Source organism: Misgurnus anguillicaudatus, chromosome 25, assembly GCF_027580225.2.
Source record: "Misgurnus anguillicaudatus chromosome 25, ASM2758022v2, whole genome shotgun sequence".
NCBI lineage: Eukaryota > Metazoa > Chordata > Actinopteri > Cypriniformes > Cobitidae > Misgurnus > Misgurnus anguillicaudatus.
Window position 1 is genome coordinate 31,689,204 of NC_073361.2, and position 144,179 is coordinate 31,833,382.

The 144,179-nt window shown below is 38.9% G+C and overlaps 2 protein-coding genes, 2 long non-coding RNA genes, 1 pseudogene and 5 gene segments (V, D, J or C); 7 read left to right on the forward strand and 3 right to left on the reverse strand.

Moving 5' to 3' along the window:
- The first annotated feature begins 11,997 nt into the window (after positions 1–11,997).
- Positions 11,998–14,252, forward strand: LOC141362062 (M1-specific T cell receptor beta chain-like). Its single transcript, XM_073863818.1, has 3 exons — positions 11,998–12,352; positions 12,483–12,584; positions 13,803–14,252. The coding sequence occupies exons 1-3, from the start codon at positions 12,301–12,303 to the stop codon at positions 13,967–13,969; spliced, it is 321 nt and encodes a 106-aa protein (XP_073719919.1). The 5' UTR covers positions 11,998–12,300; the 3' UTR covers positions 13,970–14,252.
- Positions 14,253–14,383: 131 nt separating this feature from the next.
- LOC141362086 (Ig kappa chain V region K16-167-like) lies at positions 14,384–15,614 on the reverse strand. The segment is given in 3 exon segments: positions 14,384–14,440; positions 15,186–15,478; positions 15,563–15,614. Coding segments are annotated over 3 exon segments (402 nt in total).
- Positions 15,615–19,994: 4,380 nt separating this feature from the next.
- On the reverse strand, positions 19,995–29,921 carry LOC141362041 (uncharacterized). The gene is made up of 2 exons (XR_012368001.1): positions 29,234–29,921; positions 19,995–22,100 (listed from the first exon to the last, which is right to left on the reverse strand). It is a non-coding gene; the product is annotated as an uncharacterized lncRNA (long non-coding RNA).
- Positions 21,164–23,981, reverse strand: LOC141362040 (glucose-fructose oxidoreductase domain-containing protein 1-like). Its single transcript, XM_073863707.1, has one exon. The coding sequence runs from the start codon at positions 23,832–23,834 to the stop codon at positions 22,968–22,970; it is 867 nt and encodes a 288-aa protein (XP_073719808.1). The 5' UTR covers positions 23,835–23,981; the 3' UTR covers positions 21,164–22,967.
- Positions 29,922–35,193: 5,272 nt separating the features above from the next.
- On the forward strand, positions 35,194–37,767 carry LOC129425808 (Ig lambda-2 chain C region-like). The segment is given in 3 exon segments: positions 35,194–35,200; positions 36,101–36,205; positions 37,381–37,767. Coding segments are annotated over 3 exon segments (432 nt in total).
- A 5,296-nt stretch (positions 37,768–43,063) lies between these two features.
- LOC141362087 (Ig lambda-2 chain C region-like) lies at positions 43,064–63,935 on the forward strand. The segment is given in 4 exon segments: positions 43,064–43,069; positions 43,554–43,688; positions 43,783–43,915; positions 63,542–63,935. Coding segments are annotated over 4 exon segments (594 nt in total).
- A 17,357-nt stretch (positions 63,936–81,292) lies between these two features.
- Positions 81,293–83,000, forward strand: LOC141362187 (Ig lambda-2 chain C region-like). The segment is given in 2 exon segments: positions 81,293–81,448; positions 82,601–83,000. Coding segments are annotated over 2 exon segments (384 nt in total).
- Positions 83,001–86,877: 3,877 nt separating this feature from the next.
- LOC141362024 (C-reactive protein-like) lies at positions 86,878–87,975 on the forward strand (annotated as a pseudogene).
- A 10,848-nt stretch (positions 87,976–98,823) lies between these two features.
- LOC141362025 (Ig lambda-2 chain C region-like) lies at positions 98,824–102,690 on the forward strand. The segment is given in 3 exon segments: positions 98,824–98,894; positions 101,240–101,391; positions 102,307–102,690. Coding segments are annotated over 3 exon segments (543 nt in total).
- A 39,440-nt stretch (positions 102,691–142,130) lies between these two features.
- On the forward strand, positions 142,131–143,824 carry LOC141362064 (uncharacterized). 2 transcript variants are annotated; one of them, XR_012368040.1, is made up of 4 exons: positions 142,131–142,276; positions 142,354–142,398; positions 142,467–142,555; positions 142,640–143,824. It is a non-coding gene; the product is annotated as an uncharacterized lncRNA (long non-coding RNA). The 2 variants fall into 2 exon arrangements; XR_012368039.1 differs by having other exon boundaries at positions 142,131–142,398.
- The last annotated feature ends 355 nt before the right edge of the window (positions 143,825–144,179 follow it).

Below are 144,179 nucleotides of genomic sequence, written 5' to 3' on the forward strand. Positions count from 1 at the left end.
CTGACTCCATTAACTGACCTCCAAGACAGCGCTGCATGAGGCGTTGGAACGTGGCCGGAGCGTTACAGAGCCCGAAAGGCATCCGTTCCCACTCGAATAGTCCGAACGGGGTCGTAAAGGCGGTCTTCTCTCTATCGGCCTCGGCCACTGGCACCTGCCAATATCCACTGGCCAGATCCAAAGTGGAGTACCAAGCAGACCGTGTGAGACCGGCAAGGGAGTCTTCAATCCGGGGTAAGGGAAAAGCGTCTTTCTTGGTCACCAGGTTAAGCTTCCGATAGTCCACACAGAACCTCCAAGCTCCTGACTTTTTCTGCACAAGTACGATAGGGGCTGCCCATGGGCTACTGCTTTCCCGGACGACGCCTCGCTCCAGCATACCCTGCAGTAGTGAGCGTACCTCTGTATACAAGGTGGGTGGGATCGGCCGGTACCTCTCTCTACTGGGTCCTGCATCTCCAGTCGGTATATGGTGTTCCACCACCTTAGTACACCCATAATCCTCCTCGTGTCTTGCGAATACATGTTGCCATTTCTGAAGGAGGGCTTGGAGTCTTTGTGTCTGCGCCTGTTCCAACTCTTCCCCTTGCAGGGACTCACCTGCCAAGTGCCTCGGCACGTCCCTCCCCCCGGTGTTCGAAGGGGCTTCCATCTGGGTCAGGGCCACCTCGATGACAGTGGGGCACACCTGACGGAACCTAACATCTCTCTCCTCCCTCACCTGATGGGGCGCAACCCCCGTTAATCGGGCCAGCCGCTGGTGTCGGTGTAAGTATACTGGGTAGGGGTGGTCGTTTCGGACCTTCACAGGGACCCTCCCCCGACGGACCGCCGCTAGGCCTCGTGCTACTTCCACTTGGGGGCAATCGGCGTGAGGTTCAACCAATACCCATTCTTCGGGGCCAACTCCTCGGGGGGCTACTCTCACCCACACCATGGCCTCACTCCTAGGGGGAATAGACAGAGCAAATCGACACATCACTCTTCCTACCTCTTCCCGGCCTCTGCGGACCTGGGTCATCTGGACCCGACGACAGTCGGCTACTACTTGCTCCCATAGGGGCCTCTCGACAGGGGAGATCCTAGGGCCGGGCTTAGCCCGAAATAACTCCTCCCAACATTCGGAGAGGACGTTCATACCTAATAGGGCTCGATGGACACCCAAACATCTGTCCTCCACGATAATCACTCCTTTTTGGGGAACCAACACCCCATGAACTTCTAAGTCCGTCAGCCGGTAGCCAATATAAGGAATCTCTAGGCCGTTGGCGCCCCGCAACGTCAGCCAGGGGGCCTCCCCTCCTTGGGCACTCTGCTTCCCAAATACTTCCTGCGAGAGACTTTCCGCAAACAATGTCACTTGAGAGCCCGTATCCACTAGGCACTGTATTGTCTTGCCACATACCTTCACCTCCGCCATTGGGCTGTGCCCAACCATCTGGTCTCTAGAATTCTCACGTCTTCCAGGGTCTTCTCTAGGGGTCCCGGCCACACGACCCACTGTGGCCGGTCGTCTTAAAAACCCCCCTCCGATGCCCTGCGAGGCCCACACTGGCGACTGTAATGCCCTGGTTCTCCACACCGATTGCAGATTGGCCGCCCTTGGTCATCCCACTCGAAGCGGGGCCGGTTCAAACGATTCGGGCGTCCCGGTGGCTCTCGGCCCCTCTCAGAGTAGACTCGCTCTCGGGGTGCCGGCCTCGGTTCCTCTCGCGCCCTACTTTGGCGAAGTTCTCCCAAGAGGGTCTTAGATAGTTCCGACATCTGCTCTCGGACATCTTTCAACAATTCTACCCTCAGGGCTTGCTTCCAGTCTGCGTGTTCAGGTGGCGCTGCTGTGTTTCCACTTACGGCTGCACATACAGGGGTTTCGGTTACTTCGGCCTCATCACCCTCCAGGGCTAGCGCCTCCTTCTTTAGATCTTCGAAGGTAAGCCCGGGGTCCCTCCGGAACTGGACCCTCAGACTTTGTCTCACGGGGCCTTCTTTCATCCCCAGGAGGAACTGGTCGCGTAACAAAGCTTCTCCATCTCCTAGCCCATGGTCTCGTCGGGCTTGCAGGCGAGTGAACTGCTCCCGCAGCCTGAGGGCAAAAGCTCGAATAGGTTGTCGGGGGCCTTATTTACAATTAAAAAATTGTGAACGGAGGACAGCTACGGGGGTATGGTCACCATATTGTTCAGCAAGGAACTGGAACACAGTCTGGGCGGTGGCTCTAATTGCTTCGGGGGCGGCTTGTACCTCTCGCCGTGCTTCTCCTTCTAGGGAGTTCAACACAAATTGGAGCCGCTGGGCGGCGCTAAGGCCCTGCAAGTCGGCCAAGTACTCCAGTTGGGCCTTCCATTCGGTCAGGCGTACCTCCGACTCTGCTCCTCCATATCTCTGGACCCATGGGCTGCCCATGATAACGGGTGTGGCACGGGGTGGGGCTGCTGGCCCCGCGTTGTCAGTCATTGGGTGACCTTGGTTACTCAACTCGAGGTGGGACCCTGCCGACTACGCCAAAATCTGTCACCACTAGGGGCTGGCTGTATTTGACTAAGCCACGCCCCTTTTTAACTCCCACCTCGAGGAGGTCCCCAAAGCCGACCCAATGACCAGACAAACACGGAAACAGGTGGGTAAAATTTAAAACAAGCTTTATTGAATTTAAATACTTAAAAGGACTGGGGAAATTGGGGAAGGGAAATTTAAAACTAATGGCTTCTTCTCCTCCCTCCAGGGAGACTACAGCCACGGGTAAACAGGGACAGTACAACAGGGGTGCCAACCACCGTCAACGGGGAAAGAGGGAAACGTCAGGCTCCCGCCTGGACCCTGCTAGCCGTGGCGCCCTCCTTCTTCTCTCCTGGAGGCAGACAATTTTTGGTGTGACTGGTAGAGGTCTTTCCCACTGTCCGTGCCCAATGGTTCACTCTCGCCGCCTTCTCTCTCCACAGGCGGCCACTAGGACAACAAAGACACTGTTACTGGACTTTGAATGTTTCTCACCGGCTCCGCTGCTTACAGCTTTCTGGGTAAGTATCACGTTCACAGTCGGCTCTTTACTGATTCACTCTCGTTTTCCTCTCTCTCTCCACAGGTGATCGCTAGGACACAGACACACTGTTACTGAACTTGGAATGTTTCTCACCGGCTCCGCTGCTTACAGCTTTCTGGGTAAGTATCACGTTCACAGTCGGCTCTTTGCTGATTCACTCTCGTTTTCCTCTCTCTCTCCACAGGTGATCGCTAGGACACAGACACACTGTTACTGAACTTGGAATGTTTCTCACCGGCTCCGCTGCTTACAGCTTTCTGGGTAAGTATCACGTTCACAGTCGGCTCTTTGCTGATTCACTCTCGTTTTCCTCTCTCTCTCCACAGGTGATCGCTAGGACACAGAAACACTGTTACTAAACTTTGAATGTTTCTCACCGGCTCCGCTGCTTACAGCTTTCTGGGTAGTATCACGTTCACAGTCGGCTCTTTGCTGATTCACTCTCGTTTTCCTCTCTCTCTCCACAGGTGATCGCTAGGACACAGAAACACGGTTACTGAACTTTGAATGTTTCTCACCGGCTCCGCTGCTTACAGCTTTCTGGGTAAGTATCACGTTCACAGTCGGCTCTTTACTGATTCCCTCTCGTTTCCCTCTCTCTCTCCACAGGTGATCGCTAGGACACAGAAACACTGTTACTGATCTTTGAATGTTTTCTCACCGGCTCCGCTGCTTACAGCTTTCTGGGTAAGTATCGCGTTCACAGTCGGTTCTTCAGTAGGTCAGCAGGGGGGCGAAGGTCACACACCACCTTGCCGGGTCGAGCGCTGCCCTATCCCCACTGTCCGTAGGCCGATCGAATCCCGGATAGGGGCGCCCTTTCGTGGAGACCACGGGGGCGGCGGACCCTTTCGCCTCCGACTCTGCGATAATACAAACACAGGTAAGCTTGCACCACAAATGCTTCTAATACTTTACTCACAGTCCTTCACAGCTCTTGGTCTGCGTCTCTTCGTACTCTTAAACAGCACACAGCGTATGATGGCAATGAGGTCTGAGGTCGTTGGCCCCTCCGTCCTCCTTCCAGGGAAGAGAATGGATGGTGCGGGGCTTCTGACAAGACACACAGCAACCCACAGCAAATACACAGCACCACTCTGACGTGAAAAAGCTTATGATTTATAAAGTCTCACTCACCACACTGTAAGTGCAACACCACAAGGGAAACGCCCGATATCCTCCACTGTGCTTGGGGCTAACGTAGAGGCGATGGCAAAACGACCAGACCAAAGTCGCGTTGCTGTGGCTGTGTGGAATGTATGCTTCTAGCAGCTCGCCCACCACGCTAATTATAGGGGTAGGGCCGCCTTCCTAATCCTAGAAGACTCCAACGATCACACAATGTAAGTTTCTGCCAGTTATGCTACACCAGCGGACATACTCACAGCGGATAGCCTTTTGTTTACGATGTGTAACGAGGTCAAATCCCTTCTCGCTTTACTCCTTCCAAAATACTAGTTGGACCAGAGTTCCTTTTCTACCCGTAGGGTTCTTCCTTAAATCCAGCCGGTCCACCGTAACTGCAACAAGAGAGGAGGGAAGAGAGAGAAATATAGCTAGTCACCACGTCTAACAATGAGCACAGCTCCGTTCCTCAGCACACACTCCACTCCAACTGTCATCTAACTGTGCTTTTTATACTTCTCTTTACACTCCCGTTATCCAATTACCCGGCGATCTCTTTAACTAGGCACAGCTGTGCCCAATCGGCTGATTACAACCTTCGCGGAGCCGCCGGATGTCCGGTGTTTCTATTTTTCCGGTCGGGGCGGAAACATCCGGGCGGAACCAAACTTCCTCAACTTTTGGTTCCGCCCTGAAAAGTCGTCACCCCGTGACACTCTTCATCTGCCTCTCAGACTGTTTACAATCCACACAATTGGTAAAGAATACCATTAGAAAAAAGCGTGTACAATTTTGAGTTGTTGTGTTTGCTTGATGACAACTGAGTTGTAGTTGTGTTCATCTTTAGCAGCCTGCCTGTGTTTAGCATTTATAAAACAAGTTCATTGCAGTGTAAAATGTGTGTTTTACTCAGAAGTTTGTTTAGAGTTTAGCCAAAAGAGTGCATGACGAATGTGTTTAGGCCGCTATGAATTTGGTTCAGAGATTGGGGTTTAGTGTTTTAGCAATTCAGAAAAACTGTAATCAACATATAATATGACAGTTAATCAGATAGGAATATTTTTGTTGTGTTCATTATTTATTATAGGCTGCAGTGTGTAGTGAATAGTGTTTTTAGGACCTAACAAAAATGTTTACAAATGTTTGAAGGATGAAGCTTGTTTAAGGATTCATGTGGATTATACAGTTTTACTGCATTAATAAATAACACGTTCTAGAAGTGTTTGTTGTGTCAACTCTCACTCTTTTCTACCTGCTATTAATTGGGCTTAGTGCTTTTATGGAATTGGAGTTGTTATTGCTTAAAGGCGTGCAAAGATGGGTGGTATTTGTAAATATATGTAGTGTGGGCCGGTTTGGGCCAAAATGCCAGGGCCGAATTTTTGTCCCAGTCCAGCCCTGCTAACAGCTGTTTATAACTCTCTTAGAGGTCTGCATCTCTCTCATCAGTACAAAACTATGAAGTTGAAAAACACTTTTTGGACAAAGTTATATGGTAACATGAGCCACATGAAGTTTACAGCTCTGTTGTGTATCAGTTTCTTAGTTTATACAAAGTTTTAGGAATAGGGTATGTTTCCAAATAAACTTAAAATGTCCTACTAACCATCATTTCTATTTTGATTATATTGTTAACTTAATAAACCTCAAACAAACATGTATACATTTGTCCTCACATTCTTCACTGTAGTTCATTCTCACATTCCTGCCTCATTATTATGCAGCTCATTATGCGAGCCTTTGTTTGCTTGCTGTCAATCAATCCTTCTCGCATACAGCCCGTCTAAACAAAAAGTGTCTTACAATTTCTAAATGAATACATTGTTTTATGTGAATAAGTAGGCATGGTGATTGTCACATCATTTTAAAGAAAAAACTCTAGACTACTAGATTATGTTTAGGAAAGTCTTGTTAAAACATGTTTAGTATGGGTTTTGTGGACTTATATCAGTGACTTAAAACTTTTGCTTTTTTAAAAACCACGCATAAACATTTTTCTCTCAAAAATACAAACATATACATACATGTAGCTCATATAATATTTTAGCCCAGTTTGTGCTGAACGCAGTGGTATGAGACACTTCCCATTATTATGTTTTAAAGCAACTGAAAAAAGACCAAATGTAAGAGCATGTCAGAACCTCTGAGAGTGTCCCAAAATGGTCGGACCCCAGAGGGTTAATGAAGATAACCCAGGGGTAAAGCACATGTGTTATTTTATCATTTTAGTGTCTGTGTGCTATCAAAAATCCCTGTAAACATCTGTCCCCCATATGAACCCATCCACTAGAGGTCATCAACGATAACATTAGTGTATAAAGTTTGTCACTAGAGGTCAGTAAACAGCAGATAAACTCATCACTGATGACTATAACAGGACAGATAAGAGACAGATAATAAGAGTTTACAGTAATGATGAGATTCATTAAATGAAACTCATGTGAGAACTGTAAGGATGTGACAGCAGTTTGTGATCAGAAGCATCAGTCCACTGATCTCAGGTCAGATGTTAGGGTGATGATCAGGTGAAACTCTGAGACTCTACAAGATATTCAGTCTTCAATTCTGTGCTAATAGCATCACTCAGAAAGGCAAACATCTTCTGCAAAAGCCTTTAGCATAAAATGCCTGCATGTTATTATCATGACGTTTGATTCATGATGTCATCATGAAGCACTTCATAAGATCTGTGATGTCTGATCTGAGCTCTCTCCTGAAGATCACTCCTGATGTCCTAACATCTCACATTTGTGTTGAACTGCTTCATTTATCAGTGTCATTCATCAAAACCTCTTTGCTGAAGTGTTAAAGATACAATTTGTATTTATGCGCCGAAAGATGGCGCCAGATCAAACAAAAACAATGATGTTGTTTACTGACGCTCTGAAGCAGCGTGGAATTATGGGATTTTTAGTCTTTAACTTTAGCCATCAATCAGACGAGAACGAGAAATCACGTTGATGGATAAGGTAATCAAGTCTTATAAATGTTGCGTTTGATGACATCGTTTATTTCAGTGTTTCCCAACCCTGGTCCTCGGGCACCCCCTACCAGAAAGTTTTAGATGTCTCCTTATTAAACACACCTGATTTAACTCATCAGCTTGTTAGGGACACGTCTTTACCATTTTGGAAGGAGGTTGATGAGTCGAATCAGGTGTTTTAATTAAGGAGACATCTAAAACTTTCTGGGAGGGGGTGCCCGAGGACCAGGGTTGGGAAACACTGGTTTATTTCATTATGTAAGTTTATATGTGATGTTCAAAACGAAATTGTTAGTCATATTGATATGACAGTATTAGTCCAAATTCGATGGTAAACACAGCACAGAATTAAGTTTTCAACTTACAATCTACAATGATTTTTCACATAATGTATTGACAGTACAAATCTTATTGTGAAGTGTCTTAAAATGACCATTTATATTGCTGTACAATACCTTTTGATGTGCATATTGTCCGCGGGAAGACGCGCTGATTACAATCTACACACTAATGTTGTGTTCAATATAATAGCATACGTTTTTTGAAGGGTTACGAATCAAAACAACTCACCCATCGCGTAAAACACAAGCAGGATCAAAATCTCGGTCTAGTTAAATGTTGTCGTGAAGCTCTCTCCATCCAGATAATGCAACAACAAATTGATCCTCCCTCGTTTTGTTCCAAACTCTTCTTGAGTCGTTTGGTTAGCCCGTACGCTTACAGGAGCTGACACAACCAGCGGCAGACGGTACTGAGATATCCATAAGTCCATAAGCAATTGCATAGTTCCGCATTTGTCCACAACACTGGCTGCGTCCGAAAACTCAAGGCATTGAGGACTGTGAGGACTTGTGGCCTCGCTGCCTCATGAGGACATGACTTCGGACTCGGAGGCCTGAAGGCCGCTCAGAGAAAGGCTTTCCGACCCACTTCAAAGGCAGCGTGTTTGAAATATGAACAGAGAGCGCCTTTGTGATAACTAATCACATATTTGAAAACTACAATACTAATTTCTCGCTAGAAATGCAATTAAAATGCTTAAAAAGTGAAAATATACGTTTATTTTCACTAAATTTGTGCTCCAGCCGCTTCCTTGGCCGCCATTTTATTTTTTCAAGCTCAACCACTGTTGTCATGTGGTTTTTACGTCAGTAAAGGCGGTGACAAAGGGTCACATGGATATTAACGTCATTGATAGGAGACTGCACTGCCCCGTGTCAATGTTTTGAATGGAAATTTTCTCACGATTTACAGGTAGTTGAAAACATTACAGATATTGATAGTAATCAGCTGGACAAAATATAAAACACTGGCCTAGTGGTTTTTGGAGATTTTACTGCAAATATCTTACAAATTGCACCTTTAAGAGTTGTTTAAAAACTTTAGAAAAAAGTGCTAAAAGCAAACTAAAGTTGATGTGGTTTGAAGATGTTAACAGGAGACAGAGCTGAGAGGATCAGAATCACTCAACACTATCAATGCAAATCTGATTTTCACATCTCACATTTACTGTTTGTTAAATACTGTGAACCTGAACACTTTCACTTCTTCTCAATAAATTCTGTTAGTCATTTATGAAGTTATAAAGATGGTTTTCACTAAACTGACAGGAACATGAAGATTCATGAACACATACACATATATACAGACATAAACCCCTTAAACCTGAGGTCTGTATAAAACTAGACTGTTAGACATTTCTGTAATTTTCACCCAGTATGAAACTATTTATACAGTAAATAACTGTAATTCATTTAAATTGCATTATGGGAATTTTCTGTAACATCATACATTATATACAGTAATTTACTCCATTTTTCAAAATTGCTGTATGATACTGTATTTATTCAAACAGGCGGTATTTTCCTCATTCACACAAATCCTTATTTTATTTTTCAATTGCATACATACAGGCATTGACTTATTTTAGCTAAGGAACCATGTAGCAACCATAGACTGTAAAAAAAGATGGACGACGCTCGTTCGCTCTCTTCCATTGGTGAAAAGTGAAGCCGCCAGTGTCCTGATACGGCGCTGACATCTTGGGTCTTGAGTCTGCGCAGTAGCGATTTCGGGACCAGTCCTGCGCAGTAGTGAGCAGTGTCAGGATCCTGCCAGATCCTTATTGGTATTTAGATCTAGTCATCATGGCAGGGTTCTGACAGTACAATGTTCTATGTGGGAGATGCGTGGTTTTAGTATTGGTTTATTCTGACCATGCATTTTCCTGGTCTCGTCACTTTTTCCCCGATCCCTTACATGTAATGATTTCCAGGTGTATGTTATTTATTTTGTCCCTATTTAAGAGTCCTTGTGTTTGTCGTCCAGTGCGGGTTCATCAGTGTTACTTTGTTCATCGAGTTGTCTACCAGTGAGTGTTGCCGTGTATATCTCGTGTTCCTGTTTATGTTTAGTGTTTTTAGTTTAAATGATAGTGTTTAATGTAGTCTTGTTTGATTTGTGTTAGCCCTGTCCTGTTTGCCCCCTTGTGGGTTTTGTATTCTGTTTTGTTTAAATAAATTGTTACTGTACCTGTCGTGTCCGTGCTTGGGTTCATCCTCCTCCAAATCCTGACAGTACCCCCCTTTCAGAAGCGAATATTCCAGGCGTCTTCAGGGGAACACTAAACATAAACAGGAACACGAGATATACACGGCAACACTCACTGGTAGACAACTCGATGAACAAAGTAACACTGACAAACTCGCACTGGACGACAAACACAAGTGCTGAGTTCCAATTCGCCTACTAATACTACGACCTAAAAGTATGTACTGTTTTTGTGAGGAAAATGTACATACTTTTGAGTGTGTTGCCTAGTTATGCACACCACGACTGTTAACAATATTTCATTCATTCTTATGTCCAATATAATTTTATTTACTATTCCCATCGTTTTTTTCGAGATATTTTACAATGTGTTCTACCAAGTTGAGTAGTGAAGCAGAGCGTCATTAAAACCAAACGCAGGTTGTTTGTGAGGCGGCTGGTTCTGAGGTTCATGTGCAATGTGTGTAACGAAAGCTACTTATTTTAAAGTCAAAATATTTCAAGTTTATAGTATAACTATTGTTTAACGTATTTTATACTTAATTTTATACTTATGTATATAACTCAAAAATACCCTGATGAAAATGAACCATGTTTCTATGGTTGGACTAATAAAGTTAACATTTGTACAGCCACAGTATCAGTGTGGTTAAGCTCCTCCCTCCCGCACGCAATGGGTTGTGGGCAATATTAGCCATTAGAGTGTGCATTGATCTGCACTTCGAATTCTAACCGGAAATAGTAGACCATCCGGGTATCTTTGGGATACTCATTTCAACATACTCCGATTTGGGACGTACTAATACTAGTTTCGCATACCATTTAGTACGGATAATATGCAAATTGGGACTCAGCAAAGGACTCTTAAATAGGGACAAAATAAATTACATACACCTGGAAATCATTACATGTAAGGAATCGGGGAAAAAGTGACGAGACCAGGGAAATGCGAGGTCAGAATAAACCAATACTAAACCATGCATCTCCTACATAGAACAATGTACTGTCAGAACCCTGCCATACTGATCTAAATACCAACAAGGATCTGGCAGGATCCTGACAAGCAGGAAGTAAAGCCACTAAATCAAGCCCCGCCCTCGCAGAATGCGCATATCACAGCTGTCAATCATAATGTGACACCATCGTTTTTATAGCATTAAATAACTAACTAAAAACAAACTTATTTTTAAAAACAAACACTATAATTTACATCAGCGCAGCCCCTGCCACATCCATCAGGTACAGTTGTTTACTTTCAATTACATGAACACTCATTTAGAGAAATGACGGCTCAAAATGGATTTATATGGATTATATTTTTACCACACCTATTTGTATGTCTTCAGGGCCCGGTTGCACCAGCTGTACGTAGTTACAACTTAGTTATGACATAAATGGGCACTAAGTTACAACTTACGCACTACTAAATGTTTTTGCGTTGCACCATTAAACTCAGTTTAAACGTAACGTTGTAACTAAATATTTAAGGAAAGCCTATGTCCATGAATAACAATTGGAAGAAGATGTCAGCCAGATTATATTACATCGATGAGCTTGTATAAATTATGAAGTGCCACAAGTTTGTCAACGAGTTTTCAAGAACCGTTTAATTTTCTGTGTTTAATTTTTACAGTGTTGCCAGTAGGCTACTGTAAAAATCCTTGAAATTGTCTAAACATCTGCATGATAATTTTATAATCGTCTATAATAGGAAGAACTGATGACTTCATATTTTAAAATCAGACAGCGTTTCTGACATAATGTAGGCAAACCTGGGATCAGATTACTCAGATCATTAGATAAGCAAACCAGTCTGATGTGTGTTAAAATTGTGTCTTTACTTTACTGTTTGTGTGTGTGTGTGTGTGTGTGTGTGTGCAGCTGCAGTATCTGTCAGGTGTATCTGTGCAGTCTGACTGATGGAGGTTTTTGTACGACTCTTTATCACTGTGAACACTGGACCATAGTGTCCACTCATACAGTAATAATCTCCTGCATCTTCAGTCTGAACTTCACTGATGCTCAGAATAAAATATTTACCACCAGATGATCCACTGCCACTGAATCTCTGTGAAGTGTCACCATGACGTTTACTTATATCATAAATGATGAGTTTAGGAGCTTCTCCAGGTTTCTGCTGATACCAAGATAAACGATCGCTATATATTTCAGGATCAATTGTACACTTAATATTGACTGTTTGTCCAACAGAAACAGATTGAGTTTTACTCTGAGTTACAGTAACTCCTCTGGATTCTGTTGAGAAGAAAATGATGTTTAATGAAATATAAAAGAGTCAAAAACATTCAACTTAACAACAAGCTTTCACTTCTGTTACCTGGAATAAAAACTCCCAGAATCCAAATGAAGACGATGAAGAAATTCATTTGTGTTTGTGTGTTTTGTAATGATGTTGTGTTATAAAATGTTTGTGTCAGACAGTTATAAAGACTCAGAGCACTGAAGCATGTGATGATAATGCAAAGTGTTTGTCTATGGAAATAAACTCAACACACATCAGAGCTTTATCTTCATAGAAACACATTATACAGTCTTTATTAATAACACATTGAGATTAGATGAGAAGATATCAGGAGCGTTTATGATGTCTTGTGTGTCTCTGTGTCTTCAATATTGTGAAGTTCAAACATTCAGTAAATGTGTTTTACTACAGACAGACATGTGTCTTTAAATTCACTTTTATTCTTGTGTTACATGTGTTTACACTTCTTCACAAGTCTATGATGTATGAATATTTGCTGTGATATGATGTGTTTGTTATAGAGTCAGAGTTAGTGAAGCGTTCAGAGGTTTTTGTACAGCTGCTCGATTTGTTTCTATCACTGTGGTGGACGTTCGGCCCCGGCACGAGACTCGACATCGGCAGTAAGTACAAAAATTATAAAATAAAATAATTTTAGATAGATTTTTTAGCATGTGGTTATATTCTGAAGCATTTATTTATCTTCTATTTATTATTTTTAATTCTTAGTAAGAGTGTTTTGAAGACTGCATGTAATTCAGTGCAATAAACATAATGTTGTTTAAATGCTCAATATTAAAATTATTATCATGCAGGGTTAAATGTGTTAGTTTTCCAGAAAAAAGTCAAAATCATTAATAATTTGTAATTTCTCACATGGAAAATTAAAGCAAGACAAGTTTTTTGATAGAAAGATTCATGCACAGAGGTCATTTAAAGTGTTTTATTTTTAGGTGTTTAATTTTTATAGTTAAAAATTAAATGTGTTATATTTTTGTAAGATTTTTTCTAGACTGAAGTCATTGTGTTTTGAGAATAAAATTTCTGAAGTTTAAATACAAATTTATTTGTCTATTAACATATTTTGAGATCCGGGTGTCTGACAGCGGCACTTAAATTTTTGTTGTGTGGTGCCGCAGACTCGCTTCATATAAACACGTGTTAAAAGAAGACATCTTGAGACTCTGTTACTGACCAAATAAATTCAGTATTAATTTTAAAGTGAACTTCATAAATAACTACAAGCACTGACAAGAAATTTTGGTATTTTGACATTTTTATGTGTTTGCGAGACGCTTTAATATAAAGTGATTTACAATGCAAGACATTGTACAGATTTTGGGAATCAAACCCATGACCTTGTTGTTACTACACTTGAGTCACAGAAAACAAATATTCATATAAAATATTGTTTTATTATTACTGTGTTTGTATTATAATAAGTGTAGTGCATTAACAGAGTAAATGATATTAATTGATGATATGATATTAAAGGGACACAAGGCAGCATTTTTATGTTAATAAATCATCTTCGTAAGTCGGTATATGGTTAAATGACTCATTACAGGACGAATGAAGACCCTCTCGCCCGCCCCTACCGTCTGTAGGAAGAATACCCCACTTGCAAGTTCGCTGTATCCGACCCGGTGTCCTTCAGTCTTGTAAAGTCTCAGATATAGAAAGCATTTACTCCCAGACACTAGGGGGAGCTAGTAGAGAAATAATACTCAGACTTGCCTGGTGTGCCTTTAAACTCAAAAACAGAATATATATTTTATTATGGATTTATTTGATTTCTTTTGAATCTCTTGATCTTTTCTCTGTGTATCTGTGTATGTCAGGTGTAAGTCGTCCTAAAGTGATCGTCCTGCCGCCGTCCAGTGAAGAGATTTCCAGCAAGAAGACAGCAACAGTGATGTGTGTGGCCAGCAATGGTTTCCCTTCAGACTGGAGTCTGAGCTGGAAAGTGAATGGGAAGATGTCAGGATCTCAGGAGAACATAGCTTGAGTCCTTCAGAAATAAGGCGGTCTGTACAGCTGGAGCAGCAGTCTGACTCTCACTGAACAAGAATGGATCAACAGAGACTCAGTGATCTGTGAGATCAGTCGGGAAGGTCAGACAGTCACTGGAGAAGTGAAGAAAGATCTGTGTTCTGAGTAGATCCTCTCTTCTTCTCATCTCTTCTTCTCATTCATGTCTCACATCAACAGTGAACAACTATTCATACAACACTCTGTCTCTCTGCTTTATTCATTCTCTATGCTTTTCAATAAAGAAATATTAAATATTGCTTCTTTGTCTTGTGATTTCTTTTGATTTTGAACAATGAGTATATTGATCATTGGCTCGTGTGTTTGTTTATAAATAAACTTCACTCAATGAAGCATGAAGACATCTGCAGATGTAGTTTATATTTATCTTTCAAACTCTTGTGTATGAACATCTGCTCTGTTCTGAGAGGAACTGAATCTCTTCATCCTGAAGATACAAATATGAGTTGAACTCTCAGTTTCACTCTTTAACTCTTTATTCTCTGAAATGAGACGCTGATGAGTTTAACTGATGGATGAAGAAATGAGCTTTGATCAGATTCAACACTTCACAATGAGTCTGATCTCAGAAGTCAGATTAATATATTGAATATTTAGAGAAGATCAAATGAAGAAATGTTTTTAACTTGCACTTCATCATTCAAGATTTATTTCTCACATTCACAGATATATAAATACACAACTATAACAGTGAAATCTGACAAACTCTCTATAGTCTGTGTATAAGATGAATACTTTATAAATGTAAATGTTGAGGAATCTGATGGTCTGAATGAAGAAGCTCCTCATGAGTTTCTCAGTTTTAGTTATCAGACTACAGAAGACTCGTGTGTGATTTTATCAGACTGAACAGAGAGATCACTCGCTCGTCTCTAACACTCATAGATTTCTGTCTGAAGTCACTGATAGTCTTCACTTCAAAACACAACATTCAGCTGGAAATGAAAACTCAATGATTGATTATAGTTTCAGACAAACTAAACTTATTTAGTGTTGAGACACTCTGCTGTTTTATACACAAACACAGACCAGCTGTGTGTGTGTGTGTGTGTGTGTGTGTGTGTGTGTGTGTGTGTGTGCAGCTGCAGTATCTGTCAGGTGTATCTGTGCAGTTTGACTGAAGGAGGTTTTTGTACGACTCTTTATCACTGTGTGAACATCCAACCACTGACATTGGGTATATTCATACAGTAATAATCTCCTGCATCTTCAGGCTGAACTCCACTGATGCTCAGAGTAAAATCTGTACCACCAGATGCTCCACTGCCACTGAATCTCTGTGAAGTGTCACCATGACGAGTAGTTATATACTTAATAAGGAGTTTAGGAGCTTCTCCAGGTTTCTGCTGATACCAAGATAAATTATCGCCATATATTCCAGTATCAGTTGTACACTTTATATTGACGATTTGTCCAACAGAAACAGATTGAGCTTTACTCTGAGTTACAGTAACTCCTTTGGATTCTGTTGAGAAGAAAACAAATTTGTTCAAAAAAGAAAACTAAGAGTTAAAATATTATCTAAACAAAAAATATGAATTTCTGTTACCTTGAATAAAACCTCCAAGAATCCAGATGAAGGTGATGATGAAGAGATTCATTTTGTGTATTTGTTGTTTTTTCAGCACTGTGTTATAAAGTCAGACTGTTATAAACACACAGAGCACTGAAGCGTGTGATGAGATGTAAAGTAGTGATCAGACTTTACTAAACCTCTTGAGAGCATCATGGTCATGATAACTAGATGTGCTGTAGCCCCCCCCCCTACTGACAGCATTGAGAATTTAAAATAATATCAAATGTGATCAAATATATGTTACCAATGCTTTGAGTAGCTTGTGTACATTTTTATATATCAGACGAGATTAGATCAAGTTCAGGATGTGATCAGGAGCTTTAACAACCCAACATTGTTTGATTTCATAAAAAGGTGCATTTTTGTCAAATCAACATATATTTTCATGTTATTTTATCTTATTTAAACAATTTGAAAATGTTTAAATTTTTAAGTTATTTCAACTTATGACAGGGCATAAAAATACTGTGTTGAATTGACTTGCAAAACCAAGTTGTTTTAACTTCATGCTGCATTTTTTCAGTGAGTTAGTAAATAATTGTGAACTTGTTTAATTAATCCAACAGTCCATTACATCATCACCACAAAACATCACCTGTCTCTCTGTGTCCCTTACGGCAAAAAATACATTTCTCTGGAACAAAATATGTTTTGTTATGTGCATATGGCAAAAAAGGTTTGTCCAAAATATATATAAGTATAGATTAAACATACAAAGTTTTTCTTCCAATGTGACGTGAATAAAATGCTTTAACATAAATTTATTTTTCAACTATTTCACAATATACAAAAAAAGAAAATATATAAATGAAACATACATTAAGATATACTTCAGCACACTAACTTATAAAATGAATTTGAATTATTTTAACAATATTTTATAAGTTGTAGTAAATAACAGTAAGTTGAAATGACTGAGTTGAAATATATTTTTTAAAATACATTTTGAAATATATTTAAAATGATATTTGAAAATATATTTTTTGCCGTATGGGGTGACTCCACACAAACACTGAGTTTCATTTAATCTGCTGCAATATCAACATTTGTTCACTAAACTCACAGATTTAATGATGTTTTATTAATAAAGTTCAGGAGGAACACTTTAAATAATCTAACTAATCAATGTGAGCAGCTGTCAATAATCATCAATCAGATGTTCACCTGATCAGCATTAATGGAAACCTATATAGGAACCCTCTTAACAATGACTTCAGAAATATATCTTGTGTATGATAAAATTATATTACAAATACAAGAATATAAAACATATAAGGGTGGTTTCCCAGACAGGGATTAGACTAGTCCTAGACTAAAATAAATGTAGGTGCTTTCCAAACTGAAAACAACTTGCTCTGACATATCTTAAAATGCATCAGTGCCCTTTGTTTTGCCTTAAAATGCACACAAGTAATGTTTTTAGTAAGACATGTTTGTTAAAACTAGCTATATTTTATAATTAAACTAAGATCTAGTCCTGGCTTAAGCTAATCCCTGTCCGGGAAACCGCCCCATAGACTAAAGTATTATACGTGTGTATACATTTAATCACAACTATACTCAAAGACTGAACACTAACAGTTATGTGTGTTTATTTCATTAGTGAGACAGATATCACAGCTCAATGAAACAGTTAGAGACTTTATGTGAAATATAAGAAACAAACAGATCCAGAAAACATCAAGGGTCTGAATTTAAATTTATTTCATAGAAAGCACAGCATCAGATACTGTAAACAATCTCAGAGACACATTTCATCATACATCTGTGTATATAAATGATGCAGTGTAACACTGACAGCTGTTCTCAGAACAGTCCAATGATGCACTTTAATGAGCTTTGTAATTAACATTGAACAGAGTCACGAGTCATTTCTGCCATCCGAAAATATCAAACTTAATGCTGCTAGTACATTATTACAGCGATAAATATGAGTCAGTCCATCACTCTCAAATATATACAAGAGTCCACAATATACATATAATACAATAAATATCATCAAAATCATTCATAAAACATTGAAATGAACAGCAACTGACAATACAGCACTGCTGATGGGCAACATATGCAAACTAAACATGAAATAGTTTTACTCTTTCATTGAGGAAATACAGAATAATACAAATCACATCAACTAATTTATTTAGACATGATTTAATAAAAATAATATGCATTATACAGCAGTGGCTCTCAAACTGGTGGGTGTGACATTGTGCCAGGGAAGAAACATTTTATAAAATACATTAATTTATCAATGATGTTTATTTAAACCTCAGATAAATAAAGCTACTAACCAACAGCACTACATTGTATAATTTAATATGTTTTGTTTAATTCAAACTTTAAGTTTTGTAATGTTTAATATGTCATAAAAAATTTTTGGGGGACCACTAAAGGATTCACGGTACACAAGGGGTGGGGGGCACACGCTGAAAAAGTTTAAGAAGCACTGACCTACAGTATTGACCGAGATGTTATTAAATTAATGAAGTGACACATGCAAGGGTTTTGTAAAGAAGTGATTCGGGCCGTTTATTGCTCAACCATTTTGTAGAATTGATTTTTTTCTTGTCAGTTTATTTTTCTTGTTAGGATAGATGATGTCTCTCTCTAAAGGTTTAGTGTATAAATCTTCATTAACACAATCATTCATTCATTATGAAGCAACAATGAAGTTGAGATATATGAACATTTTAAATGATATATTCAACACATAAAAACCATTGGGGCAAGTAAGAGGTGTAAATGTTTAAGATTTGAGTTGGCACACGGTTGATGAGATTTAGTATTAAAAACATGTCCGTCATTTTCACCTCCACCCATTCAAAGCTGATGAGAGCTAAAATATGACTTCTGGTTATGGTCACAAAAAAAACGTCTGGATTATTTGTATTTAGCTTCATGTTAGTATATTGCTGTAAACCATCCTGTCTGAGAAGATTTTATTATAAATCATCATAAATTCAAAGCAGCATAACAAATACTATTATGCTTATCTATTCTAGTACTTTAAATTTAAATAAATCAACATAATTTATTATTGAGAATGGAATTATTTTTAATAAAATTAAGCCTATAAACAGTGCTATAAATAAGCTTAATTTTTTATGTGCATGAATATATTTTCTTATTTCTTGATTTAAGAAAACACATTGCTTAGAAATTCTGAAAGCTTTTGTGACCTGGTAAGTCTTGATGTTAAATGTTTAAGTGTTTCTTATTAGAGGTTTCATTAAAATAATTGACTTTTTCATCTACTTAAATGAATTTTCACCAAAATCAGAGCACTAAAACCCTTTAAACTATAAATTCTTTAATGTGATCATTGAAACATTCATGTGTGTTTGCATGCACTGCCCATCAGGAGAATAAAGACCTCACATTCATGTAGTGTTACTGTCCAGTTACATTTCCAGTTGTAATGTTTTCCACAGATTCATGTCAAGTGACTTAAACATACAGCAGATGTGACTTCAGTTAAATGTCTTCTGTTCAATTATTCATGACAAACATCTAAACGTCCTCATTACATCTGAAGCAGCTATCAAAACATATCCAGATAATAAAACAGCATTTAGCTCATCAAAACTATTGAGAATCTGTCACACTAAAATCCCCCAATAAAAATAAAATAAAATAATTTTGCATAAGGAATTGAATTATTTTATTAGATTTTCGGGTGAAACATGACCCAGTGAGATTCATCCATGATATTCAGTCCCTAAAACACAACATTCAATCTAAAAGCATCATTCACAGACAGATCATGAATAACATCAAGAAGAAAGAGGAATCATCTGACACATTCAAATAAATATGAGATGACACGCTTAATATTATTAAGATATAAACAGAGATATGTTTTAAATTAATTATTTTCAATATTTTGTCCTACAGAGATGTTTTTTTTACTTGTATAGTGCTTAACAGATTTATTAGATCACTCGTCTAAAGATCATCCAGCATCATGAAGTGTTTTAATGTAAACTCTTTCTCTTTCTGAAAGTTCACGATGTTCCATTATTTTGAAATTCACTTTTGAGTTTGAGTCGGCACATTCAACCATTAAAACTTATTTAAAGCATTAAAACTGTGATGCAACCTTACATTTGGTCGATTAAATTAGTTAAACTCTGTTTGTTTTATAATATATGCATCCCACATATTGATGACAGTAATTGTATCTGATGTGTTGTTTGTGTTTGACTTTTATGTGATTGAGATCACAGTGGATGAGTTTTAGATGTAATATATTATTAATGCCTATTTCTGTCTCAAAAGACATACTGTATACTTCATAATGTGATGTAAAACATTCAGGAAAATAATAAATACATCCCTACACTGCACAGAGCATCTTTACAGTAATGTACACCAAGCAGCAAATAAAAAAACATACAACATATACAGCCATGTATTTAATTTAACAGTACAAATAAAAAAGTAATTCTGCAAAATATTTTATCATTAGGGTGTAAAAGAGCCATCATGACACAGTGAGCAGTCCCACAGTGATATAATACAGACAGCAGATACACAATCTGTCTTTACTGAGATGTTACACTGAACAGATTTAAATCAATTAATTAAACTCTGCAAGACATCTTGTTTAAGACTAAAAACAGTTAAAAAGAAAGGGTATGATTAAAAAAACACATAACCATAATAATTGTTGTTATTACTTTTGTCCACGTACACACCGCAACATTTTGAAGTGACACAACCATATTTAAATCAAAATTTCAGTGTGCGTATAAAAATAGTCACTCTTGCACTTTTACTGTAAACAGATCTTTTAATCCAAAGCGACTTACATTGCATGACATGTTTTACTGTAACTTATGATCACAGGACGGCCGGGAGAAACTACAGTAAAGATTGGTTAGAGAAACTCCAATAAAATTAGAGGGTCCTACATTGAAATTACAGTAAACTATAGAAATATTGCTGGAAAAAACTACAGTAAACTACAGCAAAGATTGCTGGGTACTACAGTGACATTACAGTAATCTACAGTAAAGATTGCGGGGAGAAACTACACAAAAGACTGCTAAGTACTACAGTAAGATTACAGTAAACTGCAGTAAAGACTGGTTGGAGAAACTACAGTAAACTGCAGTAAAGATTGCTGGGTACTACAGCAAAATTACAGTACACTACAGTAAAGGTTGCTGGGAGAAACTACAGTAAACAACAGTAAAGACTGGTTGAAGAAACTACAGTAAACTACAGTAAAGATTGCTGGGACATACAGTAAGATTACAGTAGGGATGGGACGTTTACCGGTTTCACGATTAACCACGATAAAATGTCCTGACGATTAGTATTATCGTTTAAAATGTAATTACCTTTACAATTACAAGCGTGTTTGATTACTGTGATTTTGAAAACTTGCTGTAAATCCTGTCCAGCCAGAATCAGTTTGACGCAGGCGTGCACATGCAACATAGTTTTTTGCACAAGAAGACATTTAAGGGATAATGTATTGTTTTCATTCATGGTAAACTTATTAGACATTATATATTTTTTTTTACAACAGAAATAATTTCAGGGACATGAAATATTTAATTGTGATTTTCAAAAAAAAAAAAAAAATTCAGTGTGTGTCAGTTCTTTTTGAACATTTCCATCTCATTTTAACAAAACCATGAAAATATTGATAACCGTGATAACTTTGGTCACTATAATCATGATATGAAATTTTTATACCGTCCCATCCCTAGATTACAGTATACTACAGTAAAGGCTGGTTGGAGAAACTACAGTAAACTACAGTATAGATTGGTTAGAGAAATTTCAGTAAAGATCTAAACTCACACAATGTTTCTGTGATATTGCATCATCTCAAACGTCTGGATGAAAGTGACATCACTGCATTATTAACTAGTTGTTTGTGTTGCTTCTGTACACAAACATTTAATGAATTTTTCAAGAGTGAATTCACAATACAGTGTGTACAGAACCAGTGTGTTATCTGCAGTGTGTACGTGGCTCTCTAGAACAAAAACTGATTCAGGGATGAAATTATCCATTGACAATAAAACACATTATAAAGCTTAAAAACAAATCAATGTGACAATATGAATGAACTCACGATACAGGCATCATATATTCAGAGTGACAGCACACATTCATGACAGTCTAGCACCTTAAACATTTTCAATAATAACTTTATATTAAATAGCCCTCGAGAAAGTGCAGCGTTCTGAAACAGTTTAAAACAGCGACTCCCAGTCTGCCACCCAAACACTGATCTCAGGTCAGTTCAGACTGACTCACACAGAAAAGAAATAAAATGCAACTAAATGTGTAATTGTGTAGAATTATGATACCACACACTTGTCAATTTTTATTAAGGAGAAAATGATTCCTACGTCCTTTTTTTCACGTTAAAAGCAGATTATATGAACTACGTCAGAGAAACGTTTACATGCGAGTCATTCACCGTTTTACTGTAATTTTTATGTCATTTAAAAAAATGTAGGCATATGTAGTTCTTCTTATTATTAATCTTTGATGTAACGGAGAGTTTCTTTGTCTCTGTATGCTAAAGAGTGTTGCTGCTGTGTTCGGTCGCCTGGATGTCCAGATTGAAATATTGGTCCTGAAACAAAACAGCTCGGGTTTACAACTCTGAATCGTTCAGGGGGAAAATGAATGGCTGTAAAACTACAATACACTTACACTCAAATGACCCAAAATGTCTTATTGCAGCTCATACAGATGCTGAGACTGTACATATACGCTTTGAACCAGACTGAAGCGATATGCTTTGCGTTTTGTCTACCTCGTACTACACAAAACAGCATTTTCTTAAAGAGTGTTAGTGCAGATTTCATGCATGTCCAAACACTGGATGACTGCTAGAGTTTATATTCACATGAATACGTAAAACACTCTCATGCTAACACAAGATCTGAGCTCAGACGAACAATGCCAAACAAATTGGTACCATTAAACTAAAGCCATACTGAAGAGCACGACTGGATTACAATGTTTGTTTCACTGCGATATAAATACAGACATGTCACAGGAACAAAGACCTTGTGTTGCTTATCTAGACAGATTTATTGCATACTTGACTACTTGACCGGTGGGTCTCTGAGAGCCCCAACAATGGACTTTTGTTACCACTGGTCTACACACACACACACACACATATGCACGTATTACAAAACACAGGAGATGCAATGAAGGCCAAACCAAAGTCTTTGCAACGCACATTTCACTGTTAGCATGCGTTCAGTGTGTCGTATACCCAGTAGACATCTCTCCAACTTGTGAATCCAACTTTCTTTTACCTCTTGAACATTTTTCCTGCTTTCTTGCATTTTCCCAACCTTTTTTCTCCAACTGTAGGTGAATCCGTTGAGATGCATTAACAGTACAGTGACATCCTGCTGCGTCGCATGGCTTCGCTGATCAGGTAGGCGGGGCTTATCTCCGGTTCTTCTGTCATCACAACAATGTTCTGCCACTCGCCACACTGATTGGACTTTTTAATCGTGTCTACAACACAAAGCGCGTACAGACAATCCTCAAAGGTGGCGGCCATCGTAAGCGGCCGACCGTCCCACGTGCGACGATCCTCTTGGTCCTGAAAGGCCTGCCGTACCGCCTGAACCATGCAGATGGTGCCGGTGAGGTACGGAGATGGGATGTCCCGGAACGCCTTGTCAGGCAAAGATGCGTTTCCCATGGACGTGTCATCCTTCAACAGCAGCTCCTGACCGCCTTCGCCGTCGTTCTTTTGTCCGTACAAGTCCGTCCCGCTCACCCTCAGCCTACCGGCCGTTCCCACGACCACCACCTCCTGACGAAACTCACCAGGGACGTTAAAGTTGAGCGTGACCGTGCAGCAAGCGCCTCCGTCCAACACCATCTGAAACGTGCAGAAGTCGTCGCTGGTGATTTGTCGGATGCCTCGGATGTGGTCGGTCTGCTTGACGAAGGTCTTTAGGAAGCCGTGCACCTTCGCCGCACGCCGGCCGGTCAGAAACGTCAGCAGGTCGATGATGTAGCTGCCCACCGAGTGAAGTCCACCTCCGCCCATCAGGTCGTCGCAGCTCCAGTTGTACTTCTTGCCGAGGAGACTGCCGGCGTGCACCTGCGCCTCGCAGACCAGCAGCTCCCCTACGTAACCTTCTTCCAACAACTCCTTCATGCGGACGAAAGCGGGGAGGAAGCGTAGCACGTTACCCATGATGCTCAGCAGCTTAGGGTAGTACTGCGCCGCTGACATCATTTGGAAGGCGTCCAGGGGCGTTGCCGTCCGGTCACATATTACGTTTTTTCCAATACCTATGAGAAGAACAACTTATTTTAAAAGATTTGCATTATAGAGTTTGGCTAATTTGAGTATGTGTAACAAATAAAACATCTTGAATCACAAAACGTTCAAATATACACTCATATATTCAGTCTGCCGCCATGTTGGATGGATGTCCTTTAAACCTATTGTTTTGTACCGGGATGCTGGCCATTCAGCCATCAAAACACATAAATCACATCATTTGACAAATTTCCACAAGACAAAGAACATCAGAAAACATCCATTGTTAAAATTCGAAGGGACATATAAGGGATATTCGAATAGCACATTCTGTACATAATCTGTTTTCGATATTAGCCTGTTGGCTAATCGCTAATTTTTCATGTTGTAAGCATGTTTACTTTTCTTTAAAACACCAATATTGTGCAACGATACAATATTTTACGACAACAACTAAGTATACATTTCCAGTTTGTATAGATCATAAGAGTATGTCCCATGTGTTTTCTCCATTATTTTTTTCCAAGATATGAACATTGACAAAACCCCATATGAACCCCCAAAGTGGTGTACAATGAATGCCACAATGCCTTGCGCTCTGGTAATCTGTATGAATTGGAGATATGTACTTACGTAAAGGACTATATTAGTGTTTTAAGGAAAAGTAAACATGCGTACAACATGAGAAATTAGCGATTAGCCAACATGCTAATAACAAAACAGATTTTATGTACACATTGCACTGCTCTTATCTCAAAATAAGGTCATGTGTTCTTTTCATTTTAACAATCCATGATTTCTGAGTTTCTTGTCTTGTGGAAATTTGTAAAACGATGTATTTTTTGTGTTTTGATGACTGAATGAGCAGCATCCCGAAACAAAACAACAGGTTTAAAGCGGACGTTCTGGACGTCCATCCCTCACAATCCTCGGTTTAAAATCAACATGGCAGCGGACTGAGTAAAGTCTATTAGGACACAAAGTGGGCATAGCGAGTGATTTTATTCTCAATAGGGCAATGCGGGGGAAGAAGGGAAGAATTGAAGCCACATTACATTTAAAGAGCTCAAATCAAACTTTCATTGCATTACTTCTGCATTCCTGTAGAGGGCAAACTTTTCCTAAATATTAATTTAAGAAGTGACTTAGCTAGCTTCAAAATAGAAATATTATAAATGTGTGATAGATAAACACTTATGATGAATACTTAAAGGGATAGTTCACCCAAAAATAAAACTTCTGTCATCGTTTACTCAGTGTCATGGTACAAACCGTTCATGAGCCCCATTCACTTCCATTGTATTCTTTAATTCTACTATGAAAGTGAATGGGGATTCTGATCGGTTTTGATTACAAACATTCCTCAAAATATCTTCATTCTTGTTCTTCAGAACATAGAAATGTAAACAGGTCTATATCAACATGAGAGTGGGTAAATGATGACAACATTTTTATTTTGGGTGAACTATCCCTTTAACTTACATTGTATATTATAATTCAATTGCATTAGATGTATTATACTAATAAAGGTGGTGAATCTGACCAGAAACTCATGCTGGGATGCACTTAATGTGACTACACCAACTAACTGATATTTAAACTAACTGATATTTAAACTAACTGGTATAGCTGGTTTAATAAACAAGATGACCAGCAGAGGGATTGGAATGTTCACCTTCATCACATAACCTGTTTGTTCCTGAAGAGCCTGTTTGATGAAGAAATGTGTCTACAGATCTACTGCATGTCAGCTAACAGACTGATTATGTACTGATGAAATTAACATATACTGTATAAATACATTTATTATATATTTATATACATCATTTATAGAAAATTATGTATCCAGGAACTCCCTACCGCATATATAATCACTCAGACTATAACATTACTGAGAGAGAGAGAGAGATAGCGTGTGTGGATGTTAATGCTTTGCAGTTCTTCTCTCTCAACAGCACTAATGCACATGATACATGCACAAACACACAAACGCAAACACGCACGCAAACGCACAAGCAAGTGCAAACACACGCAAACACGCACAAACATACACACAGACAGACACGCATGCACGCAAACGCACAAGCAAGTGCAAACGCACGCAAACACGCAAATGCACAAGCAAGTGCAAATGCGCACAAAGACACACACACAAACACAGACATGCACGCAAACACACACACACCAACGCACAAGCAAGTCTAAACGCATGCAAACACGCACGCACACACACAAACGCACAAGCAAGTGCAAACGCATGCAAACACATGCATGCAAACGCACAAGTAAGTGCAAACACATGCAATTGTGCACACACACACACTCACAGACACCCACACGCATGCACGCAAACGCACACACACACTAACAAACGCACAAGCAAGTGCAAATGCACACATTCGCGCACAAACACACACACAAACACACAAGCAAGTGCAAACGCACGCAAACGCACAAACAAGTGCAAACTAGTGATGCACCGATGTATCGGCCACCGATATTTATCGGCCGAATTTTGATGAATTTGAAACCATCAGCATATCGGCAATAGCATGAGACAGGCCGATACCGATTGTTTATTAATTAACTGCATAAAGAAATCCATTATATGTAAAAAAATAGTTAATGTTGTTAATAAAATAAATGCTGAATAGCAAAAACCACATTTGAAGGTTGCCATGCTATTTTAATATATTTGTTTTAATTTGTGCCTCTCTTATTATGTTGGTCAGTTGAATGTTAATTAGATCCAATCCATGTTCAGTAAAAATAATTTGATGCAGAAATAAACTAGCTAATAGACCAACTGTATAGTATTGTATACAAGTAGGGCCCTATAATTTCCGCGATCACGGAATCGCGGACGGAATCGCGAAATTGGCTAATTAACACGGAATCTAGTATTAACGCGGAATTTTGCGGAATTTTACATATTTTGAATAAAATTATGTTTTTGTGTGGGAGACGAACGTATGTCTGAGGGAAATGCAGACCGGGGGAAGTAAATCTGGGCGACACGCCCCCTCCCGTCGTTTCAGACCCCCTCCAAAACACTGAAACCATGGTGAAGCGGCTCTCCACGACTCTGCTTTCGTCAGCGAAAAAATTAAGAAATTCAACGCTAAGCACTCAGTTCCAAGCAGGTCTCACATGACTTTTATGTGACCGGAGAACTGTTATTTTGGAAGTTTAGTCAACACTCTGTTCACGGTGAGCGCAAAGATACATGCACTCTCTCATCCATGTCTGTGATCATCACTGTACCTCTCACTTGCCCGCGCTCATGCATCTGTCCGAAGTGCGAACACAAATCCTCATGTATTTGTTCAGTTTTATGCATTTCAAGCGAGCTGAGGCAAACTAACTATCCCTCGCATTTAAAATATAATCATCTGCATCATGGCGCCGCTCTCTGTCTCTCTTTCGCTCGCACGTGCAATGAGCTGCGTGCTCATGCTGTCCTAAGTCAGATCACTATCCTGTGTATGTTTGTAAAGTTATATGCATTTCAAGCGATTGTGTATAAAATATGGATCGCGATCCGCTGGATTGATGTGTTTAAGGCACTTCTGAAAGCACCACTGCTTTGACACCTTGTTGTAGCCTCCTGCAACAACACTAAAAAACAATGCATTGAATTGAGTTGTGTGTGTGTGTGTGTGTGTGTGTGTGTGTGTGTGTGCATGCACGCGCGCGCGTGTGCGTGTGTATGTGCGTGTGTAAATGCATCTTTTACAGTCATTAAGTCTAATCATTAACATTAAAGGCACACTCTTTTTATGATTAAAATAAAAGTAAAGGGTAAAAAATATAATTTCCAAAAATTAAAACGGATAAAACGGAATTTGGGAAAAAATAAAACGGAATTTAGGAAAAAATAAAACGGATTTTATAGGGCCCTATACAAGTGTTTAATATCGGTATCGACATCAGTATTGGCCAGAAGTTGTCTGTTTAAATCCGAATCCGTATCGGCCCAAAAAATCCTATCGTTGCATCCCTAGTGCAAACATGCGCAAATGCATGCAAACACACAACCAGACGCATACACGCAAACGCACGCACGCAAACGCACACAAAAACACACACAGTGTTCAGTGTTATGTCATATGGCAGCTATTGTAATCTATATTTCAATATTTATTCACCAAAAATAAATATTTGATTTGTGATGGACTTGTAAGTCAATCCTGTGGATTATACTGTATTAACTGTGTTCACTAAGACAAGCAAACATCATTTCTCATCAAAACATTTCTCATGATCTGAAACTGTAATTCACACCAAAGCCCAAACATCCACCTAACAATGCAGTAAATCAACTCATAACACTTCAGTAAACACGTAACAACAGACAGACTGAAGCATCACGACTTCTGGTGTTAGTGACGTGTCAATCAAACCAGTCAAAATAAAACATCAACACAATGTCCTGAAGAGCTTTACAATAACATAAGTGTATAAAATTATGACCGGTTTTGGTTGAGAATGATGGGGGAGAGAATTTTGTGATTGATCTCAAAGCTTTGATTTAATGAAGTTTTATCTAAAATCATGAACTCAGCTTTAGATGAAAATCAAAAGTGAGACATTTAAATACAGCTTATAAAAAGGAAATTGAAATAAACATGAACTTATTTTTTTGAAGTGGGTGAGATATTAATTGATTGTGAAGTCATTGAGTGGTTCTGCTCGGTTGAGATCATCAATGCTGTTATACAGTCAATGAATTTGATCGATTTAGGACACTCAGGATCTTAATAGAGACTCAACACTGACAGAGATAGAAATGAGACATGAGAAGATAAAAAACCTACAATAACACCTCATGATGAAACCCAAAGCATGTGTAAAGAGAAACAGAGAGAGTAAATGATGTTAAACACACCTGACCTGACCCTGTTACCTGAGGGTTTAAAACATTAAATCCAAAAGCATTCACGTATAAGCGAGTAAAACAGGTTTGACTATGAGACGGAAACAGATTTCTTCAAACAGTCAATCAGTCTGATCTCACATTTACATTTTGTCTCAACCCGTGAATGAATTGATCTGTTGCATCACAACACATAACATTCACATTTATTCATTTCGCCGGTGCATTTTCCAAAGCGACTTACAATGCATTTTATCAATTTGTGTGTTCGCTAGGTTCAAACCCATGACAATTTGCACTGCTAAGGCAACGCTCTATCACTAGTTTGACAAACATCTGTCTGTTATTCATGTACTTAGAACAAACAAGTAGGGCTACAACAACTAATCGATAAAAATCTTTAATAAATTCCTTGTCAAACAATTTCATTTTTGATTAGTTGGTCTGTGACTAACCACCCGCTTCATGCAGCTGGAACTGTGTCCTTATTATTAACTCATTCACCGCCAGCCTTTTTGAGAAAAGTTGCCCACCTGCATTTTTGTGATTTTAACAAAAAGTTTCACAAAATTCCTTGCAGGAAAAATTATCTTCTATAAATATATAAACATACAAATTATATCAAATTAAAGAACACACCCTCTGCTTTAAAATAAACAAACAAACAAAATGGGGAAAAAATGTTTCATTATATATTTACTTTTTCCACTTAATTTAACCACTGAAATATGGATATTTCTCTTCAAAAATACAACATTTTGAGCAAAAAGCTTAAAAAATTGTGTTTTTGTAAAGGAATTTATGTTAGAGATCAGACTCAGAATGACTATCAAACATAAAGGCAGTTAAAATAAATCATTAAATCTTTTTAACTTCCGTTTTTGATAGATTCGGTTTGGCGCAATCTAGTGGATAAAAGCGGTGTTACACTTTCACTTTGAAATTCGTCCAGAAAGGCATATTTATTAGTTAAATATTAACTCATAATTGACGAGATAACTCGTCAATGGCGGTGAATGAGTTAAAGTCAGGAGCTGTTTCTTCATACAGGTCGAGCTGCGTGATCAAAGTCAGGCGTGTACTGCTGCTTCTCACCGTTGCCAGGTCCTTTCGGCTAAGTTCTGAATTTGGCTACTTTTAAACTGTTTCTGCAGATTGATGTTTTTCTGTGGGTTAGAGATCGATGGATTCATCAGTTGTTGGTTGCTTGCTTTTGGGCTAATTTTGAATAAAGATTGGGCTGGTTTTGCTACACGGATCTGGCAACCCGGACAGGACAATGACGGAAGCAAAAGCGCAAAAGAACGTTGCCGAATAAGTTTAATTTCCTTTAGTATAAGTGAGTATGTTTAATTGTTGTTGTTTTTTTATTTATTTATTCTGACAAAACGTGTGATGCACATGGTTCACACTTTTTTAAAAATGCAAACAACACACATGACACTCCGAACACATAATTTGAATTTGCGTCCCTCTGAAGAGCAGTCATGAGCCACTACTGCAAGCACATCCCTGAAGACTCGATTCGTTTTGTTTGTTTATGTTTTGATATGTTTTACTATTTAAAAGCTGTGTGAGTAATATTTGTTTTTAATTAGTCAATTAAATAATAATAATAATCACCCAATTAATGGATTATGAAAATAATCGTTAGTTGCAGCCCTACAAAAAAGTCATAAGGAGATAAACCATTCACATCTAACACACAGTGTTGTACATTTATTTAAGCAACACAGTATTCATTTATTGTTTGCTTATATATGATAAAATAGCACTTTAAAATGAATCAATCACATGTTTAAGACTGAGAAATCATAAACACAGCCCACAGCATCTAAGAGCTACAATGATACAGCGAGAGCCATCTGATAGCCAGCAAGAAAGCATAACTGAGATTAAATTACAAATCTCTGGAGAGACTGACTGTACACCAGTATACACACAACACACACATACAGCTTTATCACAAGACAAACAGAAATCTGTGATAGACGTTGTGTAATAATTATGAATGTTTCATGTTGTCACTTGACAGTGAGCGACACAATCAGATTTGTTTTCCTCAGGACACAACACAATGGTCTGAATCTACCATCAAATGCCAGGAATAACATGCATACATGCATGTGTGTGTATTTATACAGAACAATTACACAGAGTGCACACACATGTATTATGCAAAAACAGACTTTTATTTTGTATGTGTTTATGCATGGAGAGAGCAAGTTTATTACGGCACTACTATACTGCAGCCAGCCACCGGGGGCGAAGACAATGTTTTGACTTCACTTTTCAGGACGTGTGAAGCACTCCTGATTATACAATAATAAAACATAAAAGACAATGAGGGGTCAGAAAACTGTCATATGCTTTTTTTCTTTTGACATTAAGACTTTCTTCTTAACTTAATTTCTTTTTAACTGCGAATCTGTCAGGATGAGATTCAGTAATCCACAGCTGATATTTACAGTACATCCTGCGATCCGCTGCCTCATATATCGGGATAAGAATGAGATTAGGATTACAGGGTGTTCGCTAAAGTTTAGAAATATAACAGAAGTAAAACCAGGGCTCCAGACTAACTTTTTTCACTAGGAGCACAGTGGCCCCCAACTGAAAATTTTAGGGGCACAACCAGAAAATTTAGGGGCGCACAACGTAAATCAACATGCTTACCAAATCTACTAATTTCCACTGTATTACTAATAAATTCTTTAATAATAGATGCAGCAATTAAAAATGTGATGTTTCAAATTCAGTGTCACATTTTATTCTGCACTTATGAAGATGCAACAACAAGGTAAACTGACAGCACCATCACTGCCATGAGAGTACAAATAGTAAACAAAATACCATATTCAGAATAAAAAAGTGCTTAGTAACAAAGTGCTTAGTAACCTTTCGGTCATTTCACAGCTACAAACAATACTTAAATGTATGTAACTCTGCATCATCATCCGACGGTGACACTGTAGACCAGGGGTCTCCAACCTTTTTTCATTGAAGAGCTACTTTCTAAAAAAATAAAAGTGGTCGAGAGCTACTTGTGTCACGTAATACCTAAATCTCTTAGATAATGTATCATACCTCTCAAATTCATTTTGAGTTTCTGTGTACACGTGTATCAGAAGAATTTACTTTAATAGAAACACTTTGCATATTATCTTTACACATATTAATGAAATGAACACTGTAACAGTAGGCTATTTAAATAAGTAGGTTCATTATAGCTGCAACTTTAACAACAAGTTAAAATATTTAAATGGGTGACTGAGTTTAACTGGAAAGATTTGAATGCATGTTTGTTTTTTTGTAAACAAAGAACTGTAATACTCAACTTCTTAACTATCAAAATATTAAATAGCTACATTTGGGATTTTTAAAATGAATATCAAATCCAAATGCGTTAAATGTCATGTCATTTCATTCAAGTGACATTAGCAACCAAGTTAAATGGTATTTCAGTTTGTTTTAAATAAGGAGCCAGGCTTGTAAGCATTGTTGGGCGTGTGTGTAAAGTTTTAACGCATCATCCGTTTTGTGAGACGCGGGTGTGAAGTCTTGCGATGCGGACTTGCGGAGACAGGCGTGAGTATTTAATAAGCATAGAGACACAGGCTGCGCGTGTGCGTCAAGTTTAAACACCTGTCTGTTGTGGAAGACGAACGCGCAAAGTCTTGCAATGCGGACACGGGCACGAGTATTTAACAAGCATTTAGAGAGACAGGCTGCGCGCCTGCTTTGAATTGAAACCCCTCGTTTAGGAGAAGCGCTGTTTTTGAATCATACATGTTAAATTACTGATGTCATACGCCAGTCTACACAGCTCAACGCGACGTCAAACACGCACGCAGTCTTTACTACCACAGGCGCTTGTAACACTAACCAGACATCCAAATGCCGCCATAACCACAGAAAATAAATAAATAAACCCACAAGCGAGCTACCTGCAATTAACTTACCGGCAGATCGCGAGCGACGTGTTGGAGACCCCTGCTGTGTATTTGCGTGCGCTCGCGTCTCATTGATTATTTCATTGCTCATTTCATTGATCACTGACGTGCCCTTTCCACGTTTAATGTATAAAAAAATACGGAGGGTGGGGGAGGCAAATTTACTGGTCGCACATGTGCGACTGGATGTAAAATTCAGTCGCACACTCTCAAATTTAGGTCGCAAAATGCGACCATTTGGTCGCAGTCTGGAGCCCTGCGCGAACACACCGTGGAACTGCAGGTAAGCACCGCAGCTTTTAAATGTGGACATTGATCATTATTTTATTGTGACGTGCCTATTAAAACATGTTATGAGATATCGCCACTGATATATTTAAAAGCAGCATGCAAAAACATCTCTCTGACACTTATAAAAAAACGTTTTATATAGTACTGACAAGAACAAAGTTAAATAATGCTCGTATCGCGTATCGAGTAAATGGGAAAGCAATAGGAACGTTATACAAGTGTAGTTTTATTAACTTTTTCCTCGCGCCAGAACAATAACAACACAAAGGACACTGGGTGTGGATACAAGAACAAGTGATGGTTTGATCATGACACCAAATAACTTACTGCTGATTTGATCTCATTTTGCCGATCAAAAACAAACAAGGCCAACATGAGAGCCAGGGGATCCCTTTCAGAGATGAAGCCGAGAGAGGGCGGTGGTCAGCGGGGCGAGTGAACACTGACGTCCGCTCATGCTTTGGTTCTCATTCGTACCGAATCTCACTAACAAACGTTCAAACAGGCGCTATCTTTACTAATCGACTGCAGATTTAAATATAATAAATATACATTCTCGACTGAACTAATCTTAAAACTACACTTTGTGACCAAAAAACGGTTATATAAAGAAACGGCTTTTCCGTCCATTGAGTTGTTATGAGATTCAAAGCAGCCGAAAGTGGTACCTGTCATTCTGGCTGCCCTCAAATCCGTGGCGGAAGAAGTAGTTCTCAAACAAAGAGGCTTTTAAAATAACTCCGTTGTTGTTTTCTAGTTTTCGTTTTTTAAACGTGTGCCGTCGAACTGTTGTATAAAAGCAATATCGCTCTCGGAGTCGTGTGATATAGCTCGGCCTACGGCCTCGTGCCTCTGGCCTAATCACAGCCGTGATGATATAGAGCTATATCACACTCCTACTCGAGCGATATTGCTTAAATATAAATATGACAGGTAGAGCTCAGAAAGACACATTTTGGAAATGGAACAAGGAAGACGGGTTTGTGGAGGGAGAAGGGTGGCATGTAGTGGCCTGATGCTAGAGAGAGGCAGGATTAGACCCTCATTTATTTGCTTGAATTACAGTATGTACTTTTAGTTTCTACCTTTTTTCTCATTGCTGTAATTCCATAAATGACTTCAGACTATTGAAGCAAACTGCTAATTTTCATTTACCTTAAAGAATTGTTCTGTTCTAAAAATGTCAATAAATCATGCGATAAATCAATCAATCAATAAATAATTATTTGAAGAAAACATTGCTTTATGAAGTCACTGAAATTGTTCAATCTGTAAAGATAAAAAGTTAGTATTTTGTGTATTGGTGTTTGATGTTAGTGTTTTTCCTCTCAGTGTGTTGTTAGTGACAGTGTGTGTTATCTCATTGAGGGTTGTGTTTAGTGTTTGGCTGCACGGAGCTGTTTTGAGTCATGTGTTTAGAGTTGTGTTGCTTGAAGTGAGTTTTGCAGGTAATATGTACAGTTTAGCTCACGTGACTTTTGGTATTGCAGACTGTAGTTAGAGTTTTGCACATGTAGCTCCAGTTGTGCCCACTGTCGTTTAGCAATTGAAAAAAACTGTAAAGTCTGTATAAAACCACAAAACATCCAAAACCTGACTGAAGCCTGTTTAGATGATGGAATATAAAAGTGAATACATCTATGGAGTGTGTGTGTGTGTGTGTGTGTGTGTGTGTGTGTGTACCTGGTAATTATCACGTTGTGGGAACCAATTGTCCAGTATTTTTGTGACCTTGTGGGGACATTTTGATGTCCCCATTAGGAAACAAGCTTATAAATCAAACAGAATGATGTTTCTTGAAAATGTGAAGTAGTAGAAGGGTTTTTGTGATGGTTGGGGTTAGGGAATGGGGTAGGTAAGGGGAATAGAATATACAGTTTGTATGGTATAAAATGCATTACGTCTATGGAATGTCCCCACAAAACATGGAAACCAGAGTGTGTGTGTGTGTTTGTGTGTGTGTGTGTGTGTGTGTGTGTGTGTGCGTGTGTGTGTACAGCTGCAGTATCTGTCAGGTGTATCTGTGCAGTCTGACTGAAGGAGGTTTTTGTACGACTCTTTATCACTGTGTGAACACATATTTACTGTTGATATAGTGTTCACTCATACAGTAATAATCTCCTTCATCTTCAGTCTGAACTCCACTGATGCTCAGAGTAAAATCTTTACCATAAGCGTCTCCACTGCCACTGAATCTCTGTGAAATGTCACCATGACGGGTACTTATATACTTAATGATGAGTTTAGGAGCTTCTCCAGGTTTCTGCTGATACCAAAATAAATCATTGGTATCTATTCCAGTATCAGTTGTACACTTTATATTGACGGTTTGTCCAAGAGAAACAGATTGAGTTTTACTCTGAGTTACAGTAACTCCTCTGGATTCTGTTGAGAAGAAAATGATGTTTAATGAAATATAAAAGAGTCAAAAACATTCAACTTAACAACAAGCTTTCACTTCTGTTACCTGGAATAAAAACTCCCAGAATCCAAATGAAGACGATGAAGAAATTCATTTGTGTTTGTGTGTTTTGTAATGATGTTGTGTTATAAAATGTTTGTGTCAGACAGTTATAAAGACTCAGAGCACTGAAGCATGTGATGATAATGCAAAGTGTTTGTCTATTTAAATAAACTCAACACACATCAGAGCTTTATCTTCATAGAAACACATTATACAGTCTGGATTAATAACACATTGAGATTAGATGAGAAGATATCAGGAGCGTTTATGATGTCTTGTGTGTTATGTTATTAAATAATGTTTTACACAAATCTTCAGAATCCCTCCACCACCCCATCTCCTCTCACTTATCAGGTTACTACCTTAACCTGGGTGGGGGGGGGTACTCTGCGTTCGGGCCATTTACCAACATCAGAGCCCTCTCCTAGGACAGCACGCCAAATATGTTTACCAATTTAATCTATCCAACTTATTTGTAAGTGCGAACTCGTGAATATTGTAAAGTTCAGCTGAAGTCCAAGTATTCAGTAAATGTGTTTAAATACAGATTTATGTGTTTAAATTCACTTTTATTCTTGTGTTACATGTGTTTACACTTCTTCACAAGTCTATGATGTATGAATATTTGCTGTGATATATGATGTGTTTGTTATAGAGTCAGAGTTAGTGAAGCGTTCAGAGGTTTTTGTACAGCTGCTTGCTTTGTTTCTATCACTGTGGTTCACATTCGGCCCCGGCACGAGACTCGACGTGATCGGCAGTAAGTACAAAAATTATATAATAACTTTCTTAACATTTTTTTTAGCATGCAATTGTATTATGCAATCATTTCTCTTTTATTAATTATTTTTAATTCCCAGTAAGAGCATTGTGAATATAAATCGAGGTTTCTTTTGAAGACTGCGTGTAATTCAGTGCGCTATAAACATAATGTGGTTTAAATGCTCATTAGTTCAGAGGAAACACCTCAATATTCAAATTATTATCATGCAGGAATAAATGTGTTTGTTTTCCAGAAAAAAAGTCAAAATAATAAGAATTTAAATCTTTAATGTTAACAGGTTTTTTAAATGAATCGTGTTACGATTATGAAATTTGTTTAGCCTTAAGTCATTGTGTTTTGAGAATAAATTTGCTGAAGTTCAAGAACAAGGTCAAATACAAATTTATTTTTACATTAATAACACATTTTGAGATCCGGGTATCTGACAGCGGCATTACTTCGATTTTGTATGGTGTGGCGCGCAGACTCGCTTCACAGTCAAGATAAAGAAATTAAAACATTGCTTGAACAAAAAAAAACCTGAAAATAAAAGTAACTTTATAAGATTTATAAATGATTATTGTTATATTGTTAATTATATTGCTTTGCTGATTTATCAAATCTCTTTGGCTTTGATGTTTCCACAAATAAAAGTGTCAGCGCATAACAAAACAACAAGAGATGAAACTGCGATTAAACCGCTTATCACAGAACGCCACGCAAGCGCAGTGAAGACGATTGAATATTTACACAAACTTCTGTTACAAACCTTTATAAGATTCACTATGATAGAATAAAATCATATTAAACATATTTTACATTCTTAACACATCTGACAATAAATGTAGGTATTTTTCCTTTTTTTATGTACTTGAGAGACACTTTAATATGAAGTGATTTATAATGCAGTCAAGATATTGTACAGATTTTGGGCATCAAACTCATGACCTTGTTGTTCTGTCACTTAAATCACAGGAAACAAATATTCATATAAAATATTGTTTTATTATTACTGTGTTTGTATTATAATAAGTGTAGTGTATTAACAGAGTAAATGATATTAACTGATGATATGATATTAAACTCAAAAACACAATATATATTTTATTATGGATTTATTTTATTTATTTTGAATTTCTTCATCTTTTTCTCTGTGTATCTCTGTATGTCAGGTGTAAGTCGTCCTAAAGTGATCGTCCTGCCGCCGTCCAGTGAAGAGATTTCCAGCAAGAAGACAGCAACAGTGATGTGTGTGGCCAGCAATGGTTTCCCTTCAGACTGGAGTCTGAGCTGGAAAGTGAATGGGAAGATGTCAGGATCTCAGGAGAACAGAGCTGGAGTCCTACAGAAAGACGGCGGTCTGTACAGCTGGAGCAGCAGTCTGACTCTCACTGAACAAGAATGGATCAACAGAGACTCAGTGATCTGTGAGATCAGTCGGGAAGGTCAGACAGTCACTGGAGAAGTGAAGAAAGATCTGTGTTCTCAGTAGATCATCTCGTCTTCTCATCTCTTCTTCTCATTCATGTCTCACATCAACACTCTGTGTCTCTGCTTTATTCATTCTCTCTGCTTTTCAATAAAGAAATATTAAATATTGCTTCTTTGTCTTGTGATTTCTTTTGAATTTGAACAATGAGTATATTGATCATTGGCTCGTGTGTTTGTTTCTAAATAAACTTGACTCAATGAAGCATGAAGACATCTGCAGATAAATGATGAAACAAGTGCTTTATTTGATGTTTGTGGTGTAACAGAGACATCAGACTCATGTAAGTGTATGAACATCTGCTCTGTACAGAGAGGAACAGAAATCTGATGATGTAAATATGAGTTGAACTCTCAGTTTCACTCTTTGACTCTCTGAAATGAATCGGTTCAGTTTCTACTTAGAGTAACCACAGTGAATAATTAAATCATTTGTTTAATTCAATGAACACATTGCAAAGAGCCACCATATCAAATATATATCAAATATATAGCCATATATATCAAAAGGTTCAAACTACATTAGTTAACTAAATTAATTAACTAAACTAAATTGAATTAGCAATTTTTAAATGTATTCAACTAGGAATGTATTCTTTTTATAGAAAATGTATTTTTATTAGAATGCGCCTTTTTATATATTTGTTTTTACTTATTTATTTATTTTAAGGTAAAGTGTGTTATGTATCATAGTATTAATGCAGTTGTTGGGGTGGACTGATGTGCAGAAGTTCTCTCATCCAAGACAAATTTCTCCTAAGGGAGACAATAAATGGACCTGAGGGTCAAATTTAAGTTAACAGCTCCACCTGAGGTTTTATTGTTTTACAGTTTCTTCTTCATAAACAACGAAAAGTTTATTGTTTTACCAGCTGACTTACAACACTGAACAATTAATAATTAATTGAAATGTATTTATGTAATTCATAACTCTTGATCTACTTTCACCTTTTACTCCTTCTGAAGCTTTTGTGTGTGTGTGTGTGCGCGTGTGTGTGTGTGTGTGTGTGTGTGTGTGTGTGTGTGTGTGTGTGTGTGTGTGTGTGTGTGTGTGTGTGTGTGTGTGTGTACAGCTGCAGTATCTGTCAGGTGTATCTGTGCAGTCTGACTGAAGGAGGTTTTTGTACGACTCTTTATCACTGTGTGAACACATCTTTACTGTTGATATAGTGTCTACTCTGACAGTAATAATCTCCTGTATCTTCAGTCTGAACTTCACTGATGCTCAGAGTAAAATCTGTACCACCAGATGCTCCACTGCCACTAAATCTCTGTGAAGTGTCACCATGACGATTATTTATATAATAAATGATGAGTTTAGGAGCTTCTCCAGGTTTCTGCTGATACCAAAATAAATCATTGCTAGATAATCGAGTATCAAGTGTACACTTTATATTGACGGTTTGTCCAACAGAAACAGATTGATCTTTACTCTGAGTTACAGTAACTCCTCTGGATTCTGTTGAGAAGAAAACAAATTTGTTCAAAAAAGAAAACTAACATTTAAAATATTTTCTAAACAAATAAAGATGAATTTCTGTTACCTTGAATAAAACCTCCAAGAATCCAGATGAAGGTGATGATGAAGAGATTCATTTTGTGTATTTGTTGTTTTTCCAGCACTGTGTTATAAAGTCAGACTGTTATAAACACACAGAGCACTGAAGCGTGTGATGAGATGTAAAGCAGTGATCAGACTTTACTAAACCTCTTGAGAGCATCATGGTCATGATAACTAGATGTGCTGTAGCCCCCCCTTCTGACAACATTGAGAATTTAAAATAATATCATCAAAGGTGATCAAATATATGTTACCCCTGCTATGAGTGGCTTGTGTACATTTTTAGATATCAGAAAAGGTGAGATCATGTTCGGTATGTGAGCAGGAGTTTTAACACACTAACATTGTTTTATTTCATATTTTACATATATTTTTTATGTTATTTTAACTTATACCACAGGTCTGTTGAATGCTGTATTCTGATTTGTTGAAAAATGTTCCACAGGTATGCATTATTTTTCAATAACCACACACCTAACTTGTTAAAGCAATGATAGGCACCAGATCAATGCTTGTGGTAACTGTGGTATAAGCTGAATAATTGACTCCGGTCCTTTGAATTATTTGAAAATAATGCACACCTGTGGTGTAACGTACATTATTTTCTTATAATTCAATGGTCAATTATTCCTTACTTATTAAAACAAGTTATAATTGTTTAACTTAAAAAAATAAGTTATGTCAACTTATGACAGGGCATAACTTAAAATAGTGGGTTGAATTGACTTGCAAAACCAAATTGTTTTAACTTCATGCTGCATTTTTTACAGTGAGTTAGCAAATAAATGTTGTGAAAATTTTTAATAAATCCAAAAGTCCATAACAACATCACCACAAAACATCACCTGTCTCTCTGTGTCCCTTACGGCAAAAAATTAATTTCTCCAAAATATGTTTTAAATATATTTTTAATACGTGTTGTTGAAATTAAAGCTTAATTGAATATATTTTTGAATTAATATATTTAGTTTTAATATATATTAACATATTTCAAAATTAATTTCAGGGGCAACAAATACATGCCCATATGGCAAAAACATTTTCCTGTCCAAAATATGAGAGTATAAAGTGTATAAGTTTGTATAAAATATACAATTTTATCCTGCAGTTAAAAATATTTTAAATTTTAATCTTTTCAAACCTGTTTTGTTTACAAGTTTATAACATACAGTACAAAGTTTTTCTTCCAATGCCACATGAATACAAATGCTTTAAAATATATTCATTTTTAAACTACACTGTCTATAGAAAAATGTCTATAGAAATTATAGTGTTACTAACAACTAGCTGCAAGTAACTTACTGTAGATTTTACATTTATGTTATTTACTGACAACAGTTTGTTCAAAGTTAAATGAACCTTAGTACACGTCAGACAGTTCAGACACCATTTTAGGTGTCCATCAGGATGACTGTCAGGTTTATGAGTTGTCAATCAAGACAGAGTTTTGTCTGTCATTTTTTATGGCCGTAAAGCAATGTGTCGTAAAGCTTCTTGAGGTAAGATATTTGAATTCAAATTTATATTAAAACGAAAGCGCGATCTGACTTTACGTTTGCTGATAAGAACTCAGATCAAGATCGTTGGATAAGGGCTGAATTTGGATCTGTTCCTCCCAATCGTATGAATTTTAAAGATGTGGATTACAGCAAATGAATTAAAGTAACATCTTTTGTGAATTTATGTTGTATTTTGGTATAATTACAGGGCTTGGGAGTCGTGACGTCATTACTTGGCATGGCGGCCATGTTGATTGCCTCCTTTACGGCTACTCGGACTACTGTGCTCTGTTTATAGACATACTCCATCTCAGTCGTGTGTCTTATTTGATTAATTTGGCATTATTATTTCAACCATGGTAAACAGTTGCTGTATTAATAAAGTAAAACTTTACATTAAAAATGACAGATAAAGAAAACACTTTATTGTGTTTTATTCTATGCAGGAAACCAAACATTAACCTCAACCCATCAGCAATGTGTATACATGACATATAAATGTTATTATTATATACAACAGTGAAGTATAACATCTGAATTTTAATTTATATAGCTTAAGTTAGCATTAAACATTAAAAATAAGGGAAATTTTCCGGGTTTACTCACCCAAAATACAAGAAAATTTCAACATTCATCTTACTGTTGCTATCCCTCTGCTGACGCAAAAATTCGTACTACAAAACTGCTGCATGAACTAAGTGAGTTGTGAAGCTAGGCCGTACGTGACTTTGCTTACAGATTGACGTGAAATCGTGCTCTCACAACAACCATGCACGCTGTTATCTTAAAAAGGCTCTTTATTCATTATTTTTTTCATATGAATCCAAACCATTAATAGTTTCGATTTTGTCTACATATCGGTCTATGGCTTCCCTATTTAACCTATCCCGGTAAATTCCACATCCTTTTCGGGATTTTAACATCTTGTTCTTTCTTTTCAATCTCCCAACTCTGCTGCTTCTCCTCGTTCCACTTGCTGTATGTTTACATTTGCGAGGACATCAACATGGCCGCCACTTCCCAGAATGCAACGCGGCATCCCAGCCCTGCATATGAGAAAACGCGTTTTTATGTGTCATGGCAAACAAACTAAATATATTTTTAATAATTACAAAAATGTTTTTCATTTTAAAGTTTCTAAATGTTCAATTTTGTGTAATTCTCTGAATATCAAAATCATTTCATTAGGTAAATGGTAAATAAATAAGTCAGAAAATATGACTGAAAACAAGAAACACCAATGCTCGCAATTTTAATATTTATGAATAGGAATAATTTATAAAGCTGTAAAGCTGTAAACACATACATAATTTATGCATTAGTCCTTTCAAAACGTCAATATTATACGTTTCAGTGTGTTTTTAAACGTAACTAAATGTACATATGGTACAACCACACTGAAACGTAAAAATACACACAAATCTGAAGCATGTGATCTGATATGCAAATATGGATTTAAATATGTATGTCATGACATCACAACACAACTTTACACTTTACTGACTGTTTGTTTGTTTGTGTTTTTCATTTTCCACTGATAGTTTTTGTGGATTCTTGTCTATAAATATTTGAAATAATTCTTGATCTGTCATAGATTAATAAATCATAACAGGAGATGCATCAGTAAGTGTTCAGCATCATGTATTATTATCACCTGAACAATATCAAGAAATATTTCTAAATGTGGATACACAGTTTTATATGTAATGTTTAGGGTGAATTATCAGTGTTTAAATTGTTTATTTGTAATATTGACAGTATAATGATGTTAATGTGCAGTTCCTCTTTAACTGAAGGAGGTTTTTGTACGACTCTTTATCACTGTGTGAATATAAGTTTACTGTTGATGTAGTGATAACTCTGACAGTAATAAACTCCTTCATCTTCAGTCTGAACTTCATTGATGCTCAGAGTAAAATCTGTTTTTGATCCACTGCCACTGAATCTTGATGGAGTTCCAGACTGTAACTCATTTACTTTTTTAATCAAGAGTTTAGGAGCTTCTCCAGGTTTCTGTAAGTACCAGGATAAAGGCTGAAAACCCCAGCTCTGGTACACTTCAGGATTAGTTTTACAGGTGATAGTAACTGTGTCTCGTAGATGAACAGATTTGACTGCAGGTGTCTGAATGACGGTCACTTCACCTCTTGATTCTACATAAAGAAAATAAAAATATGAGTAAAGATTCAGAATGAATGAATTATTTAGCACAGAGGATGAAGTTTAATCAGATGAATTTTAATGTTGTTCTCACCTCTGAAACAGAAACAAGTTAACATCCAGATGAAGATGCTGATGAAGGTCATGATGACTGTGAGTTTAGATTTCTGATGATCAACTTCTGATGCGTCTATAAAAAATCCTCAAGTCTTTCCAATGCAAAGAGTCTATGCAAATCTTCTCACAGGTCATCAGACTGTGCCTTATTAAAATACTTTCATTATTTACAATGAATTGATAAACATCATCAAACCCCAAATTAAACAAAATAATGAAAAAGTTACAATGTACTGTATGGACTTTCTGATTTCAACAAACACCGTTGAGAATAGATTATGAAAATTGTATTGCTCAATACAGCAGAAATCTGACTTACAGATATGAATGAGGTGTTCACAATTCACAAAGTTTTTTTCTGTCCACTCTTATCACCTGCATTTATTTTTTATCTTACTTATTCATTTAGCTGACGCTTTTATCGAAAGCGACTTACAATTGCTATATATGTCAGAGGTCGCACGCCTCTGGAGAACTAGGGGTTAAGTGTCTTGCTCAGGCACACAATGGTGTGTAACAGTGGATTCAAACCTGGATCTCTCACACCAAAGGCGTGTGTCTTATCCACCGCACCATCACCAGCCTTGTGGGTCTTAATGAACAGGACACAGAGATGAGATTTCATTCACAGTTTATCATTGACTATTCAGCTGAGGTTTCATTGCAACAAATATCTAGAAATGTAGTCATTTTTCTGTAGTGTCAAAGAAATAAATGAAATATGTAAATAAAAGCATTGTTAAGCATGAATTTGTGTTGTGTTAAATGTGTTTGTTATAGATTCAGAGTTAGTGAAGCGTTCAGAGGTTTTTGTACAGCTGTTCGGTTTGTTTCTATCACTGTGGTGGACGTTCGGCACCGGCACGAGACTGGAAGTTGGCAGTAAGTACAAAATTATTTTAACATTTACTTAATTGCTTTTTAATATACAATTAAGTATCATTCATCTTACATTCATTTTATTTATTCGTTAATTTGTTTGTTTTTAAGTCTCAGTCAGGTTGCTTTGAGTATTAACATTTCATTGGCAGACTTTGTACCATATTGTACTCTTGAATGTGTTAAATGCTCATAGAGCCAAGTAAAAAAATACCTCAATATTTAAAATCATAATTGTGCTATATTAAACTCATGGATAAAATAGTTCCGGTAAAAGTCGAAAAGAAAAAAAGTTTATTCTTGTACTCTTTTATTTAATCCATTTTGCAAACATTGTAAGCGATATTTAACAGCTCTTGCACAAATATTAAATTTTTGAAATTAAAACAGAATAAAATATAAATAAAGACAAAAATTTAAAAGATTAGATTAAGATTATTTGTGTATATTTTTCGTCTTTCCCTCTTTGCTCATCCAAGTATCTGACAGCGATACAACTTTCATGTTTTTCATGTCACTTCATATAAAAGATCTCACTTCAGTTCGTATGATAAACTACTGTAATATATTAATTATTAATTTAAACATAACACAATATTTAATAGATAACTACACTCAGACTTCTCCAATTAAAATGAGAAATTGAAAAACATTGCGCAGAAGAACAAGAAATCAAGAGTCACAAAGACTAACTCACAAAAAAGGTTTTTTTTGTATATTGATTAGTCAAACCATGTTTTAACTACACTGATCATGGTTTAAATATAGTATTTTGAAATCTATGGTTGTCCAATTCATAGTTATTTTGTATTTACCATGGTTTTACTACAGTAACCATGTATTTTTGTCTGTTTTAACTGTAGTATATACGTGGTTAATTTTCATAAGGGAAATGTTATGTCATGTTATGTATAACACTTAATTAAAGAAAAGAAGAGCCATGCAAAAAACTAAAGACATGAACTCAAACGCATACGCTTGATCATTTTAGGGTTTTAATTTTATGATAACAAAGACAGATAGGTTATAGTCAAAACTTTGAAACAATATTTGATATCCAAAATGTTTGTTTTGTTTTACTTTAATTTGTCATTTTTGCGAATCTCTGTATGTCAGGTGTAAGTGGTCCTAAAGTGATCGTCCTGCCGCCGTCCAGTGAAGAGATTTCCAGCAAGAAGACAGCAACAGTGATGTGTGTGGCCAGCAATGGTTTCCCTTCAGACTGGAGTCTGAGCTGGAAAGTGAATGGGAAGATGTCAGGATCTCAGGAGAACAGAGCTGGAGTCTTACAGAAAGACGGCGGTCTGTACAGCTGGAGCAGCAGTCTGACTCTCACTGAACAAGAATGGATCAACAGAGACTCAGTGATCTGTGAGATCAGTCGGGAAGGTCAGACAGTCACTGGAGAAGTGAAGAAAGATCTGTGTTCTGAGTAGATCCTCTCTTCTTCTCATCTCTTCTTCTAATTCATGTCTCACATCAACAACTATTCATACAACACTCTGTGTCTCTGTGCTTTATTCATTCTGTCTGCTTTAATAAAGAAATATTAAATATTGCTTCTTTGTCTTGTGATTTCTTTTGAATTTGAACAATGAGTATATTGATCATTGGCTTGTGTGTTTGTTTCTAAATAAACTTCACTCAATGAAGCATGAAGACATCTGCAGATGTAGTTTATATTTATCTTTTAAACTCTTGTGTATGAACATCTGCTCTGTTCTGAGAGGAACTGAATCTCTTCATCCTGAAGATACAAATATGAGTTGAACTCTCAATTTCACTATTTGACTCTTTATTCTCTGAAATGAGACGCTGATGAGTTTAACTGATGGATGAAGAAAATGAAATCAAATGAAGAAATGTTTTTAACTTGCACTTCAACATTCAAGATTTATTTCTCACATCCACAGATATATAAATATAGCAGTGAAATCTGACAAACTCTCTATAGTCTGTGTACAGTGTTGCCAGATAGAGTTGATGGTTTCCAGCCCAAAACTGTTCCAAAACCGCCCAAACGCACAAAAAAAACCACCAAAAATATTTAAATCAACATTTTTGTTTAATTTGATTAGAGTTTAGTTATTTTTACTTCCACATTTAATGCATCATACTATAGCTAGCGACACCAGAACAGAACCACACACTAAAAGGACATAACTTGTTCACAACAGCTATATGTCCCCTCGCCCACACGCACAATGCACTTTTACAGCGTATATTTAAGTGGTTTTATTATTCAAATACCCAATTCGTTAATAACAATTTCAACAGTGTCTGTTCTTTATCTATTTATATTATTATTAATAATGTATTTTTACTCCTGATAAATAGGTGTGTGAGAGAGAGATTGTAAATATGCTTACCTTATGCAGTAAATGCAGAACAATAAAAGGCTGTTGGTTGAACTTGCAAGGATGCTGAAGAACATATTAACATCTGAACTTTTCAGAACTAGGTACAGTCTGGCTGACGTTTATAGTGCCAGAATTGACTTAATGACAGCCGAACATTTGGTTTTGTTCACCTAAAATGCTCTGATAATTCATCCACGGCTCAAACACGTGTAATTGATGTCCGTTTCTCATTCTGGCTGCAGCCTGCGAAGGTCGCATATGCAGGGTAAATATATGTCATCAAGCCTGGTTTATTTTAGTTAACTGACCATTACATTCGCAAGTCATAAGCATATTACAACAATTTACTATTAACTAAGAATAAAAGGCAACTTTTTAATTGTTCATATTCTAAAACAAGACAGTTTTGATGACGTACATGCGACCTCCGGAGGCTGCAGCATTCGCATTGAGACACGGGCAATGTGTGACAAGCAACGTATACGTTGCAATCCGGAGTCCGTGTTGCAGAATTTGCAGTGCTATTTTCCGATTTTAAAAGGTATTATCCATTGCTTCAGGCCCGGGTCACTCTCCGACTCCTATTTGTAATTTTTTATACATCTTGATTTCCCGCTGAGACTGAGAGAGCTGGCTGGCTGCTATCACTTGTGATTGGCTAAACGCGGACTCGTCATCGGCGTGGCGTCAACACAAACACAGTGGGCGTGTGTTTAGTAACGTCAGATGAAATACATGCACACTTGGGTTTCTTGTTAAATAATTAGCCTATAAAATGCACATTTCAAACCCACCCAACTGATCCCAAACCAGCCCAATTTTTGCACACCCACCCAAGCCATTTTTTACCCGCACAATCAAATTCAAAACCCGCCCAATCTGGCAACACTGTCTGTGTATAAGATGCAGGGGCAGACTTACCCATTAGGCAAAGGTCGGCAATTGCCTTGGGCCCCGCGTTACCAAGGGGCCTCAAAACGCAGGTGTGTACTTCATGGTGAGCTGCTACTTTTTGCCCCTGGTTTACATCAAGATTCCTAGAAGACTATCATAATTTTGTTTAATTAGGAATTCTATTTAAACATATTTTGTGTTTGAATGCTATTATTACATCTGCATGAATGTGCCCCCCATTATAGTTTAGAGTGGATCATTCCATATATTCCAAACAAGTTTTAGCAAGCAGAGCTGCATGCAGCAGCGAGTGAGTATGATACATTAAAAGAGCGAATCTGCAAGGAAATAAACTAACAGTGAAACATAGCTACACCAATGAAACAGAAAAGATGATTCACACAAAAACGTAGGCAAAGTTTTCGCTTTTCTCAACACAAACACAACCTCTTTTCCATCAGACACAGCTCTCTCTCGGCCACGGACACTGTTAGTGTGCCGGTGAGCATGCTCCGCCAATAATACAGATTCTACAGTTTGTCTAATATAAGCGTGTAATCTCAGGTACAGTAGCTTTTAGGTAAGTTTTAGTCCGCCGAAATGTCTGCCCAGCACCACTAAAGATTAGCCTGGGTGCCAGCCGATCTTAGCCCCGCCCACCACAATTTGAAAAACGGGGGACGATCGGTCTGGGGACTCACCGTTGAGGAGCTACTATGCGAATACCAAAACCGCCCGATGAATCAAATTGTGAGGGCGGGCTTTATACGATGATGGACAGATGATCAACAGTAACGTATCAACCACGTCACCAAAGAGCGCGTGTGTTCAATCTGTTTACAATGAAATGGCTGCCGCTGGTGAATTCAGATGTGTGGATTCTGACATTGAGTCTGTTCTAAAAGATATCGACAGAGCATTGATTTAAAAAGAGGAACAGAGAAACGCGATCAAGGCATTTGTTTATGTTTTCGCCGTCCTTGCTATGGAGGACAAAGTTAAAGGGCGTTTTGCAGGTAAAATTTTTCAACGAATTTGTGCAATTTGCTTGTTGATAATAAACATTTAAACTGTTATCCATTGTATTTTATGTTGTTGGGTATCACAAAACCCGAAAAAGTATGAAAAAGTACAGCAATTTGCAATGATTCTCCTTTCCCTCACAACGCACTGTATGACGTCACGCTGGGGAGAGAATTGACCAAAGCCGCCTTGAGAGCATTGAAAATGACTATAGAAAGACGAGTAAAGTACAGTTCTGATAGCGCAGATAATAGATAAATACATAGATAGATAGATAGATAGATAGATAGATAGATAGATAGATAGATAGATAGATAGATAGATAGATAGATAGATAGATAGATAGATAGACAGACGGATAGATAGACAGACAGACGGATAGGCTAGTATAGAGAGATAGGCAGACAGCCAGATAGCATAAGGTTAGCATATCTTCGTGTAGAAAGTAAACAAACAATTAACATACTCGTGCATGCTGGCTTGAGGGGGTCCATGATCCTGCCTGAAATGGGTGAAACTTTATGCGATCTTCAGCACAAACGGTTTTGGCAGCATGTCTCTAATCCTGGAAGGTGAGTGAAGCACGTCACGTCTGTTCGCGGGCACCAGCGACCCAAACGCACTCACTTTCTTACAGCCAGTACCGGAATGGCAATCGAGAGAGTCAGGACTTTCCCGGGCCGATCTGATAATAGTTATACATTTCCAGTTATATTAGCAACACCGTCTGGCGGCGTGATGTGCGCCGGTTCCCGCAGCCCGCTGGTCAAACTGTGCAGGCAGCCTCTCTGCTCAATAAAGTATATAAAAGTGCTCAACCTGTTCGGCAGGTCCAAACATGTACAGGATTTATAAAAATACGGTGATCAATGAGCGGTTCCTCCTAGCCTGTCGTGATGTAAAAAGCCGCCGAACGCCTGTTTATTACAGTATGTATGCGGTCGGATCCGAGTGTGCTGCAGCTGCTGACTGCTGCTGCATAAAATGATCGTGTGATTCGTTATAATCGCATAAACAATATAACAAAGCATCCTTTTATTTCACAAAACAATATATTTGAGATATTATTTGAAAGACTAGTAAGTGTGGATTAAGGATGTTTAAAAATCTCTAGCCTGGTGGTCAGGACATGAATGGATCAAATCAGCAGATTTGCGAAGTTTTATTTATCTCCACATATATCATAAATAATAATTAGCAAGGTAACTTTGCAGTATAACACATTATATATTTCCTACGATGTATATATGATTTCCAAATTATATACGTAAGTATTAAACAGCAATAAATGTCTCATCTATCTCTATGGCTCTGGCTGAGTCTTTCTCCACTTCTCCCCAACGTGACGTCATCGCAGAATTGCGTTAAAAAAACCGTTAATACCAAAAACGTAAAAAAAGTGGTCTTTAAGACCATTTTTGAGACATTTTAAAAATTATACACATATCTTGAGTGATTTATGTACCCATTAATCGACAGTGGTGGTTAACCTGCAACATACACTTTAAAGAAGCAACTGAAATGGGTTTCACGGCGATGCAACTCGGCGTGCACGACGAGATGGATAGCGGTCATTGCCAGCTTCTTTTCGGAAGCCTGGAATCGTGACTGCTGAATAAGTGGAGGGACATGCTAGCTCCGATATTTTTCAAGCCAACGTATAGCTATCGTGTTGGATGAAGTTCACCTAACGTACAAATGGTAAGAGATAGTCTTACTGTATGACTTAGTAAATACTTAATGTTGTGATATAAATGAAATGTTGTAAACATAGTAGGTGTTGATGTACCTTCGCTAACTTAGACTTAGTATAATTACAATGATGTTAGTATCATTGTAGCGAAATAACTAGCAGTTCGGTCAGGCTGCTAAAGACGCCATTTCAACATCACACACTCCGTTGCTCTGATTGGTCGTATGTCTATCCAATTGAGTGCAGAGGCATTTTTCGGTTGAGACACGCCTCATAATTTTAGCTCAATGGAACGGTATCAGACTCAAATTCTGACTAGAATTGAGTATGACAACGTCAGGCTAACTAAAGATTGTAATTCATCCCCAATCTGCACACAAATTTGTGATCGCTTTATCTCATTTAAATCTCATATGAAAATGGTAGCATGCTTCAGCTTTGCCCTGTATATCACTAGCGAACCTCAAAATACAAAATGTGTACATGAACTGATAGATGACAAGTGTATAGTTCATTAATATAAAAACTGTTTACATAATGTAATGCAGAAGCAATACATGACGCTTTACCATCCACTGTATAAAGTCAAATTTCACCCCTTGTTTATCTTATCTCAAGTTCTTAACACCTATGATTGCATTATTTTAAAACCATATTATGTTTCTTCTCATCGTATTATGTTCATTTGAATACAAAGTACTTTAATTTAAAATATATTGTGGATGTAATGTGGCATTAAAAGAAAAAAATTGTAAAGAAATTCAGTACACAAAGTAAAATAAAAGTACATAAATGTTATACACATCTTTTTACCATGTAGTACTGCGGTTAGTATAAAATCCAATCATATTTTATTCAATTCAATTCAATTTTATTTATATAGCGCTTTTCACAATACTCAATTGTTTCAAAGCAGCTTTACATTAATAAAAGCAGTAAAAGCACAGAAAAACGACAGATAGCATAACATAATACACAATAGCATAAGCAGTCAAATTTGCGGCGGCTATGACGCGACATTATGAGCGAGCATATTACTAATGTTACGTCGAGAAGAAGAAGCTAAGTTAAGCCCAAGCAGGCTACCTCCCCGGGGTAAAAAACCCCCTAGGAGAAAAAAAACAAAAACCCCGGGTTGTTTAGCCGAGGAAATAAAAATAAAAGTCCTAGGAGGGAAAAACCCTTGGGAGATATACATGTATATACACACATATTAACGGATAAGGAGCTTAAGCAGAGATTAAGCATAGATTAAGCAGAGATTAAGCAGAGATTAAGCAGAGATTAAGCAGAGATTAAGCGGATATTAAGCGGATATTAAGCGGGTCCTGCCGGTGGTCGTTGGTCAGGCATCAGCTGGGCATCACATTGAAGGACGACCAGTAGATCAGAGGTGTGCCGACTTTCACATCTACCGGAACTGGGTCTGTTTGTCCCATTGTCCTCAGGTTCGAGGACAGGACAGGGAGAGAAAAACAAAATCATATTAGCGTAGGGGCCGTTCACATGTAATGCAAGTGTCACACAGTGATGTGGTTGAATCAGCTTAGTTTCAGACAGACTAACTATTGCAGCATAATTATATTATCCCCAGTTGAGGATTTTGCAAATTGGGGGCCCACTGCGACGGTATATATGGTAACTAAGGGTCACCTTCCGATTTTTAAGATAAAATGAAACCTGTCGACCCGTTTGACTAAGGCCTGTAACCCCACTGTCGTCGTTAATGCAGGTTCAGTGGCAAACGGGTCTATATTGCATACTATTTACAAGATCACGAAAAAACACCAACATCGCAACCTGACCATACGTGTCAACCCGTTTGACTAAGGCTGGAGGCCCCACTGTCGTCTTTAATGCAGGTTCAGTGGCAAACGGGTCTGTATGGCATACTATTTGCAATACAAAGAAAGCGCCAAAATCACACCCCAACCCTCCGTGCCAACCCGTTTGACTAAGGCTGGAGGCCCCACTGTCGTCGTTAATGCAGGTTCAGTGGCAAACGGGTTTGTATGGCATACTATTTGCAATACAAAGAAAGCGCCAAAATCACAACCCAACCATACGTGCCAACCCGTTTGACTAAGGCCGGATGCCCCACTGTCGTCGTTAATGCAGGTTCAGTGGCAAACGGGTTTGTATGGCATACTATTCACAAGAACACGAAAGTTCCAAAATCGCAATCCGACTATAGGTTAAGATAAGATTTTTATTTATTTATTTGGTTGATCTGTGTTATGACCGCGAGTGCTTTGTTCCGTACAGATAACTATTTCGAGTTAAGTACTTTTACTAGACAAATTATGCGAATGCTTTGTTGAAGAGAAAAGTTTTAAGTCTAGATTTAAAATTATCGACTGTGTCTGATTCTCGGACATCGGTTGGTAAATCATTCCAGAGCTTAGGGGCTAAGTAGGAAAATGACCTTCCACTTTTAGACACTTTTGATAGTCTAGGGATAATCAAGAGACCAGAATTTTGCGACCGTAGTGTGCGTGATGGATTGTATTCTGATAGTAATTCTCTAAGATATGAGGGTGCTAGGCCATTTAAAGCTTTGTAGGTGATTAGTGATATTTTAAATTGTATGCGATATTTAACTGGTAGCCAGTGTAAAGATGCCAGAATTGGGCTTATGTGGTCATATTTTTTAGATCGAGTAAGTACCCTTGCGGAAGCGTTTTGAACTAGCTGAAGCTTGTTTACTTGATTTGCATGGCATCCCCCGAGTAGCGAGTTACAATAGTCTATTCTAGAGGTCATAAAAGCATGGATAAGCTTCTCTGCGTCAGATGTAGACAGTATATGGCGTATTTTCGATATATTTCTAAGATGGAAGAATGCTGTGCGGCAGACGTTGGCGATATGACTATCGAAGGATAAGTTGCTGTCGAACATCACACCTAAGTTCCTAACCGTGGAAGATGGTACCACAGTGCAGCCATCTATGTGCAACTTGTAATCTGACATATTATGTTTGTAGCGATTCGGTTCAATAATAAGTATCTCTGTCTTATTGGAGTTCAGCTTAAGAAAGTTATGTGCCATCCAGTCACTAACATCGCTAAGGCAGTCTGTTAGCTTAGAAAACGTGTGTGTTTCGCTGGGATGTGAGGAGATGTAAAGCTGGGTATCATCCGCATAGCAGTGAAAACTTATGTTATGTTTCCTGATAATGTCTCCTAGAGGTAACATGTATAACGAGAACAGGATAGGACCTAAAACCGATCCCTGCGGTACACCGTATTTAACCAGGGAGTGATATGACTCTTCCTCGTTTACATAAACAAAGTGATAGCGATTGGTTAGATACGACCTAAACCAGGCTAGCGCCTGACCACTGATACCAACATAGTTTTCTAGTCTATTGAGTAAGATTGTATGATCTATTGTGTCAAAGGCTGCACTAAGGTCTAATAATATAAGAATTGAGATTTCACCACGATCGGATGTTAATAGGAGGTCATTTGTAACTCTAAGCAACGCTGTCTCTGTGCTATGGTGGGGCCTGAATCCTGATTGGAACTTTTCATATGTACCATTATTTGTCAAGAATGTGCGTAACTGGCTTGCCACTACCTTTTCTAATATTTTCGAAAGAAAAGGTAGATTTGAGATTGGTCTAAAGTTATTAAGCTCTCCCTGATCAAGCTGCGGTTTTTTAATCAGCGGTTTAATAACTGCTAGTTTGAAAGCTGTTGGAACATATCCTATTTCTAGCGATGAGTTAAAGATATTTAGAACCGGGGTTGACACTACAGGGAATACCTCTTTAAGCAGTTTTGTGGGAACGGGGTCTAATATACAGGATGATGATTTGGATGATGTAACTAGTCTAGAGAGCTCATCTATTGTAGTAGGTTTAAATGAATCAAGATGTTCGTATGGTAGTCTAGTGTTAAGTGAACTAACGGGTTGAGTGGTGGCTGCCTGGGTAGCTACGATGTTTTCCCTTATAGACGTAATTTTGTTAGAAAAGAAGTTCATGAAGTCGTTACTATTGTGTTGAAGTTTACTATTGGTTTCTGTTTGTTCTTTATTTCTAGTCAGTTTTGCAACCGTGCTGAAGAGGAAACGAGGGTTATTATGATTCTCATTTATAAGCCTGCTAAGATAGGTAGATCTGGCGGTTTTAATAGCCTGTCTGTATTGTTTATATAATATTATATAATATAATATTAATCTCAACCTCATTGGGGGCTGAAACTTATGTAACCTAGAGAAACACACAAACACAGACCAGCTTTGTGTGTGTGTGTGTGTGTGTGTGTGTGTGTGTGTGTGCAGCTGCAGTATCTGTCAGGTGTATCTGTTCAGTCTGACTGAAGGAGGTTTTTGTACGACTCTTTATCACTGTGTGAACACCCAGCTACCACTGATCTCATGTACACTCATACAGTAATAATCTCCTTCATCTTCGGTCTGAACTCCACTGATGCTCAGAGTAAAATCTGTACCACCTCTTGATCCACTGCCACTGAATCTCTGTGAAATGCCATCATAACGATCTGTTACACCAGTAATGATGAGTTTAGGAGCTTCTCCAGGTTTCTGCTGATACCAAGATAAACCCCAGCCACTTATTCCAGTATCAGTTGTACACTTTATATTGACGGTTTGTCCAACAGAAACAGATTGAGTATTACTCTGAGTTACAGTAACTCCTCTGGATTCTGTTGAGAAGAAAATGATGTTTAATGAAATATTAAAGAGTCAAAAACATTCAACTTAACAACAAGCTTTCACTTCTGTTACCTGGAATAAAAACTCCCAGAATCCAAATGAAGACGATGAAGAAATTCATTTGTGTTTGTGTGTTTTGTAATGATGTTGTGTTATAAAATGTTTGTGTCAGACAGTTATAAAGACTCAGAGCACTGAAGCATGTGATGATAATGCAAAGTGTTTGTCTATGGAAATAAACTTGTAGGACAGGTGGACAAGTTTTGGTTTTGGAGCTGGACCATAAAACAATAAAAAACACATTCTGTGTCTATTTTTGAGAGACGTGTTGTCTCTCTCCACAGGGGTCACGGATACACAGGAACTGATCTGTATTTCACCCCCTCTCTCTTCTCCTTTAAGGTTTTGGTTACTGGAAATATACTAAACACATGTACCATTGGATATATCATATGTTGTGATGCTACAAAGGTTTCATCTTCATGTTTGGTGTTGTTTTAAAGGTCATGGTGCGATGGTTAAAAAGGTCTAATTTCTATAATGCTAAGAGAAAGTATATCAAAGTTTAAAATTTAAGACATAATCTGTACTCCTGTGATGGGTGTCAACTCATGAGGAGATCTAGATTACAGATGGTTAACAGTCCCATTTGGTGCTCCTTTAGGTCACGAGAACCGACCAACCAAATCCTGTTTTGAGATTTTATTATTCTTTGTCTCATTCTGTGTATATAAGGTGGCTTGGCAAGAGACTCTGGGAAGTATTCTTTAGCAAGAATCTTCCCCACACTTTGGGTGTGTGTATTCAACATTATGGAAGACATCTTTAACAAGAATCTTCCTAGACCACTTTGTGTGTCTTTAATTGCCAGGTATGATTTGAATCTTGTGAAACGTTCATTTTTCTATGCTGATCTTTTAGTGAATGTTTTGATATATTTGTAATTGATTGATTTGAATAACCAAATTATTGATTTAAGTGTAACCTGCCTGGCAAAATAAATTGTTAATCTTTACTCAGTTTGAAACTTGTCAAGTCTTTTCTTGTATTCTAAGTATTTAAGAGAAAGATACCGAAGGGGGCCTAGAATAGGAAAATTACCTCTATTGAAAATATGATGTGTATAATTGCCTCACTTTATAGGTTGGATGGAGAAATGCCTCAACCTAAACTATAGATGGATCCTCTTATTTTCAATGTGTTTTGGAGAAACCTCTACTTTTAATTTAAGTAAGAAGGAGAATGCCTCTACGCCCAGCTGTATGGAACTGCCTTAGCACCTTCAGGATTATAATTTATTCTCTATGTATATTTAAATAATTATGAGAATGAAAACATAATAATGATAAATATAAATTATGATCAGCATCAGAATAATATTGATATTTTATAAATTGGAGTCAGATTATAATTTAAACACAGAGATCAAAGAAATTAATTTAATCATGATATGGAATTATTCTTCTAGAAGCGCTGAGGAAGGAACGAACACGAGACCCCTTCGCCCACTCCACTTGTATCTGTCGTTGGGCTTGTGGGTGGTACCTTACAGCTTGGTGACCCCGACGTGATGACGTATACCACGGGACGTGATGACGTAGTACACCCGAACAAGTGACGTGGTACTCCAGGAAGCTTTCCAGCGCGACATTCAACCATAACAGAGTATTCCATTCATCGCAAAATAGGAGGTTTAAACGTCTACCTTTCTGTCTGCAGCTGTGTTGGTAAGTTGATTTTATTTGCCTATTAGAAATGTTGAGGGTGAGCATAAACGCACCCGTATGTTGTAGAATGGGACGTTAAACTCCCATTGAAAGTCCGGAGAAATCCGGTTAGGCATGAAAATTAGAATAACAACACAGCTGTCAGAGAAATAATAACATTGCGGATAAGGAAATAATATATTTCCTCGCGTTCCGAATCAAATATCCTCTCCTGCGTTTACACTCAGTAGGAGTGAGTATTACATGGACTAATGACTAAATGTTATCGTGGTACATTACGCAAAGTCGTAAATTTGAGTCTAAAAGTGGAAACATCGCCGTGGCGATTATGTATTTGCGTTGTGGAACGATCTCGCAACTATATCTGAAACCCGTAAAGTAAGTTATTAGCGAATATCCATGAATAATAAAAGTCCAGTCGGATGAGATGAGAAAACTCCGTGCCCAAGTCAATGCGTCCACGTATGTAAACAAACCTGCGCACACAGGCGATAATAAATAACTCTGTTAATGGAAATACACAGCATGACAACAGCAGTGTAGATGAGAATAAAGATCTTTTGTTTGTTAAAGCAACGAAAGATAAACTTAAAATGGAGTAACATCTTCCAAATTTTATTCTGGTTCTCAAATAAGGGTAAGCATTGAATTAATACAGTAATAACTACATTTAAACTCCCTGGATGAGATTTTATGTTGTTCACAGTACATGTGCAACATTTATAGAAACAAACTCATTCTAAGCAAGAAATAACTTAATTAAAGGGATGTTGTATACATTTAAACTACAGTGTATGTTAAAGTGTTTGCATTATGAGAAGTGAATTTCGGGCTTACATGATTGATATGACAAGAGCAAATGTTCGTATTAATCTTTATAGGATCATTAAATGCAGTAAACTATACATTTTACATACTATACATGATGAGTTAAGGAGATAATTGTAATTATGTTGAATGAAGGAGAGATGGAAATGTATAAATGATTGAAGGCAGCATTGTTGGGGTTAGAGGTACAGTGCATGCAGAGTGGAACCAGGAAGTTTTGTTGCAATTCCTTTATTAATGCAGAATTTATCATTGTGTAAATAAGGTAAATTGAGCGAAAGCTTTGACTGATGCACAGCAAGATAATGATGAAACTGCTAAAATGGTCAATAAAACACATGTGATCTTATCTCACTGAGAAAGAATCACCACTGAGATCAAAGGGCTTAAACCCCCTCTCAGAAAAGATCTGCTGTTTCTCCTTGTTTCAAGGGAAATATGTTAGCTTGGTTATAACAAATAAAATACATCATTGTTTTCTGTGAATCAGTCAAAGTGATTTAAGGCCACAATTAACATCATTATATACAGTACAGTGTAGTCATCAGTGTTAAAAGTGCTAGGCTTAGTTTTTTCTCTATGAGATTGTGGAAATTGTTATTGAGCAATTTGTTATCTAATTGTCTAAAGATTGTGAAAGTCATAAAAATACATATTATAGCTGAGTCCTAAAGTCACAGCAGGAATACAGAATACCTGTTTAAATTGAATCAGTCAGAGCTAAAAGTCTTTTTACACTTCTGTATCTGTATCTTCAGGTTAAAAGTTTATGACTTTAAAATCTAAAGCAAAATGTGTGCCTTACGTCCTATTCATTGATTACTTTTCATATTCAAATAGAATCACATCTAAAGAAGAGTTAATGAGACCTCAGCTAAAACATGGGAAAATTGTGCCCAATTCCAGAGGGTCACAAAAAACCCCAGCTGAGCAATGAGTTAAGCTCTGTACCCAGCATGTGATGCGGTGCATTGCATCCTAAAAACAACAAAGAACTGTTGCTGTTAGTGGACCTGTTAATGCAGCTGCTACTGCAGGGTCAATTCACAGAAATGTGTTCTCAATTTTGCAAAAGTACCATCATTCTAGAAGCCCTTGAGACCAGTTATAACATTTATTTTAATTAATATTATTTTTAATATAATGTAATTTATATTATAATGACATTATAATATATATTATATTATAATGGCCAGACAGGCCTAATATGGTGAAAAATGATGCATTACATGCATTTCAAACTTACATGATTAAAACCCACAAAAAGGCCTAGGGAATATTTAGATTCAGATTTATTTGGTCCACTATCTCGTGCCAAAACGGGGGTATGTGTATGTTTTTGCTTGTTGTTCGTTTTGTTTGTTTTGTTGTTTGTTGTTGTTTGTTTGTTGTTGTTTATTGTTGTTTGTTTGTTGTTGTTTGGTTTTGTTTTTTTGCTTTGCAGGAACACTGATAATATCATGGCACAAGATAGCAAACCAAACAACTCTTTTATAAATTTGAAACATCAATTTAAACTGAATCTGATCAGTCAATGTACTTTTATAGTTGGTTAAAAACTGTGGGAAATGTTAAATCATCAGAAATTACAGTCCTACAGGTCACAGAGATTGAAAAGTTTAATAGTGTGTACCATAAACAGACATCACAGCAGTTAAACATGTGAGCTGACGGTACTGAGAACAACTCAGAGTAAAGCCATTTGCCATGTCTTAATGCAAATTGCCCAAAATTTTAGAAATTAATGTTTCTTTGTTTGTTATCTTAACTTTTTTCCTTTCAGGTGGATTACTATGACTCCTTAAGAGTCCTGACACTAGAGACGTGTCTGAGCCCAAATACAGGCACAAACCTAAAATGCAGGAGGTGGGTGTGATAATGCTTTGTGGGGTCATACACATCTCACAGTAATAAACTACTATATTCATTATATGACCTCCCGATGTAGCATCGGAACTAAAATTTTGCAACACAGATTACTTTAGGTTAGAATCCACCCACTTCCAGGCATGAACATGTAATGCACATATTTTCACCATTGCAACAACATAACACTGCGACCTGGTATAAGTTTTAAAACTATCCAGGCTTAAAACATCACACATATGTATGATTAATGACTTACAATCCAAACTCTAGAGTTTGTCATACATGCAAACCCATTTAGCATCTCACACATAGGAGAGAAAATTAAAGGTCAACTTATGATTTTAATTTCATGGTAATATAAACTATTGGGTCAATTTTCTCTTGAGCTAAACATTTCAATGTGCATGGAACATATGTATGGTTATAGTCACACATCAATTGTTTTGTCTCTGATTGTACAAATACAGGTAAAATACGAACTATTAATTGATTACATAAGACTTTCAGATTAAAATAAGTAGTGAAGAATGAAATGGCTAGCATGGCTGCAGACATGTCTAAACATTTCAAACTTTACAAAATGGTTATATTTGAAGTGCTGGCACTTCTAAGGATCAATCACATAAATCAGACACCTTACCATTGAATGTGACTAAACCAACATATATGTACAGAATTATTTGACAACATGCAAAGAATGGTTGACAATGGATAAATAAGAAATTCAGAAATTATTTGATTTAAGTTTAAATTGTCTGGGTATGTTTTAAGTACTTAATTGAATTCTTAGATATACATGGTTAACTTGCATTTCAAGGTTTTGAATAATTCTATTATTATTAAAATTATAAATATATCATATTATATATACTTTAGTATAAATATCTGTATTTTATATACATATAATTTACATTTATTTGTATTATATTTGAATGGTATTGTTATTATATGCTTTAATGATGTATACCACTGGTAAATATGCTAGTTAAAATAACTTTTGCCAGTCTCCCTTTAAAATACACAGATTATATCAAAATTCCACTCTATGTTCAATATGCATAGTAGTGAAGAGTTTCGTAATGGGATCACCTTTTGGGACAAATTATTTTGAAAAAGGAAATGAGACCTTATTTACCATTCGCACCAATATCATGAAACATCTAATAATGTCATGTGTTATTGTAATCCTTCACAACTATTTCTTTCCAAGGAAAGTCAAGTTCGTCAGTGTTCAGTCATTTCATGGTCATGTGTATTATATTCTAATTCCCTCTCATACAGTGGTGCATTCTCAGTGTGAGGAATTCCTTCACCTACGGAGGTCTGACTTTTCTATCAAAAAATACCTTCTGCCAATAGGTAACAGAGGACTGTTCAAAAGGTCAGGAAAATATCCAGGGGAGGACCCCATTAGAGACAAATGCTTTTAAATGGTAAGAGGAGACAGCTTCCATGAACAGAGCACATGCGTTTGGCTGACACAATGGACTTTGTACAACAAATTTCAACCAGATCCATTTGGGAGATTATCTAACTACGAGAACCACAGAGATTCTGTCCATCACAGACACCTGTTCAGCACAGTTAAGTTCCTGCTTTGATATCTGCAGGCATTGTTTAACATTACAGGTGTTCATCTTGAAAAGACTGTTACATTTACAAAGGACGTATGGAGACCCAAGAAGTCCACCCAAAATGACCCCTTGGATACTCTGACAGTTTCCCAATGGTCAGGGGAGGAGATGTAGGACAGGTGGACAAGTTTTGGTTTTGGAGCTGGACCATAAAACAATAAAAAACACATTCTGTGTCTATTTTTGAGAGACGTGTTGTCTCTCTCCACAGGGGTCACGGATACACAGGAACTGATCTGTATTTCACCCCCTCTCTCTTCTCCTTTAAGGTTTTGGTTACTGGAAATATACTAAACACATGTACCATTGGATATATCATATGTTGTGATGCTACAAAGGTTTCATCTTCATGTTTGGTGTTGTTTTAAAGGTCATGGTGCGATGGTTAAAAAGGTCTAATTTCTATAATGCTAAGAGAAAGTATATCAAAGTTTAAAACTTAAGACATAATCTGTACTCCTGTGATGGGTGTCAACTCATGAGGAGATCTAGATTACAGATGGTTAACAGTCCCATTTGGTGCTCCTTCAGGTCACGAGAACCGACCAACCAAATCCTGTTTTGAGATTTTATTATTCTTTGTCTCATTCTGTGTATATAAGGTGGCTTGGCAAGAGACTCTGGGAAGTATTCTTTAGCAAGAATCTTCCCCACACTTTGGGTGTGTGTATTCAACATTATGGAAGACATCTTTAACAAGAATCTTCCTAGACCACTTTGTGTGTCTTTAATTGCCAGGTATGATTTGAATCTTGTGAAACGTTCATTTTTCTATGCTGATCTTTTAGTGAATGTTTTGATATATTTGTAATTGATTGATTTGAATAACCAAATTATTGATTTAAGTGTAACCTGCCTGGCAAAATAAATTGTTAATCTTTACTCAGTTTGAAACTTGTCAAGTCTTTTCTTGTATTCTAAGTATTTAAGAGAAAGATACCGAAGGGGGCCTAGAATAGGAAGATTGCCTCTATTGAAAATATGATGTGTATAATTGCCTCACTTTATAGGTTGGATGGAGAAATGCCTCAACCTAAACTATAGATGGATCCTCTTATTTTCAATGTGTTTTGGAGAAACCTCTACTTTTAATTTAAGTAAGAAGGAGAATGCCTCTACGCCCAGCTGTATGGAACTGCCTTAGCACCTTCAGGATTATAACTTATTCTCTATGTATATTTAAATAATTAAGAGAATGAAAACATAATAATGATAAATATAAATTATGATCAGCATCAGAATAATATTGATATTTTATAAATTGGAGTCAGATTATAATTTAAACACAGAGATCAAAGAAATTAATTTAATCATGATATGGAATTATTCTTCTAGAAGCGCTGAGGAAGGAACGAACACGAGACCCCTTCGCCCACTCCACTTGTATCTGTCGTTGGGCTTGTGGGTGGTACCTTACAAACTCAACACACATCAGAGCTTTATCTTCATAGAAACACATTATACAGTCTGGATTAATAACACATTGAGATTAGATGAGAAGATATCAGGAGCGTTTATGATGTCTTGTGTGTCTTTGTGTCTTTGTGTCTTCAATATTGTGAAGTTCAAACATTCAGTAAATGTGTTTTACTACAGACAGACATGTGTCTTTAAATTCACTTTTATTCTTGTGTTACATGTGTTTACACTTCTTCACAAGTCTATGATGTATGAATATTTGCTGTGATATGATGTGTTTGTTATAAAGTCAGAGTTAGTGAAGCGTTCAGAAGTTTTTGTACAGCTGCTCGATTTGTTTCTATCACTGTGGTGGACGTTCGGCCCCGGCACAAGACTGGACGTTGGCAGTAAGTTAATAAATAATATTCAATTTAATTCAATTACATTCAGATTTATTTTTATTGTGCTTTACAAGGTTTTGCATTGTTTAAAACAGCTTTAAAGAAAATATATTTTAATGCAAAGAGTAGAAAAATAAGAAAAAAAGGGAAAAAAATATAATACGTCCAGTTTTCATATTTTCATTTGATATTTGTGGTTCTTAAAAATATTTTTATTTAATGTATGTTAAATCTTTTGTTGCTTTTGTTTCTCTTACAATCATTCAAATCTTGGTAACACTGTACAATAAGGTTCATTGGTTAAAATTAGTTAACTACATTAGTTAATATGAACTTCACTTATACAGCATTTATTAATCTTTGTTAATGTTAATTTCAGCCATTACTAATACTTTATTTAAATGTTGTTAATTTTAGTAAATGCACTGTGAACTAACATGAACAAACAATTAACAGCTTTATTTCTATTAACTAACATTAACAAAAATTAATAAATAATGCAAATGTATTGCTCATGGTTTGTTCATGTTAGTTAATACATTAACTAATATTAACTAATGAACCTTATTGTAAAGTGTTACCCAAATCTTTATCACTTTTATTATTAAACATCAAAGTTAATTTTGTTAAATGTTTATCATTATTTTATTACTTTGCAGCTGCTTTAGACGTTGTTGCTCTCAATCTCTTATTTACTAAGAAATTAAGTTTATATTTTTGTTACTTGCATGACTTCTTTATGTTAAACTGATTGTTTTATTTTGCTTTATATCTTTTCTGAATGTATATGCCGAACATTGATCATTTCTACTTTGTGATTTGTGTTTTATATTAAAGTAGTTGAAGTTCATGTCTGCTGAACATTTAAAAGATGTTAAATTTATAGTCAGATGCTTTTGTAAAGACAAAAATGAGATTTAAGATTTGTGTGTGATTTTGAGCTTGATATGTGAGGTCAATTCTTAAACTTTTAATCAATAATATAATTAATTATCTGACGAAATATATTACTGATAAAATCATTGATGCAGAATGTTGTTTAATATTCAATGTATAATTGAGAAAAACATTTATAACTCAGATTTATTTGTTCTTCTGTTTCTCTGTTTTTCTCAGGTGTAAGTCGTCCTAAAGTGATCGTCCTGCCGCCGTCCAGTGAAGAGATTTCCATCAAGAAGACAGCAACAGTGATGTGTGTGGCCAGCAATGGTTTCCCTTCAGACTGGAGTCTGAGCTGGAAAGTGAATGGGAAGATGTCAGGATCTCAGGAGAACAGAGCTGGAGTCCTACAGAAAGACGGCGGTCTGTACAGCTGGAGCAGCAGTCTGACTCTCACTGAACAAGAATGGATCAACAGAGACTCAGTGATCTGTGAGATCAGTCGGGAAGGTCAGACAGTCACTGGAGAAGTGAAGAAAGATCTGTGTTCTGAGTAGATCATCTCTTCTTCTCATCTCTTCTTCTCATTCATCTCTCACATCAACAGTCTGTGTCTCTGCTTTATTCATTCTGTCTGATTTAATGAAGAAATATTAAATATTGCTTCTTTGTCTTGTGATTTCTTTTGAATTTGAACAATGAGTATATTGATCATTGGCTTGTGTGTTTGTTTCTAAATAAACTTCACTCAATGAAGCATGAAGACATCTGCAGATGTAGTTTATATTTATCTTTTAAACTCTTGTGTATGAACATCTGCTCTGTTCTGAGAGGAACTGAATCTCTTCATCCTGAAGATACAAATATGAGTTGAACTTTCAGTTTCACTCTTTGACTCTTTATTCTCTGAAATGAGACGCTGATGAGTTTAACTGATGGATGAAGAAATGAGCTTTGATCAGATTCAACACTTCACAATGAGTCTGATCTCAGAAGTCAGATTTATATATTGAATATTTAGAGAAGATCAAATGAAGAAATGTTTTTAACCTGCACTTCAACATTCAAGATTTATTTCTCACATTCACAGATATATAAATACACAACTATAGCAGTGAAATCTGATAAACTCTCTATAGTGTGTGTATAAGATGAATACTTTATAAATGTAAATGTTGAGGAGTCTGATGGTCTGAATGAAGAAACTCCTCATGAGTTTGTGTGTGATTTTATCAGACTGAACAGAGAGATCACTCACTCGTCTCTGACACTCATAGATTTCTGTCTGAACTCACTGATAGTCTTCACTTCAAAACACAACATTCAGCTGGAAATGAAAAACTCAATGATTGATTATACTTTCAGCCAAACTAAACTTAGTGTTGAGACGCGCTGCTATTTTATACACAGACCAGCTGTGTGTGTGTGTGTGTGTGTGTTTGTGTGTGTGTGTGTGTGTGTGTGTGTGTGTGTGTGTGTGTGTAGACTTTACTAAACCTCTTGAGAGCATCATGGTCATGATAACTAGATGTGCTGTAGCCCCCCCTTCTGACAGCATTGAGAATTTAAAAAAATATCATCAAATGTGATCAAATATATGTTACCAATGCTATGAGTGGGTTGTGTACATTTTTATATATCAGACGAGGTGAGATCAAGTTCAGGATGTGATCAGAAGTTTTAACACCACAACATTGCTTGATTTAAAAAAAGCTGAGTTTTTGTCAAATCAACAGATATTTTTGTTATTTTATGTTATTTAAACAAGTTGAAATTGTTTAACTTTAAGTTAGGTCAGCTTATGACAGGGCATAACTTAAAATAGTGGGTTGATCTGACTTGCAAAACTAAGTTGTTTTAACTTCATGCTGCATTTTTTACAGTGTGCACCGTACACAAGGGGTGGGTTGGGGGCACGCGCCAGAAACGTTTAAGAAGCACTGACCTACAGTATTGATTAGGATGTTGATAAATTAATGAAGTGACACATGTAAGGGTTTGCAAAAGAGGTGTATCGGGTCGTTATTGCTCAACCATTTTGAGGAATAGATTTTTTTCTTGTCAGTTTATTTTTCTTGTTAGGATAGATGATGTCTCTCTCTAAAGGTTTAATGTATAAATCTTCATTAACACAATCAATCATTCATTCTGAAGCAACATTGAAGTTGAGATATGAAATTTTATATGATATCTTCAACACATAAAAACCATTGGGGCAAGATAGAGATGTAAATGTTTAAGATTTGAGTTGGCACACGATTGATGAGATTTAGTATTAAAAAACATGTCTGTCATTTTTACCTCCACCCATTCAAAGCTGATGAGAGCTAAAATATGACTTAAAATGTCTGGATTATTTGTATTTAGCTTCATGATAATATATTGCTATAAACCATCCTGTTTGAGCAGATTTTATTATAAATCCTAAATTCACAGCAGCACAACAAATACTATTATGCTGTTATCTATAATTGTACTTTATAAAATTTAAATAAATCAACATAATTTATTATTGAGAATGAAATTCTTTTTTATTAGAGTAAAACAGTTTAAATAAATATTGTCATGAATAACAGCCTATAACAGTGTTATAACAGTGCTATAAATAAGCTTCATTTAAGGAAAATTCAATCTTTAGTCCTGGGGCGCATGCGCAAGTGCTGACCCAGACGCTGGCGTGTTCGTGTCTGTATGTTTGTAGTTTTAATATTCTGTTTTTGATGTTGTTTTAGTCTAAACATTTTGGAGATATGTATTTTAAATTTATATCGATATGGATTTGGATCTGGAGCTTGGAATATGCTGCCGAGCTTGCAGTCGAAGCCGTCACAGAGTTGGGAAGTCTGAGAAACAGCGAGTTGATTATCTACAGCCAGGAGGATTTATTCAGTCTTCGCTATAATGCGAGAGTCCTGCCGAAACATCCTTGTAATATTCCCCATGAAATCATATATGCTCCACAAACAATCTGCAGGAGAAGGAAAAGAGAAGGAGAGGTACTAGAGGGGGAATTAGGAAAAGACTGAAACGACTCGGCAGCCGGTTTCCCCTGCCCACAATAACTAACTAATGCTCGATCACTTAAGAACAAAATGACTGAACTTGAGGCATTAATTAAATATAATCGAGACTATAAAAATAAAAATCTGAAACATGGCTAACGTAGGAGAGTGATGTAAATCTTGAGGGATATACTCTAATCCAACTGGACCGTGATAGCCAGAAATCATCAAAAACCATCGGAGGAGGATTGTGTATGTTTGTCAAAAAAAGTTGGGCAACAAACATCACGGTACGTGGAACTTATTGCTCAACTCATTACGAACTTTTATCTGTGTCTTTCAGGCCATTCTATCTGCCCCGTGAGTTCGGACAAATAACTGTTATTTTAGTTTATGTACCTGGGCCAAATTTTGCACTTGCAGCCGAGGGCGTTGCTGCCAGTTATAACATGGCACTAAGTAACTCATCGGATGATCCGGTGTTCCTTTTGGGAGATTTTAACAACTGTGAATTATCTGTGTTTCTGCCGAATTTGGAACAGTATATAACTTTTCCGACGAGACTGAGTAAAACCTTGGATAAATGTTTTTGGTAATGTGGATGGGGCATATGTTCCAAGACTGCACCCACCATTTGTGATGACTGGTTTGGAAAATCAGGAAGCAAATGCAAGATAAGTGAAAACAGGTTTATTAAACAGATGACTCAGATGATATGACAGATGACACAGATGGTATGATGTGAGTTGAACAGACAAAGGCTGCGGTGACGGATCCAAGTGTTCGTGAGTGTAGTCAGACTGACGGGTGAAACCGGATACACAGACTGGTAGAACTCCACAGCGAAGACGAGACCACAGGAAACACACGACACGAGAACACGGGTGACAACGTAGTACAATCATCTGGCAGTGAGAGGAGAGAATGAGTGAGTATATATGCCGTATGGGTAACTACCACCAGCTGGAGCAAAGCAATCACGCACACCTGCACTCACTCAGATCATTAGCGATCAGACACGCACACACACACTTCAATCATACAGACAGACACAACACAGAAAGTCACGGTGGACTTATCCTACCGTGACAGTACCCCCTCCCCCACGGACGTCACCTGACGTTCCCGGGCTCCTTGACCTGCGATGGAACTCATCAATAAGGGAGTGATCCAATATGTCCCGGGCCGGAACCCAACTTCTCTCCTCCGGACCGTAACCTTCCCAATCCACCAAGTACTGAAATCCGCGTCCCCTCCGTCTAGAGTCCAGAATACGATTGATCGAATAGGTTGGTTCCCCATCTACGATACGAGGCGGGGGGGGGGAACCGGGACAGGCGGATTAAGAAGAGATTTAAACACGGGTTTGATTTTGGAAATGTGGAACACCGGATGAATTCGTCTGTACACAGGAGGGAGGTTAAGGCGGACTGTTACTGGATTAATGATTTTAGCAACAGAAAATGGACCTATAAATTTGGGAGTCAACTTATTCGAGACGGAACGCATCGGAATATTCTGAGTAGAAAGCCACACTTTTTGACCCACGACGTAAACGGGAGGCTTTGACCGGTGGCGATCGGCCTTGGCCTTGGTGCGCTGTCTCACTTGGAGTATGACCTCACGTGCCCTACTCCAAGTGCGACGACACCTCTGGACGAAAGCGTGTGCGGAGGGAACCGCGATCTCGGACTCCAGACTGGGAAATAATGGTGGTTGGTACCCTAAACTACACTTAAACGGAGATAGGCCCGTAGCTGACACTGGTAATGAATTGTGCGTGTACTCCACCATAGAGAGTTGTTGGCTCCAGGAGGAAGGATTCTTGGAGACCAAACATCGCAACACTCTTTCCACATCCTGATTGGCTCGCTCGGTTTGACCATTGGTTTGAGGATGAAACCCCGAAGACAGACTAACCGTAGCCCCTAGCAACTTGCAAAACTCACGCCAAAATTTAGATATAAATTGGGGACCCCTATCGGAAACCACGTCTGTCGGAAGGCCATGTAACCGGAATACGTGGTCAACGATAGCGACCGCTGTCTCCTTGGCTGACGGTAATTTGGGCAAGGGAATAAAATGAGCCGCCTTCGAGAATCGGTCCACTACGGTTAAAATCACCGTATTACCCTGGGAGGGTGGGAGGGCGGTAATGAAATCGAGCGAAATATGGGACCAGGGTCTCGAAGGGACCGGCAGCGGTCTAAGAAGCCCGTCAGGAGGACGATTAGACGCCTTACCCACAGCACAAACCGAACAAGCCAATACAAAATCATGTGTGTCACGAGCCATCCCTGGCCACCAAAATCGTTGCTTAACCAAAAACTTGGTTCGACTGACCCCTGGATGGCAAGCTATACTGGAATTATGGCTCCATTTAAGTACCCCTGATCTCAGTCCCTCTGGCACAAATAACCGGTTCGGTGGGCAACGGGCCGGGGGCGTTACCCCTTCTAAGGCTTTGGTCACCTTCGATTCGATCTCCCATGAGAGCGCGGAGATGAATATAGTCTCCGGTAAAATGGGCTCGGGAGATGAGGCACGATCGGAACGCTCAAAAATGCGGGATAAAGCATCAGGTTTGGTGTTTTTGGAACCTGGACGGTAGGACAAAGTGAAATCGAAACGACCGAAAAATAAAGCCCACCGAGCCTGCCTAGAGTTCAAACGTTTGGCAGATTTAATGTATTCAAGATTCTTGTGATCAGTGTAAACTATGAAAGGCACACCCGACCCCTCAAGCCAATGACGCCATTCTTCCAGTGCTAGTTTAACAGCCAACAATTCCCGATTACCAATGTCATAATTACGTTCGGCAGGCGATAAACGATGGGAATAAAACGCGCAGGGATGCACCTTTCCGTCTGAGGACGTGCGTTGAGATAACACGGCTCCTACCCCCACATCTGATGCATCGACCTCCACTATGAACTGACGCTTACGATCAGGGGCCACAAGAATTGGGGCTGAAACAAAGCAGCCTTTCAGTTTGGAAAAAGCAGTCTGGGCTGCCTCCGACCACCTGAACGCAGTACTAGCGGAGGTCAAGGCAGTCAGAGGTGCGGCTAGTTGGCTGAAATTGCGAATAAACCGCCGGTAAAAATTGGCGAACCCCAGAAATCTCTGCAGGGCCTTGCGAGACTCTGGGGATGGCCAATCAACCACAGCCTTAACCTTCTCCGGATCCATACGGACGCCCTCAGTCGAAATGATGTGCCCTAGGAAAGAAACAGACTGTGCATGAAATTCGCATTTCTCCGCCTTGACAAAAAGCCCATTCTCTAGCAACCTAAGAAGCACTCGTCGTACGTGTTGCACATGTTCCTGGAGAGACGAAGAAAAAATCAGTATGTCATCCAGGTAAACATACAGAAACTGATCTACCATGTCTCGCAACACGTCATTAACGAGTGCTTGGAAAACTGCCGGCGAGTTAGATAGACCGAAAGGCATCACGCAGTACTCAAAATGGCCACGAGGGGTGTTAAAAGCAGTTTTCCATTCGTCCCCCTCCCTTATGCGAACCAAATTATAAGCATTGCGTAAATCCAATTTTGTGAAAACGGATGCTCCTTGCAACCTCTCGAAAGCTGAAGACATTAACGGCAAAGGATAAGTATTCTTTACCGTAATGTTATTCAACCCTCGGTAATCAATACAAGGTCGCAAAGATCCATCCTTTTTACTAACAAAAAAGAACCCCGCCCCCGCTGGAGATGAGGAAGGGCGGATGAACCCGGTTGCTAAAGAATCAGAAATGTATTTCTCCATGGCCTTCATCTCAGGAACAGATAGAGAGTAAAGTTTGCCCTTAGGCGGAGACGTACCTGGCAATAACTCTATGGCACAGTCATAGGGACGATGAGGAGGTAGAGAATCGGCCCGAGACTTACTGAACACTCCCTTCAGGTCCTGATACTCCACGGGCACGTTAGTTAAGTCCACCGTCTCCTCCTGAAACACAGACGCAGAGACAGATACACAAGCAGAGACAAGACAAGACTTATGACAAGCTTCACTCCAACCAGTGATAGTTCCTAATCTCCAGTTGACGGATGGGTTGTGTTTAAGCAGCCAAGGATGTCCAAGTACAATGGGAGCCAGAGGGGAAATAGTGACATAAAACTGCAAAGTCTCAGAATGATTGCCAGAAATACACAGGGTGACCGGGTCCGTGATGTGAGTGATGACAGATAATTCGCTACCATTGAGTGCGAAGGGTGAAATGGGTTTGGAGAGAGCTGTCAACGGAACCTGGAGCTTACGTGCAAAGTGGTGATCGATTAAATTCCCCTCGGCTCCCGAGTCCAAGAGTGCGTCACAGGTGAGATGTGTATTGCGCCACCGCAGCTTCGCCGGGAGGAGGGTAGATGTTAAAGGGGTCTTTGCTGTAGAGATTCCGCCCGAAAGTAACCCCAGCACTACTCCCGGGCGTTGCCTTTTACTGGACACCGATGGAGGAGGTGCCCGGCCTCTCCGCAGTACAAGCAAAGCCCCAATGATCGACGGCGAATCCTCTCCTCCCGGGAAAGCCGAGCTCGACCCACCTGCATGGGCTCCGGATCGGACATGGAAGAACCGGCCGCAATCTCCCTCGACGACGGTCTTCCCTCAGAAACGGCTTGAGAACAACCATCATTGTCATGAACGGGAATACTCCTCAGCCGGATGTCCACTCGGATCGCCGCGTCAATGAGACCGTTGAGAGAAATGGGAATCTACCCATGTTGAAGTTCACGCTGGATGCGGCCGGTTAACCCATGCAGGAAAATATCCCACTGCGCTTCCTCGTTCCAATTAGTGTCCGCCGCTAGGGTGCGAAAATCAATGGCGTAGTCTGAAACGGACCGTGTACCCTGACGCAGATCGGCCAACTTCCTAGCCGCATCTCTTCCAACTGCAGATCTATCGAACACCCTTCTCATCATGGCAGACAACGCCTCGAAACTCAGGGTACACGGGTCGTGATTCTCCCACACCGCTGTTCCCCAACGCGCCGCCTTTCCCGTCAGGAGGGATAACACAAATCCCACTTTACTCTCCTCCGTGATGTAAGTCTGGGGCTGAAGAAAGAAATGGAGAGAGCATTGAGATAGAAATGGTCTACAACATTCTGGATCACCTGCATATTTCTCGGGCGTAGAAAGTCTGGGTTCCTGACGGGACGCGCTCGCGGGTGGTGTAGAAAGAACAGACGGTGCGGGTGGCGCAGTGGGTAGCGTCAGCTGTTGGATCGCCTGGGTGAGCTCGGACACTTTGTCTGTCATATCCTTCATTCCCCGGCTCAGTTCCTCAATCCGACTGTCCTGGGTGGTGAAACGATGGATGGCAGCGGAGATAAACTCTTCAAACCGAGCCGGGGAACCTTTACCTGCTGCTTCCATGTTGGCCAGATGATTCTGTGATGACTGGTTTGGAAAATCAGGAAGCAAATGCAAGATAAGTGAAAACAGGTTTATTAAACAGATGACTCAGATGATATGACAGATGACACAGATGGTATGATGTGAGTTGAACAGACAAAGGCTGCGGTGACGGATCCAAGTGTTCGTGAGTGTAGTCAGACTGACGGGTGAAACCGGATACACAGACTGGTAGAACTCCACAGCGAAGACGAGACCACAGGAAACACACGACACGAGAACACGGGTGACAACGTAGTACAATCATCTGGCAGTGAGAGGAGAGAATGAGTGAGTATATATGCCGTATGGGTAACTACCACCAGCTGGAGCAAAGCAATCACGCACACCTGCACTCACTCAGATCATTAGCGATCAGACACGCACACACACACTTCAATCATACAGACAGACACAACACAGAAAGTCACGGTGGACTTATCCTACCGTGACACCATTAGGACGCTCAGACCATAATGTTATCCAAAATACAGACAGATACTAAAAAGGACTGAACCTGTCATTCAGCAGGTCCAGTCATGGACTAAAGAGTCGATTGAAAATCTCAGAGATTGCTTTGAAAGCACAGATTGGAATCTGTTTTTTAATGATTTTAACTGTGGCAATGTTGATCATGAGTCCTTGAATGACACGATTACCAGTTATATCAACTTTTGTGTAGAGGCAGTGGTCCAAACAACAAACCTTGGATTAATAAAGATCTTAAACAAATTTTAAATAAGAAGAGAATGGCCTTTCAAAGGAATGAGACAGACACAGTAAAATAATTAAATAAAGAAATTAAATGTAAGATAAAGGGGGCCCAAATACAGTATAAAGGCAAAGTTGAAAATAAATTTAAAACTGGTAATGTCAGACTAAATATAATGATGGGCAAACAACAGAAACGGGCACAATTGGCTGTGGATGATGATCCCTATAGCTATGCAAACAATTTAAATGTATTTTATTCAAGATTTGACAATCATATAGATATTGAGCATAATGTTTCTCTGATACCTATTAGAATAGAGGTAGGGGAGGTTATCAAAGTGCTCCGTGGAATCAAACCAAATAAGGCTACTGGTCCAGGTGGCATCAGGGGTATTGTTCTAAAAGAGTGTACAGTACAACTTGGGTATGTATGTACTAGGCTGTTTCAGATCTTTTTAGATGACGGCTTTGTGCCGATAGAATGGAAAAACACTACCATTATTCCAGTACCCAAAACCACCTATGCAAGAGATCCTAAGGACCTTTGGCCAATTGCCCTCACATCAGTCCTGTGCAAGCATGAAGCGCATATTGAGCAAGGAACTTTTAGCACAAATGAATGGTTCTGTTGACCCATTACAATTTGCTTACAAGCCTAATCGGAGTACCATTGATGCCTCCCTGACCATCATTTAGATAAAACTGATGCTTGTGTCAGAATGTTTTTTATGGATTTTACAACAGCATTTAATTGTCACGGTTAATCCGTGTCATGTCTTGTCTCTGTTCCGATTGTTATCACCTGGACATTCATTGATTAATTACCTGCCTCATCACACCTGTTTGTCATTTAGTCTGTGTGTGTATATATACACCTCTGTCTTCTGTTTGCTCACTGCTGGATCATTGTCATTGATACCCTGTCTGTTCCTGTGTTATGTTCCTGTGTTCCTGCCTTCACCATGTCTGCCCTCGTGTTTTTATTAGGGCCCGAGCACACCAGGGTGTGAGGACCCTATTGTTTTTGCTCCGTTTATTATTATTATTATTTTTCTTCTTCTTCTTCTCCGAAATGGATCGCATTTTTGAGGGCCTAAACATACCTGAAAACTCATGAAAATTTGCACACGCGTCAGAAGTGGTGAAAATTTACATGTGGTATAGGCGCCAGAAGTGGGCGTGTAGAAATGGCTCGATAGCGCCACCTGCAAAATTTCATAAGAACAGCCCCCCCGCTACGAAAATCGTACAGATACGAAATTTGGTAGGATAATCTTGCACCCCAAGACCTACAAAAAAGTCTCTTGGAGCTAAGCTCTAAACCCCACAAGAAGTCGTCCATTTTGAATTTTATCTGTCATTTTTTGACATTTCCAAGCGTCGTACTTTAACGAACTCCTCCTAGCGATTTAAACGGATCATTATCATATTTGGTCAGTCTCATCTAAAGGCCTTTGCGATGCTAAATTGAGGAGATCTTGACTTTTCGTTGAAGGGCGTGTCCGTGGCGGCCTGGCAAAGTGTGATGTTTTGACATGAAACAGGAAGCTGTTGTAATTCAGGCATACATTATCCGATCTGCTTTTCATTAAAGGGCGTGTCCGTTGCGGCCTCGCAAAGTGTCGTTAAATGAATCACATTTTTGACAGCCTAAATAAGCTCAAAAAGTCATGAAACGTTGCACAAATGTCAAAGGTGGCAAATATTTTCATGAGATATAGGCTTCAGAACTGGGGATGTAAAAATGGCTCTATAGTGCCACCTACAAAAATTCAAGAGAGCAGCCCCCCGCTACGTTAAACGTACAGATACGAAATGTGGTAGGATCATGTATCGCCCCAAGACATACAGAAAAGTCTCTTGGAGCCAAGCTCTAAACCCCACAGGAAGTCAGCCATTTTGAATTTCCTCTGTAATTTGAGTGCAAATTTAGCTCTTTCTGGGCTTCGGACTTTAACAAACTCCTACTAGAAATTTAATCAGATCATCATCATATTTAGTCTTTGTCATCTAAAGGCCTTTGCGATGTTGAATTGCGGAGGTCTTGACTTTTTGTTGGAGGGTGTGTCCGTGGTGGCCTGCCAAATTTCTGTGTTTCGCAATGAAACAGGAAGTTGTTCTATCTCAGACTTAAAACGTCCACTCTGACCCACATTTCACATGTTTGATAAGTGTCCTGTCCTGAACACATCAACATGGCAATATTCAGTAAAAGTTATAGCGCCACCTGCTGGCAGCAGGAAATGAAGTGTTTGACACTGTGATTTACTGCTCATAGAAATGTATTCAGATCATCTTCATATTTGGTCAGTCTGAACTTAAGGACTTCACAATGATAAATTGGGAAGATCTGGAATTTTTGTTAAAGGGCATGTCCGTGGTGGCCTGGCAAAATTTGATGTTTCACCATGAGAAAGCTGTTGTAATTCAGGCATACAATGTCCGACCTTTCACAGACTTCATATGTTTAACAAGGTTCTTGACCTGTACACATCAATATAACAACAATCAGTTACAGTCATAGCGCCATCTGCTGCACACAGGAGGTGTGGCACATCAAAGTTCCTTTGAATATCCACCTATATTTACCCAGTTAAATTAAAATCCCCCTGGTTCACTGCTTTACTAATGCCATAGGGTGGCGGTGCACATACGTGCGAGGGCCCTTCCATCGCTGCTTGCAGCTTTAATTATTAAATGTTATTTATTTTGAACCTTGCGTTTGCGTCCTGTCTCTCCAACCCTGTCGTGACAGAATGATCCAGCCAAACTGGACGCAGCAGGTTCACGGAGGGCGGCTCCCCCAGGAGTTTCGTCGAGGGGGAGTAGTGACATCAGGGATCATTCCCCATCAGCCCCGATGTCTCTTGGGGACCACCGTGAGCGATCGCTCGCTCCTGTGGGCCTGCTGGAGGAGGATCGGCCCAGGCGGTCCCCCAACGGTTGAGTCGTCGTCGACGGTCCCTCGGAGGACCACCATCCTGCTCGCAGGGAGATCCGAAACGGACCACGCCCGATCATTTCCCCGGGGTGGCTACCGAGGGTCTCCGTTTCCGCGAGGGGATGGGAGATGATTTCCGGGGGCATCTGATCGTCGACAATTCCCAGGAGGGGGGTAATTCGTCTGCCTCGGTTCTCGGAGCGATCGCTCCGCTCCAACCCTGTCGTGACATTAATACTGTACAGACCCAAATTTTAAAAGGAAGGTTACAAGATTTAGGTGTACATACCCAGCAAGCAATTTGGGCTAAAACCCGGCTAAATTTGGGCTGTCAGTGAAAGTCTAATACGTCTACCAATGCCCAAGAATAGACGATACGTATAAGTTTAATGCAAATGAAAGCAAACACCTTGAACACCTGTTGACTTTGCCTACATGTTGGAATATCATACATCTTCAAGTTATTTTGGCAAAAATGGCATGTAACCAAATTAAAGGCTATTTAGGGTAGAAGTGGGTTACTCATAGCCGGTCAATATTGGGTCTATAGTTAGCTGTCATTTCAACGTCTTGGTTTTTGCTTGCTGGGTAGCTGGTTAATTTTATTGATAGAGAAAGAGTCTGTGTTAATGGAGTCTCATCTGACTGCATAGGGATGTGTATTATCCCGCTTTGCTCTTCTCTGTTTATACCAATGAGCTCCAGTGGAACAGGGATGATCTTGCTCTGATTAAATATGCAGATGATCTGGTTTTAATTTCTTGCCAAACAGACCGGAACTGTTCCACCTATTTTGAGTCTATTGAAAGTCTTGTACAATGGTTTGACAACAGTCATCTACGGTTGAACATTGGAAAGACAAAGAAATTATGTTGTGGGAATCAGAATAAGAAATGCACAACTGCTCTCCCATATGAACAAGTTACTATAAAAGATGTAAAGATAGAGCAAGTCCAAAATTTTCAATATATAGGCACAATCATTGATGACAAACTTTCGTTCCAGGATAATGTGGACTATGTACATAAGAAAACTACACAACATTTAAGTCTACTTACAAAGTTGCGAAACTTCAACATCGAAAGGAACATTTTAACTACTGTATAGATCAATGATTGAAAGCATTTTAACTTACAACATCGTCTCATGGTAGGGAAATTTAACAATGAAACACAAGAATAAATTAACACGAGTAATTAATGAAGCGAATAAGATTATCTGCCATAAACTGAGTACATTGCAAGAATTATTCTCACATTTTCTGGAGAAGGGCGTTAGTGATTTACTCAGACCAGACTCATCCCCTCCACTACTGCTTTGAGGTCCTCCCTTCCGGGCGTAGGCTACGCGCACCATATGCCAAAAAGAACATTTTTAAAAGATCATTTATTCCATTGGCAGTGACTGTTTTAAACCAAACTTTTAATTAGGGCCGTTATTCTGAATGTTGTATTAATCTAACTGAATCATGTATCTTTTAATTAGTATGTATGTTTGTGTGATTTATAATGTATTTTTTATTATGTGGTGTGTAATTTTGTTGTGGAATGTTTGTTGAAGCCAGTGTCAAAGATGAATTTCTGTCCAGTGAATCTGAACAGACAATAAAGTCAAATCAAATCAAATTTCTATGTGCATAAATATATTTTCTTATTTCTTGATTTAAGAAAACACATTGCTTAGAAATTCTGAAAGCTTTTGTGACCTGGTAAGTCGTTATGTTAAATAAGTGTTTCTTATTAGAAGGATTATTTAAATGATTGACTTTTTTATCTACTTAAACTGAATTCTTACCAAAATCAGAGCACTAAAACCCTTTAAACTATAAAGTCTTTAATGTGATCATTGAAACATTCATGTGTGTTTGCATGCACTGCCCATCAGGAGAATAAAGATCTCACATTCATGTAGTTTTACTGTCCAGTTACATTTCCAGTTGTAATGTTTTCCACAGATTCATGTCAAGTGACTTAAACATACAGCAGATGTGACTTCAGTTAAAGGAACAGTATGTAGGATTGTGGCCAAAACTGGTACTGCAATAACACAACTGGTGGCCAATACACAAAATGACAACATAAACATTAGTTGAGGGCTGCAACTCCACTTTTTTAATGACAATATCCTGGACAGACCACTGTTGTGAGTGATATAAGTATTTGAAATGAAAATGATTTCTAAATGTCTATATCAGGGCCATTTTATGATTAATTGATATACATTTTTTACTGTTCCTTTAAATGTCTTCTGTTAAATGATTCATTACATCTGAAGCAGCATTCAAAACATCTCGAGATAATAAAACAGCATTTAACTCATCAAAACTATTGAGAGTGACACTAAAATTATTTTGCATAAACAAATTGATAAATTTTATTAGATTTTATGGTGAAACATGACCCAGTGAGATTCATCCACTCATGATATTCAGTCCCTAAAACACAACATTTAATCTAAAAGCATCATTCACAGACAGATCATGAATAACATCAAGAAGAAAGAGGAATCATCTGCAACACTAAAATAAATATGAGATGACATGTTTACATTTATTTAATATAATTTTTTTGACTGAACTATCCCTTTAATTCTTCAAGTGTTAGATATTAGTGAAGTATTGTAGGGAAACGTGATTGAGGGTTTGGACTTTAGGAAAAGCTCTGCTCACATCTGTCTGATCCTTATCATTTAACATTTTAGTGTTTGCTGTTACATTCATTAAAGAGTTTAAAAACATTAAATTTGTGTGGAAGTCATTTATTATTAATTAAAAATATTTTGCTAACATTTAACACATTAAAATGAATGACGTTGACTTGTTTTAATAGTTTAGAAAGATTGCATTTACAGATGAAATTAAAGTAAAGTTGATGTGGTTTGAAGATGTTAACAGGACACAAAGCTGAGAGGATCAGAATCACTCAACACTACCAATGCAAGTGTGTGTGTGTGTGTGTGTGTGTGTGTGTGTGTGCGTGTGTGTGTGTGTGTGTGTGTGTGTGTGTGTGTGCAGCTGCAGTATCTGTCAGGTGTATCTGTGCAGTCTGACTGATGGAGGTTTTTGTACGACTCTTTATCACTGTGTGAACACATAGCTACCACTGATCTCATGTACACTCATACAGTAATAATCTCCTTCATCTTCAGTCTGAACTTCACTGATGCTCAGAGTAAAATCAGTACCACCAGATGATCCACTGCCACTGAATCTCTGTGAAGTGTCACCATAATTTTCATTTACTGCCTTAATGATGAGTTTAGGAGCTTCTCCAGGTTTCTGCTGATACCAATTTAAATGCCAGCCATATATTCCAGGATCAGTTGTACACTTTATATTGACGGTTTGTCCGACAGAAACAAATTGAGTTTTACTCTGAGTTACAGTAACTCCTCTGGATTCTGTTGAGAAGAAAATGATGTTTAATGAAATATAAAAGAGTCAAAAACATTCAACTTAACAACAAGCTTTCACTTCTGTTACCTGGAATAAAAACTCCCAGAATCCAAATGAAGACGATGAAGAAATTCATTTGTGTTTGTGTGTTTTGTAATGATGTTGTGTTATAAAATGTTTGTGTCAGACAGTTATAAAGACTCAGAGCACTGAAGCATGTGATGATAATGCAAAGTGTTTGTCTATGGAAATAAACTCAACACACATCAGAGCTTTATCTTCATAGAAACACATTATACAGTCTGGATTAATAACACATTGAGATTAGATGAGAAGATATCAGGAGCGTTTATGATGTCTTGTGTGTCTCTGTGTCTTCAATATTGTGAAGTTCAAACATTCAGTAAATGTGTTTTACTACAGACAGACATGTGTCTTTAAATTCACTTTTATTCTTGTGTTAGTGTTAGGAATAGCACAGATGAACCCAATAGCGGACGATGAAGGGGTTAACAAAGGATTTTAATAATAACAAGACAAACAAAAGCCCACGTGGGGGCATACAGCATAGACTGCTGACACAAAACACTAGACTAGACAAAAACTCTTGACTTGACAAAACTGGATAACACACCAACAATACAAAATGAACCTGCACAGAACTAAGGACAAGAGAACATTATATAAGAGAAACTAAACAAGATAACGAGGAGGGAACAGGTGATGGGAATAAGTAATAATTAACAATAAGCAGGAGAACAAGGGGGCGGGGACAAATGACAAGACATCGGAGGCACATGCCAAACACAAAAACTAGGCATGAACCTCCACACAAGGCCAGGGACTGCCAGAACTCTGCCACCATGACAAAATACAAATATAACACAAGACTTCAAGGCAGAGTCCTGACAGTAGCCCTCCCTCAAAGGACGCCACCTGGCGTCCCAAAAGGGAACACACAAGACAAGACAAGAAAACACGACAGATAACAACATGACCAGACAATGAACACATCAGAATAAAACATAACAAAAGGTGCCAAAAACAAGATAATTACGAAACTAAATCAGACACACAAAAGTCCATGACATTAATCAAACAACCAGGCCCTGGGGGCTTGGGTGGTGGAGGCTGCAGCTCATGCCCGGGCTCCGTGGGCGGCGCGGCCTGCGCGGGCTCGGAGGGCGGCGCGGACTGCGCGGGCTCGGAGGGCGGCGCGGACTGCGCGGGCTCGGTGGGCGGCGCGGACTGCGCGGGCTCGGTGGGCGGCGCGGACTGCGCGGGCTCGGTGGGCGGCGCGGACTGCGCGGGCTCGGTGGGCGGCGCGGACTGCGCGGGCTCGGTGGGCGGCGCGGACTGCGCGGGCTCGGTGGGCGGCGCGGACTGCGCGGGCTCGGTGGGCGGCGCGGACTGCGCGGGCTCGGTGGGCGGCGCGGACTGCGCGGGCTCGGTGGGCGGCGCGGACTGCGCGGGCTCGGTGGGCGGCGCGGACTGCGCGGGCTCGGTGGGCGGCGCGGACTGCGCGGGCTCGGTGGGCGGCGCGGACTGCGCGGGCTCGGTGGGCGGCGCGGACTGCGCGGGCTCGGTGGGCGGCGCGGACTGCGCGGGCTCGGTGGGCGGCGCGGACTGCGCGGGCTCGGTGGGCGGCGCGGACTGCGCGGGCTCGGTGGGCGGCGCGGACTGCGCGGGCTCGGTGGGCGGCGCGGACTGCGCGGGCTCGGTGGGCGGCGCGGACTGCGCGGGCTCGGTGGGCGGCGCGGACTGCGCGGGCTCGGTGGGCGGCGCGGACTGCGCGGGCTCGGTGGGCTGCGCGGGCTCGGCCAGCCCCAGAGGAAACCACACAGCGGCCAAGCCGGAGATTGGGCCGAAAGAGGCCGCCAACTCCCCAAGGTCCGGATCCGAATTTACAGCAGCCCTCCACAGCTCAGAGAAGAACCGGTCACGGACCCCTCTGGTAAGCCACTCCGGAAGAGGACGCACCACGACCGGCAACAAGACAAAAACAGGGGCTGCAGCTGACCCCGACACCGTCGCTGGGTTCAATGTTGGCAGGTTCATTCTGTCAGGAATAGCACAGATGAACCCAATAGCGGACGATGAAGGGGTTAACAAAGGATTTTAATAATAACAAGACAAACAAAAGCCCACGTGGGGGCATACAGCATAGACTGCTGACACAAAACACTAGACTAGACAAAAACTCTTGACTTGACTTGACAAAACTGGATAACACACCAACAATACAAAATGAACCTGCACAGAACTAAGGACAAGAGAACATTATATAAGAGAAATTAAACAAGATAACGAGGAGGGAACAGGTGATGGGAATAAGTAATAATTAACAATAAGCAGGAGAACAAGGGGGCGGGGACAAATGACAAGACATCGGAGGCACATGCCAAACACAAAAACTAGGCATGAACCTCCACACAAGGCCAGGGACTGCCAGAACTCTGCCACCATGACAAAATACAAATATAACACAAGACTTCAAGGCAGAGTCCTGACAGTTAGATGTGTTTACACTTCTTCACAAGTCTATGATGTATGAATATTTGCTGTGATATGATGTGTTTGTGTCAGAGTCAGAGTTAGTGAAGCGTTCAGAGGTTTTTGTACAGATGCTCAGTTTATTTCTATCACTGTGGTACACATTCGGCCCCGGCACGAGACTCGACGTCGGCAGTAAGTACAAAACTTATATAATAAAATCATTTTTAATAGATTATACATTTTTTAGCATATTATATAGCATTTATTTCACTTGTATTTATTATTTTTAATTCTCAGTAAAAGCATTTTGAATATAAATCGAGATTTCTTTTGAAGAAGTGTAATTCAGTCCTATAAACAATTTTTTTTTTTAATTCAATAGTCAAGAGGAAAATCAAAAACCTCAATATTAAAATTATTATCATGCCGGATTAAATGTGTTAGTTTTTCAGAAAGTCAAAATAATAAGAATTTATAAATGTATAATTTTTCACATGGAAAATTAAGACAAGGCAAGTTTATTGATAGACAGATTCACACATGAAGGTCATTTAAAGTATTTTATCTTAAGGCGTTTAATTTTAACAGGTTTTTAAAATTTCAAAAACAAGGTCAAAATTTATTTGTCTTTATTAACACATTTTGAGATCCAGGTGTCTGACAGCAGCGCTACTTAAATTTTTGTCGTGTTGTGCCGCAGACTCGCTTCATATAAACACGTGTTAACAGAATACATCTTGAGTCTGTTAATGACCAAATAAATTCAGTATTAATTTTTAAAGTGAGCTTGATAAATAACTACAATTAGCTCAGATGAGTCAAGATAAAGAAATTAAAAACATCACTCGAACAAGAAACTGGTATGAGATACAAGTAACTTTATTATATTTGTAAATAATTATTTCTTATCACAGAACGCCGTGCAAGCGCAGTGAGACCCGACTGAATATTTACACAAACTTCTGTTACAAACCTTTATAAGATTCACTATGATAGGATCAAATCATATTAAACATTTTACATTTAAACACAACTTACAAGAAATTATTTTAAACTTTTATGTATTTGCGAGACGCTTTAATATGCATTCAAGATATTGTACAGATTTTGGGAATCAAACCTTGTTGTTGCTTCACTTGAGTCACAGGAAACAAATATTCAAATAAAATATTGTTTTATTATTACTGTGTTTGTATTATAATAAGTGTAGTGCATTAACAGAGTAAATGATATTAACTGATGATATGATATTAAATTCAAAAACAGAATATATATTTTATTATGGATTTATTTGATTGCTTTTGAATTTCTTCATCTTTTTCTCTGTGTATCTATGTATGTCAGGTGTGTCTGCTCCTAAAGTGATCGTCCTGCCGCCGTCCAGTGAAGAGATTTCCAGCAAGAAGACAGCAACAGTGATGTGTGTGGCCAGCAATGGTTTCCCTTCAGACTGGAGTCTGAGCTGGAAAGTGAATGGGAAGATGTCAGGATCTCAGGAGAACAGAGCTGGAGTCCTACAGAAAGACGGCGGTCTGTACAGCTGGAGCAGCAGTCTGACTCTCACTGAACAAGAATGGATCAACAGAGACTCAGTGATCTGTGAGATCAGTCGGGAAGGTCAGACAGTCACTGGAGAAGTGAAGAAAGATCTGTGTTCTGAGTAGATCCTCTCTTCTTCTCATCTCTTCTTCTCATTCATGTCTCACATCAACAGTTTGTGTCTCTGCTTTATTCATTCTCTCTGCTTTAATAAAGAAATATTAAATATTGCTTCTTTGTCTTGTGATTTCTTTTGAATTTGAACAATGAGTATATTGATCATTGGCTCGTGTGTTTGTTTCTAAATAAACTTGACTCAATGAAGCATGAAGACATCTGCAGATAAATGATGAAACAAGTGCTTTATTTGATGTTTGTGGTGTAACAGAGACATCAGACTCATGTAAGTGTATGAACATCTGCTCTGTACAGAGAGGAACAGAAATCTGTTGATGTAAATATGAGTTGAACTCTCAGTTTCACTCTTTGACTCTCTGAAATGAATCAGTTCAGTTTCCACTGACAATGAACACATTGAATAATTGAATCATTTAATGAACTCTTGACCTGTATTATTTATATGATGATCACAGACTCATTCAGTTGTGTCCGACTCTTCTTAATGTTTTTCTTCATAAACATCTTGAGCAGTTTTTATCCCATCAAAGTCATGAAGCTCACTAAAGCTTTAAAACATTGAGGCAATGAATAACAACTATGTGCACACGTGTGTGTGTGTGTGTGTGTGTGTGTGTGTGTGTGTGTGTGTGTGTTTGTGTGTACCTGGTAATTATCACGTTGTGGGGACCAATTGTCCCTTCAAAGATAGGAATAGCAGTATTTTTGTGACCTTGTGGGGACATTTTGATGTCCCCATGAGGAAACAAGCTTATAAACCAAACAGAATGATGTTTCTTGAAAATTTAAAGTAGCAGAAAATTTTCTGTGATGGTTGGGTTTATGGTCTGGGAATAAAATATACAGTTTGTACCATATAAAAAACATTACATCTATGGAATGTCCCCACAAAACATGGAAACCAGAATGTGTGTGTGTGTGTGTGTGTGTGTGTGTGTGTGTGTGTGTGTGCGTGCGTGCGTGCGTGCGTGCGTGTGTGTGTGGGTGTGTGTAGCTGCAGTATCTGTCAGGTGTATCTGTGCAGTCTGACTGAAGGAGGTTTTTGTACAACTCTTTATCACTGTGTGAACACATCTTTACTGTTGATATAGTGTCTACTCTGACAGTAATAATCTCCTGTATCTTCAGTCTGAACTACATTGATGCTCAGAGTAAAATCTGTACCATAAACTGTTCCACTGGCACTGAATCTCTGTGAAGTGTCACCATGAAGATCACTTATATATCTAATGATGAGTTTAGGAGCTTCTCCAGGTTTCTGCTGATACCAAGATAAACCATTGCTGGCTATTCCAGTATCAGTTGTACACTTTATATTGACGGTTTGTCCAACAGAAACAGATTGAGCTTTACTCTGAGTTACAGTAACTCCTCTGGATTCTGTTGAGAAGAAAACACATTTGTTCAAAACAGAAAACCAAGAGTTATTTTTTTTCTAAAAAAGAAATAAAGAAGAATTTTGTTACCTTGAATAAAACCCCCAAGAATCCAGATGAGATTGATGATGAAGAGATTCATTTTGTGTGTATTTGTTGGTTTCCGCTGTGTTAAACACACAAACTCAGACTGTTATAAACACACAGAGCGCTGAAGCGTGTGATGAGATGTAAAGCAGTAGTAAAAAGGAAAGTATTTGTCTTCAAGCTAACAAATCAAAACAAAGTGCATTTACAAAAGACAAAAAAACATGGAAAACATGCTTACAGTGCTCACAGATTATTGCACAAACTCATTTTTTGCTTATATTTTCTTTAAATAAAAAAAAAAGTTAATAACGTTCCATGTCAGCTGTTGGACATACAAATAAGTAGGCTGATCATTAGGGCATTAAACTTAAATTATTAGTCTACATAATTTTTCTTAAGTCTCTATCTTGTCATCAAACATTAAAAAAGGCTACATTATGTAAGCGGCATAACTGTAATTCTGATTTTTTCAGCATTATACATGAATTAACACAAGAACAATTTCTGCCATGTTGTTTATTGGCAAACAACTTAAACAAATGTTATAAATTAGAAAATAAATACTGTGGTGTCTTGAGATCATTTTGCTGGAATGTGTCCTGTCAAGAACAGAAAGATTGTTCACTTTTTGAAATGCGTCTCTCCATGTATGCACTTTTGCACTTATACACATGCACACACACACAGATGGAGGACAAATTCCAAATGGCACTTCAGGAAGAAGATGTAGCATAAACAATCGCTCCACATGAAGTAAAAATTATGTTGTTTTTCGGTGCTTTATTCGCCAAATGTATTTTAATGGACTACAGTATGAGACACAGTAGCACAACTATCTCTCACGTTTATACATAAAGAGTTCTGATCTTTGCTCACTTTAGCACTTTTTGGTGGTTAAATTGTTTAAAATCACTTAAAGGAATAGTCTACTCATTTTCAACATCAAAATATGCCACCACCCCAACCAAGAACCGTTGACACATCCCTCCATCATCTGTGCGCGCGCACGCAAGCGCTGGAGCGCGCCGCGACGCCTCGACAGCATCCAGCCTATCCCCATTCATTCAATGGCACCATGTAGAGACAAAGCCAGAAGTGACCAAACACATCAACGTTTTTCCTGTTTGAGACGAGTAGTTGTGCGAGCAAGTTTGGTGGTACAAAATAAAACGTGGCGCTTTTCCAAGCGGATTCAAAAGAGGAACTACATTTTATGGCGCAATAGCACTTTTGGGAGTACTTCGACTCGCCTGAAAAGTCCGCTCCCCTTCTCACTCTCATAATGGGAGAGGGAGGGTGTTACTGCGCCGAGTCGAAGTACTCCCAAAAGTGCTATTGCGCCATAAAATATAGTTCTTCTTTTAAATCCGCTTAGAAAAGCGCTACGTTTTGTTTTCTACCACCAAGCTTGCTCGTGTGGCTGCTTGTCTTGAATGGAAAAGCGTTGATGTGTTTGGTCACTTCTGGCTTTGTCTCTGATTGGTACCATTGGATGAATGGGGCTAGGCTAGGTGCTGTCGAGGTGGCGCAGCGCGCTCCGGCGCTTGCTTGCGCGCGCACAGATGATGGAGGGATGTATCAACTCTTCTTAGTTAAAGGCGGAGTCCACGATGTTTGAAAAACGCTTTGGAAAAGGAGACGGGCCGACTACCAAAACACACTTATAGCCAATCAAATCAAATGCCGGGTTGCGTATGTGTGGGGCGGGTCTATCAACAGAAGGTCCAGATTCTATTGGGGTAGGGGCGTGTTTGTTTAGGTGATTTCAAATATCAACATTGGCTTTCAAACATCATGTACTCCCCCTTTAAGGTAATAACATTTTTTATATTGAAAATGAGTAGACTATTCCTTTAAATTCAGATTGAAATATTACATTGATGATTTTTTTCATTATTTTTCATGCTCTGTTTTTTCATGCAAGTAGTAACACAGTACCAATGTTTCATGTTTCTAAGCTTTTTGGGTCATTTTTGGACATAACATATTTTACATTTGATAATTGTGGTGAGATCGCAGTAAATTTGTGGTTACTGTGGTTTTACTAAAGGCTAAAAGCTTACTATAGTCAAACTGTGTTTTTTGTAAGAGCAAATCATCTGAAGTGCATTGCTAGATTATAATTATTACTTCCTATCATCACCATAAAAACATGTTTGTTGAAAACAGAACTAAAACATGTCTAAAGGGTCTTATCTAGCAAAACGATCCACATTCAAAAAAAACTTTTAAACCTTTACGTAATACGTTATCATGTGAAAAAGTCACTGATGATGTATGCAAAACTACCGCTCCAGTGTTTACAAGTGTAGAGAAAGAGAAGCGTTCAGACGTTGTTGTGAAATGATACTAATTAATGTCTTTGTGTCAGTTTATTGTTTAAAATGATCAACAAATGTGCATTTCACATATGTAACACGTTAGCTTTCCACATGATTATGTAATACGTAAGGCCGCGCTGACATGTCATAAGGCTATATGGGAGTTAGTAAATTATTAGGATTTCTTTAATGAAAGTGGAGTAATCCTTTAAATTTGGTAAAGTAAACAAAAATACCAAACCCACCAACATTTGACTGAGTCTGTGAAAACTCAGCTAAAGTTGTTTTTTTTTTGTGTTTACATAAAATCATCCACCATAATGCAAAGAACCCTCTGTGAAAATATAACCTTGATTAATTTTGACCGAGTAAGATTATGTCAAAGATTGAAATGTGAAATCAAACTTTGATGCTGCAAATATCATCATTTGTTTATGAGACTTTAATCTGGATTTCATAGACGGGACAGAATGCCTTTCAGAATGTAACAATTTTGGGGTCGTAACTTACCAGTTATAAATCTCTGTTGGATGTACAGTAAACTGTACAGTGATGTTTGTTAATTATCTTCTTTTTCTTTACCAGGTGGTCTTGCCAATAAAATACTTGTGTTTCCACATAAGACCGCTAACAGCTATGTTACAATTACTCCAGAAAAACCCCTGAGCCTCACAGCTTTCACTCTATGCATGCGTGTCTCCATAGAGCTGCAAGGTAAGAGAGATCTTATTCTCTTTGCTTACCGTACGTATGATGTCGATGAGCTTAATGATTGGATTGAAACAGACGGAACCATAAGTTTGTATCTTGGTGGTTCTAGTAAAGGATTGCGTTTTAACTTGCCGCCTCTTAACCTTCGGACACACCTGTGCTTCACCTGGAGCTCATCGACCGGTCTCGCTGCTGCCTGGATGAATGGACAACGCAGTATTCATCAGAGATACAGAAAAGGTCACACCATCCGTCCAGGTGGCACAGTGATGCTCGGTCAGGATCCTGATAATTTCTGGGTGATTTTGATGCAGAGCAGAGCTTTGTAGGTGAAATTACAGATGTGAACTTGTGGGATGAGGTTCTCACTGCGGATGATATCAAGGGATTATATTCACACAGCACCGTAAAAGTGCCAAATGTAATTAATTGGGTCACAGCTGAATTTGACAAATATGGCACTGTGGTTGTGATACAAGATGATTTTTCATTCAACACTCAGATGTCTTTCAATGAATATGATAAACAGACTTAAAACAGATCAAGAGTCAAATTAATTAACTAATAAATCTTTCTGAGCATTACAACTTGAGTAGTTTTGCATCATTTGGATAACAGATATAAATGATTTTAAAGGTGCTGGAGAAAAATAGCAAATTACATAATGCTGACAATTGGCTGTTTTAATGATCCTATAATAATAATAATAATAATAATAATAAAAATAATAATAATAATAATAATAATAATAATAAGTTACATTTATATAGCGCTTTTTATGCAGACCTCACAGCGCTTTACATATGAACGGGGGAATCTCCTCAACCACCACCAATGTGCAGCATCCACCTGGATGATGTGACGGCAGCCATATTGTGCCAGAACGCCCACCACACACCAGCTTATTAGTGGAGAGGAGACAGAGTGATATAACCAATGATTTGTATCTATGGGGGATGATTAGTAGGCCAATGGGTAAGTTTGGCCAGGATGCCGGGGCACACCCCTACTCTTTTTCAAATAACATTCTGGGATTTTTAACGACCACAGAGAGTCAGGACCTCGGTTTGACGTCTCATCCGAAAGACGGTATATAACAGTATAGATGCTTTTATATACCTTATACTTATACTGTTATTACCTTATACTGTCTATGAAGTCACTGAAGTTGAACTGTATTTTCTGAAAAACAGTCAGGTTTACCCCAACGTGATACAGAAAGAGGGTATGTGTTTATTATTATCATCTAGAGCAGGGGTTTTAAACTGGGGTCCGGGGACTCACAGGGGGCCTCCAAGAAGTTCAGAGAAAACAGCAGAGAAAACTTATAAAAATGTATTTATTAGGTGTTTATCTTTTATTTCTTGCTACGTACATTTCACAATCATTTATATTTGCTTTGTTTCTTTTTTGTGTGTTCTCCTTATTTAATGTCCCCTTTATTTCACTCAATGGGGTTTGTAAGGCAGTTTTCCTTGTAAAACTCTTGTCAAACAAGATTTATAGTCAAACTGGCTGCAGTACAAATACATTTAAATTGAATTGTTCACTATACATAAAACAAACTGATATATATATTAGGCAGGGGGCCCCTCACAGACGGTTCATCTGGGGGTTCTTGGCATAAGAAAGTTTATGCAAGTCAGTATGATCAAAAACAAACACCACCCATAATCACACAATTTCAACACTTTCAATTTCAAACAAATACAAAGTAAGAAATTCCAACAACAAAACAAATACTCATATTATACGTAGATTTAAACTAAGCAGCAACTTAAACTGCAATTCATCGACTGACAACTATAGAGACTGACTGCAAAATGGAGCCAATCCCATCTCCATGTTAAAATGCCCAACTTTACAGCAGAAATAAATATGTTTACAGCCTGGTTATTGGTCTGTATAGCTTTTAGGGGTGAATATTTTTGTAACTCAGTTTAAATTATATTAAGCCGTAAAGTTCTGCATCGCCCTGCTGACAAACCATTACAGAAAATTCTAATGGTTTCCATTAAAATACCAATAGGAACCATTAGCTTTACCATTAAAACCATTACATTGTAGTGTGTTTTGGGCCATATTCCATTTAAATCAATAAAATTCCCAATAAAACCAACAAACCCAATCGAATTTCTGTGATGGTGTCTATTGTTTTTTAGCAGGGCGTTTAGGGGCGTGGCCAGTTGAGTGACAGATGAACTGCCACTGCTGTGACTACAGTCAAGCTAGGTGGGCGTGGTTTCAGCAATCAGTCACCTCAGCTTCACCCATGTCCCGCCTTTTTACCCATTTTCGGAGTGATGCGCAGTGACGTGCTGCCAAGATGGCGACGGCAGTCTCCACCAACTATTGGCTTAAAAAATCTCTTCACAAACTTACGGGTGACATCACAGAAACTCCATCCATATTTTTTACAGTTTATGATTCAAACACATATCAACATAGTCACAACATTCTCAAGTGTGTAGGTTTTGGTCAAATACTGCTGTACAAACTGATGCCATTCATAGGTTAAAAAATGGTACAGGGGTCATCCTGACCTAACATACCGCATTCTTGGTTTTAAAGCCAACCTAACAACAACAAGAGTGTGCTTTTTTCCAACAGATGGCGCTGTTTGCAACACTTTAAAGCTTTGAATCTCTACTTAGGTCTCTACTCAAGTCAGTTCTCTGCTGTCTGGGTGTTTCTGTCTGGAAATGTTTAAAATCTTGTCTATGATGCCTTTATTTGGTCATATATGCATTCTTCCCATAATCCATTGCAATTTATAAAAGTTCATTATTTTGCATTACTTTTAAACACATGACTCCATCTCTGCAAAGAAAATCCACGTTTGTAGTCCATAAAGGTGTGATCTGTAGCTTTTGTTTTGGATTAAAATGAAAAAAATAAATAAAAATTGTAAAGCCATCCTTTGATCACAGTGGCGTGTTTACCATTTTGGGGGCCCTAAGCAAAGTCCAAGAACTGGGCCCCCCATGCCCCAGCATTGCCCAAGGTTTTTCATTTGAATTGCACAACAATAATATTCAGTATATAAAATTAAGTGAGATATATATAAAGCGGATTTATTTTGTTTTACACTGCTTAAAATAACACTAAATTGTTACAGTTTGGTATGACAAAAATTCTTGGTTTAAAAAAATGTTTCACGCCCCTCTCAGATATATTTTTTGCTCGCAAATGTCTTACAGGATGTATTTCAAACAATGTAATTAATACTGCAACTTCAATGTCTGACATCTTACTAAAAAAACTAAATGAGGAAAAAGACGAAGCTTTAGATTATGATTCAGACTGATCTAACAAGCTGAACTAACAAACACCAGCAAACAACATTGTAAGTTGGTTATTGCTTGAATTTATGGATGGGAATCACATAACTCTCATGTTCATATTGTAAAACCAAACTTACTGTGAGATACAACAAGCATATAGACTAGACAAACATTAAAGATGAGATTTGATGACAATAATGAGATACAGAATATGATTGATCTATTTTCGACATGATTAAAACCCCTGCGTGGTGTCTTTATCATGTTTATACCTGTACGAGCGTGGAACAAAAAATGCGTGTCACCAATCACAGGTGTGAAGCCCAAAGTCTTTAAAGTAAACTTGACCATAGAGTGAATGTTGTGCAGTTACGAGAGCAGAGAGAGTCGAGGGAGCGCTCATTCCAGCACTTGTGTGGCTGCATTTGTGAGCGCTGAGCAGAGGTGCGTTTTCCCGTAGAGTTTCGCTCATGAAGTAGCCTATATGTGCCCTCACAAGGATGCGCGCATATATTATTCTGCGTACAGACTCGCACATATCGTGCTCGTGCATGCTTCATCCGTACCTTAGATTTGGGTCTGAATAAACGTAACATACTTTCGCACACCTTGTGGCCAGTAGGGGGCCCCCCAAGCCCGTGGGGCCCCATGCAATTGCGTGGTTTGCGTGGTGGGTAAACACGCCTCTGTTTGATCACCACAGGACAGTTTGGGCTTACAAGTCTGAAACGCTTCTTAATTCGGGGTAAAAGCAGTGTTTATGAAGATAACCCAGGGGTAAAGCACATGTGTTTTTTTATCATTTTAGTGTCTGTGTGCTATCAAAAACCCCTGTAAACATCTGTCCCCCATATGAACCCATCCACTAGAGGTCATCAATGATAACATTAGTGTATAAAGTTTGTCACTAGAGGTCAGTAAACAGCAGATAAACTCATCACTGATGACTATAACAGGACAGATAAGAGACATCTGATCATCAGTGCACTGGTCTCAGGTCAGATGTTAGGGTGATGATCAGGTGAGACTCTGAGACTCTACAGGATATTCAGTCTTCAATTCTGTGCTATAGCATCACACCAAAAGGCAAAAATCTTCTGTAAAAGTCTTTAGCATAAAATGCCTTTATGTTCATATCATGATGTTTGATTCATGATGTCATGATGAAGCACTTCATAAGATCTGTGATGTCTGATCTGAGCTCTCTCCTGAAGATCACTCCATGTCTTAACATGTCACATGTGTGTTGAAGTGCTTCATTTATCAGTGTCATCCGTCAAAAGCTCTTTGCTGAAGTGTTTAGAGTTGTTTAAAAACTTTAGAAAAAAGTGCTGAAATTAAACTAAAGTTGATGTGGTTTGAAGATGTTAACAGGAGACAGAGCTGAGAGGATCAGAATCACTCAACACTACCAATGCAAATCTGATTTTCACATCTCACATTTACTGTTTGTTAAATACTGTGAACCTGAACACTTTCACTTCTTCTCAATAGAGTCTGTTAGTCAATTATGAAGTTATAAAGAAAATTTTCACTAAACTGACAGGAACATGAAGATTCATGAACACACAAACAGATATACAGACATAAACCCCTTAAATCTGAGGTCTGTATAAAACTACACTGATAGACATTTCTGTAATTTTTACAGTTATTTACTGTATATCACCTAGTATAAAACTATTTATACAGTAAATGCATTATGGGAATTTTCTTTATTTTTGAAAATTGCTATATGCTACTGTATTTATTCAAACAGTCTTTTGGCAGTATTTTCGTCATTCACACAAATCCTTATTTTATTTTTCAATTGCATACATACAGGCGTTGACTTATTTTAGTTAAGAAACCATTTAGCAACCATAGACTGTAACGACGCCCGTTCGCTCTCTTCCCTTGGTGAAAAGTGAAGCCATCAGTGTCCCGATACGGCGCTGAAATCTTGGGTCTTGAGTCTGCGCAGTAGTGATTTCGGGACCAGTCCTGCGCATTAGTGAACAGGAAGTAAAGCATAAAATCAAGGCCCCTGCCCTCGCTCTTGCAGAATGCGCATATTACAGCTGTCAATCATAACGTGACACCGCCGTTTTTATAGCATTAAATAACTAACTAAAAACAAACTTATTTTAAAAACAAACACTCAAATTTACATCAGCGTGATAAAAACTACAGTAAATTACATAAACCAGCTTCAGAAAAAAGATAATTGAACAACCTGTTATAGGTGAGACACTTTTCAATAAGATATGTGCTGCATATACGGGTTAGTTAGGTCTCCTTAATTAACTAACAGCTGTAACATACATAACGTACAGTACTGTCTTAATTAAAACTTAAATGTAAACAAAATAAGTATGACCATCTTTCTTTTGCTTACAGGACTCACAGAATTATTTTATAATATAGCATGGTCTTTTTTGAAACTACTCTTTTATTTCTTATGACAAATCATTTCCTGTGCATTCAGTACTGTAAGTTGGTAAGTAAATTTACTGTATTTACTGTAGTAAAAGGAGAAGAGTATTTCTCCTCTATAGCTCCCCAGCTAACAGAGAAAAGTTCTAAGAACGTTCCTTCAACGTTCCCAAAGGTCCCAATAATCTTAAGCCAACATAAGTGTCCAGTTTTTAAAGGTTTTAGGAATGTTTCTTGATTGTGTTAAGGAATGTTACATTTTATAATTTTCAAATGTTAACCTGTTAAGAATGCTTATATGCATTTTTTTTACATAACATTAAGAAATAATGTTTTATAACAGTTTTAAAATAATAAAATGTAATGTTTCTTTATCATTTACAAACAAAAACATACATAACATTATTGAGAACTTTGGGAACTTTCAATTAACATTCTTAGAACCTTTCTCTTGTGTTAGCATCATAAAACGTCATGGGAATGCTGAACCAGGAAATGCATATGCTAATAACAAAATGTATACTTTGAATTGCACTGTTTGCCTTTTTTCATAAATAAATGTAAGATAAATGTAAAGACAGAAAGTCATTGTTTCATTTTAAACCAGTTCTATTTTAAGTCCAGAAAACCTTTTGACTAAATAAAAGGTTACAAAAATGTTAATTTAGCTATTTTTTCTGCTGATTTTGTGGTGTTTTGGGTTTTCTGGTTACAGTGGTAGTGGACCATGACCACCTTCTCCAGTTTCAAAAAGAGAATGCAAAATGTATAACACGAAATCATTATAGCATAACTCCATGTAAATTGACATAAGTTTTCTAAAGGCATACATGATTGTGTGTGTAATCCATTTCATGAAGTCCTATATGCCAAAGCCTCTCCAAATACTGCATCTACACTTTCTTTCTGATGTGTACATTTTGCTGGTATTTCCTGGTTGTTCCAGACAAAAAACTTGACTGTGAGCATCCTATCCATCAGGTACAGTTGTATTGCAATTTCACGAACACTTATTTAGAGAAATGACGGATCGAAATTTATTTATTTGGATTATATTTTTACACACCTATTTGTATGTCCTCAGGATGCATAGCACATATAACATGGAGCCATTTTATAAAGCATTTGTATCCTTTAGAAGACTGACAGCCTACTCCTATTGTAACTAGAAAACTTAAAACATCAGCATTTTGGGTTTAAGGTCAAATAAAATCATTGGGTTTAAATAATAATTTTTGGATTAACTAAACCTGTAATCAGTGTTATATGTATGCATGTTTATAATTTGTGTTGTTTAAACTGTATTACTGCAATTTTTTTTAAATGTGTATGTTTTAATTTTCAACTTCTTAAAGCATTTGTATTGTTTTAAATAAAGGCTTCGATATTTGAAATTGTGTCTCTTTGAATTATAATGTTAACAGTAGCACACTGTATTACACATTTACAGTAGCATTTAGATACTGTAAAATGGAAATACAGTTTAGTACTGTAAATCTTGTTTACAGTAGACTACTGGCAACAGTGTTGCCAATAGGCTACTGTAAAAATCCTTGAAAATGTCAAGATAAACATCTGCATGATAACTGGTTTATAATTGTCTATATTAGGAAGAACTGATGACTTTATATTTTAAAATCAGACAGCGTTTCTGACATAATGTAGGCAAACCTGGGATCAGATCTTTAGATTACTCAGATCAGCAAAACAGTCTGATGTGTGTTAAAATTGTGTCTTGTAAGAATTTATAGTCAGCTTTGACAAAGATTCTACTCCAATTTAGCTGTTGAATAAAGCTCATCCCTCTAAAAGGCTTGATAATCATAAAAGGTAATCTCAGTTTAAGCAATACAATAATATAACCTGAAGCAATATTTTCTTAGTAGTATGGGAGCAAATGTGAGACTTCTTGAACCAACACAGGTCAAAGATGGTTCATGATAGAAAGACAAAAAATACATCTAAACATTATCTGATCACTTGGTTGAGCACAGAGTTGGGTACTAAGATAGTCTGATCATATAAATACAATGACCCATTTGGGCACAGCGGGAGATATAGAGGTCATTTGTATTAGTCTTAATTTACATTTAAAGGGATACTTCATTAGCATTAGGGGTGGGAAAAAAGGTTTGAAACTATAAAGTGTTAAGATTCAGGGTTCACTCCAACTTCGATGAACCCTGAGTGCTTCATGTACTTTGCTACTGCTTCGATTGAATAAACTACTTTTTGATTGAGACCTTCAACGTTCTCCTCATTTTTTCTTACAGTCTTTACTTTCCTGTGTGTGTGTGCTGGGGTGCGCGTGCAAGCGTGTCTGTGCAGCTGCAGTATCTGTCAGGTGTATCTGTGCAGTCTGACTGAAGGAGGTTTTTGTACGAATCTTTATCACTGTGTGAACACCGTGTTACTGTGATGACTCACACAGTAATAATCTCCTTCATCTTCAGTCTGAACTCCACTGATGCTCAGAGTAAAATCTCTACCACCATATACTCCACTGCCACTGAATCTTGATGGAGTTCCTGACTGACGGCTGTTTGTCATATATATCAAGAGTTTAGGAGCTTCTCCAGGTTTCTGTAAGTACCAGGACACACAGGGTGATGGGTAACAGCTTATATAAGGACGTGACTGAGAACAGTTCATAGTAACAGAGTCTCCTCGTGCTGCAGTTTTCACTAAAGGACTTTGAGTTATTGTCATCTGTGATTTACACCCTGAAAGAAAAAAAATTAATATTTATTCACATTTTATAAATAAGGTAAAAAGTATTTAAAAATCTACCTTGTAACGAGAATAAAAGTGTCCAGAAGATTATGATGGTGAAGGTCATTGTTGATGTTTAGTTTTGTGTGTTGTGTTGAGTTATGAAGTAAAAGTTAAACTCACAGCATTATAAACTCTCAGAGATCTGAAGCATCTCATCTGATATGCAAACACATATAGTCTAGTAGCCAACTAGGTGAACCCGGAAATGTTGAGCACACCAAAGCTTCACCGCAGAAATGCGAAGCACGGGTCCCCAGCACACAGAAACTACCGGATGCCAATCCGCATATGCTGAGCAACCTGCACAACTTGCATAATTAGCAACACTAGCTCAATCGCCCATTTTGACCACATATTTTGCACTAAATTGCCAATTTCTACAATATGTGAGTGGTTTTAGAGGTTTTAGATGATGCTGATTTCATTTCTGGCATTTTCAGACTTCAAAGAGCTAATTCTATTACAAATTTTGATTTATTTATTAAATTTTTTATTACTTTCAATCATAATTTTAGGTTATTTTATGGTAAATAAAATAATCTAACATTTCAGAATCATGAGTGCACTTATAAATGTTGATTCATTGTTTACAGGGTATAGTGAGGCTGAATCCCCTCCTGACACTTTTGAAAATTCAAAATAGCTTTTTGGATAAACAATGAATCTTTGTTAGGCTGAATGTTATGCATTTCTGGATGAAAAAGCAATGCGGGAATTTGACATAACTTGGATCCTGGAACTGTATGATACATAGTAATCGGGTAAACTAAAACTTCGCCAGACGCAAGAGTTAAAACTGAGTCTGGGCAACCCGGGTCAGCTCGCCAACGCAAGGCTAACCAAGAGGGCTTCACCTCTGCACCAAGGCAAACATGTAAATATACAACATATACATGCCATACAAGACAGGCCCCGCAAGTCACTAGGGCCATGCCGGAATGGCAGATGTGCTTTCCAGCTTGGTCCGCAAGTCGCAAAATCAAACGAGGACCCAGTTAAAACTCCGCCAAACGGAGACGGGAGGCTAACCAAGAGGGCCTTACCTCCGCACCACACAAAGCACACACTGGCTACCACCTTCAGGCAAACTGCTATGCCTCACAATTAATAAAAAGGCAGCCTCATCATCTTCACTATTCTCTTCTGTTCTGTCATCATCTTCTCCAGACCCTTCATCTCTTTCTTTGTGTTCTTGGTGTTGTGCAAGTATGTTGCAGTATATACCATCATTGCCTTTGCAGGAACAATAACTGGTACAGCCCAGACCTGCAGCTACACAGCTGCTCTTTGCTGATGTACAAGGTTTCAACACAGCTTTGAAACCACAGCTGACAATATCTAACAAAGCAGGAGGAGCAACTGGACTTGAATCCTGTGTGGGCATAAGCAGTTCCTCTCCTTCCTTTAGACCCATCTTCTTGTCCCATCCAAACAAGGTGATATCCACAACCGGTGGATCAGGCTGGTCAGCTGATTTTCATAGTAGCACCTGTAGGTGGGCACGTCTTCCATGAAGGCGCATATTACGTTCTGTAGGAGGTAGTGCTTTCACTGCTGGGGGCCTTTTGCGCTTTCGGTAAATTTCATACGGGCTCCATCCAAGGTTACAGAGTTCCTCTGATTGTAAAGATATTTTAAAGTCGCTATTTTTGTCACTGCATGGTGCAAACAGAAACTTCTTTTCTGACATTTCGACTTGATCAAAACGTTTCTCTTTGTTTTGAAAGTACTTAAAGGACAAGTTCGGTATTTTACTCCCAAAGCCCTGCCTTCAGATTGTTTATGATGAAATAGTGAAATAGCATCTTTTGCAGCGATTTTTGTGTGAGCATATAAGTGAACACCCCTGACCACTCGCTGAGTTTCACGTCGTGGTAAACGAAAGTTTAATGCATTTTAGAAAGGATTGTTCCAGTGCACCATTAAACCCATTGTAGAGGTGTGAGGTGAAACAAACACCCAAAGATTCTCAGGGCAGCCGCATATGTCGAAATTTCAGCCAAAACCGTTCTATTTCATCATAAACAATCTGAAAACAGTGCTTTAAGTGCAAAACACCCAACCCGTCCTTTAAACCTAGATCCGAATGGTTAAATTAATACTACACGACAACTTGAGAAAGCAGCAAGAACACTGAATATCAAATGTTTTTAATCCATTCCAGATCAAATCACAAGAAGTCTGAATTAAAAAAAAGAAGAATAAATTTTTTTTTAATAATGGTAACTAATTTTTGAACACCAGATTCACTCACAAAACGGATCTGAATAGAAATTCACAATGTACTAAACAAAACTGTCATTATAACTCATTATAACCTTTTATCTTAATGTGAAAACAAATATGATATAAGAATATAAAAATATCGGCAAGGATAATTTTGACTGTAAAAATAGACTATGCTCCTTTGCTTTACAACATACTTATTGTATATACAACAGCTCACTGCAACAGCTTATTTGCATAAAAACATGACCAGACCTCAAGAAATGTAAACATATTGAGGTTATCAACATTCACATCAAAGAGCATGAGTTCTTGTGATTCTGAAATGTGAGAATATAGTGTTTACCATAAAAATAACCCAAAATTTTGTTAGGAATTAATAAAAAAAGTGTCTAAATTAATCCAAATCTGTTATAGAATTACCATTTTGAAGTCTGAAAGTGGCAGAAATGAAATCAGAATCCTCCAAAACCTCCAAAACCACTTACATATTGTAGAAATTGGCCATACAGTGCAAAATATGTGACCAAAATGGACAATTAAGCTAATATTGCTAATTATGCTAATTATGCAAATTGCTCAACATATGCAAATTAGCATCCGGCAGTTTCTGTATGTTGGGGACCTATACTTCCCATTCATGCAATAAAACTTTGGTGTACTCAACATTTCCGGGTTCACAATGGGGCTCTATGGGCTGGCTACTAGACTATTATGAAAATCTTCTTGCTCAATACAGCAGACATCTGACTTACAGAGATGTGTAAGATATGAATGAAGTGTTCATTATATTAATCTGATCATTACATTCACAAGACACATTTGTGTTGGGATATTATTCATTGGTTTATAGTTTTTTCATCTGTCTACTTTTATGACCTGCATTTATTTTTTATCTTTCAGATCTTCATAAACAGGACACAGAGATGAGATCTGATTTAATTAAAATAATTGCAGTGTATGTATGGGCATTTTAGGAAGGTTTTGTGTCTTGTTAAACACTGATTGGAATTACACTGAAAAAAATAAGTAAAATGTACTCAATTTTTCTTTTGCAAGTTTTTGACACTCACTGCAGTTTCACACTTGTGAAATTAAGTAAAATTAACTTACACAGCGCAACGTCTAAATGGGCGTGTCCGAATCCACTTTTGCTAGTTTAACGACGGGAAAAATGCTTTGTGCGCCGAGCGCATGGTCGAAAAGGGTTGGTCCTATTTTTTTAATTAGTAATGGGAGTATTTTGGGCGTACATGCAATAAACCAACGAGAGTCTGCGTTTTCGTCCCGTTTATATAGTGCATATTTCTAACGCGGTCTTTAAATAATAAAAAAACATATTGCACCATTGACTTTAGACTTTAGAGCAGGTTTTTGTTGGTCAATGGCGTAGTCTATTTTAGTTGCCTCAAAATAGCAACGCGCCAACAATGCGCCTGAACACACCTCGTTTTTAGATTAGAACGCCCATGGGCACAAACATGGGCTCAAATGCATTTGCTATTTAAACAATGTGGCGCTAAACGTGAAAATTATAATTGCGCCGGGTAGAAACAAGCAAAATACACTTGCATAGCGCTTTGCGCTGCATTGGACCGGGTGTAAGATAGAGCCCTTAATGTTTGATTCAATCTTTCATTTACAGTAAATCACTGACTATCAAACATTCAGATGAGGTTAGATTACAACAAAGATTTACTTTCAGAAATTTTGTTATGTTCATAAAAATACAAATAAAAAACTAAATTAATTAATTTACAATAAATACAATAAATACAATAACTAAATAAAAGCATTGTTAAGCATTGTGTTAAATGTGTTTGTTATAGAGTCAGAGTTACAGACCCGTCGCCAGACCTCAGTCTTAAGGGGGGCATATGAAATGCATGGGAGGGCACACTTATTATTAGCCTACAGTATACTTATAATAATATATACTCTATTCGCGCAGCACGTAATCATCACGTTAAACAACCATCAGCAATATGACCAGATAGCCTATAGCCTACACACCACATTACATATAGAAACAATTTTATGAATATCCATAAATCTATACAACATATTACATGTAACACCAGAGACATCTCTCAAACATTGCATTTTAAAGCAGTCAACAGAGGGATATGCATTGCCATGAGACACGTGCGCGCGCACACACACACAATCACACACACGCAGACTTTGAACCTACGGTACTGTGGAGGCAGCGCTGTCGTCTCTCCTTTCCCTCCTGTCAGTACAGCGGCAGGCGGCGTTTCTCCGAGCAGAAGCTCCTCATTAATAAAGTGTCCATATCTTTTGAATGTAGTAGTCTGTTAGGCCCGGGGTCGGGCTCCACGGTAGAGGTCTTCACGGGTCCACTTAGATCCGAAAACCCGAGGTCCGGCCCGGCCCGAGACCCGATCGGGTTCGGGTCTAAAAGTTTCACATGTGCCTCGGACACGGGTCGGGTACAACAAAAGCGGCAGCGGGTCTCGGGTAATTTAAAAATGAATGTGTTTTTTCTGAACGGACCCGAGAAGACCCGAACTCTCTCGCCTGTGTGCCTCAATGTCCTTTTCAAACCTCTCATCTGTTTGCCAAGAGCGCTTGCGACATTGTGTGGTTGTCGGAAGGTTCATTTTCGTTGAGACAAACATGTCAGTCAATTATAAATGTACATTTTAGCGGTTACGTTGGTGTCGTCGTCAGATAACAAAGTAAAACCAATGGAGCAGCTCGCCAAATTGGTTGCAAGGCCACCGGAGTTTCTTTCTGTCTGACTGCTGTGCGTCTTTTGGAGACTGTTGTTGGGCTTTTAACCATTTGCGGATAATATCCATCTTAAAGCCGTATAGCTAAGCGAAAACTCATCCAGTTTAAAAAAAGTGCGGTAACTGTTGAGCGGCTACACTGACGTAGGCTACGTCACGTACGTGTCGTACGTAGCCTCGTGATAGGCTGTTGCAGTGTAGCTAGATTCCCATCAATCAAACAAAATCACACCATTGTTTTTTATATTTTTTATGTTTTAATTATAAAGAATACAACATTAATGCAACACAAAATTAGCAACATTAATAATTTAAAATGACAGTATTTTTTTAAATACTGGGGGGGCACAAGCGTCCTTGAGGGCGGGCCCGGCCCCCTAAGGCCCGCCCATAGCGACGGGTGTGCAGAGTTAGTGAAGCGTTCAGAGGTTTTTGTACAGCTGCTCAGTTTGTTTCTATCACTGTGGTACACATTCGGCACCGGCACGAGACTGGATGTCGGCAGTAAGTACAAAAATTATCTTAATATTTACTTCCAATTGCTTTTTAATAATTAATTAATTGGTTTTTAATTCTCAGTCAGGCTGCTTTGAGTATTTAATATGCATTTATTTTGTACACTATGTGCCATATTGTGCTGCTCTATATGTAATGTATTAAAAATTTCAAAATTAAAATAATGCAATAAAAGTCGAAATACTTTTTTTATTTGTGTATATTTTTCGCCTTTTTTTCTATTTGTGCTCATAAACCATTTAGAGGAAGTCTTAATTTAAAGATTAATACAATACTTAATTGATAACTAAACTTAGATGTCTCAAATTAAAGCGAGAAATTGAAAATATCACTCAGAAGAACAAGAAGTCAGTAAGAGGCACAAAGACTTGGATTGTACATGTTGCTTTGATGATTTTTCCTCTAGACCAGTTTTGTGCCTTTACAAATGTCGTTCATATTCCAACACACAACAAATGGAAAATCATCACTTTACACAAAATGGATGTTTTTATTTTGCATGCTTGGCAAAAATAAATTTTTGCATGCAGTTTGTGGTGTGAATATAAAACACACTTTTTGTGTAGCCTACATATGAAATGCACTTAACGCCACTAAACATAACTAAGGGGTTAACAGTGTGTATCATATCCACAAAAGTTATCTTCTGCTTATAAATATTGAACAAAATACATCCAGAAACTCGTGCTATTGATCTCTTGTGTTATTGTAGTGCGACGCAATTGAATTGAAAATAATCTGTAAAATACGGTGGCTGCCCTAAAAATCCAGCATAAGCAGACGCATTTATCTGAAGTGATTTGATCATCGGCAATGAATTATGTCATTGTTGTTATCGTCATTCTTTAACAGTTGAGATAAAGGTATCAAATATTTATGCCAAAATGTATCTCTGTATGTCAGGTGTGTCTGCTCCTAAAGTAATCGTCCTGCCGCCGTCCAGTGAAGAGATTTCCAGCAAGAAGACAGCAACAGTGATGTGTGTGGCCAGCAATGGTTTCCCTTCAGACTGGAGTCTGAGCTGGAAAGTGAATGGGAAGATGTCAGGATCTCAGGAGAACAGAGCTGGAGTCCTACAGAAAGACGGCGGTCTGTACAGCTGGAGCAGCAGTCTGACTCTCACTGAACAAGAATGGATCAACAGAGACTCAGTGATCTGTGAGATCAGTCGGGAAGGTCAGACAGTCACTGGAGAAGTGAAGAAAGATCTGTGTTCTGAGTAGATCATCTCTTCTTCTCATCTCTTCTTCTCATTCATGTCTCATATCAACACTCTGTGTCTCTGCTTTATTCATTCTGTCTGCTTTAATAAAGAAATATTAAATATTGCTTCTTTGTCTTGTGATTTCTTTTGAATTTGAACAATGAGTATATTGATCATTGGCTCGTGTGTTTGTTTCTAAATAAACTTCACTCAATGAAGCATGAAGACATCTGCAGATGTAGTTTATATTTATCTTTCAAACTCTTGTGTATGAACATCTGCTCTGTTCTGAGAGGAACTGAATCTCTTCATCCTGAAGATACAAATATGAGTTGAACTCTCAGTTTCACTCTTTGACTCTTTATTCTCTGAAATGAGACGCTGATGAGTTTAACTGATGGATGAAGAAATGAGCTTTGATCAGATTCAACACTTCACAATGAGTCTGATCTCAGAAGTCAGATTAATATATTGAATATTTAGAGAAGATCAAATGAAGAAATGTTTTTAACCTGCACTTCAACATTGTTGTATCAGATGGTATACAAAATGAAATGCAATATACTAATCGCCCACAGCAGACTAAAATTCATGTCACTGATCTGATCAATCAAGGTCTGCAAAAAGAGAAAGACAGACGGACCAAAAAAGAGCAGAAGAAAGACAAGAGGGGACGAAAACGCTTTAATAAACAAAGAAGAGTTCATCAAAACTACAAGCCTGATGATCCAAGTAATTAAGAAACAAGAACAACAAAACAGGGTTTTGATAAGGATGTTACGAGAATTGACCAAGCTAGTAACTAACTTTTATATTGGAACAGAGATGAACATTGTAACAGACGAGGTTGCATCTTTATTAATTTAAAGATGGAGCGCCGGCTGAGTTTAAGAATTGTATAAGATAAAACTTATGGTTTTCAGTAGATACGCTTTGCATACAAAAATATAAAGGTGTTAATGTAGGTGTGTTTGCGGGTTTTAACAGAAACGCTGTGCATAGGAAAAAAGCTTCTGGCAACGAGGGTGTGAAAATCGTTTATATCAAACATGCTTATTTTTCTGCTTATCTTTAGTTAAGGTGTCATGATGGGTGGAAAAAATGACTAACCCGCATAAGGGTGAAATAAAGTTCAGCTATGATTTTCGCAGATACACACGCAAGTGTGAATACGGGTTTCGGCTAAGTAGAGAACTGAAAGGTGAAAAGGACAGACATCCGAGTGTGGGGAGGGGTAGGAAACCTCTCTGTGACTACGCCTGGACCGAAGTCAATAAATACTGATGTTGAAGAATGTTCGGGGCCGAACCTCGTGGTGAAGACTTATCGCTTTATTATTATTTTTGATTCATGATTGTATGTTATGAAAAATTGTTCATTAAACCGAAGCCAGCTATAAATGGCGATTCGTAAAATATTCTTTAAATGAGTCTCAGAGTGAAGTTATTCATTTTAAGATAACAATTCATAATTGAACAAGACTCTAAACCTGAGCTCCGAGGCTGAATCTAGCTGAAGCTGGCACTGGCACCGCCCAAGGTTACTGAATACCTATCTACGCACTCAACCTAACGGTAAGAGAGACCTATTATTAAACACTGTGATGTTGATGTATTAAAGAGTACATTCATTCATGTGTTGGGGGATATTTTATTGTCAAATAAGGTAAATGCAAGGTATTTAGGGAATACAGGCGGTATATCAAATACAACATGGCGCCCTAACGTAAAGGGGCTCGATGAAGGTTTAAAAGTCAGAATCAAAAACAATAACGAGCGAGAAAAGCTCCACACACTGCGGCCACAAAAATCGGTTTAAGGAAACTGAATCTCTAAACACGCGCGCGCAGGCTTATAAAGACCTGTTAGAGAAAGAGAAACTCAAAATCTCCCAAGGCGAGGAGTGAGTTACTTGTGTTGAAACCGGTTTCAAAGAGAAATGAGCCAAATGGTGACCATTGAGCTAGTTCCCGTAGACACGGGAGGGAAACTAGAATGGCAATCACCCACACAAATCAAATGTGGTTTTGGCTACATACCATGGGGAGAGATCAGAAAGATCGCTCCCGTGGTGAGTTTAATAGTAAAGGAAGGGGCAGAGGCCCCGACCTTTATATACTCGGACAAAGGGGGCCAAATAGGAGCTCCTAGAGTAAGAGTGTTCAATAACGAAGGATCCGAAATAAAAAACGTGCTAACTAAAAGTTGGGCAACCTTAGGTGAAAGTGATCCTGAGGAAGGGTCCGAACGGGGGTCAATAGCCCCTGCGTTAACCCCTCGAACAGAGAGGTGCGAAAGTGCTCTCGATCCAAGTGCACCTATACCCGATAACCCACAGAGCCCGGTAGACGAATACGAACTCGAGGGCGAAGTGCCGGTGAGATTGTATTTTGGTAAAGGGGCAAATTTAGTTGTACTAAAGCAAAGCCTCTTACAGGACGAGGAGGAAACAGATGCATTAGTAAATGCTGCTAATGAACAACTAAACCACGGGGCCGGGGTGGCTGCGAGCCTTCGAGAGAGGGCAGGGCAAGAGTTCCAAAGAGAATCAAACAGGTTGATAAAACTAAGACAATACCCACTAAAAGAGGGAGATGTTTTGGTACAAAAGCTGTATGGCCCAAATGGAAAACCCGTGATCCACGCGGTAGGGCACCGGAGAGGGCACGGAGAAAACATAGAAGAAGAGTTAAGAGCGATTAGCACGCTAGATAGGCTAGTGGATAAAATCTGTGATGTAGCCAGAGACTATAGATACCAATCCATAGCAATGCCCATAATATCAGGCGGGATCTTCGGCTTCAGTGACGCTGAAATGGGTAAAAACCTAGTCCAGGCACTCCTCAGAAAGGCAAATAGAACAGGATGGCCTACAATGTGGATAATCTGTCACCCAAATGTTGAGTTACTATACAAAATAAGAGATATGGTTAACAGAGACGAAATGGTATGTGAGGGAGGTTCCCAACAGACGATAAGACAAGGTCGAAAAACCCACAGTCTCAGGGCAGAGGCCACAGACTATCAGCCAGGACCAAGTTGGCCGGTATTAAATAGAACAAAGACCTCGCGGGGGAGAAAAGATGTAGTAGAGAATCCTTTTCCCAAACTTAAACACGGGGCAGGTCATGAGACCTTTTGGCTAGACAACGGGTGGTATAGGCCCACACACGCAAAGAGCAAGAAAAAAGAGACGGCTCTTGACAGAGAAGACAAATGGTACACAGATTATGTGCCAGGTATAACATGCGGCCAAGTGTGGAGTCTACTGAATGGCGGGAACGCAATAAAAATTTTGGAGGACACCACACTAACTCAGAGAGCTAAGAAAGCAATATTAGCTCAGAAAGATTTAACGAATAGGGCCGCGTTAACGAGAATAATAAAAGCAGCCGTGGGCAAAGAAGCCTATGATGAATATTATTCCGATGCCGCAACAGACAGTGAGGGTTCAGAGGATGAGTCAGATGACGAAGAAGATACAGACTCTGACTATGAAAGATTAGTGGTGGAAGCACCAGCTAAGACTCCAAACCCCACTAAAACAACACAGCGACCCAGAAGGTTGCAATTTGCAGAGGGAACTCCGGAAATAATGTTCCAAGAGACCCCAAACACAAACCGACCACTAGAAAGCGAAGAGTTTAGCCGGCGATTGAATGCAGTATGCATAAGTACACCGGCACAAACAGAAGGAACACCGCGGAGCCAAGAAAGGGTGCAAAGCGGAGCAAGAACAGCACAGACAGGAACTAGTGGTGGGTGGGAGAAACTAATAAGATTAGATCATGAGATGAAAATGCTGCAGGGCACTAAATTGAAAAACACCACCGTCAAAGGAAAAATCAGAGAAATAGTGAGATATGCTGAGAGAGTAGGGATATCTGCAGAGGCGGTGGATAATCACATCCTGACCGAATATGGGATGGAAGGAGGAAAGAGAATGGCAGAACGGTTAGATTCAATAATACCCTTAGATGTTGATGAAATAGAACAGAAGAATTTTGAAGAAAGATGGAACGAAATAGGTGCCGTCACAGCCTGCAGTGAACTAGCAGAGAAAGGTACAAACCTGGAAAAGACGCTTAAACGGATCGTTCAGGCAATAAAAGGAAAAACGATAATAGGGGCGAAAGAGTTTTTGTTACTCGGTCCCGAAACAACGCCCGAAGAGTTAGGGAAGGCGTTGGTCAGATATGATAGAAAGACTCACATAATTCAAACAGAAAAAGGGAAGCCTAGTGGCAGACCTCAACAAGGGAAAAATCCACCCAGGAGGTCAGAGAGAGAAAGAAAACCTAACAGTAGGTACGAACAGGAAGGCAGACATACATGGCAGGCAGGCCGTGGAGAAGACAGCAGTCGAAGCAGGAAGCCTGTTAAGGGGCACGGTAAGGGTGCTGTTAAAGAAAGGCCCCATCCGAGAGACAGAGCTGAGAAAGAGAAGGGAAGTTACATTAGCCCTGAAAAATGGAACAAACTCTCTCAAGAAGAGAGGGCAAAAGTCATAGCAGACAGAGAGAAGAACCGGCCAAATGCTCGAGTTGGCAGTGTAAAGACACAGGTAAAAGAGGATAGTGAAGTGCCTAAAATAAAAGTCAAAAGACCCAGAAAGAAACAGGCCGAGGCCAAGCAAGATTAGGATTTTTCGGCCCCTCTTAAGAATGCTATATCAGCTGTAGAAGAAATGGATAAAAAATTGTATAAAACATATGATGAAACCACGTTCCGAATCGACACCGGAGCCGATTTTTCAGTAATTAAGGAAACAGAGAGACATGGTAGATTGGTAGATTCGATAACCGTGGAGGATTTTGAAGGTAAAGCCAGGGAAAAAAGTGTCTGGGAAAAAGGCGAGATCGAAGTGATCATGGGTAGCGACAATTTACTATGTCCGGAAGACTTAATACGAATTGGAAAGCTCGGAATAGTAGACAAAGAGAAGGAAATAAAAAGAATCGTGGCGGAATCTGAATTGTCTGACAAAGAGGGGCTGGAAAAACTGTTACGTAAGTACAAAAATTCATATGCAAGCAGCAAAAACGATTGCGGAAAAGTGCAGGCAAAATATGAACATGTAATACAAGGAGGGGTCCCAAGCCCCCAAAGGCAATATAAAATCAATGCTAAAGCAGAGAAAGACATTCATGAGACGATTAAAGAACTGAATGACCAAGGAGTCATAAGAGAATTAAAGAAAAATGAAACTGCTATCACGAACTCCCCAATCCAGGCCGTAGCTAAGCCGGACGGAGGGTGGAGGTTAGTGACAAACTACAAAGCTCTGAACAAGGTTACAATACCAGACACCAGGTATTTGATTAACTGTGGAGAAGCGAGTGGAGAGGTTGGCAGAGACAAAAACTGGCTATCAAAAATTGATTTAGCTAATGGGTACTGGAGCGTGCCGTTGGCCGAAGAGAGCCAGAGTAAAACCGCGTTTACATATAACGGTAAACAATATGTTTATAAATGCCTTCCACAGGGATATTCCAATTCCAGTAACGTTTTCCAGAGTATGATGCTGGAAATCCTGGAAGGGATCCCCGTAACAGTATATGTTGATGATATCTTGATCGCGTCTGAAACAGAAGAGGAACACATGAAACTGTTAGAAAAGACACTAAACAGATTAACAGAGGCAGGGTTAAAACCCAGTTTAAAGAAAATGGAGATTGGAAAACATGAGGTGGATTTCTTAGGCTTTAAGCTAGGAAAAGACACAAAGGCCTTAACTACAAACACGAGAAGAAAGTTGGAGGAACTAGAAAAGTCTGGCCCTCCTAAATCTCGTAGACAGCTGCAATCTCTGTTAGGGACTCTCAATTATGTCCGAGAACTAATACCCAAATATTCGCGAGAAGCCAGGGTATTATATCAAGGCACAAAAGGGGATGTGTGGAAGTGGACAGAGCAGATGGAAACAGCCCGACTGAAATTGATAAGAATGGCTTTAGACAGTGGGGAATTAGAGAGGAGAGCAGAGCAGGTGGCCTTGTGTGTGCATGTGTTAGAAGACGAGCAGGAAGTCACTCTCACAGTTTCTAACCACAAAGGTAAGGGCCCCCTTGCCTTTCTCACCCACACACAAGAGCCAGCAATGTGTAAATATGAACCGAATGGGCCAGAGAGAGTTTTAGCCTCAATCTCTAAAAGACTGTTACAGTTAAAGGCATTGGCTAAAGAACAACCTATAATAATTCACTCAATGGCAGGAGAGCTAGCACGACTAAAGAAAAATCTCGTGATGAATCAAGCAAGGATTCATTCACATAGATGGGATCAATGGAATTTGATCTTAGGTGACAACCAGTTAGACTGGAGAATGATCAAACAGAACAGGAAGGACAAAATGACCAAGTATCATGATACCCATCAAAACCTCCCAAAGTACTACACAGACGGTAGCGAGAGAGGGGGAAAGATAAAATGGGGATATTTAGTCAAAAAGGATGGCAAACTGTTAACGTCGCAGAGTGGTGAAATATCCGGGACATCTCAGTTGGCAGAAGTAGTGGCAGCCGAAAAGGCTTTAGAAAAAGCTGTGGAGCTAGGCCATGAAGAGATAGTTTTGACATGTGACTCTGAGTATGTGGCAGAAGGAATAAACAAAGAACTAGAAACATGGAGAGTTAACGGGTATCACACAGCTCGTGGTAAACCGATGGCCCACCAAGAGCAGTGGAAAAAGATTGCTGAACTTTTGACAAAAGTGAAAACTCACTGTTACCACCAAGTCAGTCATACGAAACAAAACACTGAAGCTGCAACAGGGAACAGAGAGGTGGACAAGTTGATAGGTCAGGTAAAACAAAAAGAGGTCTTTGAATTGTTCAAAAGAATGCATGATGAGTTAAACCATCCTAGCTACAATATGATTCAGATGGAGCTGAGACTGAGATGTTTGAAAATACCAAACTGGAGAACGCGCTACAGGGAGGTAAAAATAAGCTGCGAAATATGCAGGAAATTCATGACCGCAAAAGCTGCTGCAGAGAGCAAACTGCCACAAGAATATGAGGGGCAGGAAGTAAGCATTGACTTTGCAGGGCCACTGAGGCCCAAGACGAGACTAGGAAATTGTTATTTTCTATTAGCCGTCGATAACTACACTAAAAAGAAAATGATTTGGCCAATGCGAACGGCATTGGAATCAAATGTGGTAGAATGTCTAAAAGAATGGATAAAGTGGCAGGGAAAGATGCAAAGTCTCAGAGCGGACGGGGCTCACAATGTGAGCGGAAAGTTAGTAGAAGACTTTTGCAGGGAGAATAAAATAATACTAACAAAAAGTATCGCATATAGGCCCGAAACGAACGGAATAGCCGAAAGGTGGATACAAGAAGTTAAAAATTATTTTAATAAAAACCGGAATCTGGGAGAATGGGACACGATTATTGATAAATGTCTCTTGGATCTTAACAGGTGCAATAAAGTGGGACCCAGAGAGAAAGAGGTTAAAGAGAACTGGAAATTCCAGCCTGGTGACGAAGTGATAATTACTAGAAGAAGGAAGGTAGGAAGATTTTGTGAAGGTCTAGGGACCATCGACACGGTAAAAACAATAACAGGTTCCAATACTGTAGAGTTGGAAAACAACGGCATATACAGTAATAAAGATCTGATTAAAGTGTGAAACGATGCAGGAGATCATCGAAACGTGTAATAGAAGGGGTTTGATCAGGGTGGAACACGGTAAGCACGGATCGAGAGCAATGCTTTGGTTAGGCCCGGAATTAGAAAGGGTCATGGGCCTAAAAGCAATCCCGACCACACCGGTAGAGGTCATTGTGCGACCGTACCAGTGCATAATATGCAATGAGGTCCGAGCTATGCCAAACATCAGTCCGTTCGAAAGAAAGGAGATGGGAGCTGAATGGCTAGTAACGGAACAAAGTCATATTGAAATAGGTGGAGTATTGATATGCGGGAGTTGTAGGTCAAATCACGCGAAAGTACGGGTAGACTCGTATGAGGTATCTGGAAATATCGGTGAAAAATGTAGCTGTAAATGGGACGGCGAACTAATGTGGCAGTGCGCAGTGTGTGGGAGCAAAGGCCGAGAACTGAAATCATCCCGAGCGATATGGGAGAGTATGAGGGTCATGAAGCCCATAGGCCTGTTCCAAGAGGGAATAATACTCCGGTTCTCCAGACATCCCTACCTAGGGATGAGGGAATGCGAAAAGAGTGCATTCCTAGACGCAAGAGTTCCTATCTTCTTTAGTGATGGAAGAGAAGCTAGGAACAAAGCTAACCAAGAGAGGGAGAAGTTAATAGAGGAAATAAGGAATAAAGATCGAGAGAGCGACCTCTCGTTAGCAGACTATGAGACCATGAAATGGCATCTCACATTATGGCATGAGCCGTTAAAAAAATGCTTTCCCGAAGTAAACCCCAAACTAGGCTATAAGGGAGCGCTAGCATGGATTTATGTTAAAAGGGGAGATAAATGGGAAGTCAGGAGTTGGTGCTCACTGGCGATAGAATTAGCCCAAGAAGGGGGGTGGATAGACACTCCAGAATATACAAAAGACTTCAGAGGCAATCAGCAGAGGTCAAACGTGACAAAAGAAAAGAGGAAGTCAGAGAGAAAGGAGAAGTTTGTTGAGCTGCTGGTGTCAAAAGTTAACCCGACAGGCGAGCACAAAGTGTGGTCTGAGGAAGACAAGAAATATATAACAGGTGTTCCTTATCATGATGAACAGATAACGGAGGAACCAAAGACACAAGTTGAAGTAGTCATGCACATTAAATTGAATATATTGAAATGCGCACATCCTGACTTCAGTTGGTTGGGAGGCATTGAGGCGGAACTTCACAGGAAATCCTTGGATTTAAAAATGGAAAAATGTGGATTTTTGAGAAAGAAGACAAGGCTCGTAACAGAGCCTAAGACTAACATGTAATTACAGGAATGGGGAAATCACCGGACATAAGAGGCCACATGGAGGGAGTAGGAACGGCTGAAGAAAATGTCCGAAAACGGAAAAAACTGAGACAATGGAGCAGATGGATAAGTATATGCTTATGGTTTTTATTTGGAATGATAACATTGTCATTAACAACTGTGAGATTAAATTATGAGTTACAATGGGAAATTATGTGCGGAGAAATCGTATTGGCTAAAATACAGGTTGAGAAGGAAAACGTGTCGGGATACGACGTGACCGTGTGGGCTACGAAAAATAACGAAAACAAGGTAAAGGTAGAAACGAACACGGAAAATTTTTGGAAATGGATAGAGATTAATGACACGCAAAATAACGAAAGCAGTGGAGTAATGTATTACATGGTTAGAGAGCCAAAAATTAAAGAAAAAATAACTGTCTCAATCAGAAGTTGGTACAGCGAGAAAGTAGAAGTGTACGAAAGTAATAGTTATATACAAGAGTCCGAAGGGAATAAAACTAAAAATTACTTCATTGGAAACACTTACCGAACGGGGGTGAATGAAGAATTGGAAGGGTGCTGGGTGTTTAGGTCTAGTAAAAAGTTCAACCCGTGGGAAGTAGAGGGCTGCGAAGGCAGAAAGAGTTCGGAGAAACGTAAACGGGAAGAAAACATAGAACGACAAAAATACGCGGGAGAAATCCGTAAGAGCGTAGAAGAATGGATTAAGTCAAGCAAGATTTTAAATCCAGAAGGGGAATTTGTATTGTTAACCACCGTGAGGGATCGCTATTTGGGGTTCAACGGATGGGAATATAAAGAGTACGAGCGATATTTCCCTAGTTCGTTAAGTATAGACTTAAATAAAACAGTACCTTGGATTTGGCGGGAGAAAATGAAACTGCCTAGAGTTAAATATAATCATAAAGTGGGATTCTGGGAGATAGAGGAAAATAAAAAAGATGAAGACGTATACCTGATTAAAATGGGCCTTACAGAAACGCCGTCAACGGAATCTGAATTCCGGAATTATTATGAGAGAGAAGTAAAAGAGATGGATAGGTGTGTAAGAGCTGTGTTAAACAAAAGACACGGAAAGAAATACTGGTATGTGAAAAACGATTACAACGATTTTTCGTATAATAATCTATGTGACAAAGATGACGAGAAAATGGATTGTAGGGATATTGTAAACGGTACAGATCCAATGACGGGAAACCGAACAGTAGAGACTGTAAGCGTAAAAAGAAAGCTGTGTATTAAGAGAGTTAGTCTAAAAAGACAAAAAGGTAAAGACGGGGTATATAGACGACACCTGGTCTTTCACGAAGATGTCCTGTATGGGTTAGCAGGAAAAGAGTGCGGAGAACTAATTAAGAGTTGTTCGGAGGGACGTGACTCTGTAACGATTAACCAAATGGCCGCAGTGTTGTGTTACTGGAGCAAAGGCATGGTCCCACTACCGTGGACATTCCGAGAAGGTAAGACACCGAATCGGTACGAGATGACTTACGGCCTAGGAGGGGTGGTAAGGATAATAGACAAAAATTTGAAATGGAAATTATTCCACGGGCCTGCACGAATCAGCGATAATAGCAAAATAAGATATAATTTCACATACGGAGGAGAAGCGGGAGTTATGCCAAACCTAGACGCATTAGCTATTGATGACTTAAGTGACACGATAGAGAGAAAGAGCTGGAAAGAAGCATGGTGCAATGGAAAGGACGGAACATACTATTTAGGGCTGGGTTGGATGAGAAATGTAAGCTGTGGTACTAGTGGAGAAGTAAGAGGAGAGAATGATGGAGGTCCAAAATGGTATGAAGAGCCGGTGAAATTTGTGGAAGCTGGTATCAAAGGAGTAAAGACAGCTGCTACAGCAGTAGGTAATTTCCTTACTAAAGATATATGGCATGGGTTTGTTAGTGCATTAATTACTGCAGGATGGTATGCCCTGTACATAGTCCTAATAATGATAGGATTAGGCCTTATAGTCATAGTGGCGAAACTTCTAGCAAAAGAAGCTGGGGGACGCATATGCTCAAAGAAAGCCAAAAAGACAGATGAGTTGGGCCTAATAGAAAGGATAGTCGATGTACAGGAAAGGGGGCATGGGCCACATAGAAGTAGGAAGGACCCGCACTACGAGGAGATGCGTACATTGATGAAACAAGTTGAAGGGGGTGTAGACAGGAGGAGTCGGAAAGGATAGAGAGGGTCTAAGAAAAAAAAAAAAAAAAATAGGTATATATACATATAAAGACAACAGAGACCGATTCCAACCTGAAAGACACAGAGAAAACCCTTCACCAAACCAAAAGCTGCTTATGAGGAGAGAAAAACCTTTGGGGACAAAAGAATTGCAAGATAAAAGAGCAATTGTTCAAGATAAAAGACCAACAGAGATCCAAAATGATAAATGGTAGAATGTCATCCAAGGGGGAAACCAATATGACTTATGATAACGAGACCTCAGCCGGAGCTGGAAGTTCTGGGATTGGAATCAATCCCGAGCAGGTCAGTGAAATTGGGGTCTTTATTATATGGATGATAATACTATCATATGCAAAACATCTCTGGTGGCACATATTCATTGGGTCGTTACAAGTGATAAGGATACTGATTATGGGAAAATTAAGTAAAACCATTTTAGTATGTGACGTGATGATTACATCTGATGGATGGAGTGAAATATTGGGCAATAAAGGAATAGCCGTTTTAATTATGACAAGTGTTTGTAAATTTGGTATAGACATGACAAGAAAACTATCACACTGGGATGATATAATAAAATGGTGTGAGGTATCAATGATGATTGTTGAGACCATAAGTCTTACAGGGGTGATGATATTAAAGTACAAGAAATATGCAGGCCTATGGGTAATCATAGGAAGTCTAACTATGGGAATCTTTATGTTGGGCTTTGTACTTAATGATGATAATGTCATAATTTTGGGAATTTTAATTCTTATGAATCGATGGGACCGAATAAGAAGAAAGATTAAACAATGTAACATGTGCGGATGTCGTTGACATAAGTAAATGTGTTTAGCAGATGTTATTTTCGTTTATTATGTTTTGCTGTTAAGATAAAATCAGAGCAAATACAAAACTTATGAATGTACATACTGGTCGATATGTATATGTATGGAAAACAAGATCATTGATAAATAATGAAATAAGTCACTGAAAATACGTTTGATTTTTACAAAATGTAAAATTAACAAAATACGGGCCAAAGGCTCGGAAATGAGGACCATGATTAAAGTAAGAGTGACTAAAAAGGGTTTTTATGGTACTGGCATGTGCTGATGATTCGCGTGTATCCTACAGATGCCTACGTTGATTCAGGAGGGCACCGACAACCCAGTCGGATGGACATTCGGACAGTTTCTCTACCGGCTTAAAACCCAACCAGAGAAAATTGAAAGAATGTGGCTCTCTGTGAGGATTCTAGACGCATTCGTAGAGAAGGACGGAGTTGGGTTCAGCCAGGCTCATAAATATCCTAAAAATAGGGAACCTCTTAGCAGAATGGCTAGGGAGAAGTACCGTGAAGTCACACTGAAGAGAAACAGAAAAAACGTATTTGATGTGTATATTGAAAGGGAATATGAGAGTGTGATGATAGGAACATTGCTGGTAAGATGTAAACTAGATAGAATCCCAGCAAAGGGGCATTACACCAGAAAACTAACTGCTGAGATCGATAGTATGATTGCAAGAGAGGGTGTTGTATCAGGTGGTATACAAAATGAAATGCAATAGCAGACTAAAATTAATGTCACTGATCTGATCAATCAAGGTCTGCAAAAAGAAAAAGACAGACGGACCAAAAAAGAGCAGAAGAAAGACAAGAGGGGACGAAAACGCTTTAATAAACAAAGAAGAGTTCATCAAAACTACAAGCCTGATGATCCAAGTAATTAAGAAACAAGAACAACAAAACAGGGTTTTGATAAGGATGTTACGAGAATTGACCAAGCTAGTAACTAACTTTTATATTGGAACAGAGATGAACATTGTAACAGACGAGGTTGCATCTTTATTAATTTAAAGATGGAGCGCCGGCTGAGTTTAAGAATTGTATAAGATAAAACTTATGGTTTTCAGTAGATACGCTTTGCATACAAAAATATAAAGGTGTTAATGTAGGTGTGTTTGCGGGTTTTAACAGAAACGCTGTGCATAGGAAAAAAGCTTCTGGCAACGAGGGTGTGAAAATCGTTTATATCAAACATGCTTATTTTTCTGCTTATCTTTAGTTAAGGTGTCATGATGGGTGGAAAAAATGACTAACCCGCATAAGGGTGAAATAAAGTTCAGCTATGATTTTCGCAGATACACACGCAAGTGTGAATACGGGTTTCGGCTAAGTAGAGAACTGAAAGGTGAAAAGGACAGACATCCGAGTGTGGGGAGGGGTAGGAAACCTCTCTGTGACTACGCCTGGACCGAAGTCAATAAATACTGATGTTGAAGAATGTTCGGGGCCGAACCTCGTGGTGAAGACTTATCGCTTTATTATTATTTTTGATTCATGATTGTATGTTATGAAAAATTGTTCATTAAACCGAAGCCAGCTATAAATGGCGATTCGTCAAATATTCTTTAAATGAGTCTCTGAGTGAAGTTATTCATTTTAAGATGACAATTCATAACTGAACAAGACTCTAAACCTGAGCTCCGAGGCTGAATCCAGCTGAAGCTGGCACTGGCACCGCCCAAGGTTACTGAATACCTATCTACGCACTCAACCTAACGGTAAGAGAGACCTATTATTAAACACTGTGATGTTGATGTATTAAAGAGTACATTCATTCATGTGTTGGGGGATATTTTATTGTCAAATAAGGTAAATGCAAGGTATTTAGGGAATACAGGCGGTATATCAAATACAACAACATTCAAGATTTATTTCTCACATCCACAGATATATAAATACACAACTATAGCAGTGAAATCTGACAAACTCTCTCTAGTCTGTGTATAAGATGAATACTTTATAAATGTAAATGTTGAGGAGTCTGATGGTCTGAATGAAGAAGCTCCTCATGAGTTTCTCAGTTTTAGTTATCAGACTACAGAAGACTCGTGTGTGATTTTATCAGACTGAACAGAGAGATCACTCGCTCGTCTCTGACACTCATAGATTTCTGTCTGAACTCACTGATAGTCTTCACTTCAAAACACAATATTCAGCTGGAAATGAAAAACTCAATAAGTGATTATAGTTTCAGCCAACTAAACTTATTTAGTGTTGAGACACTCTGGTGTTTTAAACAAAAACACAGACCAAGTGTGTGTGTGTGTGTGTGTGTGTGTGTGTGTGTGCAGCTGCAGTATCTGTCAGGTGTATCTGTTCAGTCTGACTGAAGGAGGTTTTTGTACGACTCTTAATCACTGTGTGAACACTCTTGTGCTACCACTGGGACCGTGTTCACTTTGACAGTAATACACTCCTGTATCTTGAATCTGAACTCTACTGATGCTCAGAGTAAAATCTGTACCACGCAGTTCTCCTTCTGCACTGAATCGATCTGAAGTGTCACCATTACGATTATTTACATAATAAATGATGAGTTTAAGAGCTTCTCCAGGTTTCTGCTGAAACCAATATAAACCTCCAGCATTTATTTCACTATCAGTTGTACACTTTATATTGACGGTTTGTCCAACAGAAACAGATTGAGCTTTACTCTGAGTTACAGTAACTCCTCTGGATTCTGTTGAGAAGAAAATGATGTTTAATGAAATATAAAAGAGTCAAAAACATTCAACTTAACAACAAGCTTTCACTTCTGTTACCTGGAATAAAAACTCCCAGAATCCAAATGAAGACGATGAAGAAATTCATTTGTGTTTGTATGTTTTGTAATGATGTTGTGTTATAAAATGTTTGTGTCAGACAGTTATAAAGACTCAGAGCACTGAAGCATGTGATGATAATGCAAAGTGTTTGCTCAACTCTTACTCTCCACAGGGGGCGCTGGTGAGCTGGACACTGGATGGGTCAGAGGTCACTGACGGGATTCAGACCAGTGCCGAGAGCGAGAAGGATGGCCGATACAGCCGTAAAAGTGTCCTGACTCTCAGTAAAGCACTCTGGGAAGAGGCGGAGGTGTTCGTCTGCAGAGTGACACATGATGAAACTCTTCACAAGGTCTCCATACGTAAGAGTCGCTGTTAGGAGATCTGAGTATTGATGTTTGTCCAGCTGAAGATCTCTCATATATCTGATGATCTGTGTCAGACTCATGTCAGTCTACTCATACACATCTGATCATTTACACTTTTATAACTCTCACAACATCTCTTGTGTTTGCTGTTACATTCAATAAAGATTTTGAAGATGTTACATTTGTGTTCAAGTGATTTTCATTATAAGTCATTTGCTGAAGTTTTAAAAATAGAGAGCACAGTTAGAGATGAAAGTAAACAAAAGTTGATGTGGTTTAAAGATGTTAACAGGAGACAGAGCTGAGAGGATCAGAATCACTCAACACTATCAATGCAAATCTGATTTTCACATCTCACATTTACTGTTTCACTTCTTCTAATGGAGACTTTAGATATTCATGAGTTTATTAAAGATTTCAAGGGAACTTTCTATGAATTCACCAAAGCAGGACTGGTTTTGCACACGAATAGAAACCCTATCCTCTCTTTTAATACTAAAGTCTGTTTAAAACCACTTAGATAAGATAAATCATATTGTCACAAGCCCGGGGCTGGCTGCTAATGGTTAGGCCACGCCCCTTTTTAATTTCCACCTCGAGGAGGTCCCCAAAACCAACCCAATGACCAAACAACAACGAGGAACAGGTAAGTATAAAAATATTCTTTATTTATTTAAATATTTAAAAAGTACTGGGGATTGGGGAAAAGGGAAATTAAAACTAATGTCCGGCTCTGCCCTCCAGGGGGGCCACGAGCAAGTGAGTGACAGGGGGGTGGGGGTTGCGTCGGGGAACGGGCTCCCGCCTCTGGTTCCCTCTGCCCGTGGCGCGCTCCTCTTCCTTCCTGGAGGCAGAATAAATCAAAATCAGTGTTGGTATAGACTTGTTCTTATCCGTGTACCTGTAGCTCACTCGAGGCGGTTCACCGCCTATCTCGCACAGCTCCTCGCTGGTCGACTCACTCTCCTTCCCTGTTCTCTCTTTCTCCACAGACTACAGCCGGGGCACAAGGACACGATGGATCGACCTCAAAGGGTTCTCTCACCTCTTCACCGACTACGGCTTTTGGGTAAGTATGGGCTTCCTTCCTTGCTCGTTCCTTCAACACTAACACTGGTTCTCTCTACTCCTCCACAGACGACTGCTGGGACACAAAGGCACAGTGAATCGGTTTCCAATGGTTTCTCTCACCTCGTCGCTGACTACAGCTTCTGGTACGTTGGACTTTCCTGAATGGCTTGATACCTCAGCGGTCACGCTGGCTTTCTCTCTCTCTCCACAGATGACTGCTGGGACACAAAGGCACAGTGAATCGATTTCCAATGGTTTCTCTCACCTCGTCGCTGACTACAGCTTTGGGTAGGTATGGCTCTCTTCACAGTTCGTTATCTCGGCGTTCACGCTGTCTCTCTCTCTCTCTCCGCAGATGACTGCTGGGACACAAAGGCACAGTGAATCGGTTTCCAATGGTTTCTCTCACCTCGTCGCTGACTACAGCTTTGGGTAGGTATGGCTCTCTTCACAGTTCGTTATCTCGGCGTTCACGCTGTCTCTCCCTCTCTCCACAGATGTCTGCTGACCACCGTTTCGAGGTAGGTATGGCTCTCTGCACAGCCTTCACGACACACTCCTCTTCCCTGTTGATTTGGCAGTTTTAACAGGTTATATTTCATTTAACAGGGGGGCGGACTTACGATGGCTGGCTACGCGATGCGTCAACTGGACAGTGGTTTCCTAGATGGCGCCGGGGGCCAAAACCCTCTCGGCGAGCTCGTTGGTCTACAGAGGGGCGAGAACGTCACGCCGGCACACCGGGTCGAGCGCTGCCCTTTCCTCGAGACCCGTTGGTCGATCGAAAACTGGACCGGGGCGCCCTTTCGTCGAGACCTCGGGGCGGCGGATCTCCTTCGCCTCAAGCTCTGTGATGATCAAAAAGACACAGGTAAGGTAGCAATATTATAGATAATACTCACACACCGTCAATAGCACAGTTCTTCACCGCCACTCCTAAACTCAAGTCCGCCGAGCGTTTGGCTGGGAAAATACTTCGAGATGCCACTCCGTGGTTTTAAGCCTGAAACACACTCACAGCATAATCATGTACAGGTCTTACTCTAGGACCGTTCTTTCCTCTTCGTCGTCTCAGGAGCGAGTGACTGGAGGCGGGGGTACGTCAGACAAGACAACAGCAATCCCACTGCAATACACAGCATTACACAGCACCACTTCAAGTGAAAATTTCTACATACAAAACTCACCCACCACTCAGTGCACACAATAGACGCCCGTCTTCCTTTACTTTGCTCTGGACGAGAATATGGAGATGGTAACACGGCCTAGTGTTTGTTTTCGTCACTGGAGTTGTTTCCACACAAATACCCTTCGGCTCACCCACCGCGCTGGCTCAGGGGCAGGGCCGTCCACTCTCTTTCGGAACACTCAGAGAGACATACGGTCAGATACATGTACAACACTTTCCCAAGAAGGTTCGATTACTCACAACTGCTGTACTTTCTTCGCCCTAGGTTGCCTTCACGCTGTAGTAATTCCAGATGCACAGACAGGGCGTTTTCCAGCCACCAACAACACTTTTCCACAGACGTATACTCACAATGGTGCGTCTTCCCTTCGTTTCTTTCATCCAAGGTCAGTATTCGTTTAATCCTTCTACCTATAAGGTCTTCGGTAACTTCCTCAATGTAAGTCTAGAATCCAAACGAGAGAGAGAGCAATACAGCAACCCAGAATAGCGTACCCGGTGAGCCCAACTCCGCGCTCGATACACACCAACAACAGGGATAATAAGCACACAGACTGTGGTTCAAACTGCTCTAAAATACTCTCCTGAGTGTTGTCCTCGTCCAATCACCCGGCGCTCCTCTTAATAACTCCCAGCTGTATGTAATTCGGCTGATTACAGCGTTCGCGGCGCTACCGGATGTCCGGTGTTTGCTCTTACCGGCCCGGGCGGAAACATCCGGGCGGAACCAAACTTGCCCGATTTTTGGTTCCGCCTAAAGCAGTGGTCTCAAACTCCCGGCCCGCGGGCCATTTGCGGCCCGCCCTCCCCCTCTCTGCGGCCCGCGTCACCTTCCAAAAATATAACATAATCTGGCCCGCAGAAAGATTTTTATTCACTTTCTTTTATATTCGTTTGATTTTTGATTTAAACGTTCAAGTGTTCGTTCAAATGTCGTGTCTAACAACGCGTTAAAACCATAGACTGTAAAAAAAGAAACGAGTCAAAGCATTACTTTTCAAAGTGCTCGGGAGCGGAAGTTGCGCTCCGTGGCGTGGGTCGCGTCACCCGTTGCTGCGCAGCCGTGAACCACGCGCTCCGTGATGTCGAGGTTAACGAAATGCGTGATCGAATTTTAATTCCTCAACTGAACCTCGCGTCAATCATACCATTGTCACCATGCGATCAGTTAATCTGGTCGGGACTTTGTAGTGTTTGTCCCATAGATATGTATATAAAGGCTAGATGGCTCAAGGCGGAGTCCCTAACGGCATCACCTGGCGGCCATCTTACGACAGGGCGCTCGCTCACTCGTAGCATTGAGTTTAATGGTGCAGGTACTTTTAAATGACCATAACTTGCTCAATTTTCTACCGATTTTCAAACGGTTTGGGTTTTTACAAACGTTATTAACGTGGCTATAATTCTGGATGCTTTAACATGTTTCATGAATTTATTTTTTATTTTTAGTATAGGTATGCAGTGTCATAGGTACATCTTTGACGTTTATAACAAACCAAACCGTTTGAAAATCGGTAAAAAATTAAGCAAGTTATGGTCATTTAAAAGTACCTGCATCATTAAAACTCAATGCTACGAGTGAGCGAGCGCCCTGTCGTAAGATGGCCGCCAAAATGCGGACGTTGCACTCAATTGGCCAGCAGCGCGGACGAGCCATCTAGCTATTATATACATATCTATGGTTTGTCCAGAGAAGATTTGTTACTTCCGGGTGGATGCTCAGCTGTTACTCGGAGAAGATCGAGCTGCGGTGGGGTTAGTCACAGCATCTAATGGAGACACCGCATAGGAAGGTAGAGCGGTAGATGTAATGCAACACATTTTAAACTACAGATAAGAAAAGAGCCATCAAAGTGCCCAGGTTAAGAAAAGAGAAAAGATGAGGAGAAATGTAACAAATTATAAATTACTAACAAAAGATAAAAGTATGTATACTGCTATATAAAATAAAGTATAATATATTATTTTGTAGCTTAATATTCAATTACACATAGAGCAGTATTATTATTTTGTTCTGTCCAACCAGCTTATATAACATAGACTACCCATTCAAAAGTTATGGGATCACTTTCACTTATTAATATTTTTCCACATATAATAGAAAATGCATTAAAACTGAAATAACAAAGAACATAATGAAGTCAATACTATGACTGAAAACAATCCAAAATTAATCAAAACATAAACACTTACTGGTGGTATTTTTTATAATAGTTAAATTTAATATAAATGTATACAGCCAGGAATTAAATTTGTTAGTTTAGTGCAAGGTTATAATAGGTCTTAGTTTAGATAAGGTTAAGAAAAGATTTACTTAGGCTACTTTTATCAAATAATGTATATTAAAAAGATAAAACCACTGCTTATACATTTTCAAGTATTATTATACATTAAATAATAGAAATTAAACATGACATTTACAGAAATATTGTACTTTTTTAACGTTAAAATAGCTCTGCGGCCCCCCGATGAAATGTCTGTCTTAGAAATGGCCCCAAGCCAGTTTGAGTTTGAGACCCCTGGCCTAAAAGATCGTCACTCCTGTGACATCATCGCTTATGAATACGACTTATGAAACTGACTCAATACATCACATATACATTTAAAATCCACCTGACCTAAACCTGGTTAGGGGATAAAATATACAGTTTGTACAGTATTAAAGTCATTACATCTTTACATTACATCATCTGTGTGTGTGTGCGTGCGTGCAGCTGCAGTATCTGTCAGGCGTGTCACTTTTGACTGAAGGAGGTTTTTGTATGACTCTTTATCACTGTGTGAACACATATTTACTGTTGATATAGTGTAAACTCTGACAATAATAATCTCCTGCGTCTTCAGTCTGAACTTCACTGATGCTCAGAGTAAAATCTGTGTTTGATCCACTGCCACTGAATCTTGATGGAGTTCCAGACTGAAGGCGGTTTACATAATATATCAGTAGTTTAGGAGCTTCTTCAGGTTTCTGTAAGTACCAGGACACACAGGGTGTGCCACAGTCTGAAGGAGAACTGAGTTTACAGTTCAGAGTAACAGATTCTCCTCGTGCTGCAGTTTTCTCTGAAGGACTTTGAGTTACTGTGATCTGTGATTTACACCCTGAAAGATAAATCATAAGAATCAAATGTAAACATACAGTTTATACAAATATTTTCAGTCATGTTTTATCTAAATAAGGTAAATGTATTTAAAAATCTACCTTGTATGGAGAATAAAAGTGTCGAGATGAAGATGATGGTGAAGGTCATTGTTGATGTTTAGTTTTGTGTGTTGTGTTGAGTTATGAAGTGTTAAACTCACAGCACTATAAACTCTCAGAGATCTGAAGCATCTCATCTGATATGCAAACACATTATGAAAATCTTCTTGCTCAATACAGCAGATATCTGACTTATAGAGATGTGTAAGATTTGAATGAAGTGTTCATTATATTAATCTGATTATTACATTCACAAGACACATTTGTGTTGGAATATTGATTGTTTTGAAGTTTTTTATCTGTCCACTTTTATGACCTGCATTCATTTTTTATCTTTCAGATCTTCATGAACATGAAACAGATGAGATATATGACTGAATAAAAATAATTACAGTGTATGTATGGTCATTTTAGTAAGGTTTTGCGTCTCTTGTTAAACACCAATTGGACTTACACTGAAAAAGTAATAAGTAAAATGTACTCAATTTTTCTTTTGCAAGTTTTTTTTGCAAATTTCCTACCCAGTCTCACAAAGCGACAATGGTAAAAAAATAGGACAAAACAGTTGAGTAACCAATACGTGATAATCACAAGAAAACAGGAATTCGTTATACGATCATGGAAAAAACGCAGAAATTCGTGATATCACGAAAAAAGAATAAAAAAATACGTGACCATATAACGACATTTCGGTAGGGCTGAAATTTCACACTTGTAAAATTAAGTAAAATTTAATTAGAAAAGCTGATTTAAAATAACAAATAAGTACTTAAGTTTACTAAGTAAAGTTAAATTACACTGTAAAAATATGTGATGTTTACTTATGTTACTAAAACATTTTAAGTACTTTTAAAGGCTTACATCTTTAATTGAATCTTCCTGATTGAATCACATAAAATTCCTTCTTTTCCTTACATATTTATTTGTAAATACCACATTATGATGGGCAAGTAAGAAAAGACTGATCTCAGTACTGACATCAGCACAGTTATTGCTCATTGAGTGAATTCACACACATCATGATTTTCATCACCTATTGTCTATAAACAAGCAGGAGTTTTCTGAATGATTGTTACCACAAAACTCAAAGAAGAAACAGAAACTCGACTAAATCTCAAAGATAAATGAACATTAAACACTAACAAGTCTTGCAGTCAGTTAACCTGACTGAAAACTTTAACTCTTAATGTTTGATTCAATCTTTCATTCACAGTTTATCACTGACTATTAAAAATTCAGCTAAGGTTTAATTACAACAAACATTTACTTTTAGAAACTCTGTTATTTCTCTATAGCGACATAGAAAAACTAATAAAATAATTAAATAAAGCGTTAATTTGTGTTGTGTTAAATGTGTTTGTTATAGAGTCAGAGTTAGTGAAGCGTTTCAGAGGTTTTTGTACAGCTGCTTGCTTTGTTTCTATCACTGTGGTGGACGTTCGGCACCGGCACGAGACTGCAAGTTGGCAGTAAGTACAAAATTATCTTAATATTTACTTGCAATTGCTTTTTAATAATTAAAGTAATTTCATCTTACATTCCTTCTATTTATTAATTAGTTGGTTTTAATTCTCAGTCAGGGTGCTTTGAGTATTTAATATTTGTAGACTATGTGCCATATTGTGCTGCTTTAATGAATTAAAAAGGCAGAGAAAAGTTTTTTTATTAACACCTCAATAATTAAAATAATGTTGTAAAAGTCTAAATACTTTTGTTTATTTGTGTATATTTTTCACATTTTCCTCTTTTTGTGCTCATCGGGTATGTGACAGCAGAGCTACTTTCATGTTTGTCGTGTCGCAAGTCGCTTTATATAAAAGACAAGTTAAAGGAAGATCTCACTTCAGTTCAGATGATAAACCATTCAGAGGAATTAAGTATTAATTTAAAGATTAACATAATACTTAATGGATAAATAAACTCATGTATCAAATTAAATTGAGAAATTGAAAATATCACACTAAAGAACAAGAAATCATTAAGAGGCACAAAGACTTGGATTGTACATGTTGCTTTGATGATTTTTCAGGACTCTAGACCAATTTTGTGCCTTTACAAATGTCCTTCATATTTGAACACAACAAATGGAAAATCATCACTTTACACAAAATACTGTATTTTGCATGCTTGGAAAAAAAAACATTTGGTAACACTTTATTTTACGACCCGCAAAGTACCGCGTAATTAAACCGAATTTACAGCGTACCTATTTGTAACAACAGGGTACCTCTACAGTACGTACTTGTAGTTATAAGGGAACAATATTTTAAATTTGGGGTAATAAGGGGGTAAGAATATATGGAAAATTATTCTCTTAGTATTTCATAACTACAGGGTACCTATTGTAATATTACGTGGTATGTATGACCTACGTCCATGGGTCATATGGTCTATGTGTAATATGTTTTTTTTTTTCATATTTGCTACTTACCTGATGAAGTGTTTTGTATAGCCTACAGTTGATGTCTACAAGCCACGTCGGCAAATAAAATATAACACACAATAAAAATAATAGCAACTTGTACCTCTTTGATCTGTATATGTATACATGAGTTACGAGGTAACTCTTATATTTGCGGGCTGTAAACTAAAGTGGTGCTTTGTTCACCTCTTGTTAATAAATGTTATAGGGTAAATACCATAAACATACAGAATATTGTTATTTTTATTTTAAAACAACTTATTTCAAAACATCTTTAAAACACTATAATTAAGCCAACACTTAATGTTTATTATCACATAACTTTTATTTAAAATAAAAAGTCATGACAATTTTTAATTGTTTTTGCGGCTTGGCTTCCTCTGTTCGTGTTCTTGTCCACTTGGATGATGAGTTGATGTCGTCTCACAAATGCTGTTCTGCATCACATATAAAAAACATAAATGAAAGCCTTCAGTAAATGTTTCTTCACTGTGCCTTGACAGAAACAGAGTTTTCTGAGCCAGTTACGTTAATAACTTTAGGCTAACTTATGTGCTAGCTAACCTGCGTGAGTCATGCATTAACAAAACCAGTCACCTTATCCAGCATGCGGATCCTGCTAACATCACTCGCAGCCGTACTCCACAGTGTAGAACGTTTTTAAAACCTCTTAAAGAAATTTCACCTCAGGATCGCGTTCCATCAAACCTCCTACAGACGGCCGCGCGCTCTACACCTGCGCAGTAGCCTACGCATGTAGTCGTCTTTTGCTTTAGCGGGAGCTGCTGTTGTTTCATTCTGGTTTGCCATTGCATAAATTATATTTGGCTAAAATACTTGTGTTTACAGTAAATACATTTCAAAGCACCACTTCAAATATGTTCGCAAATGTAGGAGTTTCCTGGTAAATAGGGAATAAGTTGCTATTTTTATTGTACTTACCTTATAAAAAAAAATAACCACATTGAATCAGCTGGACTTTTGTTATTAAAAGCAAGTATAGGCTACTAAAATAAAAGTGATGTGCTGTTATATTTATTTGCCGATGTGGCTCGTAGACATTGACTGTATACTGTACAACATTCAGTAGTCAATATGAAAAATTCACAATAAAAAATAAATAAAATAAAACATAATTTTCCCCATAGACTAAGTCATACATACCACGTAATATTACAATAGGTACCCTGTTGTTATAAAATACTTAGAGTATAAATAATTTATAATTCTTCATATTCTTACCCCCTTATTACCCTAAACTTAAAATATTATTTCCTTAGACCTACAAGTACGTACTGGTGAGGTACCCTGTTGTTACAAATAGGTACGCTGTAAATTTGGTTTAATTACGCGGTACTTTGCGGGTCGTAAAATAAAGTGTTACCAAACATTTTTGCGTGCAGTTTGTGGTGTGAATATAAAACACACTTTTCGTGTAGATACGCACTTAACGCACACCACTAAACATAACTAGGGGGTTAGTGTGTATCATATCCACATAAGTTATCTTCTGCTTATAAATAGCACACCAAATACAAACAGAAACTCGTGCTATTGATCTGTAGTGTTATTGTAGTGCAACGCAATTGAATTGAAAATAATCTGTAAAATACGGTGGCTGCCCTAAAAATCCAGCATAAGCAGACGCATTTATCTGAAGTGATTTGATCATCGGCAATGAATTACGTTATTGTTGTTCTTATCGTCATTCTTTAACAGTTGAGCTAAAGGTATCAAATATTTATGCCAAAATGTTTCATAACTTCCAGTGGAGCAAAAATCAAAGATTGTTGTATTTTCTTAATCTTTATTGTTTGTTTTTATAAGTTTTATAATGTTTGGGGAGTGATTTTCTTAACAAATAGCCTTCCTTTAAAACTGAACGTTGCACGAAGAGCCATGCATGAAACTGAAGGCGTGAACCAAAACACAAAAGCTCAATAATTTTAGGCAAAACTTTATACAATATTTGATATCTAAATTTCACTTTAATTTGCCACTTAATCTCTTAATCTTTGCTCTGTGTATCTCTGTATGTCAGGTGTAAGTCATCCTAAAGTGATCGTCCTGCCGCCGTCCAGTGAAGAGATTTCCAGCAAGAAGACAGCAACAGTGATGTGTGTGGCCAGCAATGGTTTCCCTTCAGACTGGAGTCTGAGCTGGAAAGTGAATGGGAAGATGTCAGGATCTCAGGAGAACAGAGCTGGAGTCCTACAGAAAGACGGCGGTCTGTACAGCTGGAGCAGCAGTCTGACTCTCACTGAACAAGAATGGATCAACAGAGACTCAGTGATCTGTGAGATCAGTCGGGAAGGTCAGACAGTCACTGGAGAAGTGAAGAAAGATCTGTGTTCTGAGTAGATCCTCTCTTCTTCTCATCTCTTCTTCTCATTCATGTCTCACATCAACAGTCTGTGTCTCTGCTTTATTCATTCTGTCTGATTTAATAAAGAAATATTAAATATTGCTTCTTTGTCTTGTGATTTCTTTTGAATTTGAACAATGAGTATATTGATCATTGGCTCGTGTGTTTGTTCAGTCAGATTTTATAAATAATCTTCACTCAATGAAGCTTGAAGACACCTGCAGATAAACTGACACAAGACCAGAAAGACAAACCAGCAACCACTTACATTTGATCTTATGAATGTCATGAATATTAAAACGTACTGTGAGAAAAGACAATAAAACATCATTATAAATGAGTGTTTAGTTGAATATTTTTAGTGTTTGTTGATTTATTTGGAGAAACATCAAACTCTTGTGTATGAACATCTGCTCTGTTCTGAGAGGAACTGAATCTCTTCATCCTGAAGATACAAATTGTCATGAATGGGGAACGGGAGTAAGGACGCAAGTGCAGAGTTCACATGAAATTAGGGATGGCTCCCGCGAAACTGACGTTTCGACACTGTGTCGAGATCCCGAAGCGTAAATGTTTCGAAACACTGCTCCGAAATGTGATTCGAAACACCCATGTCACGTGATGAAGTGATTCGAAACACCAAGCGGTGCATTTCACAAGTATTTCGAAAGGTGGCGTGCCTGTCGAATCTGCGTCGAATCTTAAACTGACAGGGTAGGAAACAAATCTGACAATACCTCATAGATGCGTTTTTGGCAAGATCAAATACTATAAATTACTGAAAATAAGTAATTTTTCCTCATAGGTATGTAACACTTACAAAAAAATGCATGCCAGCAAAAGTGTCCCTTGTGTGAGAATGTTTTCAAAGGCTGGAGAAATTTTATGTAAAAAAAGCTGGTTGAGTTTATCAACACAGAACAATTTATATATTTGAATAAAGATCTTTATATGTAAACAATGTGGCATATTATGGCTTGATATATTTTATGAATCTCTTATTATTTATTTGGTATATCTCTATTCCATTTTTTTAATTAAATAGACCCGAATAGCCTATATTTATCGACAATTGTGAGCCTAAAAGCTCATGTAGTTGTCAAACAGATGTTAAAACAACAACAAAAAGAATTTTATAATGATGACGAAGCGCATGCATTTCCCGGGTTCGATCCTAAGATCTACGCATGAGAGTCGAGAGCACTATCCACTCTCCCATCCTATCGCTTGTTATCAATCAAACAACATGTGTCATACAATTTGTCAGCGCTCATCTAAAATCTTGTCAAGGCTGCTTCATGTAAAGACATGCAAACGATCGCTAGATGTCACTGTGGAGGCGGTTTCGGATTGATGTTTCGAAGCCTCGAAACATACGGCACAATTGATTCAACTGTTTCAGTGTTTCACGAAGCCTCGCTCTGCCCACCACTACATGAAATAAATAACATTTAATATAAATCAGGAAACAAAACACGAGTAACATACAACATCGGGTAAAACAGGAACATCCAACACAGGAACAGACAGGGAAGAAATGACAATGATCCAGCAGTGAGCAAACAGAAGACAGAGGTATATATACACACAGACTAAATGACAAACAGGTGTGATGAGGCAGGTAATTAATCAATGAATGTCCAGGTGATAACAATCGGAACAGAGACAAGACATGACACGGATTAACCGTGACACAAATATGAGTTGAACTCTCAGTTTCACTCTTTAACTCTTTATTCTCTGAAATGAGACGCTGGTGAGTTTAACTGATGGATGAAGAAATGAGCTTTGATCAGATTCAACACTTCACAATGAGTCTGATCTCAGAAGTCAGATTAATATATTAAATATTTAGAGATCAAATGAAGAAATGTTTTTAACCTGCACTTCAACATTCAAGATTTATTTCTCACATCCACAGATATATAAATATATTAGCAGTGAAATCTGACAAACTCTCTATACATCATTCAGTTTATCACCATGTTAAATCCAAACCGAGGTTGTGAGTGATGGACAATCAGGGTATCTTCCGTCCATTCCATATCCGTTTTAAAATCAAAAACGGAAAACGAAATAAACAAATCGTATTTAGATTTATCGTTTCCTTTAATAAAATGAAAAATATTGAAAGCTGCTTTAAAAAGAATGAATTGATACATTTTTCTATATTTAGTCTCTCAGTCTCACTTCTTAAAACTAAATTGTAAAAAAATGAAATAAAGAAAATATTAAAATGCTTTATTTACAATTTTCAACCAAGGAGCTACCTTTTCTCCCCAGCATTTACAAAAGTTTACCGCTGGGGGGAGCAAATACACGAAAGTTGCACCTTAAGCAGGGCACGCAGATGTAATCATTAAAATTTTTAATGATCATATGAATTATAATTGTTTGCACACCTTTTAATGGGTGTACAAAAATGCTCTGCAATGAATGTTTGTAGGTTTTGCAGAGAACACAGCATGAAAAGTCACTGCCACATAGATTATGACATCCAATGTGCCAGTGGCTTGGAATTCATGATCAGTATTAAAGATAACCCACCTCATCACCCCCCAAGATCCACACAATCATCATCAGTAATAACAATTTGCTTTTGCCGGTTGAATGAGTTTCTATGTACTGCATTCATAATAAATCTCCCCTTACATAACATGAACAAACAATAATGAGCTTAAAAAATAGTCCACAAACTTATCTAATTTATAGATATCTATGATTGGAGTGGCAGCAACGTTTCACGTTTCAACTTTTCACAAAATCTCCAAAACATTGCAGAGCATTTTTGTACGCCCATGTGGGAAAGGTGTGCAGAAAAAATATAATTCCCAGTTGGTCCCAAATTGCTCATGTTAAAGCATTGCTTGGTGGAGCATTGCAAATGTCATGAGTCATGAACCCAGGGAACACAAATATTGATAAAATGCATTATAATGCACTTTGAGGCGTCTACCAAATGCATAATTGTAAAAGTTTATTAGTCATAGGATCATTAATCATGTCAATGACTAAATCTGCGTGCCATGCCAATAGTCATTGGAAGTCTTCGCTTCCCTCGTCTCAATAAAGGGCCATTCACATTATAACTATAAAAATATTGTTTAAAAAATATTTTATATTAAAGAGAATAGCAGAGTTCACACCACAACTATAACGACAAAGTTACAATGAACGATATCGTTGTGATCACTTTCTGAGCGATTTTCCTCCAACTGATTAAACGATAAACCATTGACAGCCAATTATATCTATTTGAACTTCAAGTGCACGCGCATTTGAATGACAGATGCCACTATGAAGAAGTATAAGGTCCATTACATAAAATTACATCAGGTATCCAGCACTGATGCAGTTACTGTGAAATTGACTACCTAATGCTTTTTACTTTACTACATTGACTACGCCAAATAGTAAGATATTAGATTAAACAAACTACTATTTACTGTTACGTAAAACGCAGCGTGTGGAGGGCATCTGCTGGTTACTCGATGTGTAAACGTAACAAGAACAGTAGCTATACACATTCAATGACATGTAAACAATTGCAAAAGTTTTTATTACACTAAATATGCAATATGCCTTTGAAGGTTAGTGATTTGCATGGTGGACGCTAATATATTTATTGTTAAAATTAACGTCTGTTACAATGTGAATATAATTAACGTTATAGTCACAGTCTCAAGGCAAGTCGTGTAGTAACAAAATGTTTTATTAATTTATTCGTGAGAACGGCCCTTAAGAATTTTCTTAGTAAAACTGAGAAGCTAACTAGAAAAATGTATCAATTCCTATTTTTCTTTTTTCATTTTATAAATGGAAACGATAAATGAAAATTCAATTAGTTTTTTCGTTTTTCGTTTTTGATTGTAAAACGGATATGGAATGGACGGAAGATACCCTGATTATGGACGTCCAGAGCGTGCGTTTTAAACCTATTGTTTTGTTCCAGGATCCCGGTCATTCAGCCATGAAAACACAAAAAATACATCATTTTACGTCAGTGTTTTTCTTTAAAACACTAATACCTATAACTAAAAGTAAATATCTAAAATTCGTACAAATCACAAAATACGCAAGATATGAATACATTAAAAAAAAAAATTCTGTAAGTTTGAGCACATTGACTGGAATAAACAGAAGCAGAATTCATTTCTAACTAAACAACATTTGTACACAACTTTGGGGGTCCATTTGGTGTTTTACCTCTTGCACAACAAACTATCACGTAAATAGCTTGTTATCAAGTCAATCACACGTTATTAAGTCAAAGTTTATGTAATGGTGAAAAATGCATTGGTCAAACTCTTATGATCTATACAAACTGGAGATGTATATTTACTGTAATTGTTATCATAAAATATTGTATTGTTGCACTATATTGGTGTTCTAAGAAAAAGGAAACATGCTTACTACATGAAAATTATTAAACAGATTATTATCCAAAACAGATATTTGCGCTATTCTCATATAAAATTAGGTGATATATTGCTTCTAATTTTAACAATCCATGATTTCTGATGTTGTTTTTTCTGTGGAAATTTGTAAAAACGTTTTGTATTTGACCGGCATCCTGATACAAAACAATAGTTTAAAACCACATGCTCTGGACGTCCATCCCTCACAGCCTCGGTTTGGAATCAACATGACAGTGGACTGAATAAGTTTGTTGGTGTGTGTGTGTGTGTCTCTCTGTGTGTGTACAGCTGCAGTATCTGTCAGGTGTATCTGTGCAGTCTGACTGAAGGAGGTTTTTGTACGACTCTTTATCACTGTGTGAACACCCAGCTACCACTGATCTTGTGTCCACTCATACAGCAATAATCTCCTTCATCTTCAATCTGAACTCCACTGATGCTCAGAGTAAAATCTTTACCATAAGCGTCTCCACTGCCACTGAATTGACCTGAAGTGTCACCATTACGAGTATTTATTAAATAAATGATGAGTTTAGGAGTTTCTCCAGGTTTCTGCTGATACCAGTATAAACGATTGGTATCTATTCCAGTATCAGTTGTACACTTTATATTGACGGTTTGTCCAACAGAAACAGATTGATCTTTACTCTGAGTTACAGTAACTCCTCTGGATTCTGTTGAGAAGAAAACAAATTTGTTCAAAAAAGAAGAGTTTAAATATTTTCTAAACAAATAAAGATGAATTTCTGTTACCTTGAATAAAACCTCCAAGAATCCAGATGAAGGTGATGATGAAGAGATTCATTTTGTGTATTTGTTGTTTTTCCAGCACTGTGTTATAAAGTCAGACTGTTATAAACACACAGAGCACTGAAGCATGTGATGAGATGTAAAGCAGTGATCAGACTTTACTAAACCTCCTACTATCATCAAATATTTCAATATTAAAACAGATGAGTGGAGTCTGTATCTGTACTACTCTACAATAATATCTGCTGGATTAAAGTTTGTATTCAGAGAAGAGGAATCAATCTAATAATATGCACTGAAAAAAATGGCAATGGGGTGGTTGTTAATTAATTAGCAAAAATAAAATTATTATTTCTTACATGATTCATTTATGTTTCTCATCTAAACATAATTTAGTCACGCACAATTTATTTAATGTTGAACAATGTTCAATCTTTTAGAATGAATCTTGTCATAACAGTCCAAAATATGGATATAGAGTCCGTGACGTCACCCATTGGTTTGTGAAGATCGTTTTTGAAGCTTAAAGTAGGCGTCACCTAGCCTGGTGCAACCAGACTCTCATACATTCATTTCATTTGTACAGAGAGTCTGGCCACGCTCCATTGCAAAGCGTTACTTCCATTAAGGAGGGTCCTCTGTTGAAGTTTAAAACTATTGGATCTGCCCAGAGTCACTCTGAATCTGCCATAACCAATCGCTAACGTTTGGTTGTGACGTATGTCACTCAGTCTGGCGCACGACCTCAACGTCTGTGTTTTTAGCCACTCCCCACTGTTCGCTGATTGGCAGTGATTGGAATAACGGCGTTATAAGTAATCGGCGTTACTAACGGAGTTATTTTTTCAGTAACGAGTAATCAAATAAATTACTGTTTCCCCCGTTATAACGCCGTTATCGTTACTTACATTAAAATGATGCGCGTTACTAAAATTTATCTCGCTGAAGTGATTTTCATCCATGTATGCTCGCTCTCTCAGCCAGACACTGTTTTTCTCTTGTGTGTGTGTGTGTTGGGAGAAACATAACTGATGATGATTGGTGTGTGCGTGTTAGAGGGGGTGGGACAACCACATAGCTGATGATGATTGGCTTAACTTCCATCGTTAGCCAACCAGAGGCAGAGTTCACGCACAAGCACGGACAGTCCGACTTCGAGCAGTGTAAAAAAGTCTTAGCAACTTGGTCACTTTGTTGCTAGATTTAGCAACTTTCTATCACTTTAGCGACTTTATTTCAAAAAAGCAACAAGGACAAATCTAGCGATCTTTTCTGGCGTGGTTGAAGAGTTTTGTAGACTGACATGAAAACACGCATCATTCTCAACGAGCAGCGGCTGCTGCTGCGGTACCCCACCAAGCACTGACAGGCAGCCCGGTCATCGCGCAGCAATAACTCCGAACACACCGGCGACAGGGTGATGGCAAGTACAATGAGCTCAAAGGTAGTGGTCGCAAATACAAAGTATAATAAGCACTACTTTTCCATTGTTGATGTGAAAGGCAAGAATGTTTATGTAATGTGCAACTTATGCCCAGGAAGAAAAAGTCTCTCCATGTCTGTGGCAAGTAATTCTGATCTAATAAAGCACCTCACATCGTCACATGCTGCCACAAAATTAGTGGTTTCTCTTTAGTATCCATTTTATTCATTTAACATATTTAATTTTAAGGGGCATCCAAGTTATTTAAAATATTATATTTTTTTAAGTAACGCAGTAATTACTTTCCCTGGTAATTAGTTACTTTTATAATGATGTAACGCAGTTACTAACTCAGTTACTATTGTAAAGTTTAGAAGTGAATTTCATATTTTATATTTGTAATGCTTATTTAATATGATGTATATTTGAGTTAATTTAATGAAAGTATAGTTACAATGTTTAGTTAATTATTTATATATGTTTAAGTATTTAATGCAGTAAGGATATTCTGCCGAATCTGCATCTTTGATTCCTTTACTGATTTATGTCAGTCTACGTTCTAGCCTCTGATTGGTTAGTGGGGGTGACGTAAGGGGTTGAGGAGGACGTGTTGTTGTTGTTGACGGTGTTCAGTAAAGAGGTGCCGTTTGAGAAAGTCTTCCGTCTCCCGTCTGCTGTTTATTGTGTTAAAGAGTGATCTACCACCACATACCGAACCCTCACGTTACATTTGGTGGCAGCGTGGTGTTATTTTGGTGGACTTGGCGCATTTTGTGAGTTTTAATCCTACAAACGGTGGATGTGCTCATTTTTTTTTTGTGCCATCTGGATTTACACTCTTAAAGAGCAGCGGATTGCCTGTGGAGACATAACTGGACTTTTGTGGTTTATATATATATATTTTTTCCTCCTTTAAGAGCTTTTTGTGAGTTTGAACTGTACATTTTGACATCATGTCGGCTGATGAAAGTGAAGCTGGGCTGCAGTCTCCTCCCCTAGCTGCAGCTGCTACATCGACAGGTGCTGTTTCTTTAGCCACACACGCTGTCTCCAGTGCCCTGAAAATTGATCTTCCACCTGCATTTAAAGGAGATGGGACTGAATCATTCACAAGTTGGTCTCGCCGTTTTGAAGTGGCAGTGCAGGCTATGAGTTCAACTGATACAGATCTGCATATGGTGATGGCTTCTGTTCTCCCTACTCGCTTAGCAGATGCTGCATTTCTTTATTGGGACAGCCTTCCGCCTTCGATCCAGAAAGACTATGAGTCAGTAAAGGAGAAACTGAGGGATGTTTTTGGACCAATATACTCCCTGCCGTTCTTCCAGACACATGTGAATGCTCGACCTCGTCGACCAGGTGAAAGTTTGGATGTGTACAGTGCAGACATCACTCGTCTTGTATTAGAAGCCTTTCCCAACTATGATCACAATGCACTGGAGGGTGAAAAATTTCGCCGTTTTGTTGCTGGATTGGACCCAAATCTTCAGTCAAAAATCCATGAGATGGGTGCGGAGGATCTTGAGGATGCCCTGCGTATTGCCAGCCGCTGTGAGAGGGCACGTGCAGCGCTCCAACTGACCACTGTGGGGTCTCCGCACACTCAATCTTCAGAGCAGGTAGCTATGGTTCGTCCTAAACCTACTGATGATAAGCTTCTGCATGCGGTCGAGCAGCTGACTCTTACTGTCAACAGCTTACAAAGTGAAGTACACCTGTTACGAGAGAAACACAACTACCTAGTTCAGCGTCTGGACTCTCAACCTGAACGGTTTTCCTCCAAGGATGCTCGATACAGTGCACGCAGTGTCTCTCCACAACCCTACCATAGCAGACAACACAGCAGAGATGCTTACTTACATGAGCAGTGTCATGGTCATGATTCAGGGTCCAACTATGACCGTGGTCCTACTTCCCCTGTTCCTCAAAGAGACTGTAAATGGCATGACAGTGACAGACGTGATCGGTATCGCTCTCCCTCACGCCAGTCCTATCAGTACTCCAGGTATGGTCACCATGACAAGGATGATACAAACAGATACAGACGCAGTCCTAGTCCATCCCCACGGGGTAACAGAGATGCCAGCCCACACGCTAGAGGCAGTGTTCGTTTCCAGTCTCCTGAAAGATATCCGCACTCTGGATCCAACCGTCAGGGAAACTTCCATTAGCTGCTGTTGGGGGGCAAACATCAGCTACTGTCTCATTGCCCCAAAAGGATTTCCCCAAGTTAATGCTTGACAAGAATGACTCACACTCTGATGATTCTGTCTCTTCTACAATCTTGGCTATTGTTGAGGGCATTGAAGTGTGCACTTAAATTTACTTTGGTTCTACTGCCTCCATTGTGAGTGAAGATTTTCGTAACTCTCACCCAGCATTAAGAAAACGCCCCATGACACCCTCTGCTCTGCCAGCTCGCTCAGTCGATGGACAGTGCCTGGACATTTTAGGCAAGTTAACGATTGGGATCAGACTTGGACATCAGGTATGGCAACAGGACTTTGAAATTCTCAGAGGTGCTTGCCAACCAGTCATTCTTGGTTTCGATTTTCTGCGGAAACACCATGCCCTCCTTGACATTAACAACAAAATGCTGCAACTTTGGGACATGAAAATTCCTCTCTTGCCCAAAGGACATGAAGTGGCTGCCTGCTGTAATGTGTCTGTTCTAGCGCCCACTAAGATTCCAGCTATGAGTGAAACCCTGCTCACAGCCTGTGTGTCTGCAGCTACACCTGCTTCTCCCATGCCAACTGACTATTATGGTGTTCTTATGCCCAACCCATCGTGTGACATCATTGTGGCACACTCTCTCAGTGAGGTTCAGAATGGTACAACTGTTGTTCGAATCCTCAATCCCTCCAGAGATGACGTCGAGCTGCATTCCGGTCAACACTTGGGTGAGTTTCATTCGGTCTCATCGGTCGACATTCTATCAGGGGAAGGAACAGGGTCTGCAACCTCCCCCTTACATGATTTAGCTCCATCTGTCCAAATAAATGACAGCAACCTGTCCCCTTCCCAAGTCCAGTCGCTGAAATTACTGCTTCAAAAATACTCAGCTGTATTCAGTAAACACTCAGAGGACAGAGGTCGCACGAGCATCATCAAGCATCAAATCCGCACTGGTGAGGCCATACCAATTAAACAGAGAGCCTACAGAGTGACACCCGAACAGAGAGCTGAAATACAGACTCAAGTAGAAAACCTGTTAAAGGCAGATGTCATTGAAGAAAGCTATAGTCCCTGGGCTGCACCAGTGGTTTTGGTGCGCAAGAAAAATGGCACATGGCGTTTCTGCCTGGACTATAGAAAACTTAACTCAGTGACAATCAAAGATTCCCACCCTCTTCCGAGAGTTGACGACGCACTGGATGCTTTGTCTGGCTCTGCCTGGTTCTCTACAATGGATCTGCAACATGGCTATTGGCAAGTCGAGCTGCAGGAGGAAGACCGTGAAAAAAACAGCATTCACGACAGGTAGTGGCCTTTATCACTTTAAAGTTATGCCAATGGGTCTGACCAATGCTCCAGCCACATGCCAGCGTTTGATGGAAATGGTACTGCGTGGCCTCCCATGGAAAACCTGCCTAGTGTATTTGGATGATGTTCTCATCTATAGTCGCTCTTTCAGTGAACATCTCCAGCATTTGGAAGAAATTCTCTCCAGATTCCAGTCAAGTGGCCTGAAGCTGAACCCCTCAAAATGCTATTTTGCCAGAGATCAGGTACAGTTTCTGGGCCATGTTGTTTCCAAAGACGGTATTCAGCCAGACCCGCATAATGTGAAAAGTGTTCAAAACTGGCCTACCCCACGGTCAGCTACAGAAGTAAGAGCCTTTCTGGGACTTTGTTCATATTACCACAAGTTCATCCGAAGCTTTGCACATCACAGTGTCCCCTTACATGCACTCACAGAGAAGAATGCACCTTTTCAGTGGACTTCTAAATGTCAGGATGCCTTCACTTACCTGAAACATGCCCTCACAAACCCTCCAGTGGTGGCATTTCCTGACTTTACGGTGCCATTCTCCCTCTGCACAGATGCTTCAGGCTCTGCTATTGGTGCTGTGCTTGCTCAGAGACAAGGAAATCAAGAAAAAGTGGTCGCGTATGCTAGCCATGTTCTTACAAAAGCAGAAAGAAAATGGTCAACATATGACAGAGAACTCTGGGCCATTGTCTGGGCCGTGCGACATTTCTGCCACTACCTTTACAAACAGCCCTTTGTTATTGTTACTGACCACAAACCTCTCCTGGGTCTCAGAAAAATACCCATTGACAATGACAGAACTGGTCGTCGTGCACGCTGGGCTCTTGAACTGGATCCTTTTGAATGGACAGTAATTCACAAGGATGGCCACAGTCACCTCAATGCAGATGCAATGTCACGTCGCCCTGCTGACATCGGACAAACTGAGCAGAGCGTCTCCTCCAGTGCTCTTGGTAATTCACCATCTGAGAAGACACATTCTAGTCCTGTAAGTCTGTCTAGTCCGGGCAGTTTTGTACATCACAACCTCTGCAGTACTGCCACTAAGTCAGTTGGGTGTAACCTGACTGGACCGCAGCTTCCTCCAGCCTCCTCACAGTGCGTTCCACAGTCTGTCTTCTCCACATTTGTGCTTCAGTTTTCTGAAGAAGAAGGAACAACAGCGAGACTCCATACTGTCAGAGGTTATTAGCTGGACTGTTAAGGGACAGAAACCACCATACTGGCGCATGAAAAAACGCACACTTGATGAGAAAGTACTTTGGCATGAGTTCCACAGACTAATTTTTCATAATGGTGTACTCTGCCGTAAAGTTTTCAACCCACCTACAGCATCAGTGGTCCATCAACTGATTGTCCCTCATGCCTTGAAAGACACTGTTCTGCAGCTGTTGCATGGAAATCCTGTAACTGGTCATTTATCGGCTGATAAGGTCCTGAAACGTGCTCAACAGCTGTGTTACTGGCCCTTTATGTCACGCGACATCAAGATGTGGTGTAAGCAGTGTACTCCATGTGACGCTAGACGAAGTCCCACACCTCATCAGAGAGCTCCAATGAAAACAATTGTTGCTACTGAGCCATTTCAAAAGGTTGCTGCTGACATACTGGAGCTCCCCATCACGAGTCGTGGCAACAGGTATGTGCTTGTTGTCCAAGATTACTTCTCTAAGTATGTCAACCTTTATGCCATTCCAGATCAGCGTTCCCTAACAGTGGCAAAATGTCTGTTTGAAAACTTCATTTGTGAACATGGCATCCCGGAAATGCTTCACACAGATCAGGGACGTCAGTTTGAATCTGACCTGGTGAAACATTTGTGTGACCTGCTGGGCGTGCAAAAAACACGAACCAGCCCATATCATCCACAATGTGACGGCATGATTGAGAGGTTTAACAGGACACTTATTGATCAGTTAGCCAAGACACTTCTCCAGCAGCCTGGGGAATGGGATGACTGCCTCAACCAAGTTGCTTTGGCTTACAATACCAACCCACACTCTACGACGGGTTTCACACCATTTTTCCTCACACATGGTCATGAAGCCAGGATGCCTGTCAACATGCTGTTACCTAGCGGTACAACATCTTCATCTTTTACGGGTTCTCCTGCTGACTATGCAGTTAAATTGATGCAGAAACTTCAGTCCGCATTCGGTTCTGCGGCATGGAACCGAGATTGTGCTCACAATCAGCAGAAGCAACAGTATGACAAGAGTGTTAGGCACACTCCCTATGTTCCAGGAGATCTTGTCTGGTTGAATGACCCTACTACAGCAAAACAAAAACTCGCTCCTCACTGGAGAGGCCCCTTTGAAATATTAGAGTGCCTTGGATCTGATGTGGAGTCTCCTGGAGTGACATACAGAATTCACTACCTCTTGGATCAGTCTGATAAATCCCAGATTGTCCACTACAACCGTCTCAGACCCTATCATGCTCCAGTGCCAGATCGGGGACATGAGACATCTGCATGTGGCTCTTTGCAGTCTCAACTTCCTCGTGTGACGGCATTGTCAGGTGCCTTGCCCTTTAGACCTTCAAAGATCACAGCCACAAACAGCTGCACTTTATCTGGCTGCCGCAGTACCCCTTCAGTGGTTCTTCCAGCTGGCCATTCACAATCCCGGCCACAGCCCCAATCCCAATCTCCTTCAGCTCAGTCTGGTTCTGCCCCCCCATGTGGCCCAGTATGCCAGTTTGACATTGTCTCCTCTTCCTCTCCTCTAGCTCTTGGTTCTGTGCTACTCCCTGGGAAACGTTCCGTGGTACCTCCCAGGTATCTTCAGGACTACGTTCTTGAGTGACACTGTTGCTTTGTTATTGTCGTTAACAGTTCCATGTTTATCTGATGAGAAACGGGGACGTTTCTTTTGTGGGGGGGGGGAGAAAATGTAAAGTTTAGAAGTGAATTTCATATTTTATATTTGTAATGCTTATTTAATATGATGTATATTTGAGTTAATTTAATGAAAGTATAGTTACAATGTTTAGTTAATTATTTATATTTGTTTTAGTATTTTATGCAGTAAGGTTATTCTGCCGTATCTGCCTCTCTGATTCCTTTTCTGATTTTTATCAGTCTACGTTCTTGGCTGTGATTGGTTTGTGGGGGTGACGTAAGGGGTTGAGGAGGAAGTGTTGTTGTTGTTGACGGTGTTCAGTAAAGAGGTGCCGTTTGAGAAAGTCTTCCGTCTCCCGTCTGCTGTTTATTGTGTTAAAGAGTGATCTACCACCACATACCGAACCCTCACGTTACACTATTTGCGAGAAGTAATTAGTAACTATAACTAATTACTTTTTAAGTAACGTTCCCAACACTGCTGATTGGACCTGCAGATTTTTGCCGGAGAAAATGAAACTCTACACAGCAGTCCCAGATATTGTTCTGAAGCGAAATGAAAATTAAGTGGAAGAACGTAGGAGGGCGGAGCCAGGCTAGGCGTCACGTGAATCACTCGTGGAAAACCGAAAATGGGTAAAGAGGCAGGACGTGGGTGAAGCTGAGGTGGCTGATTGCTAAAACCACGCCCGCTCAATTCTAGTGACAGCAGTGGCAGTTCACCCATCACTCAAGTGGCCATGCCCTTAATTATGCAGAATTTTAAGGCTTACAGTTTTTCTCGGTTGTTTAAACACATTTATTGAAACTATGCTTGATATTACACATAGTATTACACACTGGTGCAATAAATTCAAAACAATATATCCAAAACTGGTAAGTTGCTTGTGGTTCTCCCCCTGAAAAACCTTTTCACATGACCAAAAAAGACACAATCAATGTATGCATTAGCACATTTTAATTCATTCATGTGCTACACAGCACAACTGTAAAAAAATATAAAAAAAAATTTTGCCTCAACATCCCGTCTTTGTTCTGGCAGGCCAGAGAATCTCATCCACATCACACACTACATTGGTCCTAGCCAAAATCCTCTTATATGATCCACCCCTGGCATTCATCTACTGATATGTCGATCTGTATGGAAGGCAATTTCATGCATTTCTTTATTCCAGTGTCATAGTTCAACAGTGTATGCACACTAAAGTTACTGTACAGAGCAGTCTTACTGTAAGTCCATCTATCTGTTTTCCTCCCTGAAGGCTCTGAAGATGCAGATGTAGCAGAGTAAGGAAGGTTATCTGCTCATTAGGTCACGTGATGTGTGAATCATTATATAAAGGCATGTATTTGGTTACCTGGCTATGCGTCATCCTTGTCACCGCCCTCTTGTGGGACCTCATTCATGTTTTCTCCAGGTATGTGCGTTAGCAGCGTGTAACCTTCCGGCAACCTTTATGTGCGTTTGTTTACGTTACTTTGTTTAACACTACAGGATAATTTGACTACTGTTGTTGGCGTGGGCTGTCTGCTATCCCAGGTATGTGCGCTCTATTTGTTGGACTATGGGAACTGGTGTACTGAAACTTACATGCTGCACCATTTTAGCGTGCTTTGGCGTCTGGTTTGTGAACAGTGAACAACGTTCATTCTAGCGAAGACGCTTTCGTTTAGTGAGTTACGACCGCTAATCTTTGGTACGTATTATTTTGTTTCTATTCGCGCTGGTTTGTCAATTTCTAACCTTTTAAAATAATAATATCCTGTTATATGCTCGGCAGGTTGATCTGGTCTTCCGACCACTTTCTGGGGAATGAGAGGGTTATTTTCGAGGGTTTGACTGCGCTGCTGTTTTGCCTTTGAAACTGTATGGGTCACTTTTGAATCCGATTTTAGGCAACGGGGCTTCACTCGGTATGCCGGTATTTGTGTCAGCGACTTTGTGTTTATTCACATGAACTTCTTGTGTCCATGGTTCACTGATAAGTCGCTTAGTTAATGTGGGTTTAGTGTTTTACTACATTTATTTGTTTTTTTCTTGTGTAATTGAGATTTTTTTGAATTATTTTGCTTGTTTTCTTATTTTGTATGTGGTTTAATACCACTCTTTCTTTCTTTGGTCCTGTTTGGGAGTCTGCTGTGTATTAGTCTGGGCCTAACTATTATAGTCTGATGTTACGGCCCAGTTTCCCTGTAAACCTTTAATGCCTGCCTGTGCATCAGTCTGGGCCTAACTATAATAATCTGATGTTACTGTCCAGTTTCCCTGTAAATCATTAATGCCTGCTTGTGTATTAGTCTGGGCCTAACTATTATAATTTGAGGTTATTGCCCAGTTTTCATGTAAACCTTCAACGCCTGCTGGTGTATCCGTCTGGGCCTAACTATTATAAATTGAGGTTATTGCCCAGTTTCCTTGTAAATCTCTAATGCCTGCATGTGTATTAGTCTGGGGTTAACTATTACAAATTGAGGTTATTTTCCAGTTTTCATGTAAACCTTCAACGCCTGCATGTGTATTAGTCTGGGCCTAACTATTATAAGTTGAGGTTATTGCCCAGTTTCCCTGTAAATCTCTAATGCCTGCATGTGTATTAGTCTGGGCCTAACTATTATAAGTTGAGGTTATTGGCCAGTCTTCCTGTAAATCTCTCTCTAATGCCTGCACGTGTATCAGTCTGGGCCTTACTATTACTACCCTATAAGGCTTGTGTTTCTTATTGGTAGACTATAACCTCCACGTGTGCATCAGAGCTGGCTTGATGATTTGTAAGTACGACTATAGGTGAGTTTACTGTCAGTTTGTGCCATCAAGTCCGCTGGTGGCGTTTGACTCACAGCATATGTAAAGGTACTGCCTCTTTTGAACGTGGGCTATTTAATTTTCTTTTTCATTTGTGTCAGTGTTTAGTAGTTTTTGTTGTTTTTGTTTTGTGATTTATATTTAATATTGGTTTGTTGTGTAACTAATTGTGGGTTTGTTTTTGTATTTTTGTTTGTAGATTTGTTTGTTTTGCCGATTGTGTGGGGTGGGTCATTCTTTTGGATGGGAGGAGATAATTTTGTATTTTTCTTTTTGAGTGATTTTTTACACTGTGTGCTGTGCTGAATCTATACCTTTCACACGTGTGCCGTGTTTGTGCGTGGTGTTGGGGTGATTCCATGTGTAACCGGGGGTTGTTATCTCCTCTTGTTTGAGTTGAGACCCAGCCAATGTTAAGTGTTTTGTATGTATTGTGCTGATTTTATAAGTGACTGAAGACCAGTGTTTGATACTCTTTTTTTAGCTAATATAAAATAAAGGTGTATTTTTAATTATTC

Bases quoted from the DNA above. Each gene is read 5' to 3' on its own strand.
- LOC141362062 (XM_073863818.1), top strand. From the start codon at position 12,301: ATGATGTCTTGTGTGTCTCTGTGTCTTCAATATTGTGAAGTTCAAACA. The intron at 12,353-12,482 runs GTAAATGTGTTT...TGTTTGTTATAG, and splicing joins TTGTGAAGTTCAAACATTCA to AGTCAGAGTTAGTGAAGCGT. The intron at 12,585-13,802 runs GTAAGTACAAAA...TGTGTATGTCAG, and splicing joins CACGAGACTCGACATCGGCA to GTGTAAGTCGTCCTAAAGTG.
- LOC141362040 (XM_073863707.1), bottom strand. From the start codon at position 23,834: ATGATGTCAGCGGCGCAGTACTACCCTAAGCTGCTGAGCATCATGGGT.